This window comes from Excalfactoria chinensis, chromosome 2, assembly GCF_039878825.1.
Source record: "Excalfactoria chinensis isolate bCotChi1 chromosome 2, bCotChi1.hap2, whole genome shotgun sequence".
In the NCBI taxonomy this organism is placed as follows: Eukaryota; Metazoa; Chordata; class Aves; order Galliformes; family Phasianidae; genus Excalfactoria; species Excalfactoria chinensis.
The window spans coordinates 56,331,274-56,459,045 of record NC_092826.1 but is presented as its reverse complement, the minus strand read 5'-3'; the positions used below and the strand labels follow the sequence as shown (position 1 = coordinate 56,459,045).

The 127,772-nt window shown below is 43.3% G+C and overlaps 5 protein-coding genes across 6 annotated transcripts; 3 read left to right on the top strand and 2 right to left on the bottom strand.

Moving 5' to 3' along the window:
• The first annotated feature begins 6,468 nt into the window (after positions 1-6,468).
• On the top strand, positions 6,469-48,821 carry RIPOR2 (RHO family interacting cell polarization regulator 2). 2 transcript variants are annotated; one of them, XM_072328039.1, is made up of 22 exons: positions 6,469-6,708; positions 20,307-20,433; positions 21,680-21,835; positions 22,420-22,498; positions 22,726-22,749; positions 23,735-23,788; positions 26,515-26,664; positions 27,522-27,585; positions 31,010-31,053; positions 32,090-32,215; positions 33,096-33,244; positions 33,992-34,121; positions 36,284-36,973; positions 39,479-39,663; positions 41,440-41,608; positions 42,236-42,371; positions 43,110-43,271; positions 43,958-44,116; positions 45,125-45,327; positions 45,603-45,686; positions 46,504-46,594; positions 47,234-48,821. In XM_072328039.1, the coding sequence occupies exons 2-22, from the start codon at positions 20,333-20,335 to the stop codon at positions 47,332-47,334; spliced, it is 3,057 nt and encodes a 1,018-aa protein (XP_072184140.1). In that variant the 5' UTR covers positions 6,469-6,708; positions 20,307-20,332; the 3' UTR covers positions 47,335-48,821. The 2 variants fall into 2 exon arrangements, with proteins under 2 accessions (XP_072184140.1, XP_072184139.1); XM_072328038.1 differs by lacking the exon at positions 39,479-39,663 and adding an exon at positions 40,031-40,101 and having other exon boundaries at positions 6,472-6,708.
• Positions 48,822-56,026: 7,205 nt separating this feature from the next.
• On the bottom strand, positions 56,027-61,208 carry GMNN (geminin DNA replication inhibitor). Its single transcript, XM_072329371.1, has 7 exons — positions 61,114-61,208; positions 60,610-60,673; positions 58,958-59,056; positions 58,635-58,770; positions 57,913-57,995; positions 57,724-57,834; positions 56,027-56,505 (listed from the first exon to the last, which is right to left on the bottom strand). The coding sequence occupies exons 2-7, from the start codon at positions 60,664-60,666 to the stop codon at positions 56,314-56,316; spliced, it is 678 nt and encodes a 225-aa protein (XP_072185472.1). The 5' UTR covers positions 60,667-60,673; positions 61,114-61,208; the 3' UTR covers positions 56,027-56,313.
• Positions 61,209-66,021: 4,813 nt separating this feature from the next.
• Positions 66,022-73,089, top strand: C2H6orf62 (chromosome 2 C6orf62 homolog). The gene is made up of 5 exons (XM_072329078.1): positions 66,022-68,260; positions 69,667-69,843; positions 70,494-70,616; positions 71,093-71,227; positions 71,768-73,089. The coding sequence occupies exons 1-5, from the start codon at positions 68,132-68,134 to the stop codon at positions 71,891-71,893; spliced, it is 690 nt and encodes a 229-aa protein (XP_072185179.1). The 5' UTR covers positions 66,022-68,131; the 3' UTR covers positions 71,894-73,089.
• Positions 73,090-77,940: 4,851 nt separating this feature from the next.
• Positions 77,941-82,150, bottom strand: ACOT13 (acyl-CoA thioesterase 13). Its single transcript, XM_072330306.1, has 3 exons — positions 81,796-82,150; positions 79,808-79,992; positions 77,941-78,624 (listed from the first exon to the last, which is right to left on the bottom strand). Exons 1-3 carry the CDS (start codon positions 81,883-81,885, stop codon positions 78,468-78,470), a joined length of 432 nt encoding a protein of 143 aa, XP_072186407.1. The 5' UTR covers positions 81,886-82,150; the 3' UTR covers positions 77,941-78,467.
• Positions 81,903-87,758, top strand: TDP2 (tyrosyl-DNA phosphodiesterase 2). Its single transcript, XM_072330305.1, has 7 exons — positions 81,903-82,142; positions 82,217-82,296; positions 83,424-83,591; positions 84,742-84,833; positions 85,246-85,364; positions 85,736-85,906; positions 87,159-87,758. Exons 1-7 carry the CDS (start codon positions 81,903-81,905, stop codon positions 87,438-87,440), a joined length of 1,152 nt encoding a protein of 383 aa, XP_072186406.1. The 3' UTR covers positions 87,441-87,758.
• The last annotated feature ends 40,014 nt before the right edge of the window (positions 87,759-127,772 follow it).

Below are 127,772 nucleotides of genomic sequence, written 5' to 3'. Positions count from 1 at the left end.
TGAAGAAAATAGGAGAGGGCCCAGGTGATGCCATGGAGCTCACAGAGGCAGCACAAAGCAAATGAGACCTTTTACTGCCTCGGAAATCAGCAGACCAGAGCTCACTGCAGTTTCTTAATGGAGATGATGTGCAGAGCACAGCCTGTTCCTCTAGGAAACTGCTGACTTCTGTGGTGGCATCTGGAGGAGCTGCCTTATTTATAAACAGAACAGTTAGGGGAGCTTTTGTTATATCAGCTCTGGTGATCAAGCCACGACATGTGGCATTCACACGCATCTGACAGATCTCCTTCCCAGGAGCACCTTGCATGAAACATTTTATGGGTGGAGATGGATTTGGAGCTGGGTAGCATCTCTGAGAATCCCATTGCAGATGAAGCTTAAGAAGCCGAGCCTCCAGCATGGCTGAGCACAGCTCTGCATTTGGGTGGCCATTGCTTTTTTTCAGTTTTCCCATGGAAAAGCAGGCAGCTGGGAAGGTCCTGAGCTGCTGTGCCTTTCCTGCTGCTCTGGGGAGCTTCCTGCCCTTTCTATTCCTGCTGCCGGCCACAAGCCAAAGAAGAGTTAGCTTAATCAGCAACACCAGCCACTGATTGGTGCTAATCTGTTGTCATTAATTGCTTCAAAAAAGCACTGTGCTGAATATACTACCAGGGTCACACATTCAAAAACTGGCCTCGTTTCCCTGGTGTCGTGTAATCCCACTGCATTGCCATGTCACAACTCTGGGAAGGCAGTTCCTGCAGCTGCAGGGCTGGCTGGATCACAGGCAGCCTGCCTCCTCCCCAAGAGATACCGCTTAGAGATGCTCACAGCACCAGCCTGAGGGCCTGGTCAGCACAGAGAACCCCTCTCTTCTTTGGCATCTCAGCCTAAATATTTGGCAAATGCTCTTTGGGCTCCTTATGTTACTCAAGCAGCATGTTCAGCGCGCTCCCCCGAATGGCATTTCATGTGCGCTGCACTTGTTTTGTATCTGCTATATTTAAGCCACAGAAATATGCGGCAATGAGGAAGAGGGCTGTGGGGTTTCTTGGAGCTATCTCGCACTGCGGACCCATTGTGGGTCAACATGCTGCTGTCTGGCCGGAAGAAATCTGCAGCCTGTTTTATGCTGAGGATGGAAACTGCCCAAAGCCTTTGTACCAAGGACTCCTCTTAGGTTTCTGTAATGAAACCGTCTTATTAGGAACCTCTTTTAAAATGGAGTTGGACCTGATGATCTCCAGAGGTCCCTTCCAACCCCACTGTACCTCATCCCATATAACAACTGTGCTTTGTGACCTTCCAGGCCTGGTGCCCTGTTGGTGACATGAAGTGGACATGGATAGGGCTGGCCCAGACAGTTCCAGGCAGTCTGGATGTGGCTGGGCCCACATTACAAGTGCAGTCCTGCTGAAACCAGCAGGTTTTGGAAGTAGACATTGTTATCCATCCCAAAGAAACACGCAAACATAGCAGGAGCTCAGCCTGCTGCAGGAACACATGGTAAGGATTGGGGCAGGCAGTACCCAGGAACCAAGAAGCAGGAAAAAGCCAAGAGAGGGCTTAAAGATTCAAGATGATCCCAGCAGGAAGACTTCCGTTCACAGGGATTAATCCTGTCCTGGAGACAGTCTGATAGGGCACTCTGAGGGGGCACCTGACCTGTGGGTCCACACTTTGTTCCCCAAAGGAGCCCCCCACTCTCCTCACCCCTCCGGGCAATGTGGGAACCAAGTTTTGAGGCCATCCAGCAGCAAGGGCTCAGTTCAGTGCAGAGGAGGCTGTCTGACAGCCATGCTCCCAAAAAGCAGACTGACACCATCACTGACACTTTAACTCTCTGATCACTACAGTGGCTTTGATCACTGCATTGCTTTGCTGACTTTCAGCTGTTCAGGAAAGCAAAATGAATTTCCAGCAGATCTCCGTGCAACTTAAATTAGCAAACAAGGAACACGTTTTAAAAACAACAAGGGACAAAGCTTAGGGTAGAGCTGCAGCAATAGACATGCCATCCACACACTCGGCGCGCACAAGAGCAACTAAGCCCACCCTGGTTGCTAAGCAGGCTGAGGAACTGGAATGTACTGCTCCCTCCAACCCCTCTGCTCCATGCCATGGCCACCGAAACCTGCCTGGGAGCGGGGCTGCTGCCCACTGACTTGACCCCAAAGGGAGATGGTTCTGGGAGGAAATACAGTATAGTCAGTGGCTCCTTCCTCCTGCTTCCCTAGGACAGGTATCTGAGGGCTGGTAGGGTGTAGGCTTGTTAACATGTCCACTGCCACAAGGTACATCCACTGCCTTATGTACATGTCAGTCATTCCCCAGACCCAGCATCTGGCCAGAGGTCCTGGGAGACTGAATCTGTTCCTGAACCACTGCAGAGCATCAGCTGAAGTGACCTTTTTATTTCCCATAAAGTGCCGTGAGAGCTGCAAAAGCGACGTGAAGAAGAAAGTAAAATGGGGAACCTGAGGGTGGAGCAGCCACACAGTGACGGGAAGTACAGGGGGGGAAATGGTTGCACAGTGGTTAAAGGGTGTGAGCAGAAAAACAAGCGAGTTCCAACAGGCTGCAGAAGGCAAGCAACAAGTGCCACAGGAGGGCAGTGAATACAGGCCAGATGTACCAAGCAGCCCCATCTGACAGAGAAGGTGGAAATATGGGAATGTGGGGGATGTCTGTCCAGGAGGTGAAAATGCACCTCTCTCCCACACCAAAGGGTATGGAGACTTCCATGGAAACAAAGCGAGGAGTTACAATAGGAAAAAAAAACGTACAAATAGTCTTCCATGAGGGCTGGGGCAGGCCTAATCTACCTCAGACATCCAAAGCCCCAGGCCACCGTCTTGTGGCCACTTCCTCGAGCCTCTCGCTGACACAAATGTGCTGATGAGAGACATCCATGCAAATTGCCGTCTGCACTCTGTGCTGAGCACTGTCACTGAGGTGTCTGCCAGCCCCAGCCCCCAGAGTCCAGGTGTCTGAAGTCAGCCGGGACTGAGATGTCTATCTGCATGGCAGACACGTGTCCCTGTGGTACAACAGAGAAGGTACAAAGATATCCCACACTCTCACTGCAATCCTCAAAGGGTCCTCCCTCAGAGAATTTGATGGGGGGACAGGTTCCCCACAAGCCTCCATCTTTCCACATTTCTGTAAAGGACAGTGGTAGTGGGCCTGAAGGTGACTGCTTTGCTCTGCTGCACTTAACGGGGACTACTGAAGAGACAAGGAAGGATTCCTTATTGGAAAGTGTAGTGACAAGCCAAGGGGCAGTGGTTTTAAACTCAAAAATGGGAGATCTTTCCTCAGAGGGTGATGAGGTGCTGGCACAGCTGCCCATAGAAGCTGTGGTGCCCCATCCCTGGAGGTTCTCAAGGCCAGGTTGGATGGGGCCCTGGGCAGCTGAGCTGGTGGGGGGCAGCCCTGCCCATGGCACAGGGTGGGGCTGGGTGGGCTTTGGGGTTCCTTCCAACCCAAACCATTCTGTGATTCTATGATATGTATCAGCCAGAAAATCCTGCTTGGGCCTTCCAAGAAGCCTTCCAGGTGTCTGGGAGTAGCATAGCATTTAGGCGTGCTCTAATCTCTCCCCTGGTAAGCATGATTTGCTCTCTGGCCTGAGAGCAAAGGCTAATAGAAAGCAGAATGCTCCTGTGAAGCCTAGCAGGTAATTGAAGAACTCAGGCTTAGATCTCTCAAGTACAGCGTGGCTGTGGCTGGAAGTGTTGCTTGTAAAGGTGCACAGAAGCCCAGCAGGGATATGTAAGTGCAGCACAACTGGCAATTGCTGTTTTGCAGAGGTCACTCTCTCTTGTAGAGATAAAGCCAGAATCGGTTTTGCTGTTGTCACTTGGAAATTGCACCGAGGACGTTTGTGTTGACCTATTTTTAACATAACAGCAGATTACAGTGCAATCCAGTGAATAATTTATAGGGGTAGTAGCATGACCATGGCCACAATACAATGGCAGCTTTGGGTCCGGCCTAATGACGGAGGGAAGCAGAGCTCTCTGGCATTTTCCACTGAATTAGCAAAACAAGACACACGTGGAATGACTGACCCGATCCTTTCAAAAGCATGTGTGTCATGGTGAATGTGTGCTAGGAAGGACTGTGTGGAGCAAAGATTTTATCTAGAGCATCCTCAAACCAAGCAGCAACCCTGAGAGCAGGGAAATGGGAACACATGTAGGGCTAGAGGTGACAGGAGGGAATTAGACTTCCATGTTTGCTATGCAAAACAGTATTGAGAAACCAAGAGAAACAGTTCCCACATCCCTCAGCGCATGTATTTGCATAGGACGGAGAACATTTCCTTGAAAGAGCAGGCTGCAAATGAAGGAGGCATTTACATCTGCAACCTTAGGTTCAAAAAATCTTCTGGAAGAGAAGGCTGATGAGGCCAGAGGGAGTTTGCAACATGGGGCACACAGAGTAATTGCCAGGAACTACTGTGGGAGGCACAAGGTTGTAGTCAGATGCTGCAATTAGCTGACAGCACTGAAAACCTATAACAAATTAACTAGACTTCCACAGTGAGAGCTGCCACCCCCTAACAGGCTGAAATGGACTCAAAAGCATATTAAGTATGCATGATGAGACATTTATAGCTTTCAGCATTGCCACAAATATTCCCTCTCCTCTTCCCCTGACATTCCACAGCTCGAAACACGCAGCTGCTTTGTTCCAGAAAGCGACTTCTCCTCCATGCCTTCCCCATTCACATCCCACGTGGAGCACACAGAGATGAGCCAGGCAGAGACCTGCAGGGATGACCCTAAAAACATGCCCCGGACCCTACAGCAGCACCACGGTGCCAGTGGCAGCCTCTCTGCTTCTCCCCCAGCACACGTGCTTTTAGAGAGTCTGGAGTCCTTTTCCGTTGTTTCTACTTCTGAAGGCTTCAGGGTGCTGTTTATTTTCAGCATACGATATAAATACCACAAGTTCATTAGTACTGCTGGAAACTACTTAAGATTGTAGGTCAGCTGGAGTTGGCAGCTGGGATTTTTTTTATATTTGGTGAGGTTTTATTTTTCCTCTGAGCACAATGCTTTGTGGAACCCAAACTCTTATTTTTATCATAGAATCATAGAATTACCCAGGTTGGAAAAGACCTTGAAGATCATCAAGTCCAACCGCAGCCTAACCAGTACCCTATCTCTGAAAACCCTCTGCTAAATCATATCCCTGAGTATCACATCCAAACGGCTCTTAAACACATCCAGGGATGGTGATTTTGTTGCCATTTCATAATCTTCTTCACACAATATCACCCTGCATGCTCCACACACATCATTGACATTTGGAAGGGTGAATGTGACCTAAGTGGGGAAGGATCCAGGCATAAGGGAGAGTACCAATAGGGTCTTCTTGAGCCACCACCCAAACTGTGCCAATTTACCAAGCCCACAGCCTTGCCAGGGGTCCCCCAGTCCTTCTCCCTCTTCCTCTTCCACTTGCATTCAATACTAAAAACAAGTAAAGATGTTAATGAGGTGTTAAGTTGCATCTACACAAGGTCTAGGTTTGAGTTTTGCTTGAAGTCAGTCCAAGAAGGTGTTGGATCAATACCTATTCAGAGAAATGGAAAGAGCTTGGTGAAGGGCTCTGCAACGGCTTGAACTGTTGGAGGAGGGATAGCAAATCCTATGGCAAATAGGGAATAGGTGTCGGGTGCTGCTGTTGGGTGATGGCTGAAGTAAAACCCTGTATAAAAGGAGCTATGGAAGAGAATGTATGAAATCCAAAGGCCAGCACTTCAGAACCTTATCTCTGCGGAGATAGCAAGTTGGACTATTTTAGACGGAAGACTATAATATTTGGTTTGGGTATTAGGAAGAATTTCTTCTCCAAAAGAGAGGTGCTATAGCGGCACAGGCTGCCCAAGGGAGGTGGTGGGGTCAGCATCCCTGGAGGTGTTCAAGAACCCGTGTGGATGCGGCACTGAGGTCAGTGGGCATGGTGGAGGTGAGCTGGTGGCTGGACTAGATGGTCTCAGTGGTCTTTTCCATCCTGGGTGATTCTATGGTTCTATGGTCCTATGATTGCAATACCCTACAATCTCTGACCATGCAGCATTCCTATATTTTTCTCGCTGAGATGCAGCACAGAGTGCTGAAAGGAAAAACTCTCACTTCTGTTCATCGGTACGTTCTTCCCTCTGTAACACCTTGAGCTGCTGCCTCCTGCCCTTCTAACACTCCATTTTTGGACATTATTGCCAGCTGCAGACGGGACAGCGAGAGGGCAGGAGACCACTCCTTGTCCCTCTCCTCTTGCTAGACACCATTAAGATACAATGGGGCAAGTCAAAAGTGCGGGGCTCGCCCCCGGGGCCGCACAGCCCTCCCAGAAACAGGCGCACAGCTGCGGGAGCGACGCTGGGAACGCGCCGGGATCCCGCACCGCCCTCACCGCGGCGGGGGCGGGCAGCGCCGCGCCTCCTCCTCCTCTTCCTCCTCCTCCCGTAGCTCGGCGAGGAAAAGCCGGCGGCGGCTGCGCTGGCTGCCAGAGCAGCGGACGGTGCGAACAGAGGCAGCTTGAAGCCCTCCTCTTTAAAAACAACATCAAGAACAAATCTTGAAATTATTAGCGTGATTTTTTCTGAGGATGGAGCGCCGCTGTGCCCGAGGAGCCCGGGGCTACGGAGGCAGCGGGCAAACCATAACCCGGGGTGCGCTGTGAGCCTCGGGGAACCGGCGACAGCTGCAGGTACCCGGGGTCGAGAGCCGGGATCCTCGGAGCTTCGCCGAGACGAGCCGAGGCCGGGGCTGCGGGGCCGGAGGGGGCGCGGGGTGAGCGACTGAGGAGGGGAGCGGGCGTCTGCGGGTTTCGCCGTGCAAATGGGGTGAAATCCTCGGGGTGCCCGTAGAGGGCTAAGGAGAGCCGCGCGGGGGGCTGCCGTCGTATTATCAAGAAGTGCACTGCCTTGGTTCCGTCCTAAAATAGAGTCTCGGCGTTTCCTCGGTTGCTGTCTTTCTATTTCCAGTGAGCTTCCATGGTATTACGGCTGAGGAGAGCTCAGACCCTCTTAAGTTCTCCTTTTGGTCTCTGGCTCATTCCCAAGGGCTGATGCAAACACATCACAGCCTGGCGCTGCTCCCAGGTTTGCCCCGGTTACAAAAGGTCGCCCTGATCCTGGGACCGACCTTCCCACTGCTGGGCAGCCGGGCACCCCGCTGCCCCTCATTCAAAGTTCTGCAAAGCTTTCTGGAAACGGTGCGTGTGCGTCTGTGTGCGTGTGTGGCCGTTCCTCCTGCACGCCCTTTCATCCATCCCCTCCTGTCAGGAGCCTGATGTGTTCCCAGCCCTATCTCTGCTCCCACTCATCTGGCCGTGAGCACCGCTGTGCTGCTCACCTTCGTGACTGTGCTCCGATGCTGTCACATAGCTGGAGCCCAGGGCAGGAGTGCTCCCAAGCTGCAGCATTACCCTCATATTCCCCAGCAGTTAATTAGGTTTCACTAACATCACGCTCTTCTGAATCAATAAAAGGCAGGGGCATACCCCAGTGGGGGTGGAGGAAGGGGTGAGATTCGGGTGCTGCCTGCCCTTCTTTCTCTGGGGTGTTCCCTTTCATTTGCTTGTCACACGGCAGGAAGAGATGTAATGTGGTCCAGGTTGCTGTGGACAGGCTGGTGACTTATGTCCACTATAGCCACAGTGGCACAAACCATCCCAGACAGCTTCCACACCTCAGTAGGCACAGGTGGGTATATATGGAGCACTGTGAGTCCCAAGGCACCACATCCACCTTTTCTTCCATAAATATAATAGTTTTATAGTCACTGACTAAACCTCTTGGATAGTCACTTAAGATGGTGCCTGTGCTGCTCGTTAGCACAGCAAGCACTTGCTCTGGGTGGACTCTGAAAATCCCAGCATCCATAACCTTGCTTTAAATGTCAGCATCCGAGCAGCTCTTCCTTGGAAGGATGAGGGAGTTTGGTTTGTTTCGGTTTGCCTTTCGAGGAGCAACAGGTGGAATGCATTTTCAGGTTCCTGCGTAAGGAACAGAGCAGTTTGCTTTTCCATATCTCCTTACTGCTCTCTGGAATAACTACACAGTTATGGCTTCGGGCTGCTCTGTAACAGAATGAACGTTGTAATGGGAGAAATCTGTGGTTTGTGCAGGAGGGGTGCCTGGCATCTCTATGTGAGAAGGGTGCTCTGCCTCTCTGTGCTCTCAAGGCGCGCAGCCATTTCGTTCAGCTGTATGAAATCACTGAGCTCTGCTCGCTGTGACAGTGACGGGACCTGAGGGAGTTGTGAGCATGGAGCTGTGCCAGGGGAGGGGCGGCTGGGGGTGAGGGGCAAGGTCTGCACCAGAGGGCGGTGGGCATGGAACGGGTTGCTCAGGGCTGTGGGCACGGCCCTGAGTGCCGGAGTTCAAGGAGCATTTAGACACCGCTCTAAGACACAAGGTTTGGATTTCAGATGGTCCTGTATAGAGCCAGGATTTGGAGTTGGACTCAGTGAACCTTGTGGGTTCCTTCCAACTTCAGTTATTCTATGATTCTGTGATATTTTATCAACTCTGTCCTATTTTACCGCAGAGCAAACACTCGGGGTGACAGCTGCACAAAGCATACCCCGAACCCCACCACAGTGCACCCACTAACCCCCAGAGCTGCCTTCTTCAGTGTGGTTCTTCCAGAGCCCAGCCAGAAGCCAGGTGACTCTCAAGCAGAGAAGCAGCAGAGAAAGCAAGAGGCAGCGTTTGCCGCTTCCAAAAAAGGGCTGGCTGTTCTGCTTCTGTCCCAGCGCTACGTGCAGCGGGGGGACAGGCAGCCCGTGCACAGATTTTGGAAACGATAAAGGCCAAAGGGATGCACCAGCTCCTCCCTGCGCAGCTGTGCCTCAGGGAGGGCTGAGTGTGGTGCTCCCCACTCGCGTGCTGCACGCAGTGCCCTGCGCTGCTCTGGTTTTACTGCAGCCCTGCTCAGCGAGCAGCCCCAGGACGCGCTGCCCCGGAGCAGAGCCGGTCCCTCGGTGCACAGCAGTTGCTTTTTTGGCAGCTGCAAGCACCGACCTCGCCTCGCTCTTTGTATCCAGGCTCTGCACGCGGTGGCCTCTGCAAGGAGCAAGTCCTCCGAGTGTGACGCAAGAGCTGCTTATTTATTTATTTATTTCTCTTTAAATTTGCCTGTTTCTGCTCCGTTTTCACGTTACAAGGGGATCCTCTCATTCTTACCCCCGCCAAGTACAAAAGAAATGACAGATTAGCCCCGAAGTATGGGAGAATCTTTCTTCTCCTCAATGGGAGGCACAAATTGAAGCTGACAGTTCCCTGGAAGCAGCGCAACCCAAGGAACAGCCACAATAACACATGCCTTCTCCCAGCCCTTTTAAAGCCTCAGCCTTGCTGCTGAATGCCTGCTCTGCCAGCCCCAAGCACCCGATGTGCTGCAACCACCAGGGTCAGGCAGCTGCTGGTGGGCCTCCAGCCACCGATTGATTTCAGATAATCACTTCTCCAAGGCACTTTTAGTCTTTAATTCAACAAAACCCCACACGACACAGACGCTGAGCTGCAACACCCAGAGATCGGGCAGACTTGGTTTTGTCCTAAAAATAGCACTGATGGGAAAACTTCAAGCTATCCATCAACCCCAGAGAGGCTTGAGGAGTTACAGCAGAGAAAACCTACGTAGTTGTCCCTGAAGTGGTGAGTTCATCTTTTCTGCCATGTATTGTTGCAGCTTGCCTTCATGCCCACAGAAGGTCAGCCTCCACCAACCCTACCTATTCATATTTAGCCATTCCTGTTCAAGCTGACAAAAGGAATAGAATCATAGAATCATTCTGGTTGGAAAGGATCACTAAGATCATCTAATCCAACTACCAGCCCACCCCCACCATGCCCACTGACCACATTCCTCATTGCCTCATACACACATTCCTTGAACACCTCCAGGGACAGTGACCCCGCCACCTCCCTGGGCAGCCTGTGCCACTGCCTCACTGCTCTTTCTGAGAAGGAATTTTTCCTAATGCCCAACCTGAACCTCCCATGGCACAACTTGAGGTCATTGCTTCTTGTCGTATCACTGAACCTATTTACAGTGTTGGAGGCAGATAGGCAAATAAGCACCTGCAAATCCCCGTGGGAGGTTTGCACTTGGGTAGATGGGGTAAGGCTAAGTACTGCTGCTGTCTTTCCCTCTGAAATACCTCTGAGCAGCCCTCACTGATTGTTCTGTCCCCCCAGTGCCTCTTCCTTCAGTTAGATTTCACTTACCCCTGCTGGAAGACTGAAGCAGCACAGAGGGAAGATGTGGTCTGTGGAGCTGATGCATGGGAATGCGTGGGGCTCAGGCCCTTGGTACAGCCTGGGGCAGGCAGGTGGGAAGGGGGATGTAGCTTTGCTACATGGGCATTTTCTGGCTGTTTGGCAGTAGGGGAAAGACTTTTCCCTTAATTAAGTAACTTAACCTCCACTGTTTGTCTCTAAGTTAAACATGTTTGGGCTTAAAACTGTAATTGTGGGGGCATCTACTGCACCTTTGTGCAGTGACATCCCAGCAAGCGGTCTTTGGCCAGGACATCGCCCTTGGTGCAGAGGCACCTTCTCTGCCCATCACTGGAAGCATCATTGGGTTATGGTAACAGAAGCCATCCCAAATGTACAGGCGTGCTTGTGGGTGATGGAGCTGCTGAAAAAATACTGCTGCTCAGCCAAGTGTGTGATGTGTCAAGCCCTGCATGAATGAATGCCCTTTCCTTGTCTCGATCAGTACATCCGCAAAATGCCATTTGGTTGGTTCAGAGAAGGACCTGGGTTTTTGCACAGGGCAGACTGTGAGCTGGGGAGCAATTGGCTGTGAGGTGCTCTTTGAAGCATGAGGCATTTTCCTGAATTCAGCGTAACGCTCGCAGGCCACATCTATTAGATAAACGCATCTTTTTAATAAGAATAGACATCTGCCAAAGTGAGCAAAGGGGACTGCTCGCTTTATCAGACGTTTAGATTAATGAACCCAAGGGCTGGAAACACTCATTAAATCATCTGTGCTACATAGAACCAAACCGAGGCCATATTAAAAATGGTAAGACCAGCTGATGCCATGGCTAAGGGAATAATCAGCTTAAAAGCCTGCTAGCAAAGCCAAGGTTTTGCTTTCTTTGCGGTCATAGAGCAGTGGGACCACAGAGCCTTGCTGCAGGCACAACCAGGTTGGAAGGGCTTGCAGCGGATTTGGCTTCCGTGCCCTACGCTGCAAGCAGAAGCTGCCCGATGTTCTCTTTAAGGATAGAGTCGTTGCATTCTTGTTTTCCTGCACGCAGAATGGCAGCCCGTGCCCATTGTTGTTGTTATGTGAATTGGAAAATGCAGAAGCCTCAACAGAGAACAGAACGAGGAAAGAGCAGGAGGGCAGTGGAGGACAGAGTGCGGTTCCATGCCTGGGAAATTTTCATTGGCTTGTGATGGTCCCGGTGTGTTTCTTCTTGAAACAGCACAACATGGAAAAGTGGGCCTGTCCTGAGATGCATGCAGCCTTCATTTATGCGATGAAAAGTTCCGCCAGATAATTGCCTTGTAGTTCAGCAGTATAAATGCCGTCAGAACTGTTTAATCCAGCTTATCTTTCATGTCTCTGTATCTGCAAAGACTTGAATGGTAACTGGTAGCAAGGCCGCAGCGTATGGTGTTTGAAACTCGAGATTTCTTTTCTTAGTATTTACTCCAGTTGAAATTTACCTAATTGAACTCAACTAGCTCTACTTACTGTATACTCAAGAGTTTCATCAGGTTTGCACTGGCCGTGTCTGTAGCAGTAAACTATATGAGCTTGGGGTTGTTCTCCAGCATTAATAGCAGTAGGTGTTGGAACAGGCTTCTCAAGCAACAGGCGCTATTTCATCCTAATATCGGTTCTGAGCCTCTTTTCTTTTAGTTTTTCATTGTTCTCCCTTGAACTGTCACTGTCAGACGATGTAAAAAGTCCCTCTCCTTCCTGCTTAAAAGCTCTTCTTTAAATACCATAAGGCCACAATGAGGTCCTCTTGGAGCCTTCTCCAGACTGAACAAGCCCAACTCCCTCAAGCCTTTCTTCACAGAAGACTTGAAAAGATTGCCATCAGTAAAATACCAACCTCTACTGTAACTTTCAATTAAAACAAATAATTGAGGTCATCTACGTCAGCTCTTGTCTAGTGTAAGATTCGAGTTGTGAGTTCAGATGAGCTGAAGCCAAGGAACGGCAGTGCCATCAGAATACACGGCCTCGCTGGGCTGTGCATGGACAGTGTTCCATTGTTTGATGTTCCAGGGAAGAACTTCAGCTGTACACCGTGGCCAAGTACAAATGAAGTAACACAGGACTTCTATGGCAATGCTTTGGGAACAGGCACGCTTGTGAAGTGTTGAAAAGATCAAATAAATTGATTGCTTCACTGCTCACACCTGGGACAAAAATGTCCGGCTTTAAGGACAGTTCTGCCCTAAACTGTGCAGCAGTGTATCTTCGACAATATGTTAATGGGCAGTGTGCCATTAAGACACTCCTGGAAACAGGACTGTCATGTAAACATGGAAGGCATTTTAAGTCTCCCTAATCCCAAGTATTTAAAGAGAAGCGGCAAAGTGTTTGCATCTCATTAGCGGCTGAAAGGGTTTGACAACAGCGATGTTTTACTTTCAGGGATGAAAAGCCTGCCTGGCTTGTTTAATTTATCTCACGCCTGCTTATGTTAGAGTGAACCCGGAGGGGATACTGAGTATGGCAGTGGTTGGTTTGTCTTGGCTGGAGCAAACCCAACAACCCCTAGAGTCGCCCAGCACTTACCCACACCGTCCTACACAGAGCTCGGTGCATTTAGTTTCTTGTGCATGCAAAGAAATGAGGGCTGTAAACAGAAGTAGTGGTGCAAAGCGAGAGGAGAAAGCAGCACTCTAAGGGTGGTTTTGGATTAAACACTGCTACACTCCCGACAAGGGGGAGGTTTTTATGTTCTTTGCTTCCACGGTCTATGAAATCAGGTCACTCTCCTGCTTACACCTGACATACAGCTTTAGGTCAGTGCTCATCATGGATCTTTGCCAAATGACTCCCACCAGAGTCACATGTCGTTACATCAGGGCTGGCTCACTCAGCTGCTTTCGGATCTCACTGCTGGGCTCATCCAAGGGTGACCTCTGGTCAGTAAGGGACAGCAACTCACATTGCCACTGAGGGCTGCTGAATCCCCAGCTCTTACCATTAACACTGGCAAAAGTGCAAGATGGCTTCATTACCTTTTGTGATCCCTGCTGAGAAATTACAACTCTACCCAACACACATGGGCAACCTTACAGTAGTTGCCTGCTTATGGTTGTGGAGTTAGAGGAGCAGCCTGACTGCTACCAGCAGTAATCCCACAGTCCATTCTGCATCCTGCTAGTTTTATCGCATCTCACAAGACCGTATCTTTTAGTATATCTCCTGCTATAGGGAGAGAGAACACCGCAGCACAAAGTCTGCTGCATTACTCCCCACAGCACTGCGAAATGTCGGCGTGATTCAGGAAGGCACGGGCTGCTTGCGCTGAGCTACTGCTGCAGATGCAGTGAAAGCTGGCTTTCAAGCACAGGGAGATCATCCTCAGATGATTTCCAGGAACGCTTTTCCTTATGTTATTTTCTTACACTCGAATGGCGGGGGGGCTTTGCTTTTAATTAATTCTTTTAACTGACACGAAGAACAATCAATGATGAGTAGAATTGGAGCTGACTTCTAATCAAAGATAATTCTGCATACCAGGGTTAGTTTTAAATGAATGAACACGAAATCTAATTAGACAGGCAGGCCCTGATCTCTCGGCCTCACTCTTGTGTGCCGTCCCAGCACCGGTTCTGCTGAGCCGTGCTAACACTGACTGGATGTGGTCTCTCCGTACTCAGAGCACTGTAAGAGAACGGCATTAAGGACGGCCCTGGGTGTATTTCACGCTCACAGTTGCTCCAGCTGCCAGAGCGAAACAAATGTTGGAACTGAAAAAATGAGGTCAGCCACTGCGAACCCATCTGTCGTGTGTGGGAGCCATTTAGTCTCAAATTTATTTTCCTTGGGTTTATTACAGCTAAATAACTCCTTAGCGTTTCCCTCGCCTTATGTTTTCGGCATGTGCTAAACCAAAATTGAGGAAGATGCTGGAGGTGTTTCTCTGAGGGGGACTGAAGCAGAGGAAAGGGCTCCGTGTGCCGGGAGCTGAGAGCTACCACAGCACGGTTGCAAGGACTGCAGTGGTGTAACAGATTGATAAGAGCTGAATTTGTGGTATTATGTTACAATAGGAGCATCAACCACCAACTCGCGTATATACATATATATGGCAAAGATGCCATCACCATTCTGCTGGTGACCTGAATACTTAGCTTTCTTCTTATTACTGTTGTTACTGCTTTTTGGTTTCTGTGCTTCATCCAGTCAGGTAGGAAGAGCAGAACAAACAGCATGAGCCACTCCAGATGGTAGACATCTTGGGTTTCTGCTCAGGCTGTCTTGTGATGAGCTAGCAAATACTGCAGCATTTCAGCTGAAAATGTCCTTACATACAGCAGAAAAAACGTTCTTCCATAAATGGAACTGTAAAGTACAAGTCTTGCTATTCGTATCAAGGCTTGGGGGGATATTATTTGACACGGAAGCTAAAATTTGTCACCAAAGTACCCAATGCTAACACTCATATATTAGAAATAAGTAATGGCACCTTGTGCACTCTCGCAGGATCTTCTGCAGCCAAGCAGAGCTCTCGGCTATGACTTAGGCAGGGCCTGAAAGGAGATACAAAGCCTTCCTTGCACTACAAAAACTGAATCCACCCAAACTGAAGATATAAAAATACAACTAACAAAAGAAAGTATCCCTGTAAGAGCAAAGCTGTCAGCCAGCAGTGAGTCCACGCCTTTGAGGAGATCCCGCTGGCCAGGAGACCCACCTCAGGGCAGTGTTGCTTCCAACTCGGTGTCTTGGGACTGCAGTGGGCTGACCAAAGATTGCTCCGTGTGCTGGAGCCAAAGAGTCTCCCTACTGCCTAGATACCCACCCCAGCACAACCCCAGCACTCCCACATCTCCCTTCAGAAGGAGACAGAGTCAGCTTGTAGCCCCTCTCTGTGCAATAGTGTTCTCTGCAGCCATGCTGATAAGCCCACGAGGCTCTTTTTCTGTGCTAAAATTAACATTTGAAGCTCACAGATCTGCTGGCCTTTCACTGATGTAGGCTCAGGAATTGTGCTTGTCAGTGTAGCCATATGCTTGTATTTAGGAGAATCTCCTTGGATTTTGATGGAACAAATGCACATGATTTTGTTCTGGCAACCCAGAATAGTTCTTCAGATGGAGCTCAGATGTCTGGTACTGCTCTAGCAAACCCTACCCTGCACAAGAAGTAGCAGCTCAGTCACTGGGAGCATAAAAATGCCATCAAGGTTGTACTGTAAGTAATCCACTCATCTCCTGATGCTTCCAGGAGATTCCATCCCACAGAAATGATTTTGACGCATTCAGGAATGAGGAGCCTAAGAGTTTTTGTCTTAAAAACGTTAACACTCCTGTAAGAGAGTTAATCTTCTTGTGGAAGTTTTTATAATGCTTTTGAGGGCACTTACCCGTATATTATTGTCAACCTTTTATATTAAAAATCCATCCACAAGAATGTCTAAATTGTCATCCAAGATACATACCTTTTTGCCTCCTAGGAGTTAGGGGAACATGGAAACCATAAATTCCAGGTGACGGATTGGGCTACTGGCCATGCTGGTGTCGTATTGCCAGGGTAATTCAATTAAGTCAGAAGGAATAAACTGGGAGATTGATATTAATGAAGACTAGATGGTAGACCACAAATACAAGCAGCACTAGCTGCCTTCATGGGAGTTTCAGGTTGGGTATTAGGAAAAATTCCTTCGTGGAAAGAGTGGTGCTGCAGTGGCACAGGCTGCACAGGGAGGTGGGGAGGTCACCGTCTCTGGAGTTGTTCAGAACCATGGGGATGTGGCACTGAGGGACGTGGGCAGTGGGCATGGTGGGGGTGGGCTGGTTGGACTAGATGGTCTTAGTGGTCCTTAGTGGTTTTATTGCAATAAAGCATTTTACTTTTCTACCTTTCTAAGTTAACAGGCTACTCTGATAAGCACACCATAATCCTTGACATAGATGAGATATGAATATGCTCTTTCATTATTCAGTAAGTTCCCGGTTCATTTGTTAGACGTACCCTGTTGCCAGGTTTTTGGTTAAGAGAGGTTCCTCTCATGCACAGCTGAGTCCTTTGGCTGCTGCTGCAATCTCCTCAGAGAGGTTTAGTGGACCCTCTCATCTTACCTTACCCCAAGCAATCATCACCAAATCTTAATGCGCAGTGCACAGATCAGCACAGGGAACATCAGACAAAACATCTCACTATGGGGATTACATCTTTGCAGATCCAGAGGGGGCCTTGAGATGCTTGCCGCATAAAACAAAAAGATAGGAACAAAGGATTATCAAGGATCAGATCGGCCCTTGAGTCTACCCCCACATTCCCATTTAATCAAGGATTATATTTAATCCAAAAGCGTCCCCAAAGCTGCTGTGCTGCAAGCCTTCAGCTTCAGTTCCCTAACACCCTACAGCAAACCCAAGACCTAGATCCATAACTGCAGATGCTATGAAGGAGCGGGATCAACCATGGGCACTGACAACATGTATTTACTGGTGGTCTCTAGGTCAGTTAGAGGGGGAAAGCAAATGAAAAGGTCAGTCTTGATTTAGCAAACATGTTTCTGACTGAATTTCCCACCTCTTAGCTTGAAACCTGCACTGTTTTACGTTGGCATTATGGGAGGTGCAAGTGCATTCGGAGGGTGACTGAAAGAGGGCAGCTCTATGGAAGTGATGGGCTCAGCAGCCCCTTCTCTCATTAGCTCAGGCTCAGCTGTAAGGAGAGATGAGAGCAATGGGGGTTTATTTCTCTGGGGACAGAGGCACCATCAATTATCTGCCATCCCCACTGCACACTGTCACTGAGTCAGGAAGGAAAAAATACTGATAGGATTTCACCTTATCCCTCAGCACTGCTGCTAGATTCATCGCTCAGCTGCCACACACTTAGCACGGGCAATACTAATTGTATTAATTATGCTCACACACACACAGTACGTTTCCATTAGCAGGAGATGGACTGATGATTTTTTAAAGGGAAATACTGGCAATTCATCAGCTATAGAGATTTTAAAATGTAAGTCTGCTGGTTTGATCCACTGCTGAGGCAGAATCTTGAATCTCCAAAGCTTTTAATACCATTTCAGATGCACACTGCGCTTTAATATTGAGAGAAAAATGCATATTCTAACTAGAAGATGGTAGCATTATGCCAGATAACTACTAACTGTGGGCTTAGAAACTTGATCATTACATTGGAGCATCACCAAAATCCCCTTAGGGCTGTGCGTCTGTAGGGACAGCAGTCAGTTCCATAACAGATCCATGTGAGTCCTCGTGGACTGAGTCTTACTGAAATCACCCCAGTGATTACACACATGCATACAATGGCAGAACATCTCTATTATTAAACTCAGAGGTAGGCTTGTTTAGCACAGGGGCTTGTGAATGGTTTAATAATAAGCAGAAATATAACCGCACCTCAGCAAAGCGTTTTCCCACAGCATGGCAAATACTCATCACCCAAAGGGTATTTGCTAGATGTCAGTATCATAAATAATCCATGAACGTGAATGTGGTGCCTGTGCAAATCTGGGCTGCTGCTTCCAGAGGGGGTCAGTGCAGCTGTGAGACATTGGCAGTGTAATGTTAAATCTTAACAGCAGATTGTGTTTGTATGGTAGAGGCAAACTGTAACCTGATGAACATATATATTGAGCACCAGCCAGTGTGGGCTCTGAGTTCTGACCGTTTTATGCAATAGCAAAGCAGAAGTAGCTCCAGGCAGGTCTCCAGTTTGGATTTCAATTGCACTTCATCCACGCTTCCTTTTGGTACTGTGAGCAGAGCCCTTGCTACTAAAGCACTGCAAAGCCCCTGAGCACTTCAGCAAAATAAGTAAAATAAATAAATCAGTAAATTCCTTTTTCAAGATAGTTGCATTTTTAAGCTTCTCCAAAACAAAAGAGCTATGCTTTTATGGCCAACAGAGCCATAACTAGCACCCAGCATCAGGTTTGCTCTTGTTCCCTTCGTTTCCTGAGGGTTTGTGAGCTGATGTTTTTTGTCAGTGGGGTTTTAGCTTCTAACCTCACATGTCACCAGATGCTGGCAAGGCTGTGCTATCCATCCTGCTGGACACCCTCAAGGCTTTCTGCTCCTCTCAGAGGGGTTTGGGCTGGTTCTCAGAAGGGTTTTTTGCAGCATGATCATAGCTGCACAGTGAGCATAATTAATACGACGCCCTGTTAGATGAACAGGGTGGAAGGTTTTGATTCCAGGTTATGGCACTGGTCTGCTGAGGATAATTCTGTATCCCAAAGTTGATCCTAGCAGATACCAGCACTGCTGATGGAAGACAGTGGAGGTGGGAAGTAGTGACTGGGAACCAGACAACCGGCAGACAAGGCTCACATCTGCAGATGCTCCTGTGGAACTCTGCCATAAACCCATCACTCCTGCTCCTGTGCTCCAGGCACAAGGCCAGATGGGTTGGAATGGTCTCCAGCTATAAAAGTCTCCTGAAAATGGGGTCTGGCTACATCTAAGTTGCTTGCTGGAGAAGCTGGAATAGCCTCTGGCCCATGCTAATTCCCTAGATGTGCCTGGGGATTGTTCAGGAAGGCTTCGGTTGGCACAGCTGGCTCAAGAGAGACTTCAGTAGTTGTTCTTGCCCAGACGTGAGGCTTGATGGAGACTGAAACCTTTCCAGACCTCTCCAGGTAGATCACGGCTACCTGTTAGTCACAGCAGTGGAGAAAATCTGTCTTAAACACACCTATCACAAAGCCAAGGCTGCATCTGTGAGGGCTGCCCCATTACAGGGCACAGACCAGTTCTCACTTCCAAAACCAGGAGATCGATGCTGTTTGGGTTGTGTAACGGAGAATATTTCACATCGCTAATAACGCTGACAATTCGGAGGCTGGAAGAAATATTTCTGGCAGAGCTCTTACAGAAATATTCCTGACAAAGCAGCTCTTCTTGTGCAATACAATCCTCTCCAGAGAAAAGTAGCAGCTCGCCACGGTGCCGAATGCCACCTCGGGGAGTATTTGTCCAGCCTAGCATTACAAATCAAACATAACTGGACTGCGCACGACATTTCCCCACATATTTGCTTTTTCCAGTGAGTGTTTGCCGTGGAGGCACTGCATAGCTCTGCTCCTTATCTGCAATAAATACGTTTGGTTGTGAAGGCTCAGGCTGCAAAGCTGTGGTCCTCACACGTGGGTCCCTTTGGGGCACTCAGCTATGGATTATTCTTCATTTGTGGGGACAAGAGGCTGCTTTAAGTTTACCCACCAAGTCCCATAGGCTGCAGTGTTGCAAAGCATCAGCTCTGTTGCCTGCAAGCAGCTCTAGCCCTAATACCTGCAGTCGTGCTACAGCCCTATCTCAACCCCAGACTCATCCACAGCTGCTGGAGGAGATGCAGGGTGAAATGAACTGAGGGTATGGACTGTATCGGGGTCCGCCTTTAAAACAGATGGGAAAACAATATTTTTGTTCATTTTTTGTCAGTTTGTTTTAAGTTGGCTTAGTTTCTCCATGTGTTTCCCAAAGCAGTGGTGTTAGCAACCTGGGAAGGAAGGTGGGTGGTGAATGGATGGGTCCTGTGGGATAGGGGAGCAGCAGGGTCCTCCTCCTTAGTTCATTGACCGCCTCAGCACAGCATAGTTGCTAAGGGGTAGCACTTCTGATGTAGCAGATGGTGATGCTGGAGCTGGGAGAGAAGCGTGCCAGGCATGGCATGAATTGGGGCCACTGCTGGGATTAGCACATCGCAGCAGCTGGTTACCAGCCCCACATCCAGATCCTCATTGCAGCCACAGCAAGGTTTTCCTAGTCCAGGAAAGGCATACAGCTGTATGGGCTGTAAGTCAGATGTTGCAACAGGGCCACTTCTTTTCTGAGGTGGGATAGTTGGGCAGCACAAATGAGCTGGTGAAACCCTCACCATTTCTGCTGTTTTCCATGCAAATAAGACATCCTTACAGGCACTCATGTACTTTATTCTGCAAACCGAGCAACAGACCTCAGCAGACTGGAGCTGGGGGTTGTGTTGGTGCCCTGGCTCACAGCCCCTCCTGGATTTGGGTTGCCTTTCTCCTTTCTGATACCCCTGCCTCACAGCAGGCCTCCTTCCTACCCCATCCTTGACCTTCCTTCCGTTGTTTTTCAGGAATATCCTCCAGGCTTCCAGAAATCATGTCAATAGGATCACATTCATTCTCTCCAGGAGGTCCTAATGGGATTATCAGGAGCCAGTCCTTTGCTGGCTTCAGCGGTCTGCAAGAGAGACGTTCAAGGCAAGTACCCCGTTCTTTAAGTGGCGTTTCACAGTCAGCTGCTAAATGGGCCTGGGGGTTTAGAAGGTGTAAGGGAGGTGAGGAAGAACTTCCTTCTCCCCAGCTTGCAGGAGTAAGTCTCCAAGGCTAAAATCTCCTTACATATTGTCCACGTCATTAAGCTGTTAGTTTTCTTATTGCTGCTGTGAAGTCAAAGCAGACCCATTATTTATTTATTTATTTTGCAGAGCTGCTTCAGCATCCTGCTGGAAGCAGATCCTTGTTTAGAGCCTTTCCCTGCACGGTCCTTTGGCTAGATGGGACCTCCGACTTTGAGCCGTGCACTTTACTGGGTCAGCCAGATGCCTCCAGAGGCTGCTTTCCAATTAGTTTCAACTTGTGTGAACCCCACCAAGCTCCAGATTACCAGTCATCAGTCAGGGAGGAGCCGCAGGGTGAGGAGGTCACCTCTCCCGATTGCCAGCAGTAGGGTTAGATGCTGACCTGCAGGAGGGGAGCCAGAGAGCCACCTACATGCAGCACAGCTGTCCTCCATTTGTGGTCCACGATCAAGACCAGCAGCGTGATAGAGAATCATGCAATAACTCATGTTGGAAAGGACCCACAGGGATCATGGAGTTCAACTGCTGCTCCATGCAGGACCACCCGAAATTCAAATCCTATGTCTGAGAACGTTGTCTTGAGCTCCAGCAGCCCATTCCTTGCCCACTGCCCCGTGGTGCAGACCCTTTCCCTACCTGCTGTCCCAGCTGCCCCTCCTCTGGCACAGCTCCACGCTGTTCTCTCTGGCCCTGTCGCCATCACAGAGAGCAGAGCTCAGCACTGCTCCTCCGCTCCCTGTGAGGAGCTGCAGCCACCATGAGGCCTCCAGATACACACAGTCCCCAGTCTTAGGAGCCTCCAGACTTTACACCTGGAATTATCTAGGCACCCCTTTGCTCTTAGCCCTTTCATGGCTGAGTCTAAGCAGCAGGAGGCAGGACAGGCACGGGATAAGACAGAGTAATGCCTGATGAGCCTGGGACTTCATATCTGGGAAAGGCAACTGGCACATCAAAAGCTGAAGGCACACATCCCAGACTGCTCAGACCTCTCAACCTGTAAACAAACACAGCCTTTTAAGCGGCAGGCACGTAAGCAGAACCATTTCTCTAGCACAGATAAAATCAGGAAGATTTCTTTAAGCTACGTTTCTTTGAGTTTGTGATTTACAGGGATTTTCTCCTCTTTTATGTTCACTTTGCAGGTGTAACTCTTTTATTGAAAATACCTCCGCGCTCAAGAAGCCCCAAGCAAAAGTGAAGAAAATGCATAATTTGGGCCACAAGAACAGCACCACCCCCAAGGAACCCCAGCCCAAAAGAATGGAAGAGGTCTACAGAGCCTTGAAGAATGGCCTGGAGTAAGAGCCTTTATTGTGCTTGTTGACTGAAGCTTTCCAGGCCATTTGAGCCCCTAGAAAAACATGTCACAGAAACAAAGATCCTTAATGATCGAAGAATGTACCTGTTGGAATAACACTTAGGACTGCAAATATGTGTAGGGAAAATCAGTCCAGAATTGCATTTCTGTTGGCTTGAAAAAGTCCCAAGGACAGGGATTTCAACAGTACATTTTTTTTCCTCTAGGTTTCCTGGTGTCATATCAGAAGCGTGTATCATCCTTAAGATAATGCTTCTGATGATAAGGGCTTTTACCAGCCAGACATGATAGCAGCAATCGGAAGGCACTGGACTGTAAACTAAGCAGCAGATAGCTTACTTGAAAGTGGTTGTTTAACATCAGGAAAACACCGGGCTACTTAAACAAGTGACTTCTACTTATTCTCAGAAAGGCAGCAGGGAAACTGTTTTTAGAACAGATCGATCCAGATCAACTTTTTGAGGAAGGCCATTTGTTGCAGAGATTTCCTTGTATAGCGCTCAGGAAGGGGCTCCATGACATGCTGCAGAGCTCATGTCTCCCTTCTCTGGTTTGTGTTTACAGCGAGTATCTGGAAGTGCACCAGACAGAGCTGGACAAGCTGACTGCTCAGTTAAAAGACATGAGAAGAAACTCTCGCCTGGTACGTGTCATACTTGTGATTGTGTAGAGAGGCACGGTACCCATCCAGAGGTACTGGAACAGGCATGGACTGGGAGTGGGAAACTGGGCATGTGCATGCATGATCTTTGTCCCTTCCAACTTTCACCGTGGTTTTGATTTCTATTCACTGATAAACGTTATTGTCTCACAGTACTCTGGCACTGTCACATTGCAAAATAAATCACAGTTTCATCTTCTCTGTTGCAGGGAGTCCTGTATGATTTAGATAAGGTACGTTACACTTTTCAACACTTCTTGCAAGGTAGTGTTAGTATTTGTATGATGTATGGAGCTGGAAACTCTCAGCCAGCTCTAATAGCCAGGCTAATGTCATTGATACTGAAGTTACCTGCAAGCTATTGAATCAGTTGCCTTGTCCAACTTTGCCCTGTAAGCCTCAGGCGGGTGGGTGGCTGCCAAGGGCACATCCTGAGTGTCTACAGACCAGCCCCAGAGGGATGAGCCAAGGGCTCAAGCAGCTGCCTTTCCTCTTGCATTATGCACCTCTGAGTGAGGACTAGTCAGCACCTTATGGTATGGACCTTTGCAAAGAGCAGGACAAACTCCCCAGAGGAGTGAATCATCAAGAGGTGGGCTTGCTGGTAGCTGCTCTTGGGGTATCTCTAGCCTGTGTGGTCACTGCTCACTCCTGCTCTGACTGCTGCTAGGGCAGAACAAGCTGATGAGTTGAAGGTATTCTTTCCCTGTGGGAAATTTTGGCTGAATAAAAATAAAAGCCCCCAAAAGCTTCTCCTGAGCTATCTGGCTTTTTTTCAGTCACAATGCCAAACTAGATTTTGCTTACTAAAACAGTTTATTCAGGAAAAGGTTTTGAAATGCAAAATCTCACCAGTTTTAATGTAGATTTTCAAAGTAATGAAAATACGGAGGTTTTTAAGCCAAAAGTGCACAGCTTTCTAATTTCAAGTGAACTAGAAAACTTGCATCAAAGAAAATTAATGCAGACTCCATCAGTAAGCATGTTTTTGTACCCAAAAGCGTATACATGCACGTATCAGTGAGCTCCATTTTCAGCAGCAGCTTAATCTCAGTAAGGTGGGACAGGTGATGCTGGATTCACGGGCAGCAGTGCCTCGTGTGCATTAAGGAGGAGCTCCTCAGACTCCTGGGGATCTGAAGACACAAGCTAGCGTAGAGATATCTTGCAGATGTGTTCACATGTGCCTCACTCTCTGCCTTTCTGTTTTTCCCCCAGCAAATCAAAGCAGTCGAGCGATACATGAGGAGACTGGAGTTCCACATCAGCAAGGTAATGAGCACCCCAAGCATCTAATGCGGGACACTACATTAGAAAAAACAAAACCTGCTGCCCCCTCCTGCCATCTTCCAGGGAGGTGAATTTGACAAAGCCTCTCCCAGATTTACTATTTGTGTTCTAACAGCTTGGTGGTCAGAAATGAAGAGGGTTTTCATTGGTAACCTCTGATGTCCAGCCGCTCTCCTTGCCCAACACTCCTATGCACTTTTAGCCATACTGAGAACATGGGAGCAGATGCTTGCTGGGACAAGTCTCTCACAGCATGCTTATTTCTAAACTGTAGGTAAAAGTGGTGTTACAATTGGAAGTCATCCAGTTCTCCAGCTGTAACTCCACGGCACACCATATCTAGGATGTTTTTGCTGGTCTCGGTCATCTTATTTTTTGCTGCTGAATCTTCTGCTGCAGGATTTGGTGGGTTCACATCTACTTGATTGCATTGGTGAGAATGAGTCTCTTGTACCCAGTAGAGATGCTTGTGATTTATACCTATAGAGTTTAGAGTTGGACGAGACCCACGACATGCGTTCTTATGGTTATAAACATATCTGCTAGCTATTAGTTACTTTTCTGAGTCTGACAAAAGAAGGAATTATTTTTGATGGATGAAATGCCTTTTGAGAGCCATTTGAAAAGTGTTCTTACAGCTTGAAGTGCTCCAATTATGACAGCTCAGCCAAACCTTTTAATTTTGTGTTCTCTTACTCTGAGAGCTGAAAAAAGTCACCAGGCAATAGGCTGAAATTTTGTTCCCCCAGCCGCTTTCCCTCTTGCTGGCATTCTGAATGGCAAAATTATTGCTTGGAGAACATTTCCATTCAAGGCCTTCCCACTCTAGCACTCTCAGAGCTAATGGTTTCTATGCTTATAATGGGAATGAAAAGCACCAAACACAAGAGTATAACTCTGATCACCTGAGCACATTAGTTCTCTTTCTGTAGCTCACAGCAACAGAGGCAGGAGGAGCAGAGCTGCACTGTGTTAAAACTTGTGGGCTTGTTCAGGTGATAGCACAGTTTTGTTTCAGATGCCAGAGGGTTCTTTCAACCCTGTGCTCAACACGGGCACCCACTGTATTTCCCACAGCAAATGGTGGGAAACAGTGTGCAGCAGCAGACTACACTCATTTATTGGGGCAGATGAGCATGCAGGATAGCAGCACAAGGTCAGTGCTCCACCCTGATGACAGGAGTCAACTGCAAGCAATGGCAGTTTATAGGAGCTGTCGTTAGCATAGGGAACAGTGCCAACTTACAAGAGGCAAAGTGGTGGGTACATCACCAAGAAGGTTTTTCCTGTAACTTTGAAATGGCAAGATGCTGCCTATGGCATTCATTACTCTTTGCTGCACCATTTCACTTGCAAAGTAGTTCCCGTGTTGGTCGGAAAACCAACAGTAAGGGCTTCTGCTATCAGGAACATAAGTTTGCCTTGTACAAGTCAACATCGTGCTTTGAAGAAGCCAGGAAGAGCAGTCCCACTCCAAACAAATAATCAGTGACACCTTTCACTAGAGATTAAGTGGGCTTGGAAAAAAAAAAGACAATTGCAGCACACCTGGATCAGGTTCATTTCTAGCACAGCAAATGATCGTAGACTAACAAAGTCAAGGTGCCGGAAACTTCCACAGAGAGAAATTCTGCTGCGAAAATCCATGAGTGAGCACCAGCATGTGTAGGACAGACACTTAATGTCAGAGAACAAAGGAAAACAGTTATTCTAGATAAAGAACAGGTATCATCCCATCTTCACAGGGACATTAGAAACAGGAAGAGATGCACCTTTCTCTTTCCCTCTCCCCCTGATAACGTCAGATTAGAAAACCTGTCTTCTCAGCCATAAATTAAACTGTACTATTGTAGACTTCCACTGGACAGCTTGGATGGCATAAACATATACATTCAGTGCAGGGATTAAAGGGAAAAGAGAAACCAAAGCGTAAGACATGTAAATCCATTGAAGGCTAGATCCAGGTGAGACTTTAAGTTGTATGTCACCAAGTATTACAAAACCTCCAGACTGCTTAGTGAATGCCCGGTGCCTCGGCCATGCCAAGGACTCTTAAGAAGATCGCAAGGAAATTATGCAAGCATCTATGGAACTGAAGTTCAAAATACTTAATTTGACATCACTTGTTTCTAAACTTTTGTTTATTTGGGCTACAGCTCCTAGTTCTTGAGGTTTTAAAACCAGTCCCTTCTCCCACTATTACCCCTCAGTCCAATATCGCAGCAGTCTCAATGTATGGCTGGTGTTGGCGATACTGAAGACATTGCTGTCCCTAATAAACATGCCACCTAACATGCCCACTCCCATTTGGCAGCATGGACATTGCCCACATCTTTAAAAGAGCACTTACCAACTCCAGTATATTTTAGAAGCTTACAGCTGCAATTGCACATGTCCCATACTGGAGAGAAAGACAGCAGCAAAACTTAAAGACATACAAGGTGAGAAGATGAGTTGCTGCAAGCATCTGTTACCACAGTAATGAGATTTCTACAGTAGAAGATATTTGTGTCTTGTGCTGATTCTTTCTGGTGAGCTATAACAGTATGATAGCTTTGCTGACAGCTTCATCTGTCCACTCACTCTCCATCCAAGGGTTTAATCACTTGTTTGGCTTAGTTTCCTTGTAATGCAATTGTTTTATTTCATTTAATTCTCAGTTTTTTTGTCTTTCTTTTCCTCCTCCCCATTCCCATTGTTTGCTCTAGGTGGATGAGCTTTATGAGGCCTACTGTATCCAGAGACGCCTCTGTGATGGTGCCAGCAAAATGAAGCAGGCCTTTGCAATGTCTCCTGCCAGCAAAGCAGCTCGAGAGAGTTTAACTGAAATCAACAGGAGTTACAAGGAATACACAGAAGTATGTCCTCATCCATTTGGTCTTTCATTTTCACACTGTTGAAAGGCCGTGAAATCTTGGCCACTCATTTCAGTGATAATCATATCCAGATAAAAGGGTTAGATGTAAAGTCAGTGAGGGAAGACTGTTAATTATTTATTTGACTTCAAGTGAATTCCTGATATCTTATAAAGACAGGTGACATAAGCTCAAAGAGTTCTTCAAAATAATAATGGTTATGTTCCAAAAGACAAGGGCTATACCCTGAACCTACGTATGTTGCAACCATACATGTTCCTTCCCACCCTGCAGACATTAGGGTGGCAGGGTAGCTAGAACAAGCAGACATCTTGTGCTCTGCATCCAGTTTCAATTGCTGTGATTACTATCTATTTTATTAAACCAGCAGTTTAATTAAGGAAAATCTAATGGTACTGCAAACATCACAGTGCACAAGCCGTGGCATCCTGCCTAGCTCTTTGGGGAGGGTCAAGTACCCATCTCACACAGTCTTTATTTTTAATGTTGTCCGTGTTTCTTGGGAGAATAAAAACGTGCTGGGAGCTGCTCTGGCACGGAGCTGCTGCTGGCCCGCATCCTGGCTAGAGAAGACAGGGACAGTAGCCATGCTATACTTTAAGGCTACAGCTGCCTGCTGCCAATGCCAGAATTAGATCGCAGGGTTACATTCAGCTTCGATGTAAGCAGGCATAGCTCAGCTGCTGTTTTTAGGGCCAGATTTTGCTAAAAACAAAAGTAGCTCTTGCATATTGATTTTAATGAAAAATACCTTTCCTCTGCAAAATAGAAGTGTTTATTTCCAAATAGAACTTAGAAAGAGGGTTTGTCTGACCTCACTATTCTGTCTTCCGACACAGAACATGTGTACCATAGAAGCAGAGCTGGAAAACCTGCTGGGGGAGTTTTGTATCAAGATGAAAGGTAATTACCTTTTCACCTTTCCTTTCACTGAACAGAAGTCAGTCCGTGCCTGGTGCTGAGGGCGTTGAGATGCTTTGGTTTTATATATGTACTTACAAGCATGCTTTCTCCTCCACTGCACCAATTGCTGAGCCTTCAAACTCTGACTTGCCCCTCTGCACTGTGGAAAGGATCACAGAGCTGGGGGCAGAGTTTACAGCGAGATTCTTCCAATAAGATGATTCACGTGTTCAAGGGAGCTGTGCTAGTTAGGCTCTCCCAAATGCTCCTCCCAGCAGCCAAAGCAATTCAGTTTGAAGGGTGCTGCACCTTTTGCCTCTATCCCCACGACCCTTTAAGAGCTACGTGAACGTCCATGAAGCTGAACTTCAAAATAGTAGACCAAAGGCCATACAGCACAGAAAGGAAATTGCATCAAGCTGTGCCCCTCAGGGCATTTCCATAGTTGCTGTAAATGCAGAGCAGTGCACAGTTCAAGACAGGATGATGTGTTGCAGAGCGCATCAGGGCATCACAAACAACTGGGCTGAAAAGGCCTGGCCCCTTCTCTCTTGTATGCCCAAGTCTTCCAGGAAGGCCTGCAGGCTACAGTGAAGCAGAGAGCAAACCACAGATGACAGCTACGTCTAAACATTCTTATACCATGAAGAAGCCAAATGAGAAATCAGCAAAGAGAAATGCCATATTGCTACGTATTTTCTAATTAGGACACCATGACTCTTATGTAGGTCACTTTCCCTAGGAATGGGAATCCAGTAGGACAGTCCAACTTTTGCTATTGGCACAGCTAGAGCAGCTCTAGCACAAAAACCTAGCGATCACATAGCAGGCTTCGCCCTTTCATTACACCACAGCACAGCCAGCTAACTTTGGAATCTAATGTTAAAATCAAAGTATTCCTCCCCCCAGAGCTTATCTGTTCCTAGCCACTCCAGTGACAGTTATTTTTGTGTACTCTGTCGCTTACATGGAAAGAGAGCCAACCCACACAGCATCATCAGGAAGCAGGGAGCCCACGCTGTGTTTTTATGATTGATACATACATATATATATGAAGCCTAATCATTTCTCAAAACAAAGAGAATAAATCTGACAGAATGAACAGTAGCTCAGGATTAATCAGCTGAAATTAAACAGGAAAACGCAATGTGTGACTGTAGAAGTCCTTGCGGGTAAGCCAAGCGCCTTGTTATGATGCACAGGGAAGTGCCCCTGCCCCATTTTGAAGCACCAGAACAGCAGACAGTGAAAACACTCAGCCATCTCAGTGCAGCACTCTGGTCCAATGCTAAAGCCCACCTGCCCACATTCCTGCCCTCAAGCAGAGCTAAGCATGCTGCAGATGGCTTCAGGGCCCTGAACACAAAACATGTTCCTGTTCTGGCACCTTACACAGCCACCTAGCGGCCCTGTCCTGCCATTCATTGCACTGACCTCCCAGGAGCGGCCACCTTCCCCTCCCAGTCTGTGTTTTGAGCCCAAGGCACTGCTTTTACAAAGCCGTTTGAAGCTGTACAAGCAGGAGGTGGTAGGGAGGTGGGGATCAGCCTCTTCTCCCAAGTAGCAGCGATAGGACAAGAAGGAACGGCTTCAGTTTGCATCAGGGGAGGTTCAGGTTGAATATTAGGGATAATTTCTTCTCAGAAAAGAGTGGTGAGGCAGAGAGCACAGGCTGTGCAGGGAGATGTTGAAGAACTATGTGGGTGTAGCACTGAGGGACGTGGTTAGTGGGCATGGTAGAGATGGGTCAACAATTGGACAAGGTGATCCAAGTGGTCTTTTCCAACTGTAATGGTTCTGTGATAAGAGCCATTGGCTCCTGCTGTACACTGAAGCCTCAAGAGCCACTCATGTCACCAAAACTTATGTTCCCTGTGACAGTGATGTGAGCTCAGCAGCTGCGCACTGTTCGGTCTGCCCATCATCTGGCTGCAGAGACCTGAGCAGCACCAGCAGCCTTAGGACCTAATTCCCAGACCTCAGTTCCTGACCAATCTGGCAGGGCCTGTCACCAGGCATAGACCCAAGCTCCAGACAGCACGCACACAGGGGCCTCAGCCACATCCCCCCATCCCGTGAGCAAAGGAGGGGCCTTTTATATTCCTCAGATGCTCTCAGAGATGCATCCCAGCAGAGATCAAATTCCTTTGTAAAAGTGTGCCTAGGGAGAGAGGAGCAGCAGTGGAGTGCTAGAAAGTTTGAATAATTTATAAACAGTAAATAAATTAGATAGGAATTGGTAATATGAGCTCTGAACAAGGGCATCTTTGTTCAGCTAAGCAATAGGATAAGTGAAGAAAACTATTTTCTGATCAAAGATATGAAAGATCAGCAGATTACAGGGATAGGCCAGGACTGCACGATAGGGATCTAGTTGGTCCCACAGCCCAGCTGCAGCCTGGCAGTAGAAGCCAACAGTAGGTCACATCTTAGCTGCGCTGATGCTAACACACCTCTTCCTCTCTCTATGAGAGTACCAGCAGCAGCTGGTATGAGAAGGCAAAAAAAAAAAAGACATAGTGTATGCCTGGGGTGGTGAGCAGCTGAAGGAAATGAAGCAATTACTGTATTCTTAATAGCAAAACAAATGCAGTAGTTACCTAATGAAGAGATCAGTGAGGAAGAAGAGATTCCCCGTGCAGAGGGTTGGGTGACCAGAAAGCAGCCAGTTGCCCCCATTCTGTGGGAGGGCAAGTTAGGAGGCCAGGAGGGGGAGGGGGTGGCTTCCATGGGGCTTCAGGATGGTCACGAGCCCTAGGAAACTTTCCATTTCATATGTATGGTGCCAATGCAGAAATAGCATCATGACATCCTTTTAAGCAAAGCTTTCATGCAGGTAGTGCAGCAAAGCTCTTGTAGCATATATCTCACCCCTCTGGGGAAAGATGGGATAAATCTCATATTACAGAGGTCACTTGTAGTTCTTGATGTAGTTAGCGCTCAAAGACACTGGGGTAGTAATATAATGGTTACATTATGGATGCAGGAGTCCCTCTCCCTCACTGTGTTACCACTAGTGAGTTATATCACAGACTTCTTGTTAGAACAAGACAGTTGGGGCTGATTTGGGTTAACCAGCAAGCACTGCATGGTAATGAGCAGCTCGCCTACGCCTTGTGATAGTCAGAGCATGAAGCTCAGCTTCTAAAGCCAGATGACGTCAGGAAGCTATTTCTTCTGTTTTATATAGTTATTACACAAAAGGGAAAATTATGCTTGGAGGAAAAAAGAGCTGGGAAGTGCAAGTCTTTGATATGCACAAAACCACTGCAGGATGAATTTCTGTACCAAAGAAGAAAAGTCATCCCCATAGAGTGTGGGCTGAAAGGGCATCTGCCCTTTCCTGTCACAGCTTGGTGGACACTGGGTACACCCAGGGGTCTGTCTGCCTGCATTGACCCTCACTCCCTGTCTCTCTCCCCAGGTCTGGCTGGCTTCGCTCGGCTCTGCCCTGGGGATCAGTATGAGGTATGTAGCACTTCCGGATCAACAGAAAAAGAATTAAAAGGGAGGCAGATTTCTGCCGCATTTTACTCCACGTTGAATAAAACTTAGTGACATCTCCATGCCAAGAAACAGCTGCTAGTTTTCCTGTACGCTCTCTGAAAAGCATTGCTGATCTCTCCGAAAAGCATTGCAGATCTCTCTCTGCCTGCGTTAGGGCATCTGTCACAAGACCTGAATGTTTTATTTGGAGCACTGGGTGCTAGCTATTCCATGAGCTACAATTATTTATCTATTTAATGAAAATAAGGCTTTTTTGTGTATGCGTTTGTCTCCCTGAATTAGGACACGCTTCTCACCATCTTGTTCTCAACAAGCATTTCTAATTCTTCTGGAACTAAAGCATATGCCTCACCTATGTATGCAGTTCACTGGATGCATGCAGACATTCTCTACCAAATGCTGGGGTTTTCTTGTTCAAGCAGAAAGACACAGAATCATTTCTTGAGACCCCAGTGCTACGTGCTGTGAAGCTGCATCAGTATTTCAGGTCACTGCAGCAACCTAGAGAACATCAAGAGCAGGTTCATTTGAAACAGGTTAAATTAGAAGTCTCCAGCTCTGTCCAGAGCAGAGCTACACCTGCAGGGAATTTGCAGTGAGTTGATTATGGATTCCCCCTACAACCTGCACTGCACAGCTGTCTTGGTCATTGATTCCCCACTCTGTCTATCATCAATTTTCCCACCACTCTTATGCCTGCAAGCCTCTGCAGGCCCAACGTTGATGCTGGTTTCACCCAGCCAGCTCTGAAATCCATGGCAGCCTTACCAGCATACCATCTCAGTTTGAAATGTTGCACCAATGTCACTCTGTTTTCATCATCAGCCAAAGCCCTGCTGCTGCAGAGGCCTCTCAACAGGGGATGACCAAACCCCACCTAGCCCACCCTTCAAGCTGTAGGAGTTAGGGAACTGGCCAGAGGGGACCTTCCCTTCCCAACATGTGTGCACTAAGAGAGCAAACTGCTCAAGATAATAAGAGATCTTTTCTCTTTCAGATTTTCATGCGTTACGGTCGCCAGCGATGGAAACTGAAAGGCAAAATAGAAGTGAATGGCAAGCAAAGCTGGGATGGAGAAGAGATGGTCTTCCTCCCTCTCATTGTTGGGCTAATCTCCATAAAGGTACGCACACTAACTGCTCTGCCTGCAAGCAAGGCAAGCGCCAAAAGGCTGCCTTTATGTGCACCATCAGCAAAAATATGAAAGTAGATCATTAAACTTCTTTGAAATGAGTCATGATCAGTATTTCAGACACCTGACTGAATGAAGTGCCATAATACTATGCAATCCAAGATACTACAAGGCTAATCAGTTTGGTAGCCCTGTGGGAGAGGTTGTCTTAATGCTCTCTATACAGGCACCTTAACTAACACAACCCTTGCCTCACATTGCTCTCCAGCAACTCTTAGTTATTTGCACCAAAGCAAAATAAATCTGTAGAAACCTATTTGCTAACAGCATTCAGCAAAACAACAACAAAAACAAACTGACCCCCCAAAAAAAATAAATCCACTACTGATGAGTTATTTAATACTACTCAGATAAAAGAGCAGCATCTGTTGATCTGGAGAAATACAGAGGTCTCCAGCTCAAACACATGTAGGGGACAATCAGGTGTAAGTGGGAACAGCCCCAAGGCTCAGTCCCACCACCTAGCTGTACTAAACAGACTTGCTACTGCCATTCCCTCAGACTACACATACAGTCACTTAAAGAACAAATACAACGCAAGATTGTCCTGAACCAGCATGCTTGTTCTCTTCTGACACCAACAAACAAAGTAAACATAGAACACACTTGTGTTTTGTAAGCTTGTGTGCAATTATACATTTTAAAAAAGAGAAAATAAATCTTCATTTTCTCCTAAGTAATGAAGATGCAACGAATACAATCATATTTTAAAAGCCAAGGCCCAGACCAGAAAAAGACAAAACCATCTCTTTAAATTAAGGATTACAGTACCTTGCGTGGTCCTACATGTCCTGTTGCTTTCCTCTCCTAGGTGACAGAGGTGAAGGGACTTGCTACTCACATCCTTGTAGGAAGTGTTACCTGTGAAACAAAAGACCTGTTTGCAGCTCGGCCCCAGGTGGTTGCAGTAGACATTAATGACCTTGGCACAATCAAGCTGAACCTTGAAATCACCTGGTAGTAAGTAGAACCGGTTGGATGGTCTCTGGGTCAAGTGGATGTTTTAAAAGAAATAAAAATCAACCACACAGAAGGGGTCTATCAGTGTGATCTCTTCTCCCTCTGTGGGGAAAAGCATGGTTTAAAAGCTGGACTTTGTGGGCTTTGTACATGGTGTGAGGGTAGTGGGAAGTCTTATAGCACTTTCTATCTGCAGTGGTGAGTGTGGGTAAGCTGATAATGTTTGGATGCATACCCAATTCTCAGTGTGTTTTAATGAAATAACTGTCATTCCTTAAATAGCAATAACGTTTTTAACTTCTACAGTAGCGTATGCTCTTTCTTGTAATGCAATAAACATGAAACTAGCAATGGCAGCAACTGATTTCCCTTATAGTACAACAGCTCTATTAGCTCCTGTTAACTCTGCTGAGCACCTTTCTTGTTATCACACGAGCTACCTGTCAACTCAGCTCCAAGAATACTCATGTGAGAAAGCAGGCAGCGCTGCATAAATGATTTCTGAGACTAAAATGCTTTTATCAGAAATGAAAACTGCACTTCTGAGCCTGCTGCTTAATTAACAGCGTTTTCTTTTAAACGCTTCAATTAGAAAAATAAAATAAAATAAAGCCACCTCTGAGTTTTGATGTGCTCGTAAACAGCCTTTTCAAGAAGTCCTTTCTGGGGACCTGAAATTCCTTCTCCATCAGCCTAACAATGGTTGGGTTTTGGTGTCTTTTTTTTTCCCTGTCTGTGTTCTTGCAGCCCCTTTGATGTGGAAGACCTGACCCCCTCCACGGGAAACATGAGCAAGGCCTCTGCTCTCCAGAGGAGAATGTCCATGTACAGCCAAGGCACTCCAGAGACGCCAACCTTCAAGGACCACTCGTTCTTTGTAAGCCCTCCTTGGCTTTGTGTTTATGTAACGAGAAACCCTAGCGCAGTTCAAACGCTGCAAACACTTCATTGCTTTCCACATTTAGGCTTTTTTCCCCAGTGTCAGCAAGTTACCCTCACAAATACTTATAACACAAATGCATTTCTAGCTGCTAATTCTCAAAGAAGGTGGTGGTGGTCCTGGCATGCTGTATGGCCAACTACCATCTAACTGTTGTTCTTGCCTGACTGCTGTGTTACTTGAGTAATCTTCATAATATGTCTGTTCTTCCCATGGCTGTGGTTAAACAGCCATTGCAGCGGTAGTATTTTTAATGTGTTTTCTGGTAAAGAAGAGATTTGTAAGGCTAGATTTTGTGTGAAATAAATTCTGAATGCTTTACAAGGACTGTGCATTAAGTTGAATAGGCCGTCTGTAGAGATATGAATTTTACAAGTGCTACATCCCTTGCCTGTGATTTAAATGCTCTGCTACAAAGCATTCAGTTAACCTTCCCTCCTCACCATGTTTGCTTTTAACTGTTGAAGAGATGGCTGCATCCCCTGCAAGACAGGCCAAGGTTGGCAATCTTAGATGCTCTGCACGACACTTTCTTTGACAAGCTTCGGCGCAGTCGCTCTTTTAGTGATCTGCCATCGCTCAGGCTAAGCCCCAAAGCAGGGCTAGAGCTATATGTGAGTCCCGGTATTTGTGTGCTGAAGGAGTCTACCAGTACCTGTGTGGCATCTCCATTCCCATGCATGCTACGTGTGCTGCTCTCTCGTGCAACTTGCTTATTTTGCTGACTGCTGACAGGGGAGAGTGTGAGCCCATGCTGCTTGCGGTAAAGCAAAGTTCCTCTTGGTTTCTGCAGGGATAATGATCTGAGCGGGGAGGGCATGGCAGGAGCACAAGCCTATACGGCATTATTAAAAATGGTGTGCCATACTGATTGATGTCATACGTTTGCTGAGTGACTTGACTTTCAGCAGTAAAGGAGAGATTGAAAGTGTACTCATGTGAGGGGAAAGAAGAAATAAATCTTAGAGTATCGTTATGTTTAGGGAAGAAAGCTGCTGGGAAAATGATGCAAATTTTGGACATTTTTAGTACATTGCCAACATATGAGTGCCTATAGTTCCTTCCAGCAAATTGTCAGCAAAATACTAGTTGTCATTCATCTGTGCTGTGCTTTTGCATGAGTTTGCCACGTAATGAAGGCTAAAATTGGCTTCAGAGCCCATCAGTGTGAAATTTCAGGCTTTGATTTATTACATTCTGGCTCCAGGCAGGTTCTTGTACTTCCCCTCCTTCCTGCTTTTTGCCTTTCTTTATGTTCTAAAAATTGTGCAAAATAATAGAGCGATTTGTACTGCAGCTCTGAGATGCTTCAAACCTGATAGCAGGGAAGAAGTCAGCCGAAATGTTCTCTCTCCAGTGTGCAATAAGGGAGTTTAACATGAGATAATAACTCAGGCAAAATTTGTAGGTCAGATAGGCAGCAGGGCCAGGTAGACAACCTGAAGTGAGGGCCCTCATAGGTGAGCAAGAGGTGAACGTATGTATGTGCTTATGATCGCTTTGGGGTGTATATATGATAATCATTTTTGGATCTGTGTATGCTGTTCTTGTTTTCTGTGTGATCAGTGTCCTGGTCAATACACCACCACACAAATCCTTCTGTTTCCTTTTGGACTAAATTCACGTTGAACACGATCCCTGTGTAGTTCATGTTAGGCAGAGGTATCTGTGCCACATGCAGAGTGTAGTTTCTGCAGGAAAAGATAGCCAAGATAGCTTAAGTGTAGCCTACCAGGAAGGAAATTTCCCACAAGAAGTGGGGCAGTGCCTTGGAAGTGCTGTCGGAGTCAATTTATTTAGACAAGCAGTGCTTGGGGCTGCTATGGGACGTGCTTAACAGAGCTCTTGGCTTACCCTGCCCCAAAGAGATGTTGAACCTAGAGTTCCCAGCAGAATCCTTCTGGAGTCAGGAGCTGTGCCAGATGAAAGCACAAGTTGGATTTCAAGTGATTTTTCTCATTTCACAAGTCTCGACTGCTTCTCTAATCTTATTCCTTGCATTTGCCTTTCCAAGACACATAGATTATTATTATTATATATTTTTTTCTTTCCAATGAGACATGAAAGACATTTTCTCTCTTTCTCAATTATGTTTTCAGTCAAACTTAACAGATGATGTCTTTGAAAACGGAACGGCAACCACTGAGAAGCGGCCTCTTTCCTTCACTTTTGGCGACCTGCCTTACGAAGACCGTGTGCCCCCTGCCAACTCAGCAGAGCCCTCCTCTGCTCACGTCATCTCCAGCCCCGATATCGCCACCACTGCTGCCCAGCACCGAGCTCTCAAGTCATCCGAGAGCTCGAGCCCAGACTGCAGCAGCAGTGACTCCTGCAGAGACTCCATCCCTGAGCCCAAGGACCTGCCATCCCCGAGAGAGGCAGCAGCGACCAGGAACAAGGCCACCCCCAGGGCTCATGCTGAAGTTTGCCAAAAGCCCTCTGATGCTGGGAGCGATCGTGTCTTCATAGAGGCGAGCGTCCCGGTTTCACTCCTGCAGGACACGGATGAAGGTTCTGAGCTAAAGCCGGTGGAGCTGGACACCTATGAGGGCAACATCACCAAGCAGCTGGTGAAAAGGCTGACGTCTGCTGAGGTGCCTGGGACCCCAGAGAGGCTGCCATGTGAGGGGTCCATCAGTGGGGAGTCAGAAGGCTACAAGTCTTATCTTGATGGAAGCATTGAAGAAGCCTTGCAAGGGCTTCTCTTAGCTCTTGAGCCACATAAAGAGCAGTACAAAGAGTTTCAGGACCTGGACCAGGAAGTGATGCATCTGGATGACATCCTAAAAGTGAGTACGTTTTCAGAAAGTACTACACTGAAGGAAATCTGAGCGAGTAGAATCTCTTCCTGTTCCTTGCAAACATGGAATCAGAGATCACTAAACAGATCTGTTCCTGTTGGAGCACCCTCTCACAGTGCTGTATTTTTAAACCTGTGTCTGCAGTGTGCTGGTTGTAGCCTTGTATGTTCAAGCAGCGGATCCTTTAATCAACTCAAAACTTGGGGGAAAAGGAAAAAGGTACAGTGGCGGAGGGGTAATTACATTATGCCTTTCTCTGCGGAAACCACTTGAGAGCCTGCCTGTTGTGCCATACTGGAGATCAGATTATAGCCAATCTTCTGCCTTTAAAATTCACAGGCCGCATCCTTGGTGGCTGTACTTTGGCACTGAACTGTACAGAGCTCTGCAAAACTACACCAGCTGAGGATCAGGCCATGTAGGCATGGCAGCTGGATTTTCTAAACCGCCAAAGTGATTTTGAAGCACAGATCCTACTGAAGGTTGCCATCCCTTCCTTGCTTTTTTTTTCCAAGCCTTTTCCCTTTTTCCCCCGTGTATTTTTTTAAAGGAAGTCATCCTGTCTTTACAGCAGGGTGAACCAAACGCATTGAAGATTGGAAAGAACTCATCAATTTTGTATGGGTTTTGTTAATATGTTGCCTGCTGATCACTGTAGTTCCTATCTTCCCTATGAATAAGAACTCGTGACGTGTTACTGTGCAAATAGTATCACATGGGAAATAATCATTTCAAATGCTTCATATTCATATGCAAGTTGGTCTGATAGTCATTTAAGCCTCATCCTTTAAAAACAGGGCTGAGGAGGAAGGAGGGAAGCATTCATCTTTTCACTAAAAAAAGCCCACAGCTTTGTTAGCATCTTTTTTCCATTGGCGTATGCAGCTGTGTGATATTTCTCCAAGTTAAGTGGGGTTTTTCTTGACAGTCTGCAGCCCTTGAATTTTGTACTATTTCCCCAGTATTTAAAGTAGGCAAAGCTACCACTGCTGTTAATTTTCAACTTCGTGGCTGCCCTGCCATGAAGTTGAGCGTCCAAGCAACAGAGGGACAATGGAGACTGCTCATTCACATTCCTTTTATCAGAAGCCACAAAGGGACAAGCATGGGATGGCAGGAGAGAGGACAGATGTGCAGGCAGGAGCCCTGCACACTGGGGGTAGCTGCTTCTCCCAGACTTGCTTTCCATATGCATGTGGCTATTGATGAGCTTGCAGGTGGATGCACAGCATCCCCAGTGGCTGTGCTGGTTTCAGAAGGCTGACCTGGAATCCAGCTGTGGCTGAAGAAAGCTCTCTTGGCCCTGTCGGATGGTCAGAGAAACATAAAGCCCACAAGTTGCTGTTGCTCTTGCCTAAGCTGCACTACCAGCCTCAAAAGAAGTGGCAGCTAAAGCCATCTGTGTGCAGAAGCATGATACAGTCAGCCTTGTGGAGGTGCTGTGGACTGTGTTTGAACAGTGAAAGACTGTGCTGTCAGTTCAAGGCGACAAGCAGCACGAATGCTAACGTACAATTTGTGCAGACAAACTAGAAACAAAACTCCAAGCCTTGACAGTTCTAGAGGAGCCAATTCCAAACTGGGAGGCCAGCTTGTTTCTTTTACAAGCTGAAACAGATTCCTGGTTCCTACTTGGGACTGGAAGATGCAGTTTTGTACCTGCATCAGTGGTCATGCAGTACATGAGGTGCAGAAGTCCTCACACAACTCCAGCTGCTGATCATCATTTGCTCAGGCAAAGTAACGTTGGCATCAAGCCTGTGGGCACACCTGGACGAACCCCAACGTGTAACCAGGGCTTTGGTACTTCCTGCAGCAAAGCCTTGGTGATATTTCATTCCAGCAGTGAGGTAGGATGACTTGCTCCCTCTCTAGGCAATGTTGGTTTGCAGGTTAGAATGCTACTTCTTTCTGTCACCTAGGAAATCGATGCATTATTAGCTTTTCCTTCATAAGCAATGTGGCTTCAAAGGCCACAGAAGTCCTCTCTCGTCCATCACATGTATACATCTGCAGATGTGGGACCAATATGGCTTAGCTTCATTGGAGTTATATCTGGAATGCATTCAGTAGTGTTGCTGTATATGTATTTGCATACAAATCTGCTTCTGTACCTCTAAGAGCCATTGTGCAATGTGCCTTTCTTTTTCAAATTCCAGTGTTCTAATTACCATCTCTCCTTTTGGAGGATGTTGGAAGCTGCATCACTTTAAGATGTACTTGTCCTTTCTGTAAAACATGCTGATTTTTGCCTTTGCAGGTCTTCTTTTTGGGCAAAAGAGGAGGTAGGATGGGGAGGAGGAAGGGGTTTCCAGTTCCTAGGCTTTGATTGTGTATGCTATGAATATGAAGGTTTGAAATGAAACACCCAATAAAATGAAGTACTATAAATAAAATGAAGAATTGGAAAATTTTAAGCTTTATCCTTTTTATGTTTTTCTTTCGGTAGTAGCTAATATCTGGGGTTTTCATTGGTTCGTTCTGCCTTTGCAGTGCAAGCCAGCAGTAAGCCGAAGCAGGTCCTCCAGTTTAAGTCTAACAGTTGAAAGTGCTTTAGAAAGCTTTGATTTCCTGAACACCTCTGACTTTGATGATGAGGATGGTGGTGGTGAGGAGGTTTGTAATGGTGGAGGAGGTGCAGACTCGGTATTTTCAGATACTGAGGTTGAGAAGAATAGGTAAGTTTGTAGCAACCGCCAGCTGTGCTTAAGCCAAACTGATCCCTCAGCTCTTTGTCGCTAACAGAGGATCCCGGTGCACACATTATTCAAGGAAGACTGACAAATCCTGGAGGTGTTTATAGGGTCAGAGGGTTTCCGGTGGCTGCTGCGTACCAAATCTTTAGCTTCCAGGATAATCTTTTCCTGTTCAAATATGCGCAATCTGCCCTCCCAACCCCCAAAAGAGATGGGTGAATTAAATTAAGCTGTCATCGATACTGGCAGAGCCTCTTCCTTGACATAGGTTTGGACCTGGCTTTCCTTGGATGTAATTACTAATTCCTCTGTGGTTTTTCCCCCCCCTCCCTTTGTCTTTTCTCTCTAGCCGAATGAGTCTTTGCAGTGGATTAAGCTTGTCAATAACAATAACACAGGGCCAGATTTAAGCAGCATGGTGTAGGTTTCCTTTGGAATGTAAGAGTGATGACTGGTACTCTGTCCATGGCCCTGCGTGTTACCTGCCCTTCTTTCATCACTTCTGGTCTTTTTGAGGGGAAAAAAAAAAGAGAAAAGAAAAAAGAGCTGTGTTGTTTTGTGTCGTGGTTTGCCATTGTCGTGTGACCGTAAGAATGCTGTGTTTCGATCATTAGATCCTAAAAGCACATCTGCTTCCTTAGCACTGCCCGCGTGTAGCACGAGAGCAGGAAGAAAAGGCAGAGCGCAGCTCCATCAGTCCCCATGCTTTCCAACAGGGGAGCTCTGCTTCTCACACTCTCAAAGCAATTCTGAGTGCAAACAAGCAGCACCGGTTCAATTCCCATCATGTCACTGCGTTGTCTCTTCCCAGGCTGAGATACGGTGGGAAGAAAATCTCAGGAGATTGTGTTGCTTGCTGCTCTGGTATTCTGAGCTTAGGTCGTTGATGTAAAGATTTGGCTTTAAGCAGGCGCTTCAGCACGATTTTAACTTAGGCAGAAGAAACTGAAGTTAGTTCTAAGCTAACTTGGAACCTCACTAAAATCTCAAAGGCTAAATTCTTATTTTCCCCTCTGGGCTCATCCCAGACAGTGTGGATTCCTGCTTCCACTTTTATCTGCGTGTGACTCAATGTAAGGATCACAGGCGCTGACGCTCCTAGACCTGCAGCCAAGCGCACTTGCAGTCTGGGGACTGACCTTGGGCTTTGTATTTAAACACAGGGAGGACCGTTTGTACAAAACAAAGTTGGAAATAATGATTTAAAACACAGCAGGAACAGCTTTACGCTCTTACAGAAACTACTGGCAAACTAAGCTGTACACAGTGTGCCTAAAACAGCCTATGAAAATATCATGTCCCTCATTCCAGCGGTGGTTTTCCTTCTGCAGCGACTGATAAATTTGGCACCAGGAAGATGCTGATAGCCTAGATCTGCTCTCAGCAGCTCGGTACTTGAGACAATACAAACTGTAATGTTGCTTCTCCTGGACTAATACGGGAGATGATTTACTGAGAGATGGGTGTTTGCTCCCAGCCTTTGTGCCTCTATGTGACTGCAACCTCATCAAGACTTGCTGGTGCAGATTATTATTATTATGCCATGTTATTCAAGGCCTGTCCCTACCGTGTCTCACATACCACTGCTCACGTGTGACATGATGTCTTCATCACCGTGTTTCTGGCTTTCTGAGGGCTGTGTGGTCCCAGGGCGCTGCTTTCAGCTCTGCTCCGTGCTCGTTGCCCACCTCTGAGTGAACGTGTGTCTGTCTGCCCAAGCAGCCACAGCCCCACACTGATCTCTTCTTCCCTCTGCAGTTACAGGACTGAGCACCCCGAAGCCAGGGGTCACCTCAGTGAAGCCCTGACCGAGGACACGGGGGTCGGCACCAGCGTTGCTGGCAGCCCTCTGCCCCTGACCACAGGAAGCGACAGCCTCGATATAACCATAGTTAAGCACTTGCAGTATTGCACACAGCTCATCCAGGTACCGAACCCAGCTCATTTCTGCATTATATTTATACACTTTTGTGGGTATAAGCAGTTTGACAAGGCCAGTGAGCGCTGGGATGGCTGTGGTAGCAGTGGAAGCCTCCCCTCCTCATATTCTTCACCCCGGCTACAACAATCACAGCATTTAGGAGCAGACTCTTCAACTTTAGGTATCATCAGCATTTTTTTTCCAGGAGCCCACCTGAGCAATGCAGAACAACCCTAATTCCAGTCCCCTTAGCCCTGAGCTGGACACTCTGCTGACTTCAAGTATGAGAAAAAGGGAGTTTTTGGCTCGTATACAAGAGCACGCAGTAAATATGCAGCTGAGGGAGGCAGGTCTGAACTCTGTCCAGGTTTGATATGAATGATGTTGGACTGCTGAAGGAAATACAGATGTCAGCAGCAGGGTGTATTGGCTATGGGAAAGCACCAAACAAACACAGGCAGCTGGGCAGGGGATCGGAGCCAAAACAAAGCAGAGCAACAAGAAATATCTGATAATTCCAGGCAAGGAATTTGCCATTGCATTGCTTCAGGTGCCAGGTGTTACAGAGGTTTGAGTTTTGTTTTGAGGTTTCAAAATGATTCCTTTTCTTCCTTTCCATCTTGTCTCCATTAGCAAATTGTCTTCTCTGGTAAAACACCATTTGTGACAAGAGACCTCCTTGATAAGCTGTCCAGGCAGACTCTTGTAATGGAGAATATTGCAGAGATCAGCACTGAGAACTTGGGAAGCATCACCTCCCTTACAGACGGTAAGAGACACATTAGGGGTCTTCCTTCTGAAAAGGGCTGGTTTAGGCAGGGGGGCTGCTGAAATAAATAACCACCGTGACTGAAGGGAGTGCCACCATAGCAGGAGACAACTCACAAATGGATGTAGCAGTCAATGAACTTGGTCAGGGAGCTTATTCATACAGTGACAGAATCCTTAGTGTTAGAAGGGATCTCTGAGGGCCATCTAGTCCAGCTCCCCTGCAGAAATAAGCAGGTGAGAAGAGAAAGGGCTGTGCTGATCCTTATCCTGCTTGAAGTGCAGAAGGTGGGCAGGGGTAGCTGCAGCAACAGGGTGGGAATGCTGCCACTCTTCTGCAGTCAAACTTGTCCTCCACCTCTTTCCTGAGGAAAGTGAAGATCTGCCTTATGCTGCTTGGCTAACTTACCCAAGGCTACAGAGCAGTGCTTGGACAAGGACCATTCATTTTCCCTAGTATTTCCCCTAGTAGTTCATGGTATTTATAGAGATGAGACATCAGTGTCCAGAACTGGATCAGGAATAGATTTTCCCACATCTTCTCTTGGGAAACAGAAACAACTCATCACAAACCTGGGGTCAGCATGTGACCAACACTGTGAAGGTAGTGACACTGTGAAGACCTACCTTCTGTCAGCGAGACAGAGTGGACGCCCTCCACATCTATCACATTTCCCTTTAGGAAGATGGTACACCAAACAGAGCTTTGTTTCATCATTCATTTTGTCTTCTCCTCCAGCAATCCCAGAGTTCCACAAGAAGCTGTCGCTGCTGGCTTTCTGGATGAAGTGTACTGGTCCTTCGGGAGTCTATCACACGTCTGCAGACAAGATGATGAAGCAGCTGGATATCAATTTTGCTGCCACAGTGAATGAGGAATGTCCAGGGCTTGCAGAAACAGGTACCTCCTGCCGCAAAAGAAGTTATTTGTCATCAAAATGGAGAACAGTTTTGTACTGGGCTTTACTCAGCTTTCATTGCTTTGTTTTCCAACCCCTGGAGGTCTGTTTGGGCATGGCTCCAAGATGCTATTTGAAAGCTAATGCAACAAATTCTTGGAACAATTTTGGCCTGAAATAATCAGATCGGAATAGGAGAAAAAAGTGAAAAGAAATCATTGTTTAAAGGCTCATGAGGTAATCGGAAAGTGCATTCCCAAATACAGATTTGAAAGTGATATAGTGCAGTAGGAATCCTCTTGATTTTATGCAATCATTAAGGTTGGAAAAGACCACTAAGATCATCTAGTCCAACCATAATGTGTTTATTATATAACGTCCCATGTCCCATTGCAGTTTGCTGGCATGAAATGTGTGCAAATTCAAGTGTGTCTATCTGAACGTAGGTTTCTGTTTGGGGCTGGATGTACCACTTGTCAAACTCCAGCTCCATTGACTAGCTCTCCTTGGGCAGGAACAGGTGGGCTCAGGCTGTAGATGCCCACCCAGGTTGGGGTTTTCCTTCCTGCTCCATTCTGCTGCTCTCCAGGCCATTCTCAGGCTCACTTTCTGCATGCCACACACTTGGGCAGGAATGGCAGCAGCTTCTGTTCTCACTAACACATCCTTTTGTTCCTGATCCCTGCAGTGTTCCGAATCCTGGTATCTCAGATTCTGGACCGGACCGAGCCCGTCCTCTATTCCACCATGTCCTCAGAGATCATTACAGTCTTTCAGTACTACAACTATTTTGCCAGCCACAGTGTTAATGACCTTGGGAGCTATTTGCTGCAGCTTGCAAAAGAAGGTAAGGTATACAAAATAAAGTAGCTAATGGGGGATTTCATTGTCGTCCTTCTGATTTTACAAGAGTGGGGGAGAGGCAAAGAAATGCCTTGGATACTAAATGTGACTGCACTCCAAGAGTTGTATGTATCAAAGGGGAGGAGCTGGTGCAGATACAGCCTCAGTCATTTCTATTTCCACATATGAATAAGAAAAAACTGGTAAGTTACTTTGTAGGCTGATAGTGCTGAGCCAGGCTCAAGGCCTGGCAAGTTTTCCATGCCCACATCTTTGGTGGATTTCCAGTCTTTCATCCTCCTTTGTGGACACATCTCATGAATTCTGTGATTCTTTGAAGTGCTGAGGTCTTCTCAGGAGCCAAGGGATCACAGCACCTAGGTCACTGGTAGGCTCTGCCTCCAAGACATACAGAGAGAAGCAGACGTTCCACAAAGCATGCTAGACTGCAATTCCTGGCAAGTCAGGTTTTCACAAAGTAACCAAATGGCTTGCTTGGAAGGGACCTCAAAGATCATTAAGCTCCAGGATTCATCTGTGAGCTAGCTGAGGTGCAGTTTGGGGAACCTTGTCCATTTTTCCCTCTTATTTGGACTAATTGGAGAGCTTTTAATCAAAAGCCTAGAAGGAAAGAGGCATTTCAGCTCACTTCTGAAACACATCAGCCCTGGCTTTTGATGGGACACATCAGTGTGCCTAGGAAAAACTTGCACAGAAGTGCACTGGAAGTCAATACATTGGCTAGGATATTGGTTTTGCCTTGCTATGATGAGAATTTAAGTGACACAGCATCCCATTTAGTCCATCTACTCATATCCTCCTTAAGAACATCTGAGAAACAAGCCCAACCTAAAGCCCAGTTCCCTGTGAAGACACACCACGGTGCTGCGATATTCAGATGGGGATTTTTCATCTGTCCTCTGTATGCAGTGAGGATTTCTGGTGGGGAAATGAGGAATCTGAAACACGGGGGATAAAACCAATAACAAAAGCCTTCCTCTTGCGCTTCCAGCCTCTGTGGTTCAGATGTTGCAGTCTGTGAAAGATGGAAAACTGCAACAAAATGTGTCCAAAATAAACTCCAACAACCTCCCACCGCAGCAAGAAGTTTTGAGAGCTTTGGCTTTACTTCTCAATGAAAACAAGAACGAAGTCAGTGAGACTGTAGCATCCCTCCTGACAGCTACCGCAGAAAACAAGCACTTCAGGGAGAAGGTAAGTGGCCGAAAATCACCTGTTGCATAAGGGACCTGTATAATCATCATGCTTTTTTTCTGTCTGTATGTCTCAAATGGCTACCTTTATAAACTAATTGCTAAAGGCTAAACTGTGGGGCCAGTTGAAACACAGAAGTCAAAGAGATGAGAGAAAAGGAATGAGAAGAAATTAGGGGTTAACTTCCAGCCATTTGTGGCAGACTCCACTCTCCAGCCTGCTGCTCCACAAAGATATGGACTTTGTCATGGCTATTCCTCTTTATCTTTTTCCAGGCCTTGATTTATTACTGTGAAGCGTTAACACAGCCCAACCTCCAGCTGCAGAAAGCAGCCTGCCTGGCTTTAAGATACCTCAAGGTAAGAGACAAGGAGTTTAGTTGTGGTGCTTGGTGTTACTTTAAAGACAGGACATCTGAGAGGTGAGGATGATAATATAGAAACTGTGATAGCAACAGCAGTACTGCTTTTGTTTTGCATTCCTGCACATCACTTCCCAGATTCCTTGTTTGGAAACAGTTTAGAAGCAGTTTAGAAGCTTTGCTATGAAGGAGAGGAAGAAAATAATCCTTTCCAGGATAAAACTAGCTATAATGCATGCAGATTGTAGCAGTAGAAGAGATAGATAGCTCAGTTGTGATGCTGCACAGAGAAACTGTAAGAGGAAGTTTAGGCCATGCTGTGTTATGAGCTCACCTCTGGTACCACTTCTGCACTGCTTCCCATAAAAGAAAGGAAAAACAGTTGCTTGCAAGCTCAACTGGTACTGGATACAGCAAAATAAATAAGTAAATAAATGCATTCCATCCAATAGATGTAGAGCAGAGTGATAGTTTCTCCTGCATGAAGCTTGAGACATGGGGTTTCTCGTGTTAGTGCTGCAGAAAGGTGAGCTGGGTGCTCCAGCAGCTTCCCCTGCACAATCTCCTAGCCAAAGCTAGTGGAGCAGGAGCCCTTCTCATCCTGCATGAGGAGAGACAGGGCAGAGGGATGTGCATGTTGTCACGCAGTTTGATTTGTGAGCCTTTTTAAGATAAGGCCAAGGACACAAGATGGTATTTCCATGTGCATAGTGAATGGGAAAGGAATCACAGAGGGTGGTAAATACTCCTATATGATCTTCTGAAATTAAAGCATAATAGGCAGTGTTAATATGATTCTTTTTTCTATTTTCCAGGCTACTGAGAGTATTAAAATGCTGGTCATGCTCTGCCAGTCTGACAATGAAGAGATTAGAAAAGTAGCCTCTGAAACCCTACTCTCACTTGGTGAGTTGCCTGCTTTACCGCAGCGTTTTGTTTTCTTTTTGAGCAGAAATACATGTAAAGCACCTGAATAACACAAAAACAGTTTAAAAGTATATGTACTTAGAAGTGTACAGGAGTGTAACCTCTCCTCCTTGAAGATGTAAGACCAGCTCCCCTTCTGCAACACCTCACACCCTGTCCTCCTGGGCATCCTCTGCTGTTACTTCCTAGCTGACTTAACAGCTCACTGAAACAAATCACGCTTATAAGTTGCCATTAGCCACCACCAAGCCTTCACTTGAGCTGAATGATCTCCATATGCTTATTTGAACAGGTCATTTAAGTAGGACAGTTGTACAGATATTGTCATGTAGCCATACAAGCCATAGCTGCTTCTGTTCTGCTCTAAGTAAAACCAGCAACCCGAAAGGGCAAATTAAGAAATAGTTTGAACATTTTTTTTTCCCCAAGTAATCCTTAAGTTAGTTGGGCAATCACGCTTAATGTTCCAAGTAATTGCTGAAGTTGCCTCCAACAACGTAAGAAACGTTAAGATGGAAAGAAGTTACAGGTAACCTTCTAATAGCAGAGAATCCAATAGTTTAAATGTTGTACGGTAATGATACGGGTTGCTATGATGCTTTAACATGTTGCTTTCAGGTGAAGATGGGAGACTGGCCTATGAACAGCTGGACAAATTCCCTCGGGAATTTGTCAGAGTTGGAAGTCGCCGGGGAACTGAATCTGCCACAGCTTTCTAGGAGAAGAACCTGCCTAAGCGTAACAGCCATGGAAGAGGTTGGAGCTGCCATTAAGCATGGGAAGTAGAATGGAAGACTTGGAAGGAGTGTCCCAAAATGTAGCAATTCACCAATGTTTTAAGGAAAAGCAAAATCTAAACACAACTAAATTGTTGCTGTTGGCTCCTCTCTGCAGCACATGATGGAACAGGAGGATGCTGAGGAACAGTGCTTTCTTGATTGATTTGAAATAACGCAATTGGAGTTACTCAGTGTCGGCAAACTTCTGTGAGTTTTTAGAATCTGGCATCTTCGTATATTTTGCTGAGCATTAATTACGTTTACTTCCTTGAAGTGGTCATGAAAACTTCACACACGTGATGCGTATCTGAAATGGATGAGTAGGAGGCCACTTGAGCAGAACCACAAAGCAGCTTTCTCTCCAACGCCGACCCAAGCGCCTGCTGCCTCGCAGTGTTCCCAGAACACCACCGTGCTGTCTCAGTAATGAAATACAGAGCGAGTTTCTTCAAGTTTTGCCTCCAGAAGCAGCACGATGCAAGCCCCGGGAGGTGTCACTTCAGTGACTCATTCTGAATGCCTCTGCTGGTCTTTTATTTCCTTTCTCTCACCCTCCAGCAATGAACCATCATTAATCCAGAGATTCATGAGGGGGAATCAAATAACCACGTAGGTTTTGAAAAACTAAATGAGAAGGTAAAGTGCATTTATTTATTCCAAGGAGTAGCGATGAATACAGCTAATTGCACGAGTCCCCAAAGCCATTCTGTCCTGCAAGCTGCAAGCAGGATTAGATTTCACACACTCTAATTAGCGGAGGATAGCTCCTATAGAATGACTTCAATACAGAACTGAAACAAACTAAAGCAAACCTCAGAGGCAGTAATAAACAGTGCGAAGTGAATGCGTTTGCTCCCCCACTGCAAGAATGAAAGACAGTGCTTCAAGCTGTTGATTATGAGCCTGAAGATAAGAGAGGAGGTGAACAGAATTTAACAGAAGAGTGTTCCTGTACTGTGTTCATTATGCATGAAATGATATTTAGGTGTCAGTTAATAGTATCCAAATTTGCATAGACTACATAGAAAAGATTGCAAACAATTCACATCAAAAGGAAGCCTTGAGCGCCAAACACATTGGCAGGCAGAAGTTGTTCTGGTTTTTGTTGTTTGTTTTTTTTTATTGTGAATGTTACAATGATGTACATATCTGTATATTTATAAATATATATATTCTTCCTTTAATTAAAAAGGTACATTTTGTACAGTTCAAAATGCTTGTTTACTGAGGGACGTAGACTCTTTATACAGGAGGTGAAATAACCACGTTCTGGTTTTTGTACCACACCTGTCCCATCAGCTGAGTTCTTTCAAGGTGTTCTTTTGTACTGACCTTGCTTTTTTTCCTCCCCCCTTTAGTTTTGTGGCATTTATTTCCTATCACATTTAAGTTATAATAAAGATTATTTTTTAAGTACTGAGCACATCAGTCCATATGTATAAGTCTTTCTTTCTACTGATATCCTGTCCATAGTAAGGCTCACATCACCTTCAAACTACCATGGAAATCACCCCCTCTACCGTAGGTAGCTCAGCACAAACTGCCTACTTGGAAAGGTAGCTGGTAGCTTATGTATAAGCTCATGAGGAATATTAGTCTCTTCAATCCTGATCATCACATGATTTTATGATATTAAAAAGTTCAGCTAAATTGTGCAAAATTACCTGCTAGATTTCCTGCGCTGAAGAAATACTTTTTGTTTCATACCATATGAAGACTTGGATGAACATTAAGATCTATGAGGGAATGGAGTGCACCCTCAGCAAGTTTGCTGATGACACCAAGCTGAGTGGTGCAGTTGATACAGTGGAAGGAAGGGATGCCATCCAGAGGGACCTCGACAGACTGGAAAGCTGGGCTCAGGTGAACCTAATGAGGTTCAACAAGGCAAAGTGCAAGGTTTTGGGCCGGAAGAACCCCAGGCACCTGTACAGGCTGGGAGGAGTTGTCCTTGAGAGCAGTTCAGCAGAGAAGGACCTGGGGGTCCTGATGGACGAGAGACTCAACATGAGCCAGCAGTGCGCTCTGGCAGCTCGGAAAGCAAATGGGATCCTGGGCTCCATCAGGAGAGGGGTGGTCAGCAGGGATAGGGAGGTGATTGTCCCTCTCTACTCTGCTCTTGTGAGGACCCATCTGGAGTACTGTGTCCAGGTGTGGAGCCCTCAGTACAAGAAGGACATAGAGATTTTGGAAAGGGTCCAGAGGAGGGCCACAAAGATGATCAGGGGCCTGGAGCACCTCCCCTACGAGGACAGGCTGAAGGAGTTAGGCTTGTTCAGCCTGGAGAAGAGAAGGCTGCGGGGTGACCTCATTGCAGCCTTTCAGTACCTGAAGGGAACCTACACCCAGGAGGGGAGTAAACTCTTTGAAAGGGCTGACAATAGCAGGACTAGGGGAAATGGATCCAAGATGAAGGAGGGAAGATTTAGGTTGGATGTTAGGTGAAAGTTCTTTACTATGGTTAGGCCCTGGAACAGGCTGCCCAGGGAGGTTGTGGATGCCCCGTCCTTGGAGGTGTTCAAGACCAGGTTGGATGGGGCTCTGGGCAACCTGATCTAGTAAATGTGTATGTTTGGTGGCCCTGCTAGGCAGGGGGATTGGAACTACATGATCCTTGAGGTCCCTTCCAACCTGGGTCATTCTGTGATTCTATGATCTAACATTTGAGCAAGCAAGTAATACACAAAGCAACGAGTATTGCATGAGGGCAAGGAGAACTGCAACATCTTGAGGAGCATAGAAATGGTACAACACTAGCTTGTGTTTTAGTATGCACAACTGCTACAAGTTCATTTTTACTGTTGGCCAAGGGAAGGCAAGTAGCAAGCTGCTTTAGTAACAGAAACAGACACGCAAATCAGAAAGGGAGGAAAAACAGAGGGATGAAACAACACTGAAAGTGACTGCTCTTAGTTGTATCTCTGTAAGGCGAACAAAAGCACGTTAAAAAAAGAAGTAAACTGAAATGGTGTTTTTGAAGCAAGGTGAAGACTGTATTCTCTGTTTGCTTCAAGTGTCTGTGTGTGGGCACCCTTCCTTCCTGTCCCAGAGCATCAGCAAGGAGCACACACTGTTGAAAAAGAAACCTATTCTTCTTACAGCACTAAGGGACATGGAAGTGCCTGAAGATCGAAGAGCCAAAACTGCAGAGAGCATTGGGTCACTCACTGTACAGGTATTGTATTAAATGGAGTTGATGGTGCACACCTGCTTCCGTCTCACTGTAGTTTAAATGACTTTGTTAATGTAAAGCTCATCAGCTACACTATTCTGATCATTAAAAGCCCCACATATACAGCTCACACCGAACAGGTATGAGAAAATTGTGCCCTCAGAGTCAATGAGGAAATCCATAGAAATCAGAGTGCAAACATTGAGACTCAGAGTTCAGTTCCCATTGTGGTACCTGACACTGACAAGCTTGAACCTGGCATATAGATGTATAAAGGCTTGAGGTAACTTTAAGCATTAGTGTTGCTTTATTTACTCTTTTTCTGAAACAAAAAGTCTTGTCCTAACATGATTCGTGACAACATGTAGAGAAGAAAAAATAAAGTCACACTGAGTTTAAGAACTTCAGTCAAGCAGGAACCTGAGAAGTTTCTGCTCAATCTACCTGCCCAGAGCTTCACACTGCCATCCATAATACAACTCCTGGAACTAGCATGCCTCCAAAAAGCCATCTAATGTAGCTTTGCTGTCATATACTGATTATTACTTGAAACATTCAAAGCTAGAAGTCTATAGGATTGCTGGACTGTATATCCTATATATGGACCCCGATTTGCAATCCTACCTGATGATAAGATCCACAGTGCTCCTCTTCAGCTGGCTTAGGTGCCCCAGAGGTATTGCTGTCACTGGGGGTTGGCCTTGAACACAACCAGTCACGTTTCATCACAAGCAGTTGGCAGATCTACAGAGCAGCAGAAAATAGAGTTCTATAGTCATTTCCTCACCCTTATCATTTGCTCAACTATCCTGTGATTACATGAATGGAAACATAAGTTGACAATACAACAATAACAGTTTCTGACAGAATAACAGAGCTGGTAAGAACACAATTCAGCATTGGGAGGAACAGAGCACTGATAACATGAAGGCTTAGTAGGTTTTCAAACCTACTCAAAATCTCCAGTTCTGAAAACAACCTCAGATGGCCCTAATTCACTTCTAATTCACTTCTCTGTGCATTGTCTTAAATACAGCGGACTTTTACGCTGAAATGGTTATTTTTGCTGAGCTTGTTTTCCAGTTAAGACGTTTCTCCTCACATGAGCCCCCTCCACCCCACGATTGCTTGCCTCTGCTCGTCCAGGCACAGCGGTTCCTTCCTGAAACACGTCCAGATTCACAACACTTCAGTCTTACATACCTGACATTCTGACCTCAAGGCACGCACATTTCTCTGTGGAAAAGCGCCAGGACTCAGTAGACGCATCCCACATCTGGGAAACTTTTAAGATCCATCAGCGAAAGATAAAACCGTGGCCACAGGCTGTACAATGAGAAAGAGTCAGCGTGCTGGTCATGTTGCTGCACAAAGGTATTCTATTCCACCTTCTCTAGTTAGGTCCCAGAGCTGATAATTTTGCTTTGCATGACAACGTTCTCTGTAATTTAGCTGGATATGAAACGCCTTTGTCTTTAGTGATGTTTTTCAGCTGTTAGAGAGCTGCGTTTCAGTAGCAAACGAGTTTCCTTACACATCTGAACAGAAATAAAGGGTCAGATGTCTGTGACAGATTTCATTATAAACCCGCACGTAACTTCTACACGCTTGGCGAGTTTTTCCACACACATAGAAAGTTCTCGAACTCCGATAAGACAACTTTAACACACCTATGTTTAAAAGTAATGAGTTAAGGACAAAAAAAAATATGAAACAAGCATTTTAGGCCATTTTTCAACAGCGATGAATGCAGCAGCACAAAGCTCCTAACAGCGCTTCTATAGATTAGTGTATCTGATATAACAGGGAGATATTACTTGACCAAGATCCAATACATCTGCAACAAAGAACACATACAGATTCAGCTTCCAAACCACAGTTCATGTCTCGCAGCTGGTCTTCTCACACAGTCTGGTTTTTTTTCCAGTCACAAAACTAGTCTCTCTGATAATTACCACAGTAGGCATTGGAGACCTCCAGTGCAAGTGTGCTGTATTTACTAACTGATCTGTGTAGTTTTGAAGCTAAGAGGTGTTCTATCACAGGCCGGCCTGATGCTGCACAGTGTGCAGAATACATGAATGGCATGAAAGATTTACTTAGCACAAAGTCCTTATCAACACGAGGAAGGATCCAAGCACTCAAAGAACTGCCTTTCCTTTGTTACTTACGGTCAGAAAACAGCACACGATTTAGATCTAATAAACATCCTTCTTGGCTGTTTCAAGGCAAATGAGACACAAACGCAAGATGAAGATGATGCACGCGAGCCCTGGGCTTAGAGCATTCCGACAATCGTTATATCGAGCATTACAGCTCATGCTGTAGCAATTAGAAAACACTAAAACATGAAAAAGAAGTTCCAAGGGCTGCCTCTACTGAATTGATCTAATTGGCCAAGGAATTGTGCAAGAGAGCTTTATGGCCTTTCTATGGCACTGAGAAAATGTAAACTACTCCAGATGTTGAAAATAACACCACCTATGAACAGTTATAAACTACAAATACATTCAGTTCCGCTGCATAAAAGGTCTGCTATGAAAAGCTAAAACTGTCTCCTCAGATACTACTGCTTAACTGTCTTGGCATGAAAAACCTTCACTGTCTTAGAATCCAGGCAACAAGGTCACTTGAACTCATCGCCCATCTCCCTTGAAAGGAAAACTAGCATTATTCTACAAAACAGTTATCCAGTATCCAACCTGTTAGGGTTGTTTTGTTGTTGTTTCGTTAAGTAGAGCACTACTGCAAGCTAAAGGAAACATCTGCTATGGAAAGGATTATGCTTGGTTCCCTGAGCACAACTGCAAGGTGTGACCTTTTGTTTACTATGTTCCCAGGAAAACGCAATGCCTTACTTTGCTTACCAGGTTCAGGACTAAATGGAAGCCAGACTCCTGTAATGATTCCAACATTCCCATTTAAATCTGCTGTGAGACAGGTGCTAACAGACATCTACTTGGAAACAATAAGATACAGAAGAAACCTAAAGATATCAATCTCATAGCTCTGCAGGTGTTTATGCATGCCCCGAAGCACCTGTTTTGGCAAGGCCTGATAGAAACCCATTAACTAGCATCCCTGATGATTTCAGCCTGCTGAAAATCATGCAGCATTTCATTCTGCATTAAGCTCTTCACAAGGTATCGCAATTGCCACCACCTACATTTAGAGTCTGTCCAGGGAAGGGTACCAAACAACTGATAACATCCCACCCAGGACTAGGAAGCTTGCACTGCCCTCCCTCGTACCTCAGCACTTGGAGCTGGAAATACTTATTTCCTGTATAGACAAGGTCCTCCAAGGTTTTTAAAATGTACCTTTTGCTCATGTAAACGTTTCAAGTTCTGAAGTGTTTACAAGAGAGACATTTGTAAACACCGTATTGGCAAACATCCTGCCTCATCCCTTGGTAAATACCGTGAACCGTACTTTGAAAGCAGACAGCAAGTTTCCTTTTAGAACAGCTCTGAAGTGTGGCTACTTCATCTCCATTAAATTCTCAGCACAGCTGCTGAAGCTTGAGCAAGACTATCCACAGGAGGCTTTAGAAGGATCTAATTACCATAGGGAAGTGGGTAATAACAGCATGAAGTTTAAAGGTAATTGCTGGGTTCTGTGCTTGGAACAGGGTAATGCCAGGCACAGGTACAGACTAGGAGACGAGCAGCTTAGCAGAAAATGACTGGAGATGGTGACAGCAGGCTCAGCATGAGCCAGCAGCATGTCCTGGCAGCCAAGGGCAAACCACATTTTAGGGGGCATTAAACAAAGCTTAGCCCAACAGTTAACAGAAGCAATTCTCCTGCTATACATAGTATTGCTACAGTTCTGGGCCCCACCATGTAAAAAGAAAAGATACTGAAACCTTTGAAAGCATCCAAAGGTAGGCAAAGCTTGTAACAGGGCTGAAAGCTATATCTGGTTAGGAGAGGCTGAGTACACAAGCCTGAGTGGCATCCTTCTGTTTCCTCTCCTCATGACTCAACAAGCTCTGCTCCCTGATCAACAATAACAGAACAAAACAGATGGGGAAGTTCAGACTGGGCATGAATAAAGCATTCTTTACTGTGAGGGTTGGTAGAACACTGGAACAAAGCTTCCTACCAAGGTGGTAAACACCATGGCTGTCAGTGGCTCAAGATGCATTTTGACAATGCCCTCAGCAATGTGCTTTAACTTTAGGTTAGCCACTACAGCTCTCAGGCAGCTGGACTTGATTTCCATAGGTCCCTTCCACCTGAGCTACTTTATAAGCCAACAGTTGTTTTTTAAAGCTTAACTTTTCACCCATGCATCCTAGAAAAGGCTCCTTTAAAAGACAAAGGCAACAATGTAAGAAGACTGCCAAAGAATCATAGAATTACTCACGTTGGAAAAGACCTTGAAGATCATCAAGTCCAACCGCAGCCTCTCTCTTAAAAAAACAACCACAAAACAATACCACAACAACAAACCTCTGCTAAATCATATCCCTGAGTACCACATCCAAACGGCTCTTAAACACATCCAGGGATGGCGATTCAACCACCTCCTTGGGGAGCCCATTCCAGTACCTAACCACCCTTTCTGTAAAGAAGTTCTTTCTAATATCCAACCTAAACTTGCCCTGGTGCAACTTGAGGCCATTTCCCCTCGTCCTGTCACGTGTCACTAGTGAGAATAGACCTGCCCCACTCTCACTGTAAGAACCTTTCAGGTACTGGAAGACAGCAATAAGGTCTCCCCTCAGCCTCCTCTTCCTCAGACTAAACAGCCCCAGCTTCCTTAGTCTCTCCTCATAGGGCTGATTCTCCAAGCCCTTAACAAGCCTCGTTGCCCTTCTCTGGACCTGCTCCAGTACCTCCATATCTTTCTTGTGCTGAGGTGCCCAAAACTGGACACAGTACTCAAGGTGAGGCCTCACCAATGCTGAGTACAGGGGCAGGATGACTTCCTTAGTCCTGCTCACCACACCATTCCTGATACAAGCCAGGATGCCATTGGCCCTCTTGGCCACCTGGGCACACTGCTGGCTCATATTCAGCCGACTGTCCATCAGCACACCAAGGTCCCTTTCCATCTGGGAGCTTTCTAGCTACACCTCCCCAAGCCTGTAGGGTTGCCTGGGGTTGTTATGACCAAAATGCAGGACCCGACACTTGGCCCTGTTGAGGCATAAGTTATGAAGCATAAGTTTCACTAAACCCTAGGATCAATCTCAAGTCTTATTATCCATTCAGTAAATCTTACATCTCACCAACAGCACTTGAGGTTTTTTAACCTCCCCCCCCCAAACTTTTCCTTTCCCCTGTCTCCTCAAACCATTCTGCTCTCTAGAATTCTGGAAAGAGAATAAATCAAGGGAGTTCAGACGTGCCCAGGCAGTCCTCCTAAAAACACTGGCAACTTCCACCTACAGTAGCCACAACTGACTTGTGGAGCTTAGAAGTGGCCATTCCACAACTCAGACCAGACACTGCTTTGGTAAGGCAAAAATTTATTTCAGTTCTCATGCATCATGTCAAACCATTTGATATTTACACAGTTTGAAATACACAGTATTTGCATTTTAAACAAGCAACTAACTGCAGCCTGTAATAAGTTTTACAAGCAGTATAGAGGTACTCCCTGCTACATCATTTCAGTTAAAAGCCACTGTCACACTCCCACAAGAGTTTCTATACCTGAGAAGATTCAGTATATCCTTTCAAGGGGAAGTCTGCAATTAGAATCCACATACATAAGCCTACTTAAGATCACACTTGTCAGTAATTTCCTTCACTTGAAGCAAGTTCTGATACACTCTTCCTTAAGCCACAGGATACTTGTGATGGCCCTTCTGAAGAAGTGCTGTCTGCATCACCTTCAAGGTTAAGGTCTTCATTTTCCTGATTGGATTCATCTAAAGCCAGACTCCCCAGCGTCTCAAGATTATCAGATTCTTGCCCTGTTAGCCTCTAGAAAAACCACAGGAGACAGTATGAATAACCAGAAAAATACTGCATATTAGATTAAACAAGTTATATATATGAAGCATATCTGCTTGAAGATAAATAATCCCTCATAAGAGTATGCAAAGCATTTTCAAATAGAATTAATGCTTCGGCATTATTTCAAGCCTATTAATTCTACAAGCAGCACTCCCTGCATAACAAAAATATCAGGTGGAGCAAGTCAGTCTTAAGACAGATCTAAATAATCACGCTAACCAACTTGAAGATTACTGTGACATTCATGAAGTCACCTTGATCAACTCCTCCAGTCCAATCAGATAACTGAAGTAGCCTGCCAGGCATCCAGCTTCTATCTCACAAGAGAGCTCACTCCAGACACTAACCAACTAGATGATCATTTGTATGTCCGGGTTTCATGGCTGCTTATTTGTTATAGTTCCAGGGCTGCTACAAGCAAGCTATTCCTGCTTCCAGACTCAGCAGCAAGGCTACCAGTGCCCAAGGAACTCTCTCAAAGTACAGCAGCTACTTCCAAAAGTTAATCTGCTGTAGGTCTGTAAAGCACAAAACATGGTTTCCAAAAACTATTCAGCAGCTAATGGAATCACCTTAGCTCATGCAGGTGACAGTTATCTTGCCTGATGAACGGACACACTCTCCCTTGAAATATAGCAAGGTTGTAACTAAGCTCTGGTTCCCAGTTCTTTGTTGAGACCTTCTGCTGATCCAGCATATTTCCCAATTTTTATTTAGTTTGACAACATCAGCATCTGCACTACCAGTTTCATTTAAACAAGCCATTTTACACTTTACAAGTCTATAAGCCTTACAAACAGGCTTTGTACATCAGGCTTTTCTTAGGCCACAAAGTAGCAAAATTAAGTCATCCCAGTGAAGTGCAAATGAACTCTTCCTTTGCACGTCACTATCTCTAACATGTACAGCCTGTTCCTAACAGACAACAGGTTGAATCTTCCTTTTGGAGAACATATCTCCCAGATACTTCCAGCACTGCCACAGGTTCTTACCTAAGTGGAAGGTAAGCAGGGATAAAACTCACTCCCCAGAAAGGCCTTTTATGCCTCTCATCAGAGCCAGCCCATGGAAAGCAGCTCAGACAGTAATCTACATTTGTATGAGCACATAAATGAAGTCATGCTTTGCTAAAAAGCAGCCTTGCAGATGTCTTGTATTTCATCCTACAATGCTACTTTTAATTACCTCTATCATGCTGGTCAAATAATGCACATGTTCAGCCAGTGACATGAGCTCCTCATTTTCCTCCTTCAGGCGGGCAATTTCACCATCTTTCTGTTCAATCTCTTTGTGCAACTGGATTCAACGAAACAAAGTGTTAAAACAGAGGAACAATAGCCAGCGGTACAAAAGTTAGTTGCTTTCACTAGCTACCTTTTCATTTTCTTGAAGCACTTCATACAGCGCCTTCCTCCTTTCTTCAGCCACTTCTTTCCAATATTGAGATGAAGGACTTTCTAAAGTAAGAAGCTACAGTAAGTCCAAGCTAGGACTGAACTCAGATCACCTTAAGGTATCTAACTCACACATAAACATTCCATATACTGCAAGAATAGAAACTGTGTAGTGTCTTCCCCACACATTAGTAGCAAGTTTACAGTGAGAAACAAGTTCACTGAAAAAGATCCCACTTTCTACCAGTGGCTATACAGGCTGAGTCTTCCAGAAGCTGCCCCAGATATTACAGCATGTGGAAGACATGAGTCTTACTCCTAAGTCACTGTCCACGCTAAACATTAACAGACTTCCACTAAACCCATAGTATATCTATATTTATATTTAGTCCTGAGAAACCCATCAGCATTCTACACCAAAACAGACCTTCCTCTTTCAGCTTAGTCACTTGAAAGCCCATAGATAAGCTGAAGCAAACTAACAGTCTTAACACTGCACAGTGAGTTCATGGTAACCAGTACTGGGAGCCACTCTTAACAGCAGATAACTATACTGTATTTAGCATACTACAGAGAGAAAGTACCATAAGCTCCTGCTAAATGCTATAAAAAACACTCATCTGACAACCACGCTTCAAGTTATATCCCAATAGAAGGACTGCATTTTAAGAGTAAGAAAATAGTTCCAGAATTGCCACATACTTTTTATGAGATCTACAGCTTGAATGACATCATCCGCGTTCTCATTTTCTTGCTCTTTGTCCACAGATGGTTCAGCTTTACATGCTGAAGAGGTAAGCTTGTTATTCCACAGTTTCCTCTTGACTGAAGATTTCTTCTGCATGAAGTACAAGCAGGTTTAATACGTTTAAATGTTGCTCTGAAGTTAAGAAAACAATAATATACAAGTTTACAAGTCCAAGCTTGTCCAGGACTGCAAGTGGATGACATGCTTTTTCATTTGAAGCTTAAAAGCACTGCAGTACAAATAGAAACAATTACACATCTACAGGTGATTCTCATACCTCATTATACCTTCCAACCAGGCAACCTTTTGCAGAAGGCTGAATCATCTTAAGAGTCCGTCTTGGGGCAGCACTGCATGCAGGGTCTGTGAGGTACTTCTAAAGAAAGGAAACATTGCTTCAGAGCGTTGTCACACTTACCTACATAAACTGAAACTCAAGTTGGCCATGCTGCCATTAACATAATGGACAGCTTGCATCCTCAAGAAGAGCTGATATTTTAGCCTACTTCCAAGTATTTGCAAAGAAGGGAATATAGTCATTCACAGCAGAGGTGGTCTTATCAAGTCAAGCTCAACCTCTACCCTCAGTCTTTCTAACAGAGCTTGAAGAGGCCACCGGGCAGAAATAACACAACTAAGTTTCAAGGCCAGCTGACATGCAGTGGCACACATGCTACAATTAAAGCTCCCAAAGCCACATTTGACAACAGCAGTATTACAATCTGAAGGGAACAGAAAAAAAAGGCTGCAATAACAAGTTTATTTAGCATAGCCACATTGTTTTATTGGTGGTTTTACTGTCCATGAACACATAAATGGTATTCATTTACACACATTTGTTACTTCAGTTATCCAGAGTGAAGCCACAGCTTCTTTGCTTGGATCCAGACAGGCTATTGTTTTGTATAAACAATATATTTATCACTTTTCTCATGCATAAATACTTATTTCCTACACTAATGCTCTCTGATTGGGTTTGGTTACATGGCCACCATGGGACAGCAAACAATGGCAGAAAACCAAGCAAAAATAGCCAGAATACAATGCTATGCCAGCGTGAGAAAGTCACCGATCCACACCGTGCTCCGTATGACAGGAGCTCACCTTTCCCACGGTAGTTTCTGCCACCGATTACCCTGCTGCTGAACTGCAGGGCAAACACTAACCAATGTGGGAACAGGAATCACACTGTCAGACACTGCTTGCTGCTATTGAGGACCAGCATTCAGTATGCTTTGCCAAGAAGCTATTGACTAATACTTGACTTCACACACCACAATTAAGTAGTTGAAAGTGCAAAAAAAGGCAGACTTACCAAAGACCAACTAAAAAAAAAAAGTTCAGCATAACATCAGATAACTTCTAAACAGTTGCCTCTGTTTAGAAGTTATCTGATGTTATGCTGAACAAAAACCCACCTTTTAAGCTTTTCTATCAACCTCAAGGCAACTAAGGCTTATTAAGGTGGCTTTGGAAAAAAACTGCAGATAAACACACTACAATTACAGTATAATCAAACCAGGATGGCTTCACCTGTAGGCTCACCCCCATGACAGAACCCACTCTGCAGAGCCCTACCAGCCAGACCGATCCAGTAACCAAACTGCAGCAGGCCAGCAGCATCTAGAAGCTTTAAGACAGCCAGCTACCTCAGTCTTCAGCTAATAAATCCTTGTTGTGCACTGAAGAGCACTCATAAGCACATCTGCCCCAACAGAACAAATCCCTCCCAAGACAAGAGAATTAAGTCAGGTGGGAGCACACTGCATTTCTCCAATAGATATATGGCTGTGTCTCTTAACTGCCCAGCTGTGCACACCTTCAAACACACTAAGGTTATTCATAACGCAGGACTTGCCAAGCTGCACCTTGCATTTTCTGCTCGTTACCTGCTCCTGCCTGCTAGCAGCAACACCTCAGAGTTCATACCTGCAGAGATCCAGACGGGTTTTCCACATTCAGGCTTTGTTTCATTTTAGAATTCATCAAACCACTGCAGGATTAAAAAAAAGGATAAACAAAATGAGAATACGTGGCTACAGCTAAGGCCGAAGTATTCTAATCCCACTTCGCAAGCTCTTACAGCGGCACCAAGAACTCGGCCACAGTCACGCGGTTCGGAAGCTCCTTCAGCTGAGGGCTCCACACGCGTTTTAGCCCTACACCAGCAAGATGCCAGAGGCCACCACGAACTCGGCAGCAGCGGAGCCTTCCCACAGCCCTCCCGTAGCAGCCAGGCCAGCAGCAGCCGAGACACCCCCCGAGACGGACCCTACCTGAAGGAACGCACCCCCAAAATGGCGGGAGATGGAACCCCGCCCCCTGCTCCGCGCAGCCAATGGGGAGGCGCGGTCGGAGCCCGCCAAGCTCCAAACGCGGAGCGTGGAGCCCTGCAGCCCCACTCTTCTGCAGCAGCGCGGCGCCCCCACTCACCCGTAGGACACAACAGCAGCACACGCGGAGCGCACAACGAGCTGCCCCTTTCCTGCCCGACCCGTGCCTATAAGCAAGCTCAGGCTATGCCGCCCCTCCCCCGTCCACGTGACCTGCTCTCCGCGCTCCGAGCCAATCGCAAGCCACGCCGGCCGCAACCCGCCGATGGGAGTCGGTGTGAGGGGATAGGCGGGAAGGGTCTGCGTCGGGAAGGTGGGGGGTGAGGGGGGGGCGTACGCACTTTACCACAGCAGTTCTACACCGTGCGGGGCAATGCGTGCTCTCCGGGCTATTTCATAGCTAGCCCTGAACGGCTTTCAGTGTCTTTTCTAGGCAGTATTGTGAAGCGCAATTACAGAGAGATGGTAATGCAGCACGTCGTCTGCTTGGAAATAAACTGTGTGCCGCTTATGAAAACGTCTCAAGGGAAGATATAGTCTGGCAAAATGAAGACGGAATACAGACAACGATGAATGAAGAAGTATTTAAACAAGCATAAGGAAATAAAGCTGATCTTTCTTGCATAAACTTGCTCAGTCTCCCATTGACCCATTTAAAGTTTCCTTGTTCACCACATCCTTTGGCAAGTAGTTCCAGAGCTCAAATAACCGTTGTCTGAAGAACCCTCACCTTCCACTTGGAACCTGATTCCCATTGCTTCGCTTGATGGCCGCAGCCCTTGAACTGGAAAAGATAACAGCTAGTCCTTTCCAACCTTCTCTAGGCTGCTTTTGTCCGTCCATCCCTTCCAGCTCTACTCAATAAGTGAGCTGTTCTGTGTGGAAATGCCTGTTGTCATTCAGATCTTTTTCACTGTGTACAATTGAGACATTTGTTTTTTTCCCCTGTGCATATTCATTGACATTCATTCACACTGGACTTCACTGACTGCCATATTCCACTGTTACTCAGTTCCATAATGCCCTTATGCAGTTTTTGTTTTGGTCAGCCTTCTTCTTGTTATATGAATAAGGTGGTGTCATCTACAGACTGTCACCTCAGCAAGCTTCGTCTTCTATGATAATGGTGCAATATATAATATAATAAGCTCTGATTAAGAAGTCTTGCCAGCATTTTGTTTCAGAAAGATTGGATAAGGGTAAAGTATACATACAGATAGATAGTTTTAGTTTCTAAAACCTTTCCAGAAAAGCAGTTCAGAAGTGGAATAACTGCTTTTGGAAATGCTGGTAATTGGAAAGGGCCAAGGCAATGGGTGATGGCTCGGATGTGACAGTTGTGTTTGTTTTCCTTTTAATCCGCTCCTTGCTGGAGGCACATGATCTGGAGTTTTATTACAAAGGTGCCACTCCTTCAATTTATCCGGCTGAAGAACACGTCCCATAATAAACCATTGTGTTTGAAGAGTTTTCCTTCCTTCGCTTTGAAAAGTTTCTAAAGTATCCCTTCACCGTATCAGAAACAGTGGGAGCTTGTTATTAACGCACTCATTGATTAACTGTGGGAACCACTGTAATTATATTAAACATTAACGAAAAGAGGGGGGAAAAAAAGACAAAAAGGTATCAGTTTACTTTTTTTGGTAGTCATTCTCATTTCTACGACTGAAGGTTACATTTAATAAGAGGGGTTTTTATGTGAAAACCTGTCATAGCCAATAGCAGCAGAATCTACACTTCTTCAGATTGGGGGGAAACACGCTGCATTTCAACTGAAGGGATAGAAGGAAAAAGCTGGGAAAAGAATACAGGGAGAGCCTGGGCTGCAGCAAATTAATCTCCGCTCTTAGTCAACGTCTTGCTCAGTTGCCATCTTCTGAGAGACTCGGCCTTGTGGCAGCTTCTGGGGATTCCTCAGAAGTCCATACGAGGCTCAGAACACCGTGGGCATCCTGCATGTGCTGAGTGCCTACCGCCCTGTTTCCACACAGCTCCTGCTTGCCGAGTGCTCGATGTGCCCATGGAAATCAACCCGCTACCATGCCCTGTGCGACACCAGGTGGCAGCGTGGCCTTGCTTTGCCTAGCGCTGACCCTCCATCACCGCACTGTTCCTGTGGCATTGCCTTGTACATACACGTGTAGTTCGAGATCTATCTTCTTTTTCTTGGTTGATCGTCGTGGAAGGCTGTATTCTAATAAAACTCTGTCCAAAAAAAAGGGTTATGCACACGGCATGATCCAAGCAGGTTTTCTATGGTGGCCGCTGCTCTAAATTAAATAACCCAGAGAATCTGTAATTTCTTTATGTCTAGTAAAAGAGAAGACTGACCTGCAAATAGTGATTAATAGTGCTTCAATGAATTTTTCCTTAGTTAACTACTGTATGAGTTACTTAGACATCCCTTAAAGGATGGTTAAGTCCTAACCTCAGTGGTATATTTACCTTAAAATATAGATACATCATTTGTCTAATGCTTTAGGATTTAAAAATGAATCATCTTTTATAAAGGCTGGAATTGATTCATCTACAGCTGATTGCAATTCTGTTGATTGCCAGTATTTATAATACTGTTTATAGACTCAATAATTAAGACATATTCCAAATATTGCTCTTATTCTTGCAAGCATCTGCTGAGCAAACGCAAAGACTCATTTGGAACAGGACTACATTTGCCAGCCTACTGTACCAGTCTGATACAGACAAATGCATTTGCACAGCACTGAGAACATAAGTTAAAGGTGACACAGCAAAGCAACAAGGAGTCAACTGACTTTCAACATCAAAGCATTTTGCCCAGTGGAATTTGATTCACAGGGACTCTTTCTTTTAATGTTTCAGCCAAAGTTAAGGATCATTATCTCCCTTGCCCAAGGATGTATGGCCCATTTTATGACCAGAGATAGGACACAGGGAAGAGATGAATGAAGCCTCAATGCTGTAGCAATTAACTGTGAGGTGGATATACAGTTATCCACAGCATGCTGTGGGGAACGTTTTCCACATGAAACGTTGCCATTTCTTTATGCTAAAGCATTCCTGTTATGTCTTAGAAACTAATGTTTGCTATAAAGGCAGAAAAGAGAGAGTTACATTGCACTCTGAAGTATATGAAAGAGTTCTAATTGCCGCTAATTTGTCTTGTTTGAATTATAAAGGAATACTAATTTTTGTCTGATGCATAAACATTTGGCACTGAATTAATCATCGTTCTGTTTTTGAAGCAAGTAGCCTCGGGGCTGATACTACTTCTAACACATGCAGCCAGTACAATGAGCTTCACCGTTGCGCATGTGATGGAGAAAAAGAAGCACAGTGATATAAAAGTAGGACAAGACAGCTATTATTCATGGCTTTATTAGGGCAGATATTTCTTTGCCTATATTCATACATATAATAAACATACTTGAGCTGGCTGGTCTACTAGTTTGTGTAAAGACTGTCTATGCTGTGATTAAGGAGAAAAATACCCTTCGCTAAGCATAGCAACGCAGAGGGCAGCTGGAATCGCTGGGCTGGAAGAAAGCTCCTTGCTTTCTCCTCTGCAGGTAGGCAAGGTGCCAGTTCCTCAGAGAGCAATCCCTCTCAGAGCCGTGCTGCTGCACCAGGCCTGTTGTGTGTCGGAATGAGGGTTGCAGGCCAAACGTGACTCAGAGCTCAGAATAGCAGTGGATGCAGCACAGGGCGAAACACATCATGGGGTGGCACAGCAAAGCAAAGTGCTTCAGTTGAGCAAAGGGGGAAACTAAACGCAGCTCTCACTAAGGCTGGGCTGATGCTGTAGCTGAAAAAAGGTGGGCATTTTGAAATAGTCCCAGCAATCTAAAGCTCATGTGCTGCTGCTGGTTAGAGACCATGCTTCCACTTCCACTCATAGGGTTACTTTCAACAAGCATTGCCATGAGGAGTGAACAGCAGGCTGCAAGTGGGTAAAAAAAGGCCTGCTTCTGCTCTGTTCGGAACAACAGGGGAGTGTTCTGGGTCACGCCTGCAACAGGGAAGGCAAGATGGAGGTCTGACTCAGAGGGCTTGGCTTGTGATGGGTGAGGACGAGAGCTAAGGGCTGAGGCATGACAGCTCCCAGCCAGAGGCAGAGAGGAGGGAAAGCGTGCTTAGGAGAGCAGAGCCTAAGGGAAACAGCCAGCAGGAAACAGAGAACAAAAGAGACCGGCACAGCCAAGTCAGAGCAGGGAAAATAAAAGCCTGACATTTATTGGAGTTTATCAGAGAGGGCCCATCAGCGTGCTCACTGACCTCTGAAATACAATCAGCACAGACAGGCAGTGCTCACACTCGCCTTCTGCATGTAATCTTTCCTAACACCTTTTCTGTTTTCATGAGTCACGGACACCACCAGAGGGAATGTGGAAAGGGTGGGAGGGTCACCCCAACGACCTAGTTTTCTTGCTGCAGTGGTGGTGCAGTTGTGAAACAGTGGGTCACAGCTAGCCCTGGTTCAGCACAAGGCAAGCCTGAGGCCTGTCACAAGCACTCTACTTCTGGCACCTCACGGACAACTTCTTCTTACACGGGCAGTTTCCTTTGCACGCACATTCTGAACTGAACCCAAAACTCGATGAGTGAGACGAAACAAAAGCGGCCACCCCGATATGCGGACCACCACACGCCTCACACAGACCGGCTCCCTCCAGCAGCTCCCACCATGTGGAAACGATGTGAGGGGGTCGGTTCTCCCCCTCGCCCCCCTCCCCATCCCAAGCGTAGCGTTGAGCATCCGGGTCCTCGTCCCTCAGAGGCACGTGTGGCTCCGGGGGGACGAAAGAGCAGGCAAGAGCCGCCCTGCTTCTCAGCACGCTGATGGCTCGGAGGAGCCCTGCCGCATTTGTTGTCTGCTCTTTATATCTCCCAGAAGCGAGTGCCTCCGACTAACGAGGTCGCCGCGAAGCCTTCCAACCCACGCTCCAGATCCGTCTCCCCCGCGGCTCCGAGCGCTTGGTACGCGCTGGCCGAGCGCGCCTGCGCGGTGCGGGTAGGGCGGCACCTGTGTGACTCAGGCGCTGCCATTTTGAGCGTTCGCTGCTGCCGAGCGGCTGCTTTCGCCCTTCTCTCCCGTGCCGACAGCCAGGCGCGCACCGCGGCGCTTCCGCTCGCTCCTGCCGTCGCCTCCAAGGACGTCCCAGGGCCGCCTGGGCGAAGAGAGCCCTCGTCTTCCTTCGGGCTGTCCCCGTCCTTCACCGCCGTTCCGGCGCCTCTATGCCCGCCGCCCTCCTTGGGAGCCACTAGCGCGTCGACCCGCCGCCGTCTCTTCCTCCTTCCGTTGCCGCCGCCGTCGTCTCTTCCTCCTTCTCCTCTTCCTCTCTCCGCCACCATTTCCCCACTCCCCGGCACCGGGGCGCTGAGCTAGACTATGGGGACCAGGCTGGGGCTGAGCAGCGGCAGAGCGGGCGGCCCGGTCACCGTGTCCACTGCGGCGGGGATGGGGGGGCTCGGCGGCTTGGTGGCTTTATCTTGACATGGCTCCTCTCCGTGCTGCTAGCAGCGCCGCCTCCTCTGCCCCTCCTGCGCCCGCCGGCTGCGGGTAGCGAGCGAGCCACGGCCCTGGTCTCTTGTCCGAGTCTCTCAGCCTCTTGCTTCAGTCGGGGGGAAATTTGGGGAGAAGTTCCTTTTTTTTTTTTTCTTTTTTCTTTTTTTTTTTCTTTGTAAGGCGAGGAGAGGGGATTCTTTTTCCCCTTGTCTTTAAGCTGGTCCGACAAATTTGCTAACCTCCAACCTTTAAATCCCTGCTGATCTAATCGAACGCCTTCGGGGGGCAAAATGTCTGGAGAGGGAAGGAAAATAACCTGATAATTGGGGATTTGTTTTTCGGGGGTGGGGGGTGGGGATTTGAGAGGTTTAAAATCGCAACCTTGGCTTGTGATTAGAATAAAAAAAAAACCTCGCCAAAAAATTTGCTACCGAAATCTGCTTGGCAAGAAAAGCGGAAGCAAAACTCTCCATGTTTTCCAAGTCGTGACCATGAAGTGAGAGGGGGAAGTGCCGCGCTAGTTGGGTGTGCCAGGCCCCGGGCACAGGCCGCCTACTACAGCCTCTGCCACCTTGCATAGGGAGGCCCAAGGAAAAGCAGGGAGCATTGGTCATGCACAGCCTCGGCTAACCGAGTGCGCTGCGGGCACAGCAGCAGCAGAGAGAGTAGGATCCCCCAGGGGTCAGCAGCCCAGGGAGCCTGTGGGGCATTGGGGGATGTAGGGCTCTCCTGCTGGGAAGGAGTCAGGATTTGGGGTGTCTGTTTGGGTGTTAGTCTCTAGGTGAGATAATACTGTCTCTTAACCCCTGCCCGCTCCTCATCGGTGGCTGTCATGTGCTCTCTTCCCTTTGGCAGCAGAAGCCTCAGGGCAGTGACGTGCCCGATGATGAGCAGGATGAAGTTAGAAATGACTCTGCTGTTTTTTCTCTTTGCTTCCCTGCAAACCAGCACTGTGTTGTCCGTAGTTGATTTTGTTCTTGTTGGCAGAGAAATGTCATACTTCCCAGGATGTGCACTCCTCCTTTGCACCCTTTCCTCTGCCACCCACCAAGTGTAATCGTTGTGAAGGGTAAAAAAGCAACACAGCAATAGTGGGAATCTGAGAATAATAATCAGTAGAGTCATGAATCTGGCTGGGGTGAAATGCAGTTTGTAATACCAGCTTCATTTTTTTTTTTTGTAAGCAGAGCAAAAATAACCCCCCCATGGATTGGGCTTGTGCCAGTTGCTTTTTATTGTACACATAAATTGTGATAAGATTTGTTTTTGTTTTTTTTTTTTTTTCATTCTCACCCACTTATTCCTGCAGCCAAACTGTTCAATTTTTTTTTGTTGTTGTTGTTAAAAATTTTTAGGTTTTTTTTTTGTTTTTTTTTTTTTCTTGGTTTATGGTCAAACCTCTTGTCCAGCCATGGCTGGGCTACTGCTTATTTTGTTTCTTGACCCTTCCAATACGACATTCCCATAAAATACTGCCTGAGGTGCGGTTTTGGGTTGCACTCGTGTTTTTTATCTATTCAGTCGTATTAGCAGGAATAAAATGACTTGTTTCTGTTGTACTTGAGTCTTACGAAAAAAGTGCCCATAGTTTAGCGACAGTTTCCAAAGGCTTTAGTACCACCTATATAACAAAATGGGGGACCCAAACTCCCGGAAGAAACAAGCTCTGAACAGACTTCGTGCTCAGCTTAGAAAGAAAAAAGAATCTTTAGCTGACCAGTTTGACTTCAAGATGTACATTGCCTTTGTGTTCAAGGACAAGGTAACTTGGTTCTTGTTTCTCTGCTTCTGTGTTGCAGTGCAAGATAACTATGCTGGGCCAAGACTTTTATCAGTAGTTTGTTCCCTTGGGTGTTTTAAGTTTTTATCGCTCATTGATATTTGCCCAGTTCTTATTTATTGTCAGTTTGGTTTTCGTTTTCATGTGCTTGTAGTTCTGTAATGCAGGGGGTGCTAATGCATTATTAAATAAGGTGGCAGCTTCTGTATCACAGAAGTACAAGTTCTGTTGTACTCTGTTCAGTTTAATTACGATCTGAGTTATATAATTGTTTGCTGTGCAATGGTTCTGTTAAGAAATGAGATCTGGCTGGTGTAATTGACGAAGCTACTGCACTTATCTGGTTAAAGCAGAAGGGAGAACTTGGCAGCTGAAGGGAGTGGCTGTTAAAGGCAGTGTTGCAACGAGGATGTTGGTGTATGTGAAGCTGCCTCCCCCTTTTTGAAAGTTGGGGGAAGAGAGGAAGTCTGTTCACTCGGCTGTCTTGTGGAAGGCTATTGGAGGCTGTAAATGTGGGCCAAAATGGGAAACCCATTGGCTTTCTAATGTCAGCTTACAGCCAGAATTGCAAGATTTTTCCATCCATGGAAGGAGAGGAAAAGTAGATGCTTAGAGTAAGCAAATAAGCTCAACAAATTGAGTGAATATGGAAACAAATGGCAACTAAATAGATGAAGGAAGTGCATGTACATGAGCACTAAAACTGTTTATTCTAACTAAATGTATAGTTTTATACGTTTGGTAGAAGTTACTCCTCTCTAATGAAGAGGACTCTGTTCTCTGGACTGCATTTAAAAAATTCCATAAAATTATTGTGTCCAGATTGTTGTTCATCAATTCTTGTTCAAACCCTGCCTTATATAATGTGACATAGTTTCTGGGTATTGTATCTACTGCAGTGAGACTGCTGAGTGAACTTGCTTGTATTTAAAGGACAGTTCATTCTTTTCTCCTTCTGTGGCAGTTCTAATAGTAAGAGATAACACTATTTCTAAAGAAATGTAAGTTTAATGACAGCTAGGTTTTTTTTTCTTTTTAGTTGATGGCATTTTAAAGGCCTATCTCCCCACTGTTAACAAACATTGAGGTGAAGGACTTCACCAGGTTTACTTGACTGGCAAGTAAAAGCTTGCAGAGGACTCTTGGTCAGCCTGAAGTCATGGGTTCTGCCTGATGAAAGCTCAGTTCTAAGTGTTTAGATAGATCCTTAATATTGGATCCAAAAGATGTCTGCGTTTTCTGATTCTGCTGTGATTTGTGTCCAGGTCCTATCTGGGGTGATGCTTTATACATGAATGCTAATGGAATATTATGGAGCCTGAAATAAATTAACTACAAGTGCCTAGAAATGATTGTAACCTTAATGCAATGTGTTTTTTCTTTTGCAGAAGAAAAAGTCAGCGCTTTTTGAAGTGTCTGAAGTGATACCAGTCATGACCAATAATTATGAAGAAAATATCCTGAGAGGTGTGCGGGATTCCAGCTATTCCTTGGAAAGTTCCTTAGAGCTTCTGCAGAAGGATGTAGTACAGCTTCATGCACCCCGCTACCAGTCTATGCGCAGGGTAGGGCTATTCTTTATGCTGAGTTTCACTTTGAGTTTTGATTTCTCGTATTACTACTTGTGAGTCTTGATGCTAATCCTGCTTCCCTGCTTTCTCATCTGCTGCTGCCTGAGAGTTTTGAAGGCTCACTTTTGTAGGGTCTTGTTTGAAGGGTAACTTAGAATCACAGAATTGCTCAGGTTGGAAAAGACCTTCAAGATCATCAAGTCCAACTGCATCCCAACCATGCTACCCTAACTCTAACAGCCCACCTATAAATCATGTCCCTGAGCACCACATCCAGATGGTTTTTAAACACATCCAGGGATGGTAACTCAACCACCTCCATGAGGAGCCTATTCCAGTGCTTAACTATGTATTGAAACAACTATATATGTATAACTAAATGTTTTTGTAAGGTAAATATTGGAAAGCAATTTTTCCTAGGAATGATGAGTTTTCCTGAAGCTGGAATTTATATTAACTGGATGCTTAGAACTCAGTGGAGGGTGAGGAAGATTATAGTTCTTTTGAGTAATACAAGTGGGGGGGAAACCCACGAACATGATAATAAGTATCACCTTTTAACTATATGCCTTTATAGGTAAGTAGCTTATCTGTGTCTTCTACTAATGGAGAGACTCTAAAGTACAGAACTCTACCACTTGCAGGATGTGATCGGCTGTACCCAGGAGATGGACTTCATTCTTTGGCCTCGTAATGACATTGAGAAGATAGTCTGTCTCCTGTTTTCTCGGTGGAAGGGATCTGATGAACCTTTTAGGCCTGTTCAGGTATTGCTTTTAATTTAAGTAATGTATCTGGGAATGGGGAAGAAGGGACTAGGCAGGAGGTAGATGGGAAGGCTTTAATACTATCTTTGCTTAACCACAATAAGGAGTTCTGCTTCATCGATTGGGGACGTAGCATGAAGAAAATTGTCCGAAGAACCTTTTCAAATGGCATATAAAGACAGATATATAGTCTTAGTTTTTCTACAAACGAGTTCAATGTGGTTCTTCTCAGTACAATCAAATCTTTATTTATGTATGACGTTGAAGTTTTGTGAGTGTCCCCAAGTTGCTGTATTTTGTAAATGGAAGCAGATCTGAAATAGATGGGATTATTTCATTGTAGGTTTATTTTTTGGTCATAGATAAGAAAAGAAATGGCAGTGGGTTGTGAAGTCCCGGATTGAATGAAATTAATTGATTATACTTGAGATTTTTAACTGGGTAAATATTTTATTCCCCTTCCTCACACAATGCAGGCCAAGTTTGAGTTTCATCACGGTGACTACGAAAAACAGTTTCTGCATGTTCTGAGCCGAAAGGACAAGACTGGAATTGTTGTCAACAACCCTACCCAGTCAGTGTTTCTCTTCATTGACAGACAGCACTTGCAGGTGAACTTACTCTGTCCCTTTTTTTCCTTGCTGCCCACAGCGTAAGCGTTTTAGGAACGTCTTACTCATAAAATGCTTTATCTTCTCAGGAATTTTAGTGACTGCTATTGCAAAATATCCATCTGGAAAAACTGATTGTGCACTTGTGCTTGCATTTCGGCACTTAGAGGAAAACAGGCTATAAATAGTACTTGCGCATGCACGAGCTATTTACAGGGCAGAGATTTGGCTGCATGATTCTGTAATTCTTAATACAAAAACATGAAGGATGTAATAGACTTAAAAGTGTTTTGGAGACACGAAAGCATTGGCTGAGTTTGTGTGATATTAAGAAATAGAGGGGAAAAAGGAACAAAATAATGAAGATTTTTAGGTATTCAAAGTTCTTGTTTAGATTGTGTGAAAGACGGTGGCTTTTAAATGCCTGTCGTCTGCCACAAGCATGCTGTTAATTGCATTGAGTCTTCTGGAGGTCTGCCTATTAGTCTTGAGTTGACTTGCACATTTAACCACTTTTCTTTGGGTTTTCTTTGCCTCTAGACTCCAAAAAACAAAGCTACGATCTTCAAGTTATGCAGCATCTGCCTGTACCTGCCACAGGAGCAGCTCACTCACTGGACGGTTGGTACCATAGAGGATCACCTCCGTCCTTACATGCCAGAGTAAGGTACTGGCCAGCAAAATGGGGAAGATCACAGAATGCAGCAGTGAATTTTCACTTTCTTCACCACCTTATTCTTTCAGGATTTAGAAGAAAACGGACTCATGTTCAGAACACTATACATTGTGAAACTTGATCATCCTGGATTTTTTTTTTTGTTGTTGTTGTTTGGTCATTTGTATCTCAGAACTTTAAAATGTTTTTGGTTGTTTTCTGCATGGACCTTGTGAAAGAGAGGATGCTCTGCATACTTCTGCACTGCATCAGCATCTTACTAAAATGTGAAATGAAGGGACTGTACACTGAAACAAATGTATCTGAAGGCACAAGGTGATCATTTGTGGTGGTGTTCCCATTTGTGCTGGTCATGTCCCCTAACATCTGTGTTAACCATCAGTATTTGGAGGGTGAGAAGTGAATGTAAAGGGTTTAAAAGCCTTACAGCTTAGCTGTTAATGATTGTATCAAAGAGCACTATCAGATTCATGTTAATGAACAGAAAAGTGGCTATTACAATAGGAGGTAAATGTGGGAAAGATTTTTCTCTTTTAAAGCGAAAATGAAAAGCATCTCATTTAATGTGTAGGCATTTCTTGCCTTTCTTTTTTTTTCTTTTGCTGGGCCATGTATTCGTTTACTGGCACTTTCATTTTGGATCTCTTTCCCCAAGTTGCTGTATAACTGTATGAAAGTATTCTCTTGAGTTGGATGCATCTATACAGATGAGGCAGACCTGGAGTCTGAAGTCGCTAAAGCAGCTAAAAATAAAGTAAAATAATAGCTGCAGAAACAATGTTGGTAGAGGATTATTTTTTCTTGAGAGTTGAGACTTGTGAACTTTGCTGGTGAACTGTGCAGGAAAATACTGGTTTCTAAAACATTTCTTACGGGAAACCTGTTGAGGTTTTATTCTTTTGAAATAGACGTTATGAAACAATGTAAGATAGTGTTTGGAGTGTCAAAAGTTGGTTCTGACAGAACATTATAAGATTGTGCAATGATAAAAGGAAGACTACTGTATAGTTTTGATGACAAAGAAGGTTTTGCTTAAGGGTTGAGTACTTTACTGGAGTAAAACTGTATAAGCCTGCTCCATTTGGATAAAGCTAGTGCTTACCTGTTTAAAACTTGTATTTAGCTTTCGTTTGGAATCGGGGAAAAAAAAACAAATTGGAACTTAAATAAATTAGGTGAAAGACAACTGTGTTTATTCATGGCAATCTTACGTATTGAGCTTTATGGCTGTTTGAGTTTTACCTTTTGGCAGTGTCACCTGTTGCAAACACTAACAAATACCAACTGTAAAAATGATGTTATGATTGACATAACGTAGTGGTAAAGGTGTTCTTTTCTATGCAGGGAAAACATTTACTGTGGAAAAGCAGCTGTTGGAAATGATGGAATCACTGGCATACTAGTGTATGCTACATGGATATTTTTAGTTCTTTGGTCATGATATTCGACAGGTTAAACTAGAACAGCGCAGAAAAACACAGCCTGGAAGCTGCATTAATTCATTAATTCACACCTTATGAAGAATTCATATTTAAATTCCTATTGTATGAAATGCCAACCAACGTATCCGCAGATAGTGCTTAGCTTCCCAACTAGTTAGACCATCTTAATGCTTGTAAGAGTGTAGTTACCTTGGTTAGTGAAGCAAATAGCTTAAATGTTCCTAATGCAATAAGTCACTAAAACAACTTGGGGGGGAAAAAACACAACAAACACACCAAGCCTTTAGTGTTGGTCTAGGTGGACGCGTATGGTTCTTGTTGTGCCAGCACTGACGTGCTCCTTAATTTATAGTCTTCTTTAATACACAGAGAAATCAGTGTAGTTGCTTTGATTGTTTTGTATGGGCTGCAGAAGATGCACTGGTTATTTGTTTACTCTTTGTGATGATGATCCCAGAGTTAAATGCAGCTATACTTTCATGGGAGAAGAATGTGGATGTGTAATAGTGATTCTGGTAAGTGATCTGTTCCACACAGCTAACAAATATATTTTTTGCTGTGATGTCAGATGGAGTTGATGCACTTTTCCTTTTGTAAGAAGTCAAGATAAAGGGAAGCAACAGACTCAAGGGCATGACAATCTCAGCGTATGTGAGTTCACATCATTGGCCATCTTTGGAAGGCATCTTTCTCTGCTGGCAGAATGACTTCAGAGGGAAAAGATCAAGCTTGATGTTGCTGTGTGCTCTTAGTGGATCTTCTAGTTTAATGTCAGCATTGTTCTGTTAGCTTCTGTAGCAAAAGAAAAGCCCTTTGGGAATCTACTTTGGGTTCTACTTAAAAAAGAACGTAAATATCAGTATTGAGCCTGTATGTGGTTATGTAGCTTAACTTTGTTTTTAACGCGTCTCCAGCTGCACAAGTGTCAGCAGAAATACAGGAAGATGGATGTAACTGGTTGTACGAGCATTGCCCTAAGGTAAGTATTAAGAAGTTTGTAGTTTGCTATTTGTCATGTCTCGGAACGAAAATAGCCTAACAAACTAGTTCTTAAGCTTAAAGTAGCTGTATTTATTGCTGTGTCAGGTAATAGCAACACATTGGGGTTACGCAGCTCTTTAAGTTTTAAGTTACGAAGTTTGAGAAGTGTTTCCAAGCTTGTAATACCCCAAATCCCACTCCGTAGACTAAAACATTACTGGTCCTTAGCCCATTTGTTGCACCTGTGGTGCACTGGCTTGGAATGATGCGTTGAATTCTATCCAAAGTATTGGAGATCTGTAGTAATTGGCTGCACTTAATGGTGTTCAAGTGTGTGATAATTTGCTGAGATACACTCAATATTCAGAATATTATACATATCAAAGTGTATACCATGTTCTTGGTAGCATGTTAACACTATTGTGTCACATTTTAAGTGATTTTAATACTGGTGGCATGAATCATAGAATTATTTGAGTTGGAAGGGCCTGTTAAATGTCACCTGGTCCAACTTCCCTGCAATGAACAGGGACACCTACAGCTACATCAGGGTGTTCAGAGCCCTATCCAGCCTGGGTGTCTCCAGGGATGGGGCATCTACCACCTCCCTGGGCAACCAGTGCTTCACTGCTCTTATTGTAAAACAACAACAAAACTAAGTAATGAAAGACAGAGCTATAACTGAATTGTGCAAAAATGAGGAAGTCGATCTGCTAAAGTTCTGAGCCATCTAGAATACTAAGAAAGGTACAGTTCATCTACACCTTGGGGTTCTGCTTTGTGACTTTGTTTTTCTTCCCTGCAGCGTATCTGAGGCTGTGACCGTCCCTCACAGGTGATGCACAGGGATAGATAAATCCTTCAGTTAACCTGCAGAGCAAGTGAGACGCGAGTGTAAACTTTTGCATGACTGACTGAAATGCTTTTTATGCTGAAGATATCCATGACCTAGTTTTTCTGCTTGAAGAGTATTTACATATGGGAAGGGCTTGTAATTTGAGCACAATTACTGTATGCTACAGCCACGCTGAGCCTACAGCATCTGCTCTACAAGCTGCTTTTCTGGGCTTCTGAAAAACTATCTGAGCAGCTCCTGTTTATTCTAAGCAGAAGAATGTTAAAGATGCAGCTTCCTACTGCAGCTGCACAGCCCAAGTAGTAGCATTAAAGTAGGGATTTTTTCAGGATAGCCAGTGCATTCCTTTTGATAAGAGCTTCCGGGTAACTTGCTCTCGTTAAATGAGAACTGCACATAGTGTAGTGTCCTGCAGTTGTGGCTACTTGGGACCATGGGATTTAGTAATGGCAGTCATTCAGTGAATGCACTATAGGATCACAAAGGCTGTAACTGTCAGCACTGTTGTCTCTGAACTCTTAAGGAGTGAAACAGGAATCAGAGTCCCTCTTTCTCTGTACCCGTGGAGAGCGAGGTAACAGAAGTTTGCAGGTTTCTGTTTGTACTCATCAGATGGTTTCTGCAGACAGAACGAAGTTGTGAAATGCCTAATGGTAAAATGCAATCAGAAGTTCATACACATCTCCTGGCGTTGGCTCAGAGCCAGTCAGTGCAGCAGAACAGAATTTAGCTGCTGTTAGAACAGTTACTTAACAACCTAATTCTAATTCTGTCCCCTTCCCCCGTTCCCTTTAAGTGGCTTGCCGGTTTGAGAGTTGTAAACCAACTAACTCATAATTAAATTGGCAGAGAATCCTGGGTGAAGTTGCTCAGCCCCTTGCGGCAGGTGGCTTCAAATGAAAAGCACAGAGACTTGGGAGTCAGTCTGAAGATCAACATGAAATACTTAGCTGGCCAATATATTGCATACAGTGGGAAGCTGCAGTTGCTTTCAGAGATAAAGGTGAACTGTTCCATGATGTGTCGTATACCACTATTTACAAGTTTGATCTAGTGTAAGATCTTTAGACATGCAGGAATATTGTGTAGGTGTTTGAGGGGGGGTGGAAAAGCCAAAACACCATACCACAGTATGGGATGGATGGTCTCATCTGTAATGAATGGCAGTTACAAAGTGTCAGTTACTGGATATGTGATTTCTTATACAAATATGATGAGACCATCTTGTGATGCTTGTCACTTTATTTGCTTGTAAGGGCATTATGCCTAAATCTGCAGTGATAGAACCAGGTCAACCCCACAGGAGATCTGCTTGTTCTGATGCCAGCTGGAACCATGTGCTATTCATCCTTATTATGCTAATTATTTCCCATTCTTTCCTTTCAGACCTAGCTGGGGTAAGAGGCAGATTTTCTAACAGGCAGGTTAGCAGCAAAGAACGCTTCAGAATTGAAGTTTGACAACTTATTCCCAAAACTAAGCTATCTCAATGGTAACAATTCCTTCAAAGGCCTTCAGCTCTGTTATTTTGTGTAATAAACGATCAGTGCAGCTGCTGATGGAGGGCTAACAGACAAGGATGTTTTAATATAATGACTTTAATGAACTGCTTCTAAAACAACTGGTCAGCTTGTTAGTGATGTCCTTCTTATTAATTAGGCAGCACTGAAATACTGTGTCCCTTACGACAGACTGCTCTGTTATAAAGGAGAAAATAATTGTTATTTCAGGAAGGTTTCCCTTTCAGCCTGCAACTGTCCTTGCCTGGCTTGAATAGGAACACAAGGATACTGTTTACTTGTTGAGGTTTGCTATTCCTAATTTGCCTGGACACTTTTCAATTGCAGTTATGTAGATATGATGAATATTATGTGATAGAATGAGACCATTTAACTAGGGTAGGTTCCTGAGGCATCCAGCTTTGATGGAGGGAAGGTGTTAAATTGCACTGGGACAGTTATTACACAGCTGCAGAGTTGCCCAGACACGCAGCTAACTGAAGTGTGTTCTGAATCTTTCAGCATTTGAATTCAGTTCCTCTGTCATTCTCACCTCCTGTCTCTTGCTTTTGGTGATAGTCAAAATAGATGGAAACTGGTCACCGTGAACGGGTGATTCCACTAAATTCACTGAATCTAAATTTTGAGAACGCACAGAAGTCCTAAATGCAATAAATGCACGCTAAGTCACAAAGCTGAAATCACTGAAGACTCAGCTTGTGTGACAAAAAGAACTTTGCATGCACTTCACCAGTGTGCACTAACTTCTTAAATCTTCCACTGGAGCAAAACTAAGGGCATGGTTTATATAAACTTGCACTGTGCACGTAGCATTGCTGTTCTTTTTTTTTTTTACAGTGTGATAGCCTGGCAGAGGATCACCTGTCATCTCTTAAAGGGAAACAGTTAAACCTGTCAGCAGCAGTGCAAGAGGAGACAAGTCTAAGCTGATGAAATAGCAGCTGAACTCCACCACATTCAGCATGTCAGACAGCCTTCAACTGTGAGCCTGACGCAGGGCTTTTAGCAATCCCTTTCACATGCTTCTGAGTCTCACGTTGGGTTTTTTTTTTTTGCTTGTTTTTTAAATAAATATAGACAGAATTTTAGTAAAGATGTGGAAAGCTCTCATCCTAGTTGTACAGTCACAAAGAGGATGAATGAGAGAATGAAGTTGTTAGGTGAACTAGTGTATGCCTGTTCTACTACGCGTGTTCTCAGCCATTTTGACTTGAAACGAAGAAAAACCTTCAAAAAGGTAGTTTCAGAAAGCTTTATTGAAAAGATTTGAATGTGTTATACAGCACCAGTGAATTACACTTTGTATTAGCTTGCTTCACACATTCCGTAACATGAAACCAGTTGCTTATAGGAACCCTTCACCACCCTCCTACAGAACAGTCAGTAAGCCAGTGCTGTAGACTGTGAATGTGACAGTCATAAGCCTGAAGGGCAGGTTGCTTACTCATATGGCTACATCACAGCCAAAACAAAAAAGACTTTTTAGCACTGTCATGCTAGTAAACCACACTGCTGTTCTAAAGGCTTTTTTCTTTGTTACCTTGACCCTCAGAGTCCAAACAGATGCATTTTCATGCTATTGTGTTGTTTTTCATCCCCAAATAGGCATTCATTTTAGGCCTGTAGTTATAAATTTGTTCATTTATCATGGAACTGAGACCAATTTCTGTTATACAATCGAAAGTGTGCAGATTGTCATTGCATAAGTGAGAAAACTGGTCTAGATGGGATCTTCAACCCAATGTTATTTTTGAAATTCCTTGCATTACTGTCCTAAGTACTTTGTATGTCTGCCTTGCGCAATTAACTTTCCTGTTGCCTTATTTGTTAGATCCACGCTGGCAAATGCAATGTTTCTTCCTTGCTTCAAAACCTGAGCTGTGATCAGCACTTCTTCTCCAACTTTAGCAGCTGAGGTATATCTTAAATGAAGAACAAAATGAACAAGTAAGGGTCTGTACAGAGCACGAATCCAAGCCTACTTTCTTCATTTTAGATTAGCACAAGAGGAATTAAGCAAAACTAAGTAATAGTCACATCTCCTTATAACTGCCTGCTTGAAAATCCCTGCTGCCTGAAGTCCTTGAACTCCTACAGAGTACTGCAGAGGTAGTTTGATACAGCAACTCTCTGAAGAGATGGGAGGATAGAAAGAAACCCATTGCTTGGTGCTCATGAAGTGTCTTTTTGGACCAGGAAGAATTAGGTACCAAAAATCTCAGTTACAAGCTCAACTCCAAGTCCTATTCCAGCCACTGCAGGCTCCTTGTGTCCTTTCTAAACCAGTCTGGCTGGTTTCTGAAGAACATCTCTGCAAATAACATATCCAGGAGGTCATTTCTGTGTAGAACCTAATCACAGGTTAACTGCTTTACATAGCCTGGTCAGAGAAAAGCCATGGGAATTTGGGAGGCTTTCAAATATTTCCTGGTTTAACTCAAATTCAATTCATTACATGACTTTCTGTTTTATTTATATGTGTGGGCATGCCTCTGAAAACACACCATCCAGGAATTAAGAAGAAATTTTACCACAAAAAGCTGGAAAAGAATCAGGAGGAATGTGATCCAGCTCTGACCTGAGGTAAGGGAACAATACTTGCGTGTTTGCACAGGAGACTGTATAAGTGCTGGATACATATCTTCATCCAGCAGATCATTTTTATGCACAACATTATGCCAATCATGTCTCATGCTGATGTTGCACAAGCCCCATTAGTTTGCAGGGGGGCAGGGTTCCATTATCAATTGTTTGTTGAAAACAGTACTCCACTGCAACACGTAAAGTTTTGTTTGACCCACATATTTCCTCAACTTTATGCTACTTGATTATTTTGGATCACAGTGTCAGTGGAAAGCTCCAGTCCCACATTACCAGTGGGAAATCAGAAGGCACTGGGGTAAAGGAATGCATCTGGTAAATTGCCAACTGGCAATATCCTCAGATTATGCTTCCCTCCACCCACAACTCAGTTTATTAAAAGCAAGACTTCAGTCACCTTCTCAAAGCAGGTAGTACAACACATAAGGGAAGTGTAACAGAGTCAATACCTTGTCAGGGAAGAGAAGTTAGTAAGTTCTGCTAGGCATGATGGAAGATACCTACGTGATGTTCATGTCCACACTGACCCCAGGCAATGCTCTTTCTGTGTACAGCAATGCAACTGTTGATACCACATCCACAAGCGTGGCTGTCAAGCCTCCGTGTAACGTGCCACCTCTGTTGGTATGTTCTTCCTCCACTTTCAATTCGCACACAACTTTTCCTGGATTTGCAGAAAGAAGTTTCACCTATATAACCAAAAATGGAATAAAGAGCTTACTGACAGAGTAGCAACTCCAGGTGCTGCCCTGAATCAAGTTGAAAGGATTATTTTGGATTCATGAGACAGATGGAAAGACATAAAACATAGTAATTGAACCGTCACATCAGATGTTTCCATAAACTTTGGGCTAATCCCATTGGCCTACTTGAACTGAAACTGGCATTCCTGGGCACAATCATCCAACACTGAATTATAACGTACTACAGCACCATAATTTGTGTATATGCTTCTATAGGTGTTATATAGAAAACATCTATTTCTCTTAATTTCAATGTTTCCATACCATTTCAACTGGACTGACTTATTTTCTTTATTCTTAAGACTGAAATGTCTCCAGTTTCACTACTGCTTAGTTATAATGTGATATAAGAGCAAGGTAGGCGGTAACTGATTACTCAGTCCAACTTCAAACAGAAAAAAAAGATGGAGTTAAGCAAAGGGGAAACCACTGAAGCAATGTCCTAGTGTAAAAATAGCACCTTGGCCAATGAAGACCCCAAGCCTGTGAGGAACAGCTGTGCTGCAATACTCAGTTCGGACACAATCTGCAATAAGGGTCTCTTTCCATTGCCTGACACTGAGAGCAGATGATAGCTTCCACTACCTTTAGAGAGCGTTCTAGTCTATCAGCAAGTCAAGGATGGCATCTGGTCTCTGATCAGTCACTCGCTGCCTTCTCCCAGTACCAGACCCAGTACCAACCCCTAGGGAACACCAGTAGCTACAGGTCTCCAATCAGACTCTGTGCTGCTGATCACTACTCTCTGATCTCTGTCAGTCATAGAACCATAGAATGGCATGGGTTGGAAGGGACCACAAGGATCATCAAGTTCCAGATCCCTGCCCCAGGCAGGATTGCCAGCCACTACATCAAGTACTAGATCAGATTGCCCAGGGCCCCATCCAACTTGGCCCTAAATGCCTCCAGGGATGAGGCATCCACAACCTCTCTGGGCAACCTGGCCACTCTCTCATTAAAAATAAATAAATATGGACTTCTTACACCTCTATGAGCTTCTTAAAGTTTTATGCTTTCTATACATAAGACCAAAATGACTTGGGGAAACACAACGATAGGAGCTGCTTTCATAGAGTAGTTTGAGTTGGAAGGGACTGTTAGAGGCCATCGAGTTCAACTCCCCTGCAGTGAACAGGGACACCTGCAGCTAGATCAAGTTATTCACAGCCCCGTCCAGTCTGACCTTGAGTGTCTTCAGGAACAAGGCAGGAACAAACTCTCTGGGCAACTTGCTCCAGCACCTCCACTCTTATTGTAAAAACCTCTCCCACACACACACAGACAATGTGACACCAGAAACAGAATCCTGGCTCTGCAAAACGTAACGAAGGCCCTGAAACTGGGAGCACACAGCAGCTACACTACCACACACTGCAATATGTGATACAGTAACATCATTTTAATCATGCTTTAACTGTACTACAGCATTACTACAGCATTACGTTATTGTTAATATGCCTTCTATAAGTCTGTGACTTCAGAACTGCAACAGGCCACCATGTTTCTCAACACCGGGCCTTGCCAGCAGCTCACAAACCCCTGCCAAGTTTGCTTCTTCAGCGTAACTTCAAGGTGAATCTGTTACGATGGGTACTCGTTTTTATCCTTAATCAGAGAGCAGCAATAACACTTCAACACACCACAGCCCTAAAAGTGACCTTGGCCACCGGCATTACGAAAGAAGCGTTAGGTACATTACTCCTATTTCCCACCGCCCTGGAAGAGCAGGGACCCGGCAGCCCGCCCTACCTTGCCGAGCACCCTGTCGAAGCCCTCGGACTGCACCATGTACTTCATGGCATCCCGCAAACCCTCCAGGGTGAAGCGCATGCTGCCCATCTCGGTCACGGCGCCCTATGACAACAGCACGGCCCGGAACGGTTCGCCCTCGCTTCCGCTCCGCCCGCAGTGCGATGGAGCTGGAGGCGCGGAGCGAGCCACGCTCCCCGCGGGCGGGGCATGGGGAGGAGGATGAGGATGAGGAACAGCGGCTCGCCAAGCGGAGGAAAGTCCTTTGCTCCGAGTTCGCCGCCGTCACCAGCAGCGACGAGGCGGTGGCGAACGGCTTCCTGGAGGGTAGCGGCTGGCACCTGGAGGTAGGGCCGGCGGAGGAGGGGGGGGCGGGCGAGGAGAGCGGCCGCCATTCCCCTGCACTCTGCCTCTGTTTCAGAGGGCGCTGGACGCCTACTTCGAGGCACCGATGAACGGACAGGCTGCAGCAGGAGGGGGCTCGGCGGGGCACGGCAGCTGGTGAGTGCCCTGGGAGGGGGGTAGATGGAAAGGCCCCTAAGAAAGGCCTCAAGTTGTGCCAGGGTAGGTTCAGGTTGGATATTAGGGAGAATTCCTTCTTCAAAGTGGCACAGGCTGCTCAGGGAGGTGGCGGGGTCACCACCCTTGGAGGTGTTCTATTGCCATATGGATGTGGCACTGAGAGACGTGGGCAGTGAGTGTGTGATTCTATGGCTCTATAGAACATATATATATATATTCATGTAATTGTATGAAAAAATTGCTACTGTCCAGCTGCTCCACAGCAAGTCAGATGATGACTGTCAAACTGGAGGCACCTTTTCCTTTTCTCCTTGCTGCCTTTGCGCTGTAGCTTCTGCCTCCAGCAGGGTGTACAGGCAGGGTGCTGTGGGCTTCCTGGTGAGGGAAGAGCAGAGCGGACTTGCTAATGTTTTGCTGCACCGTGTTTGGCTTCCCAGCACACTTTTAGCAAGCTGCTGCTCAGCTCTGTGGTTGCACATCTCATGGCTGGCTGGGACTTGTGTGGCAGTGGAATCCTGCACTGTTGAGCACAACATAAGAAAACAGAACTGTGTTCTCGGAGTCATAAAGCCTTGAGAGTTGGAAAAGACCTCTAAGATCATCAAGTCAGACTGTCAGCCCACTCCCACCATGCCCATTAACCGTGCTCTCAGTGCTACATCCACACAGTTCTTGAACACCTCAAGAGCTGGTGACACCACTGCATCCCTGGGCAGCCTATGCCACTGCCTCCTTACAGGCTGCGGTAGAGAGTGATAAGGTCTGCCCTGAGCCTCCTCTTCTTTAGACTGCACAATAGCAGGGAATAGATGCATTCAAATTCCGGAATAGATATTATCAAACTCCTGTATCCCAGCAGCCGAAACATCCTTAGGTATACTATTGAACATCATTTGTTTTACATTCTTACTTACTTACTTCTTACTTACTACTGTGTTTCTTCTGAATTAAAATAAGAGATCACCTCATGTTAACTTATTTGTTGGGAAAGTTTTAGATGGTTGTCTGTAAGTTGTGAGGGGTGTAAAACGTTGTACTTTAGAAGACGGGAGGCAACTGCAGTAAGAAAAATGTTATGCATGTTGACAAACAAATTATCTCTTTAGTATTGACCTCACAGAAGATGAAACTGCGAGTGATGCCAGCAGCAGCGGTGCAGGCTCCAAGCAACAAGATGATGACAGCAGCTTCTCGCTGATAACCTGGAACATCGATGGGCTGGACTTGGGAAATCTGCAAGAGCGAGCTAGAGGTGTCTGTTCTTACCTGGCACTGTAAGCATGGCTTTGTATTGTTATGTATCCAATTTAAAGCAAGCTTCTCATTTTAGATAATGCAAAAATCTTCACGTCCAAATTAGATGCAATAATACAGTTGTTGTACAAATCCTGATTGGAAGAGGTGTGAGCCTGTGCTGCCTTTCAGGGGTTCAAGACTTTGTAGGGACTAAAAATCTTTTGGTAACAAACGGTATTGCTTACATCAAGTTTTATGCCTATGTCAGGAGCATGCTTCACACTTCCATCCTGTACAGGAAAAGAGGGTGAAAATGCAAGAAGCTTGACTGCTACGTTCTGGTGGTGTGAGTGACTTCATTCGGGAGCAAAATGTTTGGAGGGTCACCAGTGTTCTTTGTTTCTTTAATTTGTTATTTGAAAAATGGATCCCTTGCCATTACTGTTATTTGTCGATAAAGGATGATAATGTGCAAGCTAATATGAAAGCAGCAGTATCTGTGATTGCCTTTTATAGTTGTACCATTTGAAGCTTCCTGTTAATACACTTACGATTAATTTAATAATTACATAAATTGGTGTTTCTTCATACTGCAGTTTATCAGTGTAAATTAAACTGGTTTAAACAAATGTTAATTGGTTCTTCTGAACCCAACAGTAGCCCTTAACTAAACTGGTATTTCTCAGAGCGCTTTCAGGACTCCTACCCCACTTGTGCTGTTACTGGTGGCGTAGCTCTAAGGAGGTTGGCATAGCTCTATGGAGGTTGGCATTGACGAATGGCAGATTAAATGAGGAGGATCTGTTGTAAAGGGATGAGGGGGAGGGTAGAATTTCCTAGAAATCTTATCTGTTGCACAATGTGCTCCAAAGCTGCTTTTCAGCTGTTTTAAGTTAAACTCCTTGCATATATAATTGAAAACTGTGCAAATGTTTTCAAGACAAAAGGAGGTCTTGCATTTTATTGCCATGTTGGTACTGTGCCCATAATAGTCATTGTTTTCTGCATTGTCTTCAGCATCAGTGCTATGTCTACGTGCTACTAAATATCATTAGAGAGGATCTTAAAATATCTAGGAAGATAAGGAAAAGGCTCACCTGAAATCTCTGACCCTGTTCTGTTTGACATGGGAGTGTAATACTGTTACCTTTCAGCAGATAACTTCACAACTTGTTTTGCTGATTTCAGGTACAGCCCAGATGTGGTGTTCTTACAGGAGGTTATCCCACCATACCTCTGTATGCTACAGAGGAGAGCAGGCGGTTACACCATTATTCCAGGTACGAAGTAAGCCTCAATTTCTTAAGACAGAAACTGGAAAGTAAAAATAAGTACAGTTTTGTTCTGTCTTCCTTGCCAAAAGCTCTGACCTCCTGTAGCAACTGAGAAGAGTAAGTTGAAGAAGGAAACACTTTAATTACTTCCTCCATTTTACTACCATATAGTTGGATGCAAATCCCCATGTTTTGAAAAACTGATAGCCAAATTATCCCCAAAAGCACCATAGATGAATAGTTGCTTAAACATCTGTATTAAAAACACTTTCGCACCACTGTTGAGAAACTGTTGAGTAATCATCTTGCAAATTAAACATTTTCTCCTAAATGATAATAAGGAGATCTGTGGAAGAGCTTTAACTTTGTCCTGTGGCAGGAAATATCTTTGACCTTTTATTTGCCTGTTCCTCTCTAGGTAACGTAGATGGCTATTTCACTGCCATGCTGTTGAAGAAACCGAGAGTGAAAGTCCTAAAACAAGAGATAATACGTTTTCCAACAACTTCCATGATGAGGAACCTTTTGGTTGTGCATGTGAGTCAGTCTGTCAGGACTACAGCTGTGTGTCTGTCTTCAGAACAATAGAATCATAGAAAGGTTGGGCTGGCCTTACTCGATGGCATTCTTAAACAGAGCATAAATGTTTCTTCAGACATACGAATCAGGTTGCATATGGTAGTAATAAAATCAAGTCTCTTATGTTACTGGCTGTACTTTGTTTTCACATCTGATAACCTCTGAAAATAAATTAGAAGCCTGCTATCCTCCTGTGAGGCACTTCTCCAATTTAAAACAAATATTAACCAGAGCTCTGTCATTTATTCATTTATTTTCCATTTAGTTCTTGTCTATGATCTTTATATCACAGTGTGGAAAATAGCATACCTGTTTTGTTTCGTGTGCAGGTGAACATATCTGGTAATGAGCTTTGCCTTATGACTTCTCATCTGGAGAGCACTAGGAATCACTCAAAGGAGCGTATGAAGCAACTGCAAATAGTGTTGAACAAAATGCAGGAGGTGTCCGAGTCCACCACTGTCATATTTGGGGGGGACACAAACCTCAGAGACAGCGAGGTAAACAGAAATAAGTAACCTGATTATTTTGAGAAGGTATTCTTGTAAACTCTTGTCAGACTTTTTTATTGTCTTCATGAGAAACAAACTGCACAGCTGAAACGTGTAACTTCTTCCTACTCATGCTTTCCATTTTTAAGAGTCAGAAGCTGTTGCTACATTCAGGCCTTGTTACAGCTGAGATGTTGTTATATGTTAAATCTAGGGATTTAATGCTAAAATAAATGAATGAAAGAAGGAGGTGTTCTGCAGAAATAGATCTTGGGAGCCTAAAATCCATCCCATGGATGTCATGGAGACATTCGAGATTAGAAGCCATTTTTGGCTGCTCACGTTAAATGTGAAATTTCTGCATTATTAGTAAAAATTCTTTTTTCCCTAATAGTGAAATTCCACTGCTATGAGCAGGAATGACCTTATTTCAGAAAACATGGCCTTGACCCCCATGCCTGAAGATTTTGTAGTCAAACTCTTTGTTTTGTAGCATGGAAGGCCATTGGCATCATGGCTTGTGTCAGGAATGGTGTGGTGAGCAGGACTAGGGAAGTCATCCTGCTCCTGTACTCAGCACTGGTGAGGCCCCGCCTTGAGTACTGTGTTCAGTTTTGGGCATCTCAGTACAGAAAGGACACTGAGGAGCTGGAGCAGGTCCAAAAAAGGGCAGCAATGCTTGTGAAGGGCTTGGAGAATGTGCCCTATGAGGAGATACTAAAGGAGCTGGGGCTGTTTAGTCTGGGGAAGAGGAGGCTGAGGGGAGACCTTATTGCTCTCTTCCAGTATCTGAAAGGTGCTTATAGTGAGAGCAGGGCAAGCCTCTTCTCACTGGTGACAGGACGAGGGGAAGCTGTGCTGGGGGAGGTTTAGGTTGGATATCAGGAAACACTTCTTTATAGAAAAGGTTGTTAAGTACTGGAATAGGCTCCCAGGGAGGTGGTTGGGTCACCGTCCTGGTTGTGTTTAAAAACCATTTGGACGCTGTGCTCAGGGACAATATTTAGGGGAGGGTTGTTAGAGTTAGGGTTGTATGGTTGGGTGGGGTTGGACTAGATATTGAAGGTCTTTTCCAACCCGAGTGATTCTAGGATTCTATGGTTTGGATTTAGAAAGTATGACAAAACTTGTTCACGCTGTAGAGCCTACTGAGAAATAACAATTGAGAAATTCCTCCACTAGCTTTGTTCTTCACAACTCATGTTTTGCAGGGGGAAAAAAAGTGATATTTTGACAGCTCGGTTCTATTTTCTCCCTTCAGGTAGCTAAACTAGGTGGCTTACCTAAAAACATCACGGATATCTGGGAGTTTCTGGGCAAACCCCAGCACTGCCGCTATACATGGGACACAAGCTCCAATACCAACCTGCGCATAGAGAGTAAATGCAAGTTGCGGTTTGATCGCCTTTATTTTCGGCCTGCAGCGGAAGGGGGACATATTATTCCACGAAATATGGACTTGATTGGATTAGAAAAACTGGACTGTGGCAGATTCCCAAGCGATCACTGGGGTCTTCTTTGTCACTTTGATGTGATATTATAATGAACAGGGCTTGAGTTGTTTGGTTTTAAGGGTTCTGTTCCTGTTTTTAAGGAAGTTTACACTCCCAGTTTAAGTAGGGCACGTTGACAGTTTAAGCCATAGCAAATTCTCTACTGGAACGTCTTCAGTTAATTCCAAGGTTCCTTTTTCCTCATTGTATGCATCTGCTGTTGAATCATGACTTTAAATATATATTTTTAACAAAACCAAATTTCAATTCTACAACAAGAGGTTGTCTGTAAATGTACCAGGTAATTTTAAACATATTTTGTCCTGTATTATAAGCTCATAATAAATGCCGCTTGTTTTTTAAATTACTCTTCTGACGGCTGCTTTGTTTTGTAACTGTTTTCACCATCCTTTACAGCGGTGTCTTTTGTGATGTGTTTTGTGTCAGTTTCTGAAGTTCATATTGGTAATACATACGGGCCCCCTCAGGCAGGATGGTAAACTGTGGAAAGAATGGCTAGGCTCTCACAAACTAAAAGTTCTTATCTAAGAATTAAGCCAATATTGAATAGGCTTAAGAATTACGTGCCTTTCATGTGATGTTAAAGGGCCATAGTGCGTATAGTAGATGGAAGCTGTACACTTGGGGTGGTAAGTAGCCTGCTTTATATTTATTAATATAAAGCTGCTTTATTGACGTTAATAAATATAAGGTAGCTTTATATTAATATAGAGCTAGAGAGGAGTTTCAGGCTTAAGATTTTATCATTCTGGTGAGCTGAATACAAAACAGCTCAGAGTTTAGCTGACTTTACAGAAGATAAACAGGCTTTCTTACTCAAGAGCTGTGTAATCAGCCTTGTGAAAGCTATCATTTTATAGCTGTGCAAAGTACTAAATGGTGCCATTAAAATGGAGTTCTTGCTTTGAAATTTCAAGCGTGAAGTTCAGTGCACAGGCACGGAGAGGTAGCACGGACAGCCCTTGTCAGTGGTACAAAGTGCACTGAATGTCTGTACTAATGGCAGTGTTCTTACAGGCGCTGACAAACTGATGTGTTTTTTTATCTTTGGTCTTAAGCCAAAAGCTTAAGAATGCCTTTTGTTTTTCTGTGATTTTGAGGCAGGTTAACCCCAGCTGGCCCAAATAGCAAACAAACAGAGCTCGTGGTTCACGGAAGTATGCAGGGATATTACTTACCAATTATTCTCATGGGCAAAACAGGCTTGACTTCCAGAAATTAACTTAAATTCATTACTAATTAACAAATATCCTTAATCACTAATTCAAGAAGCAGTATAATGAGTACCTTTCCTCCCCCTTTCCCAGGCTTCACGTCACTCCAGGCATTTTTGAGAGGTTGTTTGTGTACTGGTTCACTTAAGACTGCAAGATGGGTTATCTCTATCACTAACATGATTGGAGGAAGTTTTCTCTGTCCTTCTGTAACAGGCTATGAACAACACTGAAGGGCAAAGGCAGCATGAATAAGTACTGGGGACAGCATGACTGGATAGATGCAAGATGTCACCAAAAGGCCTCATCAGACCCATATCAAACCAGCAGAAGTGAGCGATCCAGCAGTGAGCAGAGCCACAATTAGCTCTTGTGGCATTATGTGGCTTAGCCTAATGCATCTACCTGGGTGTGCCAATCAGCCAGGCGTCAAGGAAGATGAAAGATGTGTGTGAATGTTGCCTTTTCCATCTTCATCTTGCAGTGCTGCTTGTAGCCCAAAAAAGCAGAAACTGGGCCAGTATAGGACAGTGGAAGGTGACTTCGTGGGTTCTTACCCTAAAACAGTCCAGATCTTTAACCAGCTTCTCATAACAAGGATAGAGAGGTCCAAGGTACATGTGTTTTTCACAGGACGCAGCCTTACTAAACAAGGTTATATGGCTTGATGGCTCTTTTTTGCTTATGTTTTGGAGAGTATGAAAAGGCAGCAGATGTTCTAGGTTTTTAATTTGAGAAAGAAAAGAAGGGAAAAAAAAGGGTTCAGAGCAGTGCTGAACTTCCAGATTCATCTCTAGTATTGCCCGTGTGTCCTCTGCTTTGATCAGCTGTCCTTCTTAACCTCTGAAATAGTGAGTGGGCACAGGGCATTTTTATTAGGAACAGGCAGAGACATAACACTGTAAGAGCTATTTCATTTTTCTAATTATAAAGGTAGGCAAGAAGAAGTCCATATTTAGTGTAATTAGTGGCTAATCATTCTTTCAGAATGAGGAAATTATGCTTTACAGCCTTTAAAACTCTTCTTCTTGTGCTACATTAAAGGCAATCATACTTAAAAAATTAAGATGACGTAAATGCTGCATGTTTCACTGACTGCTGAATGTGAAGCACTACATCTTTAATAATTAAATACACTTTGAACCACTCAGTAATTACCCAAATTACTGACAATCAAGAGCGGCGAGAGCCCTTACGTTAATTTGCCTCTTAATTTAATCAGTGATGTAAAGGGTGAAATATCTGCTGAATATGTCAACTAAAACCTGCGAGATAACCGAACATAAGCATTTAAAAGGGTAGAAACAGCAAAGTAAAATCAAACAAAGGGTTTCTGGGGCTACAACTTACATCTTGTTTTTTTCTCCTGTTTCAGCAATGTAATACTGTGGCATCCATACACGGGGTGACAGTGACCTCATTTAACTACATTAGGGTAAATTTCCCATGTTTTGTATTCACTGGAGGTATAAGAAAGATCAATTAATGAAGACACGTAAATAACATCTATTTACTATTTGGAGAGAAGGCATGTTGTGGAAAATCAGCTCAAAGAGAAGAATCCCAGAGACTGTGAAGCCATCAGTTTAATGCTGCCATTTTGGTAACAGTGAAGAAAAAAGGAGTCTTAAAAGGATGTTGGAGATCACAGGGATTCTCAGTGTGTGATAATGCCAGTACAGTTGAGGAAAGGTCAGAAAGAAGCTTTATGATCATGGTGAGAGCGCATTTGGACAGCATGTCCTCTGCTCCCCTATTCTCTGTACATACATTGCTACATTGCAAACAAAAACTATACATGTTCTGCAGTAACTCACAGTAAAGTCCTGTGCACGTGTTACAATAAATCAACTTACTGACATAAAGAGATAGATACGGTAAAACTACAGCTTTGACTTCAGGAAAAGGATGTGAGTTGGGTCTTCCCCGCCACCAGCACTGAGCTGCTCAGTGGGAACATTTGGCACTGATGGGGTACAGGTCAGAAGCAACCTCCAAAACACCTCTGGCTGTCCAGCAGTGAGTTGACATGCTGGATGTGGGACTTTGACAAGCTGATGTTGCAAATTAGCATGAAATCTTCACAACTGAAGTTTGAAATTGATAGCTGTCCGTGGTTTATTTCACTAGAAAGTGAAACTGCGTGCTTGAATTGTTGCCAAGATGAACAAACTTAAGATACTTCTTTTCTATGGAACATGGACTTTGGTGTTGGGTAGTAGGTGTATTATTTCCAATTATACTGTCCTGCAATTGTAAAAATCAAAGAAACACATAAACCATTTCTGCATGTTCTACCTGCAAATGCACCACAGACACTCAGCAGGCCTCAGGCTCCCTTTCCAGTAGTCATGTAGCTGGTTAGGACAGAAATTCCCCACTAAAAGCAACAGTGACCCCAAAACATTGAGATTGATCCCAGATCAATCACAGCTCATATGTATCTCGAGAACTTCATGCCCTGTGGTGGCACGGAGGAGGTAGGATCCCTCCCTTACGGCCCTTTGGAAGCCTACTGGAGACACTAAGTTTGTCTTCTGTGAACCATTACACGAAGCCACATGTATCTGCAGACATTAAGCATTCTGAATTGAGCATGGGCAATGAATACAAGTACAAAGTTCCAGGCTTCATTGCAAGGAAGGCAGGTTTACCCAGAGTGTAAGGTCAGCCTAGCAAGGAAAACAACTTTCTATGGTACACTTTCACTGATAAAATTTACGTGTATTCTTCCCTAGGCAAGAAAGAGGTGAAAAAGAGATAGGGCTCCGAACAACCTGATGTAGCTGCAGCTGTCCCTGTTCACTGTAGGGGAGTTGGACTAGATGATCTTTTAAGATCTCTTCCGATTCAATCCATTCTATGATTCTATTCTATGACACTATTTTATTACTTGAACTAAAGCTATTTGCAGCCTAAATTAGCGGGCCAAAAATGATCTAACTCTCAATATACTAAGGGATCTAGGTGAAGTACAAATCATCACTGAGGATCGAATAATTCTATTCCAACTGACCATCTTAGGCAGCACTTAGTTGAGGCTTTTCAGATTGACTACTTGGAAAACAAAACTGTACTTTCTAATACGTGTATTTCGCAATGTATTTTTTATCTGATATGAGCTGGGTAGATTTTCTTCTATCTCCTTGAGTCCAGCTGTGTTGCTTAATCTGTACTTTATCAAAGTCCAAGTTTCTGCAGCTCAGTGAGAAAAATACTGCAGTTTCCCTCACTGACTGACCGAAATAAAATGGTCGATGATGCACGAACAAGTCTAAATGAAAATAATAATATCCTTAGCAGTGAAAAATGGATTGATAGTACAGTAATTGAGTAGATTTATTGCCATCTCCTTGAGCTGGCCTGCTGAAACAGCCTGCTATTTTATTTAATCTCAGAGGAGTTACAGGCTGATAATCCATTCTTAAACATCATGCAGAATGATGGATTTTCCAACATCATCAATTCCTATCTCATTAGTGCATGTTATTTATGATTCTCATAACAAGATCTACAGAGGAGAAATAGAGACGTCAGCTATTGTTGAGATGAGATGAGATATAGTGTAGTTTATAAGTCAATAACTACATACAATAATATTTCCCCATAGAATCAATTACAAACAAATGGAGTGTCTTGTCTTCCCTTGCTGTGTATGACAGCACTTGCTTCTATGCGTTTTGCTGCTAATAATTCAGTGAAAAAAATATTAAAGAGCACAAAAGAGATTATTGTAAAAATTACTTTTAGGGTTACTTAGGGAGAAGAGCTTTGCATGTTAAGTAATAAAAAATACACTTTACAGCTTTGTTGCAGTTCATTGAGCACTTGGAACAGTTTTTCCCCCTATGTCCCTGTGAACGCCAATGGACTTCGCAGTATCAAAGAATCATAGAGGTTGGAAAGGACCCCTGGAGATCATTCTAGTCCAACCCCTGCCAGAAAAGGAGACTCCACAGCATCTCTGGGCATCTTGTCCCAGTACTTTGCCACTCTCAAACTAAATAAGTTTTTCCACGTGTTCATATGAAACTCCCTGTGTTCCAGTTTGTCCCCATTGCCCCTTGTTCTGTCACAGGGCACTGCTGGCTCATGTTCATCTGGGCATCAACCAACACCCCCAGGTCCCTTTCCTCTTCACAGTCATCCAGCCACTCAACCCCAAGCCTATAGCGCTGCATGGGGTTATTGTGTGTGGGATCAGGCACTTGGCCTTGTTGAACTTCATCCCATTATATATGTACCTTTTTTGGCTGCTCTTGAAGCCTGACTAAACAATTTACATATCATTCATTAAGTTGTTATTTGAATCTGGGTCAGGCTCTGATCCCCACTGCAGAGAGAGATACTAAACCCATTTTATTATATTTCCCCTACACAGTATAGCCTTTAATTGCTCCCCCAAACTGTAGAGAATCTCATTCTTCCCATCTTTTTTCTTTCTCTCACACACTTCATTCCCATCTTCTCTTGAAACATTTATATCTGTTGGCAGCTTCTGATGCCAATGTCTCTTCTAAATACATTTTAATCCAGGAGATTTTGTTCACAATCACTGTGATTTCAGCACATTTTGAGCTATGTACATTATTTCCTGCATGAGATAGCACAGTTCTTTATACCTGTCCATGACTGAACAGTGGAAAATTGTACTTCTGTGAATGTGGTCATTTTTGGAAAGAAAAAGAGATGAAAAACATTTTTAGTTTTTCATCATTGTTATGCTGGAAAGCAGATCACACAGATAAATGATTCACAATAATATAGAAAATTACTTTAACTACCTGTTTTTATATGTAGGTATTGCAGCTCATGCAGTTTTCATCAAAGCTGCCCTCCCATGATACTATTACTTGCATAAGAGAGCTAATGCTGCTTTCTTATGTGTATTCTCATCGTTATTCTGTTTGTTACTCTTTTTTTGTTTTGTTTTGTTTTTGTAGGTTTAAATAAAAATTGTAAGGTAGGGATTTTTTTTTTTTTTTCTGTACGCTTTTAATAAATGTTTCTATCAAGTACATGCACTTGTTAGTTTATAATGGCCATCTATCTTTATGTATATCTTATATTGTAGAAGATTTTCCAGCAGAAAACCTTCATCAATCTTTAATGGTCTTTGCTGCATGCATGTGCTACTTCTATCTTCCTTCAAAGAGCCCTTTCAGAAGGGAAAGGATATTTGCCATTGAAAGCAGAGGAAACAGCAGGGATCAAATTCGGTAACTTAACCTATTACTGTAAGCAAAGGTAGCCCCATTTCCACTTCAATATGCCACGATATCCACCCTCAAAGCATTGCCTTAAAGAAATCTCCAGTAAAGCCTGTGCAACGTGTTGTAGGGAGCCTGCTTTGGCAGGGGGGTTGGACTCGATGATCTCAAGAGGTCCCTTCCAACCCCTACAATTCTGTGATTCTGTGATATTTTTAAGTACTGATTTCCTGTTCTTTCAGAACCTGTTTGATGGTTCCTGGTTGCTAAGACACTGGTAATATAGTCTGGCCACGTTTAGAAGATGCTCAGAAAAAACGCTTATAACTGTAGCAGCTCAAAACCTTGGCTGTTACTACTCTAAGTACTAAACCTGGCAATGCTTTTTTCAAAATAAATTATTTAAGCAGGCCTTGCGGCAGAGTGCGTCATTCTGATTAATTTATGCAACAATGTGACAGATGTTTTAATGGATAGTGATTAGAAAACTTTCCGAATCTATAAAACATCAGCGTGTTTAAGCTTCCAATAAATGCCAGTGCCTATTTTTACACCACAACTTCCATTAAACAGATAAAAAACAAAAGGTCAGCTTGTACCTGCTGGTGCTGAACACCAAATAAAGAGCTTCTGTCCTACCTACAGTGCGGTAGGTGGGTCTCACCTCATCGTTCTTCATCTGAACTATTTCAATCATGAAGAGAAAACTAATTGTTTTTATCAGAAGTATCCAGACATCAACAATTTACCTCTTGCTGTAACATTGACACAAAACTATCTTAAGATCAATGATTTAGCATTGGCCTGTGAATGAAGGAGTCAGGAGAGAAGTGGTATCGTATCAACATCAAAGGCAGGAAGTTTAGAGCTTTTTGGTTAGTATACTTCCATATTCTGGCCATTGCCTTGCCTCTTCATACATTCTCCAATATCTTTTTCTGAGCAAACTTAGGTCATCATCATCCACAGGAGCAGAGATCCTTTCACAGCTGGATCCAACTGCTCTGAGCTCTCTCCTACACTTTTGGATTGGACTGAGCTCTTGGTCTTCCCAGGCAAATTGTTCCGGTGTGCAACCACTCTCAACAAGAAGAAATCTTGTCTTAAATCCAGGTGGATTTCCAACAGCTGTTGTCCACCAGTCCCAACACTGTGCATCCCTGAGAAAAATCTCTATAACCACACAGGAAGCTGAGTAGACATCATTTATGTCCCCAGTTCGCCTTCTTTCCTCCATCTTTAAAAGATTCAGCTCTGCCAGCCTCTCTTTGCAAGTTATATGCTCCAGCCCTCAGACCATTTGACGGTCCCCTCCTTCAGGTTATCGAAATCTCTCCTGCACTGAAAGGATGCAGAACTGCCTGTTCTTCAAACACCACTTTACAAGTGCTAAATTCATAGGAAAAAAAATCATTTTTCTTGGCCTGCCATCCATGCTTATAATAGATCAGCCCAATATGCCATTGGTCTTGACAGGAGCATCTGACTCCTCAAGGAAGCTGCCAAATTTAAGAAGATACTTATGCAGAAGTGTTGAAACTACAACTCAAATATCTGAGTATTTTATTTTTCAATAAAGCATACTGTGAAGGCAGCCTTAAAACTGTCAGAAGGACCCCCCAGAGCCATGCTTTCATATAAGAGGTGGCAGCCTGTCAGGCTTTACACAAAGCAGCCGCTGGGACAGGAACAAGATGAAGCCATGTACCGTCAGAACGGCATCACAGGAAGTTGTCTGCAAACAGACACAGAGGGGAGAAGCTTCCAAAGAAAGAAATCGGATACAATTTAAGAACTATAAACACCTCCAACTGTGTGACTTGGCCTAGCAGGTTATTAGTAGGGAACAATTACCACCATAATTTTTTAATTGGGAAGGCATTGCCTTTTTGTCAAGATTAGAGAATTATAAAATATTTGTGCTACACCATATAAATGATGTATAAATCTCTGTGAAGATATGCTAACATTACATTAAGGAGAGCACTGCCAGCAGAAAATTAAGCATAATTAATGGGAACACATCAATAAACCAGGGCCAGAGGGAAAAAGGACATTCTCTCCATTGATCATTTTGTGGATTAACTGCTGACATGCTCTAAGGACGTGCCAACTGTTTTTATAGCAGTGATTTCATGTAAGATAAAACCCATGTATCTGTAAATATGCATTGCAATGGATTGCCAAGGAATAATTACTCTGATCACAAACATCTAATTAGTATAAATTTGAAGGCTAAAAGAAAGAGCTTAAAATGTGATATGCAACAAAGGCTTGTTGAAGTCTTTCAGTATGAGAGATAATAGACGCACAGATAGATAGACAAGTAGATAGGCAGAAAGGCATATAGATACATAGATAGATAGATAGATAGATAGATAGACAGACAGACAGACAGACAGACAGACAGACAGACAGACAGACAGATAGATAGATAGATAGATAGATAGATAGATAGATAGATAGATAGATGTTTTACCAATATTTACATGCTCAGCTTCCAAAGGCCAGGGCAAGTCACACTGAAAGTGAAAAGGTGAGCAACTCCTGTAGTGTTCAGAGATCAATTCAGAACAGCAATACTATGGAGGTGGACAAAATTATTTCTCAGATCTTGTTCACATAATGGCAAACTGAGTAGAGGTGCACAGTGACCAAGCGCACTGGTCCTCTTCATTGGCTAACGTAAGGAAGGTCTTTATGGCTGTCACAGCACCATGAATGCAGCTACCTTCTGGCTTTCACGAACTTACAGAGACTTGCAGAAAGGTTTTGGTTTTTTTGAATGTTGTTCACAGAGTACAGTCCTCTAAGCAAAAACCATAAGGAAATAATACAGCCCCCCTTTCCTGGGCAGAAGGAAAAAGGACCTGCTTGTTCGTAATAGTCCACCTTAAACAAAGCACCTTACACCAGTCCCCTAAAATCTTCTCTACTATTTGACACTGCTGTAACCAACACTTTCAAATACTATGCCAGTACTTTCCTCATGTTCAAAGGACTTCTAATGAGTGCTCTCAAAGCTTGCAAAACAGCCCAAGTGATGCTTCAGTCCTGTTGTCCATATTCATTTTTGGAACATACAATGTTTCATAATATTATACAAAGTAGGATTTCAGAGAAAAAGGGTAAATATAAAACTAAGTTTCAGAAAGGCACAGATGGCACGTGTAATGCTTCTGGAGGATCTTTAATTACTATTCTCAGGCGATTTCCTATAGCACCTCAGCCTATTAACAACATCTAACTAACAGCCAAGGTCAGGGTGGCTGCTGGACACCACTGCTAAACTTTAAGTAATTTTGGGATAAAGTGCTGTGTAAATGAAGAGACAGTTCAGAAGTGATCATTACTTCTTTTTCTACCTGCTGAAAAATGGGGAAGAAGCGAGCTTCCAACATGTACAAGACATATGAACTTCATCTAGGAAAAGAAACACTTTATAGATACTACTTCAGTCTGCCTTAGAGTTTTAGGTCGCAATATGTATTATATAGAACTATAATTAAAGTACATCGGGTAAAATTTGGCAGAGTACAATGAAGAACTGCTCCATAGATTCTCTTTTCAATGGGGAGATGTAATTGAAAGCATGGTCTTTATTTCTTTCATATCATGTATGTCTTTGTGCTACACATAATGGCACCATTCAAGTCACTGAAATTTGGATCAAAAACAGGTTTCATTGATTGTTCTGTTCGCATCCTTTCTCATCCTCTGACTGCACAGATATAATATGTGATGAAGTTACATTACTTAAGACTTCACTACAATGTGCTCAGATGACAATGTAAGAAAATAGAGTGGAAAAGGATAGAAAAATGCTGCCTTAGAAGGAGAATGTGAATAGTGTCTAAGCTGCAGGACACTGATACTTGGAAAAGGTACACTAACAAGACATGCATGGACTTGGTGTCACTGAGTTCCTTCATTCATCTCTGTCCTATTTTGTCCTTTTTTAAGGGTGAATACCATAGCAATTACATTCTGAATTACTGCCTTCTGAAGTGAAAAATGTTCAGGGCTTGTGCCGTTTATGAAACACTCTATGCAGTATACTTTGTGAAATGTCTTCTGATCAGTGTCAGGTGGCAAAGTTGCTATATAATCAAACTTCTCCTTCTCTGAAAGACAGTTTCCAGTGAACAGAAAGAAGACAGGACTGCAATTTTACCAATGACTAAGCATGAATAGAAAGTATCTAAAGAGGTCCTGAAGCAAAGTTGGAAGGGGACTCTGTATCAAGGAATGTATTGATAGAACAAGGAGAAATAGTATTAAACTAAAGGAGAGAAAATTTAGATTAGTTGTCAGGAAGAAATTCTTTCTTCAGATGCTGGTGAGGTGCTGGCACAGCTGCCCAGAGAAGCTGTGGTTCCCCACCCCTGGAGGTGCTCAAGGCCAGGTTGGATGGGGCCCTGAGCAGCTGAGCTGGTCAGGGGGAGTCTGCCAATGGCAAGGTGGATTGAACTGTGTGGTCTTTAACTTCTCCTTCAGCTCAAACCATTCAGTGAGTCTGTGATTTAATGATAATGTGTTGTGTGGTAGCAATGATTGAAAAATAAGTTCTTCCCAGATGCTTCAAGGTGGGGTGCTACTCACTAGCAAACCAAAAAATTAGAACAGAATGCTAATAGATATAGCTGGGAAAGAAATGAGATTTTGCATTTGTGTAATCCTGAAATAATAAGAAAAATCTACATTAGATGCATCTGTGATCTTGTAGGGTTTTGATTCTGCAAATACTTCCTCGTGATACAGCAAAAATACACTCAAATATTTTTGCCCATCCAGCATCCACTGATATCTAAATTGTGTAAATATGGAATATTTTCTATCTTAAAAAAATATATATAAGTCTTAAATTCTTAGTTTTCTTTTCCTCAACATCATTTTACTAAAAAACCCACTTCATTTAAAATGGGACTCATGTACAGAGAGTCACATAGGGCAAAATCAAGGGTAGACTTTGGCTTGTCCATACAGAGGCTGTTTTTCCAGCAAACACAGATAGCAAATTATATAGACAGCTATGGTCAAAGTATACCCTTCACTGTGCACGATTTCTTGCATAATTTCTCAGGCAAAAAAGTCACAAGGCTCTACAACAACAGACCATTTTGAGTAGGTGAGCACTGACTGCTGATATGCTGGTTCAACTGAGTACTTTTTGTAAACTTTTGGTGTATGTGTGTAGTAACATCATTTTCCACATTGATATTTATGATCTGCTCACTGTTCCCCAGTCAAAATATCCTCATCACTACATTGCTAGCACACAATGGATTCCAGTCCTAGGACTCAGTCAAATGACCATCATCACTATTTCAGTACACTGAGATGACTTTAAGCCTGGAGGCTTAAAGGAAGCAAAAAACACTGACTTTGAAGTGAAACCTAGAAATCAGAAGTTTGCAGTTAATTAAGAAAAGGTTTTATTTACTCATCAGAATCACCCAAACATCAGCATGCTAGAATGTATAGTGAAATGTAAAATACATTCTAGACCCCCACTCCATCAATATAATTTCAATGTATTGTCCCTTGAGCTTACAAGTCACCATTTCCTGAATGTTCTGTTTGTTAAATGAGTTTTGCTGCATGGTTTCCACATGCAAATTTTACATAAGAATAGATATTATTCTTCAGAAATGGAGCTGTAAACAAACAAATCCCCTCATGCTTATCTGTGATGAGTGTTTACCTATTTACATGGAGAGGTAAACAGCACACACTCTTCAGCTCTTCTGATCACTTTCCTATTTAGAATCACAGAATCTTTGAGGTTGAACCACTAAAATCATTTAGTCCAACCGGAAGCTCATCCTCACCATGGTGGTTAAATGGTTGCTGTTATTTTGGATGCTGTCATAGAATCACAGAATCAGTAAGGTTGGGAAATATCTCTAAGATCATTTAGTCCAGCCATCTGCCTACCACCAACATTGCCCACTAACCACATCCCTGAGTGCCACATCCACACAGGTTCTTGAACACCTCCAGTTATATGACTCTACCATGTCCCTGGGCAGCCTGTGCCACTGCCTCACTGCTCTTTCTGAGAAGAAGTGTTTCCTAATATCTAACCTGAACCTGCCCTGGTGCATTTTTAATGTGCTGGTGGTTATTATGCATCCTTTAATTTGGGAAAGAACACTTGAATTCAGAGTGAATTCATTCCTAAATAAAGGCATGAATATCAGACTAGCAAAGTCTAGGAACTATGAAACACTGAGATTCCTAGAAAGTCCCAGTACCTTGCATTAATTAGTACTGCCTATGTAGTAGACCAAGTTGGATATTAAGAGGAAAAAAGGGGAGTTTATTTAAATACATTCCTAGATCAAATATTCAAGTTGAAATATAAAATCTGTCAGTGAATGTATGTTTTTAAACACAATATGAAGAGCAACAAAGGTATATAAAGTAATTTTAAAAAGTTATATTTATAAATTGAAAAAAAAAAAAAACAAAACAAAACAAAACAACCAAAAAAACTTTGAACATTATTTTCATTATTTTCCATTTGAAATGAAACAACACCCAATTTGAAAGGAATTTTTCAACAGCTATCCATTTTCTTGAGTGGATCTTTATTCTTACCACAGTGAACTAGCTAATTACATACATTTGTTCTGTCCAACTTCAAGATGCAACATCAGCTCAAACAACAAACGTGTAGGCAACACATTCTTAGAGCATTCATAAGTTCAAATAAGAAATGTGATCCAAAAATATGAGATGTATATGAAAGAAAAAATTACAGTCAGGGCAGTGTTTCATGTAAAGGATTTCACAGTCAGACTGCTCCATTTCCTTGCCCAGAAAACATACCTTGACTTCATAAATACACTGTCATTTCTCAATGGGATAAGAAATAGTGAAATAAATCAAACATCAACATAAGTGATTTTTTTGTGTGTGTGTGTGATATGTTTCTCAATACTACTCAGATGCCAATTTTCAGCAAATAGGTTGTTCAGAGCTATTACACAGAGCTATTACTGCAGACCCAATGTTCTGGAGAAGTGCTTTGTGATTCTCCTAAACAGCAACAAGAAGAAGGCAAGAAAATCAACTAGCTGATTTAGGGCTGGCGGAAGCGCTGATAAAACCAACACAAATGAACATGAATACTACCTAAAGCAGTTTTCAGTTCTTCATCATGAGAAGGAGATAGAGACTCCAACCCAAATAAATTACAGAAGTCACTTCATTTTAAGACAATTAAGTATGCTTGAACAAAAAGTAGTGTCAACTGGTTTGGCCCAGTTCCATGACTAATGGGCTGGGGGGACCCACGAACAGAGCATAGTTGCCTGGAGAGCCAAGTCAAGAAGGCAGCTCTAGATAGAGGAAGACACAGCTCTGACAATGATTATCAGCAATTGTGATGCTCCCGGGGCACATCCGGAGTCCCCAACCTTTGCCCAAAAAGGTTCCAGCCAATGCCTCCATCTTCCCTATATTACAAAGAGAATGGGACAGCTGTCATTGAAGGCACAATGTGATTAGTTACCAATACATTTTTCATATGCCTTCTAAGATACACACTGTTCCTATGAAAATGATAGAGTAACAATCAGGTTACCAGCAGCTTTAAATGTCTTATTTTATATATTCTTTCATAAAAATAATTTGAAAAGCAAAATCAAAGCTCTTGAATCTTCACTAAAAAATGGGATATTCTATTCTCTACATTCCCAGCAGGTTCTATGTTTGGTTTGAAATATGTGAAGTGTGGCTCGAAGACTTTGGTGCTAGAAGCAATTCTGTTCTGATAAATTTCATTGTAAAACATAAAGAGTAAGCAGATAGAAACCAAGTTCTTGTTTCAACTATTGGCAAGCATTAAGAACATGACAGCAATATCTAAGAACCTGACATGCCATAACATGTCATATGTACATACATATAGTATACATAACATATAACATAACCATAACCATGCTATTATGGAAAAAAGCAAAGATAATGGTGACTGCACTCAAGACCACATCTGCTCTCTGATTAATCCTCTTAAAAGCTGAAAAGACAAAGTGAATGAAGAGTATGAGCAAAACAGAAGAATCTAAAATGCTCCAGCAAATATGGGAACCAGATAACCTGGTAACACAACCCTCTATATCCATGCAGCACAGCCTGGGAAATTTGGCCAAATCTGTGTGTGTTAAAACATATTCCATAACTGCAGAGCTCTGACTTGCCTTGAGAGTGTTATTCAGTTTAAGGTTGTTCATGACTATTTTAATTTGAACCAGTGACCTTGCAGTGCTGTGCCTGATTCCAGGACATTTTTCCGAGCTTTGCTAACCGAGAAAGAGAACTGTTGTTGAAGGAGGACATCTAGCGATGTGGTCTGTATTTACATGTTTAGCTGTTTTGTGCAGCTAGTTTGCTAGCAAGTTAAAGAAGTTCTGGAAATTATAGTGAGGATTCAGCTTGGTTCGCTACGTGGTAGTCTTGGGGTTTTGATAGAACACGAAGTGCCAGGTCCTGCACTTTGGTCATAAAAAACACAGGCAATGGTACAGTCTTGGGGCAGAGTGGCTGCTAGACCTGGGGGTGTTGGTCTACACTCAGATGAACATGAGCCAGCAGTATGTCCAGGTGGCCAAGAAGGCCAATGGCATCCTAACTTGAATCAGAAATCTTTCTGTAGTCAACACCGTTGACGTTACACCTTGGGTACTGCATTCAGTTTGGGGCTCCTCACTACAAGAAAGACATCGAGGCTCTGGAGTGTGATCAGAGAAGGGCAGTGAAGTTTTGAAGGGTCTGGAGCACAAGTCTGATGGGGAGCAGCTGAGGGAGCTGGGATTATTCAGTCTGGAGAAGAGGAGGCACAGGAAAGACCTTATTGCTCTCTCCAACGATCTGAAAGAAGGTGGTTGTGAGGTGGGAGTTGACCTCTTTTCCCAGGTAACAGTGATAAGACAAGAGAAACTGGCCTCAAGTTGAGCCAGAGGAGGTTCAGTTTGGATATTAGAAAGCATTTGGTCTCAGAAGGAATGGTGAGACACTGGAACGGGCTGCCCAGCAAGGTTGGGTCATTCATCAGAAGCTCTGCTGTGGGAAGATAATACCAGATGGTAGAGCAAAGCAGTCCTCGAAGCATTTCTTTTTGTCTCACTGTCTCCCTCATTACTGCAGTAAACTTAATTATTGCAAACTCCTCTATAACACCACTGCTCCCTCTGCCTCAACCCATTGCAAAGCTCACCTCACACCCTCTGCCCTTTCCTGTAACAGCTGTGACTCTCTGAATGCGCTGACCCAGCACTGGGAAGAAGATCAGAGGGAAAGCAAGTGCCGAGGGGGCTGAGCTGGTTAGATTTATGGGACAGCACAGATCATACCTGTTATGACAACATGGTCGTTAATCATTACATTACATTATATTTGGTGGAGGTGAAGCTACATAATGAAGAAGCCCCTCTTGTCTCCCCACAGAGAACAAAGCAAGTGTTTGAAGAAATTCTTAAGGAAAATGAATGGATTCTATGCTATGGCTTATTTTAGCTCTTCCTCAGTTACTAACTCTAGGCAATCTGTATATAGAGGAAATGACTTCTTACTTCATTTTAGCTGATGCAGTCCTCTGAAATTGGCAACAGCAAGAACAGTGAGTAACCTATTAAGAAAAAATAATGCTGAGCACCTTTCAGTCCAATTACCATTAATTATTCTTAAAATGAATTTGTTATAAAAATATAAATTCCACTTCCCGTACATGTCAACACTTTCTTTCAAGGCAAAAGGTGGTTTCTTTGTCATGCAGAAATTTTCATTCCAAAGTTTGCTAAATAAAGTTGGCACTGACATCACTGCAAATATTACAGTGAACCATCTGACTTGAACATTTTCAACCTGACAGATTTATTTCTTCCATAAATAATGGGGAAAAAAATCATTCTTAGAATAAAAATATATAGCTCCTTTTTATTTCCTGATTGTGAAAATTGCTGGGTGCCAAGCTGTGAACAGGAGATTGAAGACCCTTGAGTGTGACCTTAAGAGCCACAAAGGCAGAGAACAGTGATATAAGCGGTTTAGGCAATTTCGTTGCAGTTGCTCACTGCTAGAAAAATGAGAAATGTGTTTTCTATTATTGAATATAATGAATTCTCTTTCTGTCCTGACAACGATTGTCAAACTTCATTAATGAGAAGAGAGATGTGATACATAAAGGGTATACATATGAGTATGCGTATTTCAAATGAGGAAATATTGGATTTTGCTAGAAGAGGATTATTTCTCTGAATCAAGCATTGAATAAGGCTTTCTAAATAAGATATTTCAAAATTAGCATACTAAGCTATGTAATGTAATATCTATATATTCTGAGTAATTTGCTATTATTTAGGTTAGATGTTAGGCAGAAATTCTTTTCTCAGAGGGCAGTGAGGCACTGGCACAGCTGCCCATAGAAGCTGTGTTGCCCCATCCCTGGAGGCACTCAAGGCCAGGTTGGATGGGGCCCTGGGCAGCTGAGCTGGTGGGGGGCAGCCCTGCCCATGGCATGGGGTGGGGATGGGTGGGCTTTGAGGTCCCTTCCAACCCAAATTATTCTGTGATTCCATGAAAAAAAATCCACTATGTGTGTCAAGGACAGCGTTTTACCTATGGATCCAATAAAACAAGGCAACCACTTTTAGTAAGGATTGAGCTTGAACACCTAGCTAAATCAGGACACAAAATACTTTTATTTACACTCATTACACAGTTTATACTCATTTAGTAGTAGGATAACATACACTTTTGCTTCTCTATGCAATTGCATTAAATTTGATGTGGCTCAGTTTGATTTTGAGAACAGCAATGGCTGTCGATTATTGTTTTGTGCAGTACATGAGCAAGTTTGCTCACAGTAAGAAATGTATAGACTTTTCTTGATAGTCACTATAAAATTCTCATTAATATAATTGCATTTGGACTATGACAATAGCAAAAAACCCTTATACACAAACTTTGATACATCTTCCAGCCTTTAAGCCAGATGTATGCTAGTTAGACTAATCAAGGAATGAAGCAGAGGTTAGTGGAATTATCTTGAATGTTACAAATAGATTTTCCACAGGGCTCTTCTAACTCAGCTGCTATTCTGAGCAATATTAAGGGTTTACGTGTGCCTTACACTCACATTGAGTTCCCCTGTACTCCAAATGCCCTTCTGACACAAAACCCAATTTAGGTTTCCTAGTACTAGTAAGAATAAACTGTCCCTAAACTCTCCAGAATGCAGCATCAGTATTTAGACGTTTGTAATGGTAAGACTCCTGCAACTGTGGAAATTATGTACATACCCTAACATTTTCTTGTCCTTGTTGGCAAGTGAAATGTGATTAATTTCCTCTGTGCAAAACTGAAAGGATGCTGGAAGTCATTGAACAGCAGAGAGGTGGTAGGGGGTTATTCATATGGACCCAGTTTTTGGCCACGTACAAATGCACACAGCAGTCTTCTGGCTTAAACTTAGCTGAAGGGCTTGTGCAGGTGATTTATCCCTCAGAAATATTGCTCTGGCACTTTTTCCTCTGCTGCATGTTTAGAACATTGCTCCATCTGACTTACGCAGATTATGCTCTTTCCCGCTGCTTACTTAGCCATCTTGAAGTTGAAAGAGATGCTGGAGAATTTATGGTTTAAAATATTGTAAATTTAAACAGAAACCATCTTCTTATGAAACAGTAAATAGGATATCCAGTTTTCAGTTCAGGACAGAAAGCTTATTTGATCTTCCCAAAATTGCAGGACTCCACTGCTGCTCGTGCATTACATTACATTACAACGATGCTCTTTTATGCAGATGTTCAGGCTCAGTTATCTGAATTAATATACATTAAGTGTGTATGTGTGTGTTGGGCATTTGTCACACACAGCCGGTTTTGTTGGAGACATCACACAAATGGATACACTTGCACAGGCCAGAGAAAGGCAGGATGCCTAGAAAGTAAGTCTCAATATTTTTAAATATAGAGTGCTCACTGGGAACTTTTATGTATACTTACGTTATGCATGGTAGTCCTACAAGCATATCTATGGTAAAGCAAATCTATATGAACTTATAGACTCTGTGTCTTTTAGATGGTAACAGAAGCACTGTGAGAAATGACATTTTTGTGTGATAAAGACAAAAGGAGGTACTGGGACAGCCTGAAGCAAGAAACCTCCCTTCTCCCTGTAAACAGCTGTGGTGCCAACTTAGTAATTACAGCTCAAAATATTAATATGAGAGGTGGAGAACAGTTTTCCTTAAGATTCAAAGGTTACAAGTTAATGCACAATTTACACTGCATTGTATTTCACGTTTCCTAGCAACACACCATTACTTAGATAACACGGACTGAAAACAGACTGTCTCTGTAGTATAACAGAAGCTCTGTTCTGCAATGTATTGCTCACTACCAGTAAAATTAGTGATTAATATAAAAAACAATGGACATTATTTTTTTATTATTATTATTTTTTTGGGGTCAAGGTTATCATGCCACACCAACCAAGTTCAACATAGTTAAACATGGAGAAACTAATATAAATGAAGCGATCTAAATGTCAAATAAAAATGAGATGCCAAAAGGACAAACATGGAGCAGAAGCTCTTTTTTCTGTGGACAGTCATAGCAATGAAAGTTTAAGTTTTCCTCGTCAAGTATGGCATAATCCCAGGATACAGCAAAAAACAAAACCTTGTGTATTATAGATGTAAATCACGTATCTAATAAACTATCTTGGTTAGAACTGCTAGGTTGTAGCTCATCTTGGTTGGTATGATAAAGTGAAGAAACAAGATAATAGAATCTTACAAAAGGTTAAATGTTCTATAGATCTTGTTCCATATTTAAAAAATATATATATTGTTATTATAGACTGTAATACCCTCACAGAGTGTCCTTCACTGGACATTTAGTATAAACTCACCCCAGATGACCATCAGCCACTAAAATATCTTCTCTCCACTATCTAACCTAAGCACAAGAGACTTAGAATCATAGAATCATTCAGAATGGAAAAGACCACTCAAACCATCAGGTCCAACTATCAGCCCATCCCCACTGTGCCCACTGCCCACGTTCCTCAGTGCCACATCCTTACGTCTCCTAAACGCCTTCAGGGATGGTGACCCCACCACCTCCCTGGGCAGCCTGTGCCACTGCATCACCACTCTGTATGAGAAGGAATTCTTCCTAATATACAACCTGAACATCCCTTGACAGAACTTGTGACCATTTTCTCTTGTCCTACTTCAAGGACTTCTTTGAGGCATAGGGTTTTTTCTGTTGACCCAACAAGCATATGTCCCTAGCTGAGCCAGGAGTATAAAATAGCCTTTTACAAGTGAGAGGCAGCAAGTGAGCAGACGTCAAGCAGTTTCTTGCAGGGACAGTAAGCTTTAGGAGGAACAAGATTGATGGCTGGTATTAACAGCAAAGAGAAGCCCAAGGCAGGGCGCCAGCTATTATACAACTTGCACAACATGTGCTTGGTAGTCCTGTCCTAAAGGCCACATGAGATCTCGTATATCTTGCTGTACTGTGCTCCGATGGCTGCAGTTTTTCTCTCAGCACACACACACCCAGCAGGTACTTTTTAACAAGAAATATTTTGTCTTTGCTTGCTTGCATTGTCCTCCAGAACAAGCCCAGAAGGCAGTCATAATTTCTGGCTAGGAGACATGCAACCAGGGTAGAGAGAGTAGGGAGGAGCTGTTAAAACAAATAAAAACATCCCAGGTTTATATATACCAAGGGCTAATATTTAAGACAGTAGACAGAAGTGCCATGTTCCTTCAATACCAGTTATCACATATTAATAATACACATTAAACGACCTAATTTACTTGGTGACTCAGTTAGATAGGAGCTGCTGTTTGTTTGAAAGAGGAGAGATACACTTCATGGGAAGAAAGAAGAGTCTTAACTTTATTTTCTGTCATCCTAAAAGGTAATCTGTCCTTGGGAAGCCTGGCCATTTTCTTTTGACTTGCCTCTTAGTAATGAATTGTGCTCATGTATTGAAACAGAAAACTGTTCATTGTTGTCAGCCACAAATAAAAGTCACAGCTTATATAATGAGTATTGAATTCATATGACAAAATTTTCTGCTCACAGTGCTCCACAGTAGAAACAAGCACACAGAACACATTCTTACTCCTTAGAGTTCTTCCCAAAGCAAAAATAGCCTGGAATATGCAATAAGTCTAATTCAAAATACATCACACGCATACATATTTAGTGATTTATGTGTTTGCACAACATGCAGTAATGCTTCAGTAAGTCCTAATCACGAATCATTACAAATCATTACAAAGAAAACCTTGCACAAGTGCACTGCATTTACCCTGAGAAACTTCTCAGCAGTAGAATGCAACAAGTACTTGTAACCATCTTCCTCGCAGCTTAAACTACAGCAGTACAATTTTACTGTGCTTGTAAAATAATGGTGATCTAGTTCTAAGGAGCCAAATAGGTCCTCAAAATATTTTGCTTAGGCTGTATCTATAAGCCAAAACCCTTTTTGCTTTTTTAAATGGTAGTGTTTCGTAGTGTAATATTGACATGCCTTTGTACCATGTCCCAGAAGATGGCAGTAGTCCCACAGTTTTTCAGGGATTTATAGATGCTGTTCTCTCAGTACAGAAATCTGTACTGTCAGCTGAAGCTTGAGACATGAAGCTTTTAGGACAGCGATAGCTGAAATCAGTTTAATTAGAATCCAGCGACTTAACCATCGGAGCATCTGTGTTTGCTGTTACGTCAAGTATGGTATATAGGAAAGCATGTTTTCATGTTTGCATTCCTAGTTCTCAGTTTCATGAGCAATCTTATTTTTGTGTTATTTTTTTCTTAGATGCCAGAACCACAGAATCACACAGAATCACAGAATTGCAGAGGTCAGAAGGGACTGAAGAGGTGATTGAGTTCAACCTCCCTGATAAAGAAAGTTTCCTACAGCAGGTCACACAGGTAGGTATCCACGCAAGTCTTCAAAATCTCCATAGAAGGAGACTCCACAACCTCTCTGGGAAAGCTGTTCTATCACTCCTACCATAAATAAGTTCTTCCTCATGTTATTGTAGAACATTTCAATTTTCAGGCCATTATTCCTTGTCCTAACACTACACACCACTGAGAAGAGCCTGGCTTCGCCCATTTGCTTCTTATATCCCTTTAGATATTTGTAAGTATTAATCAGATCCCTCCTCAGTTTTCTTCTCCCCAGGCTGAATAGTCCCATGTTACTCAGCCTTTCCTCATGCTCCAGACATTTAATCATCTTCGCAGCCCTCCACTGGACTCTCTCCTGAGTTTCCCTGTTTTTCTTGGACCGGAGAGCCCAGAACTAGGCACAGTACTCCAGATTTGGACTCACCAGGGTAGAGTAGAGAGGGAGGATCAATTCCCTCAACTTGCTGGCCATTCTCTTTTCAGCGCATCACAGGATGCCATTGGCCCTCTTGGCTACAGGGGTACACTGTTGGCTCATGGCCAGCCTGTTGCCCACCAGGACACCCAGGTTCTTCTCCACAGAGCTCCTCTCCAGCTGGTCAGCCCCTAACCTGTACTAATGCATGCAGTTATTCCTCCCCAGGTGTAGGACACTACACTTGCTCTTCTTGTACCTCACCATGTTCCTCCCTACCCAACTCTCCAGTCTGTCCAGGTCTTGCTGAATGGTTTTTCCTTTTAAAGTGGAATTGTTAGCACAATAAAAACGTTTCTCTTTTTGAATCAAATTTGTCACACCAGAATTGCAGAGGAGATTGAGGATACGAAACTTTAGAACTTAAAAACCTGGAAAAGTGGAATCTGTGTACCAGTGCAGGCAGCAGCACAGTAATTTGGAGAGAGCTCAAATGGCTTAAGGTTTACCACAGTCACCAGTTCTATCTGAGAGAGCACAAGAACACAGATGAATTCTTTCCAACAGTAATTGTCCATTACACTTGTGGTCTGGCTTACTGCAGAAGTTTCTGATGTATTCTCATGCTGATGTATTCTCAAACTCAAAATACCATATCTGGTGTGTCAAAACCTTAACTATACCTACTTGCTTCTAATTTACCATTATGATGTCCTTTCTCTATGTGAACAGAACTTCACACAAAATATATTGGACTCTGCTCAGGACTCTTTAACTCTTACTTGATTAGAAGTAATATGTTATTTGAATACCACCTTAAGCATTTCAGAACGTTGTTTTTCACTGAGGATCACTGAGTCTATAGTTTTGTTTTTTTCTAACCTATGAGTCATTTTAACCCATGAGCCACTGTACTGTGATTAACACACTTTTCCCTTGCTCACTATGGGAACTGTAGACTACATTAGATCTATTTTCAGAACAATAGAAGAATTGTAAAGCATCATTTGTAAAATTACCATAGTGAAATCTGAGCAGGTTCTTCCTTGACTGCTTTTCCTCCATTTCTGATCTCTGAGTACTGTTGATTTCCTGTCATGATGACTTGAGACTACTTATGAGTGAAGAACAATCTAAAAAGCAATAATCTCTCTTGACCTTATTTCTAGGGGAAAAATGAGGGGAAAAAAAAAGTGTGTACAGGATAATTCCATATCCTTCTCTAGTACTTCAGGTGCCAGGAGCTGAATACTTCTTCATTACCTTTGGAAAAACTGATGAAAAGACCCAAATCCCCTTGAACATCTACAGCAGTAATGAACTACGATGACAAAGATACAAAGCATTAGAAGCTTCTCCAAAATGATGAGGAGCCTGGTATTCACCCAGTTTCTCATGTATAAGAGCTTCAGACCATTTAACTGTTAAAAATGGGCAAGAAATTGCCTGCTGGAAGATGAGTTTGTGCTCCCTGTCTGTAACAACCTGTAAATAACTACAGTAATCACCAGTTTTAAAGAAATCCCTAACCTTAAAAGATTCATGACCAGAAGGTAATGGTAGTTGGATCTTGGAGCTACCTGAAGGGCAACTGAAAGAATCAGGCTTTGAGGCATTAAGCCATTGTTCCCAGAGATGAACACATGCAAGCATTATCCACAGTACATTCACAGTCTGGAAGCAAATAAGCAAATTCTTTTACACAGAAAATGCTATCAGATTCTCTCTTCATGCTCTATATAAATAAGCATGAGTATTTCTACATGTAGGTTGGAGCTTTGTGTTCTTGTCTGTATTTATGCAGTGCCTGCAGAACTTGGTCCATTACATGCCAGATTGGAAGAGTTTAAAAACTGGATAGATCCAGGGGCAGTGCAATATGAGGTCCTTTCTCTGGCACAGTTGCCTGTGGCTAGCTCCCATTCTCCCTGCACAGAGCCTGTGCCTCAGCACAGAGGTGGTGAAACAAGTAGAAAAGAAAATGCTTGTTGTGAATTTGCATCTAGTGTAATAGGCAAATAGTAGCTAAAGTTGCTCCTAGTCCCCTATGACTGGAGAAAGGAAAATACAGTGTCCATCTTTAAGAGTGATGATGTAGGGAACTATAGATCAATGTTGGCTCTCAGGAAGATTATTGAGAAAATACTCCTGGAAGGCATGTTCAAACTTGAGAAGAGAAAGAAATGGGAAACATCCAGATTGCATCCAGTAAGGGTGGAGAGGGCCTGATCAACCTGATGACCTCCAATGAAGATGTGGCTGGTTATTCTGAGTAGAGGATAACAGTGAATGTTTTCTCACCATAACTTACTCCAGTATCCAGACAGACTCCAAGGGCTGCAGCTGGTGGCATGAAGTCCCATCAGCAGCCAGTCCCCATGGCATCCCTCAGGGGATAACACTGTCACCAAGACTTCCAACACCTTTGTTAAGAATCTGGACAACAGGATGCAGGGCAACCCTGGCATACTCACAGACACCCAACTGTAGGCAGCAATTGGCATATAGGTCAGAAAGGCTGTCTACAGAGAGATCTAATGGGAAATTTCAAAGACCATCACAAGGTCCTGCATGTGGGGTAGACTGATTCTAAGCCTCAGAGCATGCTGGGGGCAGCTGGCTGGAAAACATATTCACAGATGAGATCCTGGCTGACAGCAAGTTGAACATCAGCCAAGTGTGCCCTTGCAAAGGGAAATCCAGCTGCATCCTGGTCTGTGTGAGCAATAGCATAGCCCTTGGTACTTGCTGTCATGCTGCCAGCCCTGGCTATCACTTCTCTGGAGTTGTTCTACCCCTCTGTCAGGAATTTGAGGCTACCTCTGAAGTACTGTCTTTACTTTAAGCTCCCCAGACTAACACTGATAAAGTAGGCTGTAGGTAGGTGTATTTAATGTTTAAGACTCTTACATAACTTCATTTTTATCTGAAGTATATAGATTCTGAGGAGATGAAGCAGAGGTTGCTTTGAAATTCCATGGGAATTAAGAGTTAACAACTACCCTTCAATCTAGTGCTATAATAAGGAAATAATTCTCAGTGACAGCTGTCTTTAATCACCCTGTAATATGTATAAACCCCAGTGTGTTCCATTGAATAGGTAAGGCTTATTCTTATCAAAAATTGCAGCACAGCCCATAATACACAAGCCTGGTCAATGAGGAAGTATGAAAACTGATAGTTCCCTGTCAAGAGCAGGAGTGCAGGGTTTGAAGGTGAAGACCTGCACAGTAACAGGGGCACAGGACAAGGGCAGGGGGAGGTGTGTGTTGAAAATGAGGAGTTGTCAGGCACAGCACGTGGGAGGGTACCACATCATTCTTGAGGACTAACTCAGTGGCACAATCTTAACTATAAGCAGAATGTTTGCTACATGTGTGTGTGGGAAGGAATTACAGATATTTACAGTGACCTGTATAGTTAAATACCTTAGTATATATCAAATCAAATTCCTCAAGCTCGCCTACATCAACATAGTGTTATGTTTTGTAAATGTGGCTATTTGGTTAAATGGTTCTTTCACTACCAGGGTATGTGAAGCTGAGTACTCACACTGGCCTTATGAAATGTTCATGGGCAAACTAAACTTCACAAGTGACCAAGTTGATACTTTAGTGCTATTGGCTCAATTTAGTAACTTATGTTATGTATCCCCAGATCATTCACTGTGGCATAACAGAAAACTAAGAGAACTATGGACAAGTAGAAACAAAGAAATTATTTGCACTACAAATATTTTTTGCAGTGCTGAATGAGACAGATTGAATGCTATCAAGATTATTCTCAAGACAATCTGATCTTTCAGAAAAAGGGTAGCAGACCAGAAAGACGACAGAACCCAGCGAAGCCCGGGACCTCATAAGGATTTGGTGTTAACAACTGGAACTACCACCATCAGTTTTTTATTCCTACACCAATTCTAGGGCAACATTGAAGACCTTTTTCTAAGAACCTGTTCCTTGATTTCACCAAGACTTGAGCCTGGCTTGGAAATACTCTGGACACAAACTTGAGACTCCTACCATGCTCTGAAAATTTCCAGTAAGAGTTGAATGGAACTTAAAAAAGTGAAGCAAAATTTGGAAGCAGAGAACTTATGTACCTGAATGCCAGTCCTCACTGACAGTCTATGAGAAAGAAGTCAAACAGTAATGGCTGCCATTGTTAGTGTACAAAAAAATGGATTCTTGCCTTGTTTTCTTTGTATAAACCAAATCTTTTAGAGCAGAATACTTTTTATTACTTGGAGAAGATTCCTGCCTAGCTATGAGTAGGAAAGGTTTTGTATAATGGATGCCAAACAAAGGGTAAAAAACAGCCGGAAACCAAATTCTGCTATTTTGTCATGTTAGCATTTCTAGGCAAATTATTATAGCGGGGATATGACTAGCAGTTTTGAAAGCTTGAACCAGTCAGCACTGAACAAAGGAATCTAAATTCATTTTTGTGACTGACACTAGAACTCCAGATTTAGACCGTATGGTGTTTATATATCTTACTTCTCTTTGCATCAGCTTGATTTAGATGACTTGGAGTGAATAAGAAACAACTGATCTAACATATTCAGCTTCTTCTTTTCTGACATAGCTTCCCCCAGGGTTTCTTTGAGTGTTCTACGTCTAAAAAGCTATACTAAATATAAGAAACATTGAATATCAGTCTTCTTCCTTCCTAGTACTGTAGTCTTTCCCTTAAATGAGATGACATCAGTGATAATTGACAAAACACATTCACAATAATGCTACAGAGTGTTAGGGAAGCTCTTTTCCCCATTCACTTTTAGCAAATTGTGTTTGATCTACAGGTGAAGAAACCCAGCTTAAAAAATACAAAACTTGCCTTTTCATCTTTGTCTTGGATGCATTCTATGACCTTGTAAAATTAGCCTTCATAAAGCTGTGAACTAACAGAATGAGCTAATAACAGCTGAATTTACACTTATCTTCAGGTTATAAGCATGTGTAGATTTTTTACATTCCTTGCATAATGGAGTTAAAAAATTACAGTGTTTTGTTTTTCATAAACAAGAATCTGCCAAGGGAATGCTTCTTTCTTGTACTTTGCTATGATATACATACTTATAGCAATGAGAGAACAATTATATTAGAACACATCAGGTTTAGAAATCAGTGAACTAGACCAGATAGAAATCTAAAGTGACTGAAGGTTTTTCCTAATAGCTGCTCTAAACTGGGCATTTGCAGACTTGGTACATGGATGTTTGCACTGGAAGAACTTATATTAAGGAAAGTACACAGAAGTGGATCTGAAACTCATCAGTACACGTCCTTCAAAATGATCTCCATTTCCCTGTTCTGAGAGCAATTTTCCCTGCACATGCTAAATTGTTGGTGACAAATATTTCTCTCAAGCCACTTCATTTTTATTTTTGCTTTCATACTGCTCAAGAAAAAGAAATAAGGCTGATTCACATCATCCATGCTCTTCCAGGCAAAGAATTTGTTCTCCACAATTAAAGCAGCAAACAAGGGTTGAAGGTGAGGACAAAGGAGCAATTATCTGGGGCTTCAAACAAAGCAAGCTATCAAACAGCAGCTGGAACGTAGGAAAGGATATTTAATAACTTTGCTGCAGCCCTTCCTTTTTTCTGTTATTGCTACTTGTGCCTTTATATCTTCTTAGCATTGCCTCTGTGCTTCAAGAAAAGCAGAGTGTGGGACTGGATTTGGCACAACAGTGGATTTAGTTGAAATGGTGTATGTATGTGTAAGTGGCATCATAGCTGAATGATTTCATCACGAGGATGTACATGACTGATGTTTCCAGGTCATGAGGTTGTACTAGTTGTATGATAGATGCTAAAAGCAAAAACTTAAGTATTAATAGTCAGCTGATGTCTGGAAATTGTCAAAATAATAAACAGGATGTACCCAAAAGGATACATCATAAAATGCCAAACACATCTATTGCAGTGATGTGCAGCTGTAAAGGAAATGCATACAAGCCAGGGCACAGGACATCAAACCTGAATTTTCAACTTGTTCTAATCCTGACCTGCCTGTGTGACTCTTAATAAATCATTTCAGTTCCATTTCTCCCACTTGGCCTGCATTATCTACATAGGTTGTAAATTTTCTTTTAAGTGAAAGAGTCTATTAGAAGGAAGATGTGTTTTTCCTGTAAATTTTTATGGGAAGACAAGTAGCTGATGAAGCAGTCACCAGCTGTCACTGGCTGATGGGAATTAACTACCTTGCGAGGACCAGCCACAGGTAGGATGAAGTGAGAACAGATCCAATGGAAGACCTGAAAGGGACACTGAGCATTTTGTACCTGACATCGTGCCTTTGACGTGATGAGGCTGCTCACAGGTTTCTGGGTTCAACATGTGCTTGTGTGAATCACAAGACCGAGGCTTCAGCTTCATTTTGGATTGGTTACTGAGCACTGATGATCAAAACACAAGAAAATGATGGGAGTGAGAACCTGTGGAACTTTGTATCCATCAGGGCTAACAGCAGTCCATTTTGCTTGTCATCAACTCTGTTCTGTCTTCTAGCTTGCAAATTCCACAACAGGGAATTCTCTGCATGTAACGTGAGTCTTCAGACACATTATTTCACCCATTCTTTTATGCCCATTACTCTCTATTAAGCATCAGAATCTCATTTTGCCCACGTTTACAATTGTTGAAGCAAATCTTCCAACAGTTTCTCTGAATTTGGGTCTTTCAACAACGCAAAGCTAATATCTTCCACTGAACTGATCCCAAGTAAGCCTTTAGAGAGACTTCATTTGAGGTGTGCAAAATAGAGCAAGTTCTTGGTTCAAAAGGTTTATAATGAGTGCAACAAATGAATTGTCTCTTGTGTCAGTAATGATTCTGTGTTTCTATGCTGTTCTTTCAGATGCTGCAGCAGCAAGAAAGTGGTGATACTTCATGGAGATACTGAAATACTCACCTGACTTCAAGCAAGTGGAACTGATCACTGGCTTCTGAGACATATTTAGGGTGCAGTTCTTAAGGTATCTGCCTCTGTAGTATATCTTTCTTGTCTCCTCTGTACCTAGAGCACCATCTGTTTTGTGTAGAGTGACCACTGGCTCACTTAGTTGCATGACAGGTACACATGTTTAGGCATAAGGATACAAAGTACATTTGCCTGGTATAAAAAAGCTTTTACATATAGGTTAATGGCCTTTATTTCGAATAAATTCAAAAGAGACTGACATAAAAGTGGTGATGTTGTCATGACAACCAAGCAGCTGTAGGAGTGGCGGGTACAATTCCAGGAATATTCTCCAGCTCAAAAAGAATCTGATAAACCCCATTTTCGTCCTATGGATGTGGAAGCTTAAGAATTTCTAGAGCTGTACCTAACATATCAAGTGTGGCTGAATTGTCACAAACTAATCATAGCCACAGCTGTCAAAACTTACTTATTACAGATAAAAACATTACACTGAAAGAGCTGCTAATGTTGCTTCAACAAAAGTGTATTTAAAAGAAAAATGTAATAAAATAAATTCAGATGTTATTATCAATACTCTATGGCTAGACCACACATCACCTACAACTTCATAGGATTTTAGGATCAATTACACCCAGCTATAGTCCACAACTCTCAAGTTGGAATAAAAGCCCAGTCCACACCTTCACTTTCTTTATGTCAGCCCACAGCAAAATACCACGACATGTCTGAGGTTCAAAGGAAAAAATCAGTGAGTCAGGGTGTATGACTCTGTGTCAGGGACAGCCAGCCTCTCCTCCCACTTTCTCCTGAACTGAGGCTGAGCTACTTATGTGTTGCAAATTCAGTCTTCCTTCCACATGATTTCTATCAAATTCATCTCAAACTTGTCAAAACTCAACATTTCCAGCCCTCTCTAAATCCTGTGGCCAAGTCCCACTAGGCTGATACTACACTCAACTCAGCTGAGATCTCTAGTTTGTTTTGTGCCTTATGGCAAGTACCCATTCTACAAACATCATGTGATGACAGGGACCTTGGGTAGAGGTCATCTCCAAGCCCAGGTGTCTTCAATTCTGCATGACTAGGTGAGACAGCCAGCCTTACCTGATACTCTGAAAGGAGGAGACTGGGCTTAAGCTCCACCTCTAGTGAACTATTATTTATTATTCCATACAGAAAGCTCCAACAAGGAAGGTTGTTTTCCTTAACATTCTCTTTCCCAACTCCTCAGCTTTATCTGAAATTTGACATAGTTTTCCTTAAAAGATTGTGTGTATGGAGGGGATGGTTGATGCAAGGGAAGAGAATTCAAATTTGTTGAGCCTCAGTGTCAGAACTGAAGTTGAAATTCTCATTTAGAAGTGATGAAATAAGAAATAAACCAGTGGCTTTTATACCAGCATGACTATTTAAATGACATTCTGCACACAGGTATTGCTGCTTATGGGTAGAGCTTTCTTGACAGAGAAATTTCTTGAAAATCAAGAGGCCAAGGAGAGGCAAGAGACATCTCAGCAGCGTTTTATGGATTGGTTTAAGTTTTAAAGTATCTTTTTTTCAAATGACTTTTTCTCAGATGCAGTGTTTCAGGCTATCCTAGGCTAATTCATGTATCATTACTTGGATTTAGAATTCTGTTGGATTTTGTTATGTTGGAAAATCACCTGTAATTTTTCTGCTTTAAGGATTTTATATATATGCAGTCTTTTCTGGTTTCTTCTTTGTTTGATTTTTGATGCAACAGTCACTTAGAGAAATTGGAAAATAGTCATATTGTTATACCTATAGTCTTAAATTATATCTAATATCGTCTTTCTCAAGAATTCTGCATTTTACTATAATTGACATTTTCCCTCAAAAACTCTGGAGGCAGCATACATTAAAATAGGAACAGTCTTAACTGGATTTTTAGAACTTAAACTGCTAACAGAAGAGTCAAGGGGTGTTTTGGTGTTCTGTATGTGTTAATAAGTTAATGTAAGGAGAAGTGTTTTATTATGAAAGTGAATATGAGTTTAGAGCTTTTTTTTCACGTTGTTCTTTGCAAATTGTTAGACGTTATTAGGTCATCTGATTTTCTGATATTAATCTTAGAAACTGTAATGCTATTGTTTAACTTGGTTTGAAATATTGCCCTCAGTGTAATAGAGCTTGGGCATTACAATACTGTGACTTCGATACCATAGACAAAGGGCTATAGATAGCTGTATCAGTAAAAACAGGCTCAATACATATTCAATAATTTGTTATGGTTTTGATTAAACATTTTAATTTGGTGTTTCGTCATAATGTTGTTTGCATTTTCTTCAACAGGGAAGATAAAGAATAAAATGAATATTGATTTGTTCCTTAATGAATCCAGTCATTAATTTAAGTGAATCTTATATCAGAAATAAAGTCTAGGTATTATGATGGAAATAAAACTGTGAATAGTTAAAATCCTGGCCTTATTAAAAAAAAAAAGGCAAAGTTCCAAGTATATTTTAAAAGCAGTGGGCTAAAATCTGCTTTCACAAGCCAGGGGAAAAAGGATGCAGAAAGTGTGATTTTTAGATTTGTTATGAGTTTATCGATGCTAAGCAGAGTAGATTTTGGCTTTATAACTTAATGCTATGCTGGAAGAAGCCAGCATCTCCCATCTGTAATGTCTTCTTGTTACATTCTCTTATTCATTTCCAGCAGTGTCTTTACAGCAGAATGAAAACTGGTAAAAGGTATTTAATGCATCATGAGTGACAAAATATAAAATTGGAATTTGGAAAGAGGGTGATGAAAGAGAACGTGTGATGATATTCCATGTGTCCAAGCATGGTAATGAGATAGGAAAAGCAGAAAAGAAAGAAAATGGCTGTAAAATAGTAAAGACGAGGTGCAGGCTGACTCCATTTATGACATCAAGGAAAATGATATGGAGATTCTGAAAGGGGTCACATGAAATAAAGGCAAATGGGATCTCCAGAACCCTCTTTGTGTCAATGCCTTTTAGTGGTCCAACTGAACACACAATTTCTGCTTCAAATACTATGGAATATTTAATTTCAGTCAGTAGATCTATGGTTATAAATCTTAACTTTTAAAAGATCTGAGTGACTGTGGTGAGTGACATAGCAGGAGCAATAGCTACTACTGTAGGTACATTAACATCATCACGTCTGCCTTTGTCTTTCTTCCTCTTTGTAGACTGTGAATCTTCCTTGTGCAATATTATTTTCCTCATTCTCCTTCTTTTTCCTAGAAGAGAGAGTTCATTCTTCAGTTTCTGAGTCCCTCCTTATTCTTGCAATGACTGCAGTGCTTATATTGTAAAATGATCCAGAAATTCCTTATCTCTATGAAGCTGCAGAAAAATAACCTGATGCAATACACTGTGTTTAGGGTCTGCTTCTATTTTCAAAGCTGTTTCCTTCATAGGAAAATTTTCAAACAAATGCCAGAAGGTTCCAGCATCTATAGCAGCAGTTCTTGATATGTTATATGTTTTCCTTTATGCTGTCCTTTTCAAAATTAAACTCTTGGGACCTCTGAAGTCTTCTGATGCATACATTAACCTATTCAACAGGTGGAAAGAACCAAATACTCTTAAGTTGTCACATACATTTTTCAGGGTAATAACCTTGCACCAGAGTTTTAAACTTACTGAGGAATGTGGGCTTGTAGTAATGATCTTGGTCAAGTCTTAGGTGCTTTGGTCAGAAAGAAAAGGACTGAGGACTGCTCATTACAAATTTTCTTCAAGTGTTGGGCATGATTTCAACTGTAGTTCAATAATTGACTTTTTTGTGCTGCAGCGTCAGAGAAGGCCAATAGATAAGAGAAAGCAGAGATTATGTGGGCCTAGAAGTTAGATCCTGATTCTGACAGAGATTCATCATTTTTTTCCTAGGCCTACAAATAACTACATTTGTGTAGTGAGGGTAAATGACCATTGGTGATATAGCACACCTTTTATCACTATTTTTACTCTAGAGGAGAGTAAAGCTTTCAGATGATCTCAGGAACTATTTCAGAAAGCCAGAAATTAGAGCTAGATGCCCACGTGCATTTACTTAGCACGTGGTCTGTGTGTGCATTCAATTACTCTGGTAGGAAAGGCTCGTAGAAAATGATTTTGTTGGTTAATTTGAATCATACAGGTCAGAAGAAAGAGATTTTCAACATATGCTGTCTTCAGTATGAAAATCATTTCTTCTGTTGTAGCTCAGAAAAGCAACTTGTGTCCTCCCCACCTGCTCTTAGAGGGTCCCAACTGCCTTCTGATTGAATGGTTTGGGTTGTAAGGGACCTCAAGGATCATCAGATTCCGACCTCCCTGCCACAGGCAGGTTTGCCATTCACTAGATCAAGTTCTAGATCAGACTGCCAAGGGGCTGATCTGACCTGACCTTCTGACAGCTCTTTTTTAATTTTGTTTTTCTTTCTGTTTTTCTTTTTTTCTCCTAACTATAATCATTTATTTATAAATAAATGTTTTTCCTACATCCTTATAGCAGTTCCTCCACAGCAATGTGATGCTAACCTAAAGCCGTTGAAGTAGAAAAAGGTTTTGAATCCAGGTGAACAGCAGAGGACAGTGTAAGCTCAACATTCCAACCCTGTAGTGCCTGGGAACATTGGAAAGCCAGTGCAGTATTTTGCATGCAAATGGCACAAGCCTTGGATAAACAAGTTTAGAATGCACTGCTAACAGCAAATATGAGAGAATTTCCTGGAAAATGATTTGTTGGAGAAGTAGTTATTTAAATTGTATCGCATTTTTCAGATCGTAAAGAGATGAAATATGATGCGTTCCTTTGCTTGTGCTTTATTATGATACATTATGATACATTAAGAGATAGCAACGGCTGATAGATTTTTACAAAATGAACAGAAACACTATGGTGAGAGTGGGAAGAAAACAAATTTGACATGGCCTTGTCTCTCCTTAGTTCATTTCAGGTTAATAAAACTTACATGAACTAGGAACAAGTTTTCTTTACAGTGTTTTATTTACATGCATCTATATCTATATGTTATTCTGGTAGTAGTGAAATTACTGTTCTCTTCAGCATTTCTGGAATTACACAATGTCTTTTCAGTGCACAAGGTAAATATGAATGATAGCCTGACAATGACATTCTCCAAGATAGTTCACACTCTGTTTCCTCTTCTATATGAAAGAAAATACAGACTTTTTCTCAATTTTTAATGCATACCTGTGAGCTAGCTAAAAATATTTTCCCATTTGCAAGTGTCTGCTTGTATGAATCTCAAAGCCTTGTACTAGCTCCACAGTAATCATTCAATGCAGAACAGGAACAACTCAAGCCACATCAAAATAGTCGCCTGCTGTATTTCCCAGTGCTGCTCCATAACTCATTAGTTTTCCACAACTTGCTGCTCCTTTTAGAGTTCTGCCATGTGCAGCCCACCCAACAGACCTTTTCTTCTGGTCTTTTGGTACCGTATCTTCAGTTCAGTCTGACCTTGGCTTCTCCCTTTTTGTTACTGCTTGTTATTTGAATAGGTAGTTGTGCTGTTTTGCTGCGCTACATCTATATGAATTAGATGTTCCATTTCAGTAGAACAAATTGCTTCTGGTGGTATATGCACAGGTAAATGTACACTCTTCTACCTCTGTATGTGAATTCAGAAGATTAGAATAGTCTGATGGATGACACTCATTCTTCTAAAAACACTTTACAGTGATTACAATGACTACTGGTGACGGCATCAGAAGGCAAAGGAAGGCAAGCTGATGTCAACTACCTGGACTTCCGCAGAGCCTTTGGTATAGTTCCTCATTGCATTTTTAGTTCCAAATTGAAAAGATATGGATTTAAAGGGTAGACTGTTATTCCTAGCATTTATGTTAAAAGAAAACCATTTAGAATAGATGAGGGTTAATCTGAACAAGTATTTTGAATTTATTCTCTAGATATTTAAAAGGCTCCACAATCCAAGTGGACATTAACTTCCTGCTGCTACAGTAATTCATCTTCCATCCTAAATAACATGTTTAATCATGCCACAACAACAACAGCCAGCAGCATGTTGACTAACAGTGCTTCTGCCATCCTGCTGCTTAGGGAATGATTACACTGGTGAATCGAGATAGGCATGGGAACAGGTTTATATATTAACATACAGATGCACCGGTTCCTCTGCTTTCTAAAGTCATCACCTATCAGTTACTAAAAAATGCAGACAACACAGATGTTAAAATAACTCAATAATGAATGTATAATGCAGTATATGATATTTGTTGTTGTTTTCAAAGCTGTTCATAATAGTGGACATGGAATTAAGTTCTAAGATTTCAGAGGATTAGCTTCTTGATTTCTAATAAAAGATAGAATAAAAGATAGAAGAGTTAAGATATTGAGGTGTCTACATATCAACATATAATATGTGATTATGTAATTATGTGATTCATGTTAACAGTAAAATAACAGCATTTCACTGCTGGGTACTTATATTGGGTTTGAAATCTATGCAGACCAGGCAATGAATCTCTTTCAACACCAAGACTTAACTCAAAGTTAACATCTAATGACATTGTGATCCTGCTGACATTATAAGTCTTTCTCCCCCCCCCCCCCCCCCCCCCCCCCCAGTAAAAGCTATATTTTGTTTCTTTACATAAAAATTAATAGTTTGTACACTAATAAGTGAATTGGGGAGCTGATGGGTTAAAAACTGAGTGCTTTATCAGGATAGAAAAATGGCTGTTCTGCCAGGAGTGGGTGGCTGTTGTCCATTTTCCACAAAGACAGGCTCTAAGTGTGGTAAAAAAATCTCTTATTGCAATGTCATAACCATAGTGGTAAAACAAGCCACCATTGCTGTAATTCCCCAATGAGTAGAGGTACAAAGGGTTCTGAAGCATGGTTAGAATTTGCATCAAAGGAAAGGCAGAATTTTGAAGCAATTTTGCCTATAAATTAATCTGTAGTGATGGCATTAATGGACTGTCAATCATAAAAGAAAGGGTAGTGGATGAGGGGTTCCTCTTTGTCAGAGGTTGTTCCAGACGTTCTGACAGGGGGGCACAGCAAAGTGGGAGTCCCAATTGGGAAACAGATAGTGTGATATCAAACCCACTATATAAGAAACAATGAAGTCTCTAAGTCCTTTCCCTTGTGGCACTGTTGAATGCCTGGCTGTCTATTACCATTGCAATGAGCTGCATCCTTTATTGATCTGAGTACAGCCAAGCATTGAACATATACCTACAGTTCCATCCATCATCCACAAGTCTACTGGTAGGATATACGCAGGCACTTTCGGGAATGCTGGAAGACCTACATGCTCCCTGGAGACCAAACACAATACTATGCTCTCTGTAGGTATAATAACAGATTATTAGATTAAACGTTGAAAATAAAGTGTGATAATAAAAAAAAATAAAGTAGGCAAGGCATACTAAAAATACATCATCCGTACCTTGGTTGATCCAATAGCTCACACCTCTGAACAGACAGTAGGCAGCTCATATCTTTATAGCATGATTTCTCATCACCTGGGCACTTTTCAGTGTCACCTGTGTGAGACGGGCCTTTCAGAGAGCTCTTACTGCACTTCAGTGGCCATTATTGTCCATTAGCAAGAGGGAAAAGCCCAAGAACTGTCAAGTTGTATCCAGTCATGCCTCTGCTTCTTGCCTCATAACAGACCATCAAAAAGTTGCAGCTTGCTTCTTGCAGTGTTAAAGCAGATATCTTAAATTGGGAAAAGGGGCAGCTTGCCCTTTATCAGCGAAAAATAAATGCTTAAAAAATATACACTTATTTCCACTTCTTTCACTATTCTGAAAGGTACCTATCATTCCTAAGCAATTTGCATGTATCTCCTATGAAACAATGATTTTGAATGTGTTTTAGCCAAAATTCTTCTAAAGTACAAATGATTCATTAAAAGAAAGAAAGAAAGAAAGAAAGAAAGAAAGAAAGAAAGAAAGAAAGAAAGAAAGAAAGAAAGAAAGAAAGAAAGAAAGAAAGAAAGAAAGAAGAAGGAAAGAAGAAGGAAAGAAGGAAAGAAAGAAAGAAGAAGGAAAGAAGGAAAAAAAGAAAGTAAAAAGGTGAATTTAGGCTGTGTCTGTCTCAACCAGTGTTTTAACTGTCAAGCTATTCTGTTCTGGATAATGTAGTTCCATTTTCTTTGAGTATCTATGAAGCCAGGAAACATGGCTCCGGTGCCTCCGGTGGCGCAGCGGTAGAATTCCCGTCTGCAACACCAGGGGGCCCGGGTTCGAATCCCCTCCTGTGGAGCTAGGGGGTAGAAGTGCCGCTCTGCTACACAGAGGGCTCGAATCCCGGGAGTTGGACTCGATGATCTCTAAGGTCCCTTCCAACTCGCACAATACTATGATACTATGATACTATGATACTATGATACTATGATACTATGATACTATGATACTATGATACTATGATACTATGATACTATGATACTATGATACTATGATACTATGATACTATGATACTATGATACTATGATACTATGATACTATGATACTATGATACTATGATACTATGATACTATGATACTATGATACTATGATACTATGATACTATGATACTATGATACTATGATACTATGATACTATGATACTATGATACTATGATACTATGATACTATGATACTATGATACTATGATACTATGATACTATGATACTATGATACTATGATACTATGATACTATGATACTATGATACTATGATACTATGATACTATGATACTATGATACTATGATATGATCACGACAGTATTCAAATGCAGGAGATGCTGGAAAAATACTTATAAGAACGTGAGTTTATTACAAAATCATCACTAATGTTCTGAAATGGACCTTCATAGTTTGTCATTCCTCGAGATATTAATTATTTCATCATGTCAAATTGGTAACTTTAAATCTGTCTCATAACCACAGTACTGCTATGCAGAAGATAGAGAAATGAATATATGTGTTAATATCTAATATTTAATGTGAGAAGTAAACCATGATATTACTGCTGTTTAGAAGCCATTGGAAGAAGGGCTAGTTGAACAGGTGATGGCAAGTATGCTATTGCCATGGAATGACTGAAGTAGAAGATTTTGCCATTGGAAAAGCAAAAGAAGACCATTGCCATGTAGGAGTGCTGGATGTACCTGTGGGCACTGCTTTAAATGTTGGGGCTGAATGAGAAAGGAAATGAGAGCCTCTGCCTTGGCAGCAGTGAATGCAAAGAGTTCCATTCAGTGAAGAAATGAAACAATCACAACAACAACAAATTCCGTGGTCGGTATGTAAAAGCAGCCCTGGTGCACTCCTTTAATGTCTTCAGCTTGTTTTCCCAGTGTGCCGTTAGATTGATTGTATTGCATATAGACTGTCACTTCAAATATGATAGAGCACGCCCTAATTTGATTTAGCAGTGCAGATGCAACAAGCCTCAGCAGACAGAGAAAATAATAATGGATAATCAGAAATACTTTCTCTGAAGGGCTCCTGAGCTTTGGATGCTTGTCACTGCTTCCTTCAAGCTTGTAAGCAATGAGGGGAGGTAAAACAGAATACTTAAGCTTAGTCCTCTCTTGTCAAAACATAATAGAGTCTTTGCTACTATAGCAAGAATCTTCTGGGAAGTCTAAATGCTGACCTGTGGGAGTAGGCAGCATCAGAGAAAAGAATGCAAAACCAGAGAGCACTTTAAGCTCAATGTAGACACTGTAGCTTAGTGGAGCTGAACACTGAAGATGCAAGGCAAGTAAAGAACTTGTCTGAGTTCTTATTTGCCAGTTACAGGAATATAACTGTAGAAATTACAGGAAATTATCAGTTTTAATGTATAAACCTACAGGGCAAATTTAAAGGTATTTTATCCCAGCACGACAGGATCCTGGATCCTCACTGGTGGTTGATTTCTTCCATCTCTGTCAATCTCCTGCTAGCTGCTAAGCAGGCTATTTTTTCTTGATCAGTTGGTACAGCGATAAAATCTGGCATGTAATTTGCATGTATATTCTGCAGCAGGTGCTGCTGTGAAGTACCCATACGTCTAGAACTGCCAGTGATTGGTCGCTGTCATCCAGGAGTAAAAATGTCCAGGAACACACAAGACAATTCAAATATTCTTCTTAATTTTGTTGTTTTCATTGCTAACAAAGAATTGTTGTATTTATCAAAGGAAAACAATACTGTAAAATAGGAGGACCCTATTTAGTCAGCTCACTAAAGATCAAATTAAGGTTCTTGTGGATACTATTGACTTTAGATACAAGCAAAGCACCACATCCTGATCTTGTATACTCCTCATGATACTTACAATTGCCTTAGCTAATGTGTGCTTGATTACAAAGGTATTTTACTTAAGTTTCTCTAGCTGAATATTGGGACTAAGGGCCACTAAGGGCTGAGTTAGGAAAAATGATTACTGAGTTTGACAGTAGAAGTAGTCAGGGTAGGATTCTGTGGCAGCAGAAGTAAATCCAATTGGCTGTGCAAGACAACTGTGTGTGACATACACAATGAGAGGTTTGAAAATGCCTAGGAAGATGCCACTCTCAGCAGCAATTTACAGTCCCTAAGTCAAAATTACCTGTTAAGGAAAAAGGCTGTCATTTTACCCCTCAGTGTTCAGTGTTGAGCATTTCTTGGGAAACAGTAATGCAAACACTGCTTATCTGATAATTTTGGAACCACACCACCAGTGTAGCAGCAGTCAAAGTGATGGCAGTTTTCAAACCCATTCTTGCACTTCAGATATCCTTGTTCTTCTGCTTGGATATTCCTGTTGCAAATGCATACAGTTCTGCAGGGGAAAGAAAAGGAGCAGTGGCTTTAAAGCAGACACGAGCTGCATTAAATCTCTTGTCATGGCGAGAACAGCAGGCTCACAGAGGCAGCAGTGGGCTGCCAGCTGCCCAACTGAGCGACAAAGATAATCATGCCCCTGCTGATGTTGAGCACTACCTGGGAAGGATGCCATATGCAGCCAGCAGTGTATGCAGAGCTGCTGCTGGTTGTGCCACATTTATGTATTTGCTTTGGAAGGTGCAATAACATGACAGAGAAATATCCTTGGCGAGCAAACTTGACATTTTGGTGTATTAGCAAATAAAGATTGATCTGAGTTAAAAGTCTCATGATTTCCAGTTGTCTCATGCTCACTGACTCTGGTATGAGCATTTCTGCATTTCTCTCCCAAGCAGTTTCTGTTGTTCTGGTGTAATGAGCGAGAGCCTGATCTTGATGACAAAGGTAACTTTCCCAGGTGGCACTACAGAAGGATGAGCTGACGGTCAGTGACCCAGCAAAGATGTTTCTCTGTTGCAGATCACTCAAGTGTTTCAGAGAACAATGTTGCAATACTCCTTTGCAGATGAAAACCAACCTCTCCATGTCATTTTTTTTCAGTCTTGTCTGTGTGTCATGTTCCGGGTATGAGCATTAGACATATTTCAGCCAATTTAAGCAGGCCTAGAACCACGTTGCTGCCAAATTGGATAATCTCCCTCCTCCCCTGGCCATGAATGGACATTCCCTCATGATGGCATAATCTCATGAGTTTGAGCAACTAATTAACCCAACTGAACACTAATCCCTTTTCTGTATGTACGGTTCTCAGTCAGTCATTGCACAACCACTCCAGATTCTTTAACTGACATTAGAACAAGTG

Bases quoted from the DNA above. Each gene is read 5' to 3' on its own strand.
- RIPOR2 (XM_072328039.1), top strand. From the start codon at position 20,333: ATGTCAATAGGATCACATTCATTCTCTCCAGGAGGTCCTAATGGGATT. The intron at 41,609-42,235 runs GTACCGAACCCA...TGTCTCCATTAG, and splicing joins ATTGCACACAGCTCATCCAG to CAAATTGTCTTCTCTGGTAA. The intron at 45,328-45,602 runs GTAAGTGGCCGA...ATCTTTTTCCAG, and splicing joins ACAAGCACTTCAGGGAGAAG to GCCTTGATTTATTACTGTGA.
- GMNN (XM_072329371.1), bottom strand. From the start codon at position 60,666: ATGAATTCTAAAATGAAACAAAGCCTGAATGTGGAAAACCCGTCTGGA. The intron at 58,771-58,957 runs GTATGAGAATCA...TACTTCATGCAG, and splicing joins TGGTTGGAAGGTATAATGAG to AAGAAATCTTCAGTCAAGAG. The intron at 56,506-57,723 runs GTAATTAAAAGT...TGGTTTTTCTAG, and splicing joins ATTTGACCAGCATGATAGAG to AGGCTAACAGGGCAAGAATC.
- C2H6orf62 (XM_072329078.1), top strand. From the start codon at position 68,132: ATGGGGGACCCAAACTCCCGGAAGAAACAAGCTCTGAACAGACTTCGT. The intron at 68,261-69,666 runs GTAACTTGGTTC...TTTCTTTTGCAG, and splicing joins CCTTTGTGTTCAAGGACAAG to AAGAAAAAGTCAGCGCTTTT. The intron at 69,844-70,493 runs GTAGGGCTATTC...TACCACTTGCAG, and splicing joins GCTACCAGTCTATGCGCAGG to GATGTGATCGGCTGTACCCA.
- ACOT13 (XM_072330306.1), bottom strand. From the start codon at position 81,885: ATGGGCAGCATGCGCTTCACCCTGGAGGGTTTGCGGGATGCCATGAAG. The intron at 79,993-81,795 runs GTAGGGCGGGCT...TTGGTTATATAG, and splicing joins TCGACAGGGTGCTCGGCAAG to GTGAAACTTCTTTCTGCAAA. The intron at 78,625-79,807 runs GTAGGTATCTTC...TCTTCATTTAAG, and splicing joins AGTGTGGACATGAACATCAC to ATATACCTCAGCTGCTAAAG.
- TDP2 (XM_072330305.1), top strand. From the start codon at position 81,903: ATGACAACAGCACGGCCCGGAACGGTTCGCCCTCGCTTCCGCTCCGCC. The intron at 82,297-83,423 runs GTGAGTGCCCTG...TTATCTCTTTAG, and splicing joins TCGGCGGGGCACGGCAGCTG to TATTGACCTCACAGAAGATG. The intron at 85,907-87,158 runs GTAAACAGAAAT...TTCTCCCTTCAG, and splicing joins CAAACCTCAGAGACAGCGAG to GTAGCTAAACTAGGTGGCTT.